Source organism: Pelodiscus sinensis, chromosome 4 (assembly GCF_049634645.1).
Source record: "Pelodiscus sinensis isolate JC-2024 chromosome 4, ASM4963464v1, whole genome shotgun sequence".
In the NCBI taxonomy this organism is placed as follows: Eukaryota; Metazoa; Chordata; order Testudines; family Trionychidae; genus Pelodiscus; species Pelodiscus sinensis.
Window position 1 is genome coordinate 29,376,705 of NC_134714.1, and position 144,179 is coordinate 29,520,883.

At 41.9% G+C, this 144,179-nt stretch overlaps 1 protein-coding gene and 2 long non-coding RNA genes across 8 annotated transcripts; 1 reads left to right on the forward strand and 2 right to left on the reverse strand.

Annotated features, from left to right (window-relative positions):
- Window positions 1-2,849: 2,849 nt before the first annotated feature.
- On the reverse strand, window positions 2,850-38,297 carry LOC142829086 (uncharacterized). The gene is made up of 3 exons (XR_012903319.1): window positions 26,430-38,297; window positions 12,837-12,926; window positions 2,850-6,268 (listed from the first exon to the last, which is right to left on the reverse strand). It is a non-coding gene; the product is annotated as an uncharacterized LOC142829086 (long non-coding RNA).
- Window positions 38,298-38,584: 287 nt separating this feature from the next.
- On the forward strand, window positions 38,585-113,939 carry PRIMA1 (proline rich membrane anchor 1). Of its 6 annotated transcripts, none has more exons than XM_075926670.1 (5): window positions 38,585-39,260; window positions 39,518-39,654; window positions 47,163-47,313; window positions 83,419-83,548; window positions 111,475-113,939. In XM_075926670.1, exons 2-5 carry the CDS (start codon window positions 39,562-39,564, stop codon window positions 111,572-111,574), a joined length of 474 nt encoding a protein of 157 aa, XP_075782785.1. In that variant the 5' UTR covers window positions 38,585-39,260; window positions 39,518-39,561; the 3' UTR covers window positions 111,575-113,939. The 6 variants fall into 6 exon arrangements, 5 of the variants coding, with proteins under 5 accessions (XP_075782785.1, XP_075782784.1, XP_075782786.1 ...); XR_012903318.1 differs by lacking the exon at window positions 38,585-39,260 and adding an exon at window positions 107,842-108,088 and having other exon boundaries at window positions 39,366-39,654; XM_075926669.1 differs by lacking the exon at window positions 38,585-39,260 and having other exon boundaries at window positions 39,366-39,654; window positions 107,842-113,939.
- On the reverse strand, window positions 66,677-83,422 carry LOC112547523 (uncharacterized). Its single transcript, XR_012903320.1, has 2 exons — window positions 73,580-83,422; window positions 66,677-66,861 (listed from the first exon to the last, which is right to left on the reverse strand). It is a non-coding gene; the product is annotated as an uncharacterized LOC112547523 (long non-coding RNA).
- Window positions 113,940-144,179: the final 30,240 nt, after the last annotated feature.

Here is a 144,179-nt window from a genome sequence, read left to right on the forward strand (position 1 = left end):
GCGGAATAGACATCCAGTATCCCACAATATCACTGCAATATAGACAGAGCCTCACATTCAGAAGAGAGGTGGGCCTGAACTGAAACCCCAGAACCAAACATCCCTGAACTTTGTGGGATTCCAGAATAGAATGTGGGTCCTCACCTAAACATCACATTTTTTCCACTCCTGTCTTGAATTGAATCAAACCACCAAATTGACCACCCGCTACACTCTGGTGGATTTTGGGATCTAGATTTACATGTTACCTGGCAATTGTTATCTCCAGCTCCCCTACTGATTTCCTGGGGCATTGGTCCTCAGATGACTCAGAGGGAAGAGACTTACTTAGTAAATGAATTACCTGCATTATTTTCTACAGCAGCCTGGGTCTTCTAGGCACGTCATTCATCCAAATACTAAGCAAGCCCAACCCTGCATCTCAGTTTAATCTGTGAGACGTACCAGGATCACATCAAAGCAGAGGATAACACTGGTGAAAATTGTGTATGTGTTCACTGTATAATTAAGAGAGTTTTGCATTATCTGAATCATTAACAAACTTGTGTGTTCTTAGAAGAATCCGTTGCCCCTACATGCTTGGCAGCTAGCTGGGAGGTGATATGGGGTCAGAGACAAGGCTGTTAAGATAAACTTGGGCTCAACACTCAGTTCCATACAAATTGAACACAGCATTGGCTCTTGGGGGAGGGGATGCAGAGAGATGTTTATTAACTTTGCGCTGTCCCTATTCTGGATCTGACCTCTAGCATAAATTACAGCAGTTCAGGTCTGATTTATCTTAAATCTTGATTGACTGTGGTTCAAAGGGACCAGTCTAGACCAAGGTTCCCTCTAAACTGCATAGCAGCCCAGCCCAGTAGCTGCTTAATCAGCCCTTCCCAGTCAGGCAGCTCCATGCGCGGAGCTCTGAGTCCCTGACTGGGTGGAGTTGATTAAGCAGCTGTGGGACTGTTAGAGAGAACTTTGATTTAGACACACACCTTTTACCCTAATCACACTCCCCATAGCAGATACCATGAAAGAGCTGATGGCATAGAGCTGTTATATCAGCTCTCTGCTACCATCTATGACAGAAGCATTCACCAGCAGAGAAGTTTGCCAGAATATAGCCCCCTTTTCATCTTTCATTCTATTTTAACTTTTTTTTTTTTTGCCTATGATATATAGTCAGAACTCACCTGATGAGATAGTACACTCAAGATTTATTAGAAAGCTGCTTTCATGTCACATGATAATAAATCCTCCCTAATCCTGAATATATACCAGATTTAGAGCAGGGCCTTCAACAAGTTTTATAGAGCATTACTGTCATGCTTAAAGAGAAATGGAAAGGAAAAATAAAATGCCATCAGCAAAGAAAAATCCAAAGTGTGTACAGAAAGGAAGTTTGCCATAGGATTACATGTGAAACAGACTTTGGGTGCAAAAGTCAAGAAAACGCTAAAAGTTGAAAAATATAATATTGATTAAAATATTCTTCTAAAATAGCTAGATCCAAACAAAAGCTCAGGTAAAAGTCATGAATGAAATGAAAGCAAGATAAGATGTTCTCAAATTAAAAAAACCAACAAACATAAAACAAACCAAAACCCGCTCAAGAGTCCATCTTTCCTTTTGGATGATTTGTAATGTGACTATAGAGCAGATATATGATATGCATAGTTGGAACCCACTGTGAGTAGACTCTCTTCTCATGTAACAGTGCAGGATTTATGGTCTTCTAATTCTTGCAGATTGAGCCTGAAAAAAGAGATCCCATTTTGTAGCCATATATAAACTCCAATTTTCTATAGTGTCTCTTGTGTCACTTTTGATAACTTTCTAAAGGATCTGATTAACCAAAATGCCCATATACTTCAGTTCCTGCATTTTTACCAATCAGAGGAGTACTAATAAGCTGCCAAGTGAGACTGCTGAACCCCCTGTTGAGCTACTGAATGAAAACTGAACAGGCTAAAAATATTTGGAGAGATTTATTTGATTTCTCCACATGACATCCTCTATAATTTATCACTTCAGTCTATGCTTATTCTGTTTTCCTTGTGGTTTTATTTAAGAAGGAGCTCTTTTTCTCCTTGCTTTTACTGTAAGCACATAATGGAGCTGGAACCAACCTGAACCCCATGTTTTTCAGATCATTTGTTTATCAGAGTCTTTTTGCCATCTGTTGGCCAGGAGAAATTTCCAACCATTCTGCTGAACACAAATGAGCTGAAATCACAAATATTTAGGTTCTCAGATAAAGCTACAGGCTCCTATGTATATGCATAGGTGCTGGAACTAGGGGTGCTGGCTCTGACATTTTATATGTTGGGGGAACACCCTGTGACCCCCATATTTCTCATCTATTTATAACTGTGATATTACATATAAGCATGCCATGTGAAGTATCAGGGGAAAGGTTATGGTATGCTGAAAATCACTGCTCTATCTAAACATGTCCATCTTCAGTGCATAAAAAGTTATAACCTTATGTTGTATGGTTGTCACTAAAACATGCTATAAATTGGGGAATTAGCCAGATATTAGCTCCCCAGAGACAACAGCAAGGAAAGCAACATATGGGCAGGGTATCAAACAACCATCAACGGTCATTGTCTCTCAAGGGAGCTACAACTCAGGATATGTCTACACTAGCCCCCTAGTTCGATCTAATGAGGGCGACTGAAATTGCAAATTAAGTGTGGGATTTAAATATCCCGGCCGGTCGCCATTTTAGAAATTGACTAGCCCGAAGTAACTGCCCGCATCTACACGTGGCAGTGAAACGGGATTCTGAATTAAAACCCTAAATCAAATTAGCCGTTATTCCTCCTGGAATGAGGTTTAACAGCTAATTCGATTTAGGGCTTTAATTCAGGCAGTTACTTCAGGCTAGTCAATTTCTAAAATGGCGACCGGCCAGGAACATGCTAATGAAGCATGGGATATATAAATCATATTGCTCATCCTTCTCCAGGGACTCGGAAATGCTCTCAAGACATGTCAGGACTTGTATTCTGCAAGCACATGGAACTAAAGGTATAAAACAGAACACAGGGGCCCAATTCTTAGTCTTTTTCCCGCTCCCACCTATACTGCAAGCAACCAAGACACTGAGAAAACTATAGACACCCACAAAGGAGACTGGCTCAGGTTTCAGAATGGAAATCTGCGTACTATGAACCACAATATCCAGTGGGGTGAGAAAATCTGCTTAACCTAGTTGTTTCCCAGTCTAATAGGGTTGAGAGTTTAGACTATAGGCAGTCCCCAGGTTACGTACAAGATAGGGACTGTAGGTTTGTTCTTAAGTTGAATTTGTATGTAAGTCGGAACTGGTACATATTGTAGGGGAAACTCTACCCAAACATTTCTCCAGAGCTCAGTTTTATTCTCCCACACCTCACTTCCCTCAGTCCTTTATTCTCAAGCTGAGGTGTCTGCTGAGAAAAGCCGCTCCGCGTCTCCCTGGTCTGCTGGGGGTGGGGCGCTAGCTTCGCGTCTCCCTGGTCTGCTGGGGGGAAGTAGCTAGTGCGGGGTTGCCTCACCCCGATGTAAGTAGGATCCATGTAACCCGGGGACTGCCTGTACATGCTTATATTTTATTTCTTTTGGTAAATAACTGACTTTTTGACTGTTATTCTTTTAAAATCTACCTTTTGTAGTCAATATATTTGTTTAACTGTTTATCTTTACAAGTGTGTTTCCCTGAAGTGTCTGGTAATTTAGCTCAGGTTTTACAAAGGCTGGGACACCTCCACTTTTCAATGATGAAGTGGTGAATCAATTAATAAATGTGTGCTACTCATATTGAGCAGTCTGTTCATGCAGTCTGGCTGGATGTGGGGTTGTGTGATTGTGCTGAGTCATAACAGCACCTGGAGAGGTGTGCTGCTTATCATTAGCAAAGCATTGTGAGAGATAGCCCAAGCTGGCGAGTTAGAAGGGCACAGTGGTCCCATAGTCTCAGACTGCATGCTGGAGATCACATCACACTGGAGATGTTGCTACACCCCCTGTCTTTAAGTGATGTCCATTACATTTGGGGTTTGCACTTTGGTTCAATGGCAGTCCGCACTCCTACTATACAAACTATTCCAGCCCCTCTCTGTTTTAGTATATGGACACACAACTGGCACACAGACAACTTCTGCAAGAGAAATCTCCTTGTACTTTGCTAGCTTGCAGTGAAACAAATATTTTGTGCAATGGCTAATTAATTTAATCCTGACAGGTCTTCAAAAATAGACAGATTTCTATGCAAGCATCTTAAAATGAAACATGCCATTCTGGGGTATTCATCAAATGCTGTTGAATGAAATGGATGTCTGAAAATAAAAACCAACATATCTTCAGTATTTCAGTATTCAAGATGAAAAGACATGACAAGTAAGGCAGTTATAAGCCATCATATCCCGCTTCCAAGTAGAAGTGATGGGTTAAATTGTATGAAAACTTGTTTATATGTAACAGTCTAATAGGCAGCAACACAAAAGCTGCAGATCCCTTTGTTCGCTTCAGCTTTTGTATAAAGATTTACACTTTGATTAGCTATAACAGCAGCCCCTGAAGTTAGTGAATGTCATACATGCACTATCAGCAACTATTTTGCAAACGCATGTCCCTAGCTGCCTAAACCAGAAAGAAATGCAAAAGCAAGACAGATTCATAAACATGCAGCTAAAGGACAAAGCCTGATGAGAATGCAGTTTCTACAACAGATTAGTCTGTGGCAACAGAAATAAGTTAGCACAAAGTGAATTTAAAAACAGATACTAGTGATGAGTGTAACAATAACAGTCAGCATATACAATACCAATAGGGACTGTCTACTGGTAAAGTAAAAAATTAACATTGTTCATGCAGCAAAGTCAGACTGCAATGTGTGTTTAAGAACAGACATGACATAGCAGACAACATAATAGAAGAATGGAAATCTCCATGTGTGCTTCATTTAAGGAAATTCTGCAAATGCACATGATCAGTGTATAACTTGTCTACTACACAGGACATAAAATATCCTAAAACATTTAATGAAGGTTTTAATGAAGTAAGATGCATTAATGATAATACATCACCCTGATATAAATCTCATTAACTTCAATGAAACTACTCAGAATGCATCTAATTAAGCATGTGTGTAAATCTTTTGAGGGTTGAGGCCTTAAATATCATGTATACACCAAGACATATATGCAGTTGTGGTGCTGTTTTACTATCCTTATCCACACAGAAAATGGGTGCCCAAGCTTCTCTCATACCGTAAAGTTAAAGTGAATCATTTATTAACTTAAATGTATCAGACACAAACATGTGGAGGATCAATTTTAGAGCAGTGTGACTAACATTCCAAATTTTTTACACTAGAGAACTAGCCGTTCTGTGTTTACCCTGTTGATCCTGCTGGGAAAGGGTTAAATTGCTTCTGTTGACTCACCAGCATAAGTGATTTGTTACCATATCTTCATAAAGGGGAGGTGAAGTGGCTTTCTGTGGAGAGAAGACTTTAGGAGTGGGGTTAGCAGTCCTAAAGGAGGGCCTGCAGGAGCAAACAAGCTTGGGGAGTAGGTTTAAACTGTTTCTTAAAAAATTATCATACTGTTGTTCTCCTTTGTCATAAAGGAGAGTGAAATATTCTGACAGTGGTTGCAGAGCATGTTGGGAAGGTACTTGTTTATATATGCCTACCCTTACACCTAAAACTTTTGTGATATTGAATGAAACCAACCACAAGGCCTTGCACAGATACAAGCGTCATTTATTTAAAATAGCCCAGGATTCTGAAATGAAAAGCAGTAGGTGAGGAGGAGACTTCATGACCAGATTTCTTGGGCTATTATATCTCCACATACTGTGCTCAATGAACTTTTCTTTTTAAATCCTAGCTTCAGAGGAATCAATGCTAGGCAAAGACTAAAAGTGAACTTAAGTGTTTAGCCAAACTTAATGAACCCCAGAGCAAGCAATAGGTCATTTGTTTTAAAAAGATTTATTTCTGCTGTGTCAGTAGAGCAATAAATATCCAGCAAATAAACTTCACATGCACTTAAAAAATAAAATCCACATTAATCTCTGCTACTGGAGACAACAATAAATTGAACAAAAGTGAATCAGCACTGAGAGACTTTGAAAACAACTACTCCATCACAAAGGATATGCACTTGGCCAACACATCAATATTGTTCATGTACAGAAATTACAAATCCCTGGAGAATATTCTCAGTTAGGTCACATTTAACCGGTACGACATAAAATGTCAGGATTCTGCTGAGCCAGTGCCTGCCTGGAAACAAAAGTGGAGAAGAACTATCAACATCTTCCACTCTGAGGGGATTTGTAATAAAACTCAACCCTTTTGTCATCATGGGGCACAAAAGTAAGTCACTGCAGGGTGGGATGTGGAACATGGAAAAAGGAGCAGTGGGTTTACTATAGGTCCGTACAATTCAATAAAATCCAGTATGTTCATCCACTGTCTGCTGTATGAGTCATAGATATGTTTATGGTATATATGAGTTATGCTAGCTCTGGCTTTATGCAGCCAGCCCTTTGGGAGAATTACATTATTTAAGTCTTCTATAAATAACTGGCACTACATCTCCTTTGTTGGGTAAAAGGTCAATACTATTCCATCGACGATAAATCTTCAGTTTAGTCCAGAGAAACTCCAGCATAACTAGATGGGGTAGGGATAAATTTGACTTTTTTAATATAAGTGCAACCCAAAAGTAGTAAATAGATTTGCACTAATATAAGCAAAAGTCCAATCTAGATCTTAGCTTTGGGGTGGAGAAGGAGAAGAAAGGAAAGAGAAGGAATGGAGAATACAGTGATATTCTAGAGCTCGTTAGCAATTATTTTATATTGGATTATAAAACCTGGTGACATCACTTTTCTGTTCTTAACTCAAAAGTATTTATTGAATGAACAATTGATTTGAGCAAAGTACATAAGCATGCTGTGACCCTAAAAGCATCTCTATGCCAGAAGACATGTTGCAATCTGTGTCTAAAAGGTGTCATTGTCATTGGAAAACACAAAACTCATTGACCATTAATATTATGGTGTAATGGATGTGTGCTCAAGTGACAAAGGAGTATGCAGATGTGTTGAAATTATAACTAAAATGTGTTTAAACCAGGCTCGTCTGAGAAGTAGATAAAAAGGGTTTCTCCAGACACAAGAAAGAGACCAACAATTGGAATCAGGTGTGACCAGTGGGCTTTTCCTTTTTATTGGCAGTTGTGGGAAGAGAGCCTTTGAATTGTAAAAATCACCAAAGCAGGGTGGGAGAGAGAATGAAGTCTATTGCAGACAGCACAGCATCCACAGCCAGCAGGATACATTTCAGCACAATCTCAAAGGGTTACTGGACTAGAGGTGATGGGGAGTGAACACCTAAGAGAGTGATTCTCATCCCATGTCCCAGTTAACATACAGTTGTGGCCCAGCTGTGTGCTAAAGGCCTCCTGACCCACATGATGTAGCCAGGCTGCCCGGGGGCTGTCTCCTGGTTGTTCAGGGTTGGGACTGCTGGCACAACAGGATCCAGGGTTGGGAATGGCACCTGGCCCTGCAGAATCAGGGCTGCCAATGGGGGCCAGGGCCAGGGGTGTAAATAAACCACTTCCCTGAGCTGCTTAAGTGCTGCTGGTGGAAGAGCTTATCCTATTACCCCTTGTTAGGGGTGTGGATTAATTATGTCAACGGGAGAGAACTCTCTCATTGGCATAGGATGGTTACATAAGAAATCTTATAGTGCTGCTGTTGCATTGATACAGGTGCACTGCTGTAAGCTCTCTAGTATAGACATGGCCTTCAATGAGATTTGGCAAACATGGAACGATAGGTGTAATTTTGCTCTTAGGTGAGTAGTCCTATAGAAATCAATAGGCATATTCAAGTGATATTCATATTAAGTGTTTGAAGATCAGGGCCTTAATAGTTTTCCAGTGAGATATGCATCATTACACTGACTTTGGAAATGGAAGCAATACATTCAGAAAAAAAAATAAAGGAGATAATAAAAGGGGTTAAAACACTCAAAAGACAAAGGAAAAAGACAAGGTTGATAAAAGAATTGTGCATTAAAGTGCATGTTACAGAGGAATAGACTGGTTTCAAACATAGACATTTCTTCTGTCTGAGAGATTGTATGAAATTGAAATTACCAATAAAAAAGTTCTGTGCTCTACAAATGATAGAGTACGGGCTTTAGGTCACAATGATAGAGCACTCCTCTCACAGTGGTGTAACCCTTGAATAACATAACTGAAATCAGGAAAGTCACATGAGTGTAAATGTGGGGTAAGTTAAATGAGTAGCTTGAGTCAGTTTTAGGTGGTTATAGAAATGAGTCCAAACTTTGATGAACTGCTTACATTAATCATTAAGAGAAAGCAAAAACATCTGGGCCTACAAATACCTGTACATATAATGTAAACTATTACATATGAATTGCCCAATTGAAGCAGTGAATCGTGCTAATTAAAATGTTTCTGAAGAGAGAAGAAGGTTTGGAATTTTCGTGACTAATTTTATCTGATCTGTACTCATGATCCAAAACCATAAAATGAAAGAACAAGATGTTTATATAAAGAAAATGATCTCTCTCTCCTCTAGTACGTACAGGCAGTCCCCGAGTTATGCGGATCTGACTTATGTCGGATCCGCAGTTACGAACGGGGCCCTCCCTCTCTCTGGTCTCCAGCAGACCAGGGAAAGGAAGCAAAGCGGCGGAACACGCGGGCAGTGGGCAGCTTTGCTCTGCTCTGCTCTGCTCTGCTCCCCGTCCCCCTGGTCTGCAGACCAGGTGGACGGGGAGCAGAGCAGAGCAAAGCCGCGGAGCACGCGGCCAGCTGACAGCCCAGACGCGTCTGGGCTGTCCGCTGCCCGCGTGTTCCGCCGCTTTGCTCCCCGTCCCCCTGGTCTGCAGACCAGGGGGACAGGGAGCAAAGCAGAGCAAAGCCACGGAGCCCGAGGGCAGCAGGATAGCCACGGCACGAGGGCAGCAGGATAGACCAACCCAGCAGCACCCCAGCTGCTCTGCCCCAGGTGTCCCCAAGTCAGCCGCTGCTGAAACTGACCAGTGGCTGACTACAGGAAGCCCCTGCCCCGGGCTTCCTGGAATCAGCTGCTGATCAGTTTCAGCAGCAGCTGACTTGGGGATGCCTGGGGTTCTTAAGTTGAATCTGTATGTAAGTCAGAACTGAACTCCAGATTCAGCCGCTGTTGAAACTGATCAGTTTCAGCAGCGGCTGAATCTGGACGCCAGTTCCGACTTACATACAGATTCAACTTAAGAACAAACCTACAGTCCCTATCTTGTACGTAACCCGGGGACTGCCTGTATAAGGAAGTATAGTGTTAACATGATATAATTGGGCATTAGTAACATATACTCTGAATATTACTTTCCTCTGAGTTTCTTAGAAGATTTAATGCAAAGTTCTGTCAACTCAACACAACACAAAAATAGCATATACAGTATTCAAGTGCAGGATAAAGGTATGGTAAGGAAATTGGTGTTTTGGTAAGAATGTCTTTGAGTCACTGTGGTTATTGTATTCAGTAATATGCTCTGGAAGTAATAAACTCATAGAGCAGGAGATTAGCCATTTTTTGTCTGACATAGGGTATGTCTACACTACCCCGCTAGTTCGAACTAGCGGGGTAATGTATGCATACCGCACTTGCTAATGAAGCCCGGGATTTGAATTTCCCGGGCTTCATTAGCATAAGCGGGGAGCCGCCATTTTTAAATCCCCGCTGCTTCGAACCCCGTGCAGCGCGGCTACACGGGGCTCGAACTAGGTAGTTCGGACTAGGTTCCTATTCCGAACTACCGTTACTCCTCGTGAAACGAGGTGTACCGGTAGTTCGGAATAGGCACCCTAGTCCGAACTACCTAGTTCGAGCCCCGTGTAGCCGCGCTGCACGGGGTTCGAAGCAGCGGGGATTTAAAAATGGCGGCTCCCCGCTTATGCTAATGAAGCCCGGGAAATTCAAATCCCGGGCTTCATTAGCAAGTGCGGTATGCATACTTTACCTTCCTAGTTCGAACTAAGAGGGTAGTGTAGACATACCCTAAGATCTCTTGCAATGAAAATAAAGCACAGAGAACACTGTGCATTAGAATGGCTGCTAATCTAAGATGCCCTCACAATGGGAAAGACACCCTGCAAACAGCCTCATGTGGGAGACTCAAGTGCTTCCAGGGAGTTGCACTGAAACCAATGAGATACTCCTTGGGCCGAGGGGTCTTCCTTGGAAGAATTCATTACAAAATCAGGTCCCAGCTGTGGTCATGTTCATAGCTCTAGTGGGAATACTTAAAAAAATCAACAAATAGTCCGGTAGCACTTTAAGGATTAACAAAACATGTAGATGATATCATGAGCTTTTGCGGGCACAACCCATTTCCTCAAATGCCATCTACAAGTTTTGTTAGTCTTTAAAGTTCTACCATACTATTTTTTTTAAGTTTATCCTGCAGAGACTAACTCGGCTACACCCTGAAGCTAGTGGAAATAGGCATTCAGGAAAACAATCAGGGATTCCAAACTGGGTTCCTGAGTCTCCACACTGTTCTGCCAGATTTACAACAATGGATTCACCCTGTCGAAAAAACTGGTGCAAGCCTAGAATTCAAACCTAGGATTTCTAATATACTTAATAAAGTTTCTATAGGCATTAAGAAATATACTTATGTCAGTCATTTCAAAACCTACATGCTGTGTTGCTGTCATTAGCATACTATTTTGCTGAATGAGAACTGAAAAATAATTGCTAAAGTGATGGCTAGACAAGCAGCATAATCTCCGAGCCAAATTAGCTAACTTTTCCAAGGAAAGCTATTCTGACATAAGATTACTTATAAACCTTATTAATACTAATTACTGCTGCTATGTTATATCCCCTTCCTCTCCTATTGTCTGTGGAGCCTGTGAGCTCTTGGGGCAGAGACTGCCTATTATTTTCTGTTTGTACAATGCTGGACAGAAGGAGGCTCCAATGTCAGTTGGTCAGTCAGCACTACGATAATACACTCAAATAATGATATTAGAAAGGCACATAAAGTTGCCATGTTAACTCTGGCTTCAGAGAAAGCAAATTGGAAGCATCTGTTTGCAAATGGAGACAAATTAGCTTTGGTAAATGTTTTCATGCCTACGTGCCAAAAATTACTAGGTACCATCCATGTATATAGATGCAGTTGTGTCGATCCCAAGAGTTACTCCTTGCCAAGTATTTGGCAAATTAGTCCTTGATCACTTCCATTATTTAATTTTAGATTTCAATGAAGCAGCAAAAGTCAAAAAAGATTAAAACCAGAAGGAGGGTGTGTTGACTACAGAGAAATATTATATGCAAATGTAAATTATTCATGACTGAGTCACAAAAACATGTATTCACATTCCAAACCTGATAAATCTGTCATGATTTAAAGTGCTGACAATATAATGCTTTACATTTATTTAACACCTTTTTTATCAGAGGCTCTCCAAGTGTTTAAGATACATCAGGATGAATTCAGAATAATGCCAGGCTCAAAAGAGTGCTCCAAGGTATTTCGCAGTGTCAAACCTCAATCTTCAGTTCAGGATTCGGTGACACCCTGGGAATTAAGAGAAGAAATACCCTAACGGGCATAGTAAAGTAAAGCTAGGTATGGTGATCAATAAAATAAGATTGACTTTTGAAAGATGGGAACAGATTAAACTCTCTGTGAGGAAAAGTAAGCAGAATAAAGACAAAAGGAAAAACTATGTAGCACTTTAAAGACTAACAAGATGGTTTAATAGGTGATAGAGATGCAGCCGTGTTAGTCTGGTCTAGCTGAAACAAAAGATAGGACTATGCAGCACTTTAAAGACTAACAAGATGGTTTATTAGGTGATGAGCTTTCATGGGCCAGACCCACTTCCTCAGATCAATTTGTGGAAGAAAATTGGCACGACCATATATACCAAAGTGATACAATGAAAAAAGTGAACACATTATTAAATTGACAAATCAGATTTAGTACAGAAGGTGGGAAGAGGGAAAAGGAGGGAGGGAATACCTATTTATGAGTCAATGAATGGCTAATCATGGGTGATAAGTGGGGAAGCTATCTTTGTAATGGTTAAGGTAATTAGCATCTTTGTTAAGGCCCATTCATAAAGTGTCAAATTTAAGCATGAAAGAAAGTTCTGAAGTTTCCCTCTGTAATCTGGTGTTAAAGTCTCTTTGAAGTAAGATGCACGTAGTAAGGTTGCTAAGATTATGTCCAGGTAGGTTGAAATGAAAAGCAACTGATTTTTCCTTGTGAAGATGTCTGATGTCTGATTTGGGCATTAATTCTTTGGTGAAATGTCTGAGAAGTCTGTCCAATATACCTAGAAGAAGGACTCTGTTGGCACAAATTATATTTCTGGATGAACGTAAATTATATTTCTGGCTGAACAGGAGTATGTGTTCTTGATCATATAACTGACATGGTTAGGTCCAATGATGGTGTCACCAGAGTAAATATGTGGACAAAGTTGGCAATGGGGTTTGTTGCAAGGGAAAGTTCCAGGGTTGGTATTTATGTGGTATGTCCTGTGGTTGTTGGTAAGAATCCTCCTGAGGTTAGGTGGTTGCCTATAGGTGGTTGTTAAAGTCTCTGTGGAATGCATCCAGTGTTTCTTGGCCATGGGTGCAGATCATAAAGATGTCATCGATGTACATGAGACTTTAACAACCTACACCCCACCATCAATCTCAGCCTGGACCATTCAACACGAGAGATCCATTTCCTGGACACCACAGTACAAATCACTAATGGAAAATTAAATACCACTCTCTATACTGACTACTACACTTACCTACGTGCCTCCAGCTTCCATCAGGACACACCATATGATTCATCGTCTATAGTCAAGCCCTTAGGTACAACCGCATCTTCTCTAATCCCACTGAAAGAGACCAGAAACTTCAAGATCTCTACCAAGCATTTGTAAATCTCAATTACCCACTGGGGGAAATAAAAAAACAAATTGAAAGAGCCAGATGAATATCCAGAAACCATCTACTTCAAGATAGGCCCAAGAAAACCAACAATAGAACATCACTTGTCATCACCTATAGCCCCCAATTTAAACCCCTCCAACGCATTATCAATAACCTACAGTCTATACTGAAACAGGATACTACACTCTGAGAGGCTCTAGGGGACAGACCCATAGTCTCCTATGCCCATGAGAGAGGAGGGAAAGAAACTGCATCCTTTCAAGAGCTGCAGTAATTTCCTTCCCCTCTTTTGTGTAACATATAAGGAAGAACCATGATTCTCCAAGGTGTCAGGTCCTGTAGTTACACACAGCCCCTTATATAGAGATGATCCAAAAGGTTCAGTCTAACCCTATATAAAGCCTTATATAAATTGTTACTCTCTTCTACCAAACATGCTAATTTGTTAAGATAACACAGGAAAAGGAACAGCTCAGGGTTCTGAACTTTTAAAAAATTAATAACACTATTTGGAGCAGATTGAACTAAATTTGCTTTAAAAGGCTGAAGTTTAGAGGCTTAGATTTTTCTAGCAGAAAATATTTTTAACAAGCAAAAGACTGCAGTGACTGGTGGAATCAAAGCCACAGTGAGTCCAAACTTTAGGGTGGTGAATTTTCAGTGATGGAGAGAGAGACTTGAAGAGGAAGATCCTACAACTTCCATGAAGACTTCCATGAGGTGCAACCCTAAAAGTGATTTTGAAATTACAGTGACAATGTGTGATACAAGTGTTGTTACAGTCAATTTAATTTATGCCCTGGTGCATTAAAACATCCATAGCAGAGATCCAGTGTAAAGTATTGCAGTGGTTCTCTTTTTCTCTCTTACTTCTAAATTTCCAAACACATCGTGCATCTACACAGCAGCGTTGTTTCAGAATAACATCCATTATTCTGAAATAACAATGTGAGCATCTACACAGTAATTCTGTTATTTTGAAATAAATTCGAAATAATGGATGGCTTATTCCGACTTCTGTAAACCTCATTCCATGAGGAATAACGCCTATTCCAAAATACCTATTGCGGAATAGCAGTAGTGTGGATGCTTCACTGCTGCTATTTCAAAACAGCTCCTCCACAGGGTCATTTAAAGAAATTACTCCCCTATGCCTCTTGGGGCTCTAAATCAAGGGAGTACATCCACATTAGGGGAGCCTGCCTCGGACTAATTTTGAGGCTTCCCTGTAGTGTAGACGTGCTATTTCAAAATAATCTATTTTGGAATATTTCTTCCGGAATAGCTTATTTTGAAATAAGTGTGCAGTGCAGTCGTACCCATTGTCATCAAGCCTAGTTTAGAATGTAACTTGTTAGGGTCACACTGTACAATGCATATATGCAGCAGGGGGTGCAATTTATCTGAAGGGGAAAAAGTGAGCCTAGAAACACTGTAAACTCCCTTAAAACTAAATGCAACATCTGACATTAACAACAGTAACAAAAGCAATGGAAGCCTTCTATAAGACTGTCTGTTTGGCTTAACTTTCAGCCTGTGGGTCCATCTTTTAGAGGTAGCATAAAACTCACATAAACTGCACTTCCTACTACTCACTCTGGGCCAAATCCAAAGCAAAGTGACTCCACTGAATTCAATGGACTTTGGATTAAGCCTACTATATGCTGATATAGAAGACTGGTCTGCGGACCCAGATTGTTTAGGCATTTGGCTGTGGGAGAAAGAACCATTCACTTCTCCACCTCTAATTAAATATTTACAATATTTTATAACATAACAATGCTTTAAACTTTTAAAGCAGCTTTCATACAGGGACCACAAAGTGCTTTACAAACAGTGAGGAAAGAAGTCACACCTGAAGTAAGTAATTATTTAGATCCATGTCACATTCAGGGAAAGGTGGAGAAAGAGGTTAGGTGACTCAGATGGGTGGGGGTGAACACTCATGCATGCACATCATTTTATAATATTCATAGTCGTCCATAAAAAAATGTGTTTTGAAATGCCACTGACATTACTTCTGCTGAGTGAAGCAATAGTGATGGGGTTCTTGCTAACAACAGAAATGTAACAGATTAAACAGCCACAAAAGACCTACTATGCATTTTGAAGAGTGAGTTTGTGGATTTATTTGTGCAAAATAGTCATACTTGGAGATTATCTACATATACCAAATTTTGCATAAATAATCCTGCCACTTAAATTAGCTGAATGCACTACTTTTAACATTGGAATATGCTGGATGAAAGGTTTAAATTATTTTTTATTTTTATCAGAAAAAGAGTCATGACTATTATGATTAGAGTTCATAAAAATATTTGCTAACAAAGTTAAAACCAAGTCACCTATTCCACTGTCAGTTTAGTGCAAAGAAAATTGTTACTGTTACAAATCACAAAATAATTCAAATTAGTTATGGAAAGAGTAATGGAAGCTTTATGAGTTTCTGATTCAACTTTACTATGTATGGTAATTATTCAATAAAATGAATAATGTTTGAAGTTGAAATTCTACAAATTTTAAACTGTTATTTTACTTCCCTTTTGCAAGCACATTAATAAAAATTTCTATTACATGTATTTAATTTCTTTAACTTTTCTATAAGTGTAATCTACGCAAAATGACGGGCCACATCTGCTAGTAGCTTATATACTGAGAAAAGGGGCAGGACAAATGGGAAACACTGATATATGGCCAAATATTGCCTTCTATATGCTGGAAAGTCTTTAGTATCTTTCTCCTTTCTCTTGATAGAAACACAGAGACTCTGAGAAAATACCCTTGAAATAGCGATAGTAGCCAATTGAATTGAAAAACATTCTGTTGTGTTGACATTGGCACCTTCAAACATATATCATACAGTAAGTTATAAAGAGGTAACACCTTGTGACAGCTTCCATTACTAACAGCTGGAAAACAGATGGGTCTCTCTTCCAGACTGAAGTCAGAACTGTAATATATTTTCTGAATGGAACACAGGGGCTTGATATTTCTGAAACAAAAGACAAAGGGAAAGCCAACTCTCAGGACCAAATGCAGCCTGGCTACAGCAAGTTGGAGTCAGTGGGAAGAGGGTCTGGTTACACTGGACTACATTTGGTTCTAAGAGTTTGCTGATGTCAGATTACAGAGAAATAGCATCCTCTTCCTTGAAAAAACTTGTAGGAGCAGAAAAAGGGACTCAGTAAACTCAATGCGGTTCCAGGTGTATTTATCTCTTTGAAGAAAGGACAGGTAGCCATGTGGACGGACGAAAGAAACAGCATGGTTGGTAGGTTCATAACTTTGGGTATAGAACAAAAATACAAAGGATAATCCCTGTCTTGCCCTTGGGAATTCAAAATGTTGTGCTGGTCTGTTTCTCCTTCACCCCCACTTCTACCCCCTGGCAACATGGCTTGTTAATGAGATATGCTGTCAGCAGTGGCCTAGTATTGTTTTGTAATATCTTCCTGTTAGATATGCAGCAATAACAGATCAATATCCTTTTGTAGGCTTGGAATGACATATGGGCCCAGCTGTTTGGCTATGTAGCTCTTAATGCTTACCCTGAATCAATATAAAGTGTTAATCATCATTCTGGCTCAGATACTGGATCAAAATTGCATTTATTTTTCTGCCATTAACCAATATCAAGCTACAACACCTTATATAATGTCATTGCTGACTATAACAAATACATTTTTGACTGGCCATGTTGTAAAGGAAGCAGCATAATGGGAGCTGACACCAATGTCAAAACAAAAATACACTGTGGATTCTAAGGCTACATGAAAAGAGACTAACTTAGAACTTGATTCTGCCACCATTATTCATACTGAAAAATATCTTATGTCATGAGTACTCCCGTTGGAACCAGTGTGAATAGTCACAAAGGTACATCTACACTGCAACACTATTTCAAAATAACTAGCACTATTCCAAAATAACTGTATCTACACAGAAGGCAGTTATTTCGAAATAGTGTCAAAATACTGTCAGCTGGAGGACTTCTTACATTCACTCCTGTAACCCTCAGGCTACGTCTACACTGGCCCCTTTTCCGGAAGGGGCATGTAAATTTCAGCAGTCGTCGTAGGGAAATCCGCGGGGGATTTAAATATCCCCCGCGGCATTTAAATAAAAATGTCCGCCGCTTTTTTCCGGCTTTTAAAGAAGCCGGAAAAGAGCGTCTACACTGGCCCCGATCCTCCGGAAAAAGTGCCCTTTTCCGGAGGCTCTTATTCCTACTTCGAAGTAGGAATAAGAGCCTCCGGAAAAGGGCACTTTTTCCGGAGGATCGGGGCCAGTGTAGACGCTCTTTTCCGGCTTCTTTAAAAGCCGGAAAAAAGCGGCGGACATTTTTATTTAAATGCCGCGGGGGATATTTAAATCCCCCGCGGATTTCCCTACGACGACTGCTGAAATTTACATGCCCCTTCCGGAAAAGGGGCCAGTGTAGACGTAGCCTCATTGTATAAGGAATAAGGGAAGTTGGAGGAAGAATGATCTATTTTGAAATAAGTGCTGTGTAGACGCTCCCAATTTCGAAATAAGCCCTGCAGTGTAGATGCGCCCTATATAGTAAAACACCACTCAGTATTGGTTGGAGTGCAAATAACAGAATCCAAGACATCTATAACAGAAAAAGGAAGTATCTACAATTGACAGGCACTTCTTTTGCTAGCTATATATATCTTGGATTCTGTTATTTCCCCTTCAACTCAGCTGATGAAGTGAGTCTCACACATAAAAGCTCATGATACTATATATTTTTCTTAGTTTCTAAGGACATGTCTACACTAGGAAATTATTTTGAAATAACTTATTTCAGAATAACAACTCCCCAACTATTTCAAAATAGTGTGTCCACACTACAGGGAAGCCTGGAAATTAGTCAGAGGCAGGCTCCCTTATGGTACGTTTACACAGCAGCATTATTTCAGAGTAACTGGTGTTATTCTGAAATAACATAGTGCATGTCTACATTACAAGCTATTATTTTGAAATAATGTCAAGATGAAGGACTTCTTACTCTGACTCCTGTAACCCTCATTTCATGAGGAGTAAGGGAAGTCGAAAGAAGCAAGTTCTTCCTTCAACTTCCTGCGGTGTAGATAGTAGTTGAAATTGACTCAAAATAAGCTATGCAATTTGAGTATCTTATTTCAAACTATGGGTGCAGTGTAGACACACCCAAGATGGGTAAGAATGGCAGAATTTGGCTTTTAATCTATACATCTGGGCTAAGTGACCAAAGAGGTAGTGATGCAGATGTGATTGTTGCCTAATAACATGTAGGCATGAAGGCTACAGTAGGCTGGTGTGAACCACTGGGAACTTTAGGATAAAATTCCCTATAGGGCTTCAGGTCAAAGCTCCCTGCATAACATCTTGCCCCAGTTATAGGAATAATCCAGTTATAGGAATAATTTTTTCATGAAATATTGCTCAACATGATGAAGGCTGGCAAAATTGAGTCTTCACAAGGAAGAGACATTGTTTTGGGTGGTAGCAAGGACAGCAGTAATGGGATAAGTGTCAGAAAAGTAAAAAAATAGAGAGTTAATGGCAGAAAAAAACCCATCTGGCTGTGAGCTCAAATAGCCAGAATGCTGGGGAAGCCCCTTCACATGAGACATTTAGAACTAAATGTGACACAGTCCACAATAATGTGTTCTAGGAAATAACATTGGCAGTGGACAGTCTAGGCAATCTTTTCCATCTCTGGCTTCTAGGATTTATTAAAACAAAGCTTTTGTGTTGTTCTTACCTCTCTTGTGACTAACTTGGCAATTTTCTGAGGGTATTGTACATCTATTATTCTGAAATAACTATGTAAGCATCTACACAGCTAGCCCATTATTTCAAAATAATTTCAGAATAATGGGTGGCTTATTTTGACATTTGTAAACCTCATGCCACGAGGAATAACGCCTCTGCCGAAACAGCTATTTAGGAATTGCAGTAGTATGGATGGTCCACTGCTGCCATATCGAAATAGCTCCTCCCCCAGGCCTTCAAAGTAATTACTCTTCAGTGCTTCCTTGGGCTCTAAATTGAGGTAGCGCATCTACATTAGGGGAGCCTGCTGTGCTATCTCGAAATAAGCTATTTCAGAGTATTTCCTCCAGAATAGCTTATTCTGAAATAATCATACAGTGTAGATGTAACCTTAGTGATTCCTAGTTCTTATGATATAGAAACAAGTAAATAACATTTCCTTATTTACTTTCATCAATCATGTCATGATTTTATAGATCTTTATCATATTCCCACTTAGTATCCTTTTTTCTAAACTGAAAAGTTCCAATCTGTTTAATCGCTCATCATATGGGACTCATTCCAAACCCCTAATCAATTTTGTTGCCCTTTTCCGAACCTTTTCCAATGCCAATATATCTTTTTTGAGATGAGGCTACCACATCTGTATGCAGTATTCGAGATATGGGCATACCATGCTTTTATGTAGAGGCAATAAGATATTCTCTGTCTTATTTTCTATCCTTCTTTTCAATGATTCCTAACATTCTGCTTGCTTTTTTGACTGGCGCTGCACACTGAGTGGATGTTTTCAGAGAACTACCCACAAAGACTCCAAGATCTCTCTCTTGAGTAGTTGTAGATAAATTAGTCCCCACCATATTGTATTTATAGCTGGGATTATTTTTTCCAGTGTGCATTACTTTACATTTATCAACATTAAATTTAATTTGCCATTTTGTTGCCCAATCACTTAGTTTGGTGAGATCTTTTTGAAGAGCTTCACAATCTGCTTTGTGCTTAACTATCTTGAGTAGTTTAGTATCATTTGCAAATTTTGCTACCTCACTGTTTACCCCTTTCTCCAGATCTTTTATAAATAAGTTAAATAGGATGGGTCCCAGCATGGACCCTTGGGGGATACCACTAGTTACCTCTCTCCATTCTGAAAATTTACCATTTATTCCTACCCTTTGTTTCCTGTCTTTTAACCAGTTACCAATCCATGAGAAGACTGTCCCCTCTTATCCCATGACAACTAACTTTACTAAAGAGACTTTGGTGAGGGATATTGTCAAAGGCTTTCAGAAAATCTAAGTACACTATATCCACTGGATCCCCCTTGTCCACATGTTTGTTGTCACCCTCAAAGAACTGTAGTAGATTAGTAAGGCATGATTTCCCTTTCCAGAAACCATGTTGACTTTCTCCCAACAAATTATGTTAATCTATGTGTCTGACAATTTTATTCTTTTCTATAGTTTCAACTAATTTGTCTGATACTGACGTTAGACTTACGGGTCTGAAATTGCCAGGATCAACTCTAGAGCCCTTTTTAAATATTAGCATCACATTAGCTATCTTCCAGTCATTAAGTACAGAATCTGATTTAAAGGATAGGTTACAAACTATAGTTAATAGCTCTGCAATTTCATATTTTAGTTCTTTCAGAACTCTTGGATGAATGCCATCTGGTTCTGGTGACTTGTTACTGTTAAGTAAATATATTTGTTCTAAACTTCCTCTGATGACACCTCAATCAGGGACAATTCCTCAGATTTGGGAATCTCCCTAACATCATCATCCGTGAAGACCGAAGCAAAGGATTCATTTAGTTTCTCTGCAATAGCTTTATCGTTTTTGAGTGCTCCTTTAGCATCTCAGGGGCCCCACTCGTAGTATAGCAGGCTTCCTGTTTCTAATGTACTTAAAAAAATTTGCTATTACTTTTTGAGTTTTTGCCCAGCTGTTCTTCAAACTCCTTTTTAGCTTTTCTTATTATATTTTTACACTTAATTTGACAGAGTTTATGCTCCTTTTTATTTTCCTCATTAGGATTTAACTTCCACTCTTTAAATGATGCATTTTATCTCTGACTGCTTCTTTTACGTGGTTGTTAAGCCACAGTGACACCTTTTTGGTTCTTTTTCTGTGTTATTTAATTTGGGGCATACATTTACATTGGACCTCTATTATGGTGTCTTTGAAAAGTTTCTACCACAGGGATATTAAATGTTATTACATTACAGTCACTATTTCCAAGTGTTCCAGTTATATTTATTCCTGGGACCAGATCCTGTGATCCATTTAGGACTAAATCAATAAGGGTATGTCTACACTACCCCGCTAGTTCGAACTAGCGGGGTAATGTAGGCATACCGCAATTGCAAATGAAGCCCGGGATTTGAATTTCCCGGGCTTCATTTGCATAAGCGGGGCGCCGCCATTTTTAAATCCCCGCTTGTTCGAACCCCGTGCCGCGCGGCTACTCGCGGCAGGAACTAGGTAGTTCGAACTAGGCTTCCTAGTTCGAACTACCGTTACTCCTCATTCCACGAGGAGTAACGGTAGTTTGAACTAGGAAGCCTAGTTCGAACTACCTAGTTCGTGCCGCGTGTAGCCGCGCGGCACGGGGTTTGAACGAGCGGGGATTTAAAAATGGCAGCGCCCCGCTTATAGAAATGAAGCCCGGGAAATTCAAATCCCGGGCTTCATTTGCAATTGCGGTATGCCTACATTACCCCGCTAGTTCGAACTAGCGGGGTAGTGTAGACATACCCTAATTGCCTCTCCCGTTGTGGGTTCCAGAACCAGGACATCCTGTCCTGAGATGATGTGTACCCAGTCAATAAGGGGATAGTTGAAAATCCTCACTATTATTGAGGTTTTTATTTTGATAGCCTCTCTAATCTCCCTTAGCATTTCATAGTCACTATCTTGGTCAGGTGGTCAATAATATATCCCTATTGATATATTCTTATTATCAGAGCATGGAATTACTATCCATAGAGATTCTATGGAACATTTTGGTTCATTTAAGATTTTTACTTCATTTGATTCTACATTTTATTTCAAGTATACTGCCACTTCCCCACCAGCACGACCTATTCTGTCTTTCTGATATATTTTGCACCCTGATATGACTGTGTCCCATTGATTGTCCTTATTCCACCAAGTTTCCGTGATGCCTAATATATCAATATTCTCCTTTAATATGAGGCATTCTAAGTCACCCATCGTATTATTTAGAATTCTAGTGTTTGGCTGTGTCTACATTGGTACCCTTTTCCGGAAAAGGGATGCTAATGAGACCAGTTGGAATTGCAAATGCCCCGGGGATTTAAATATCCCCCACGGCATTTGCATGAACATAGCTGCCGCTTTTTTCCAGGTTGGGGCTTTGCCGGAGAAAAGCGCCAGTCTAGACAGGATCTTTTGGAAAATAAAGCCTTTTCCGGAAGATCCCTTATTCCTACTTAAAATCAGGAATAAGGGATCTTCTGGAAAAGGCTTTATTTTCTGAAAGATACCTGTCTAGACTGGTGCTTTTCTCCGGCAAAGCCCCGAGCCGGAAAAAAGCGGCAGCCATGTTCATGCAAATGCCGCACGGGATATTTAAATCCCCGGGGCATTTGCAATTACGACTGGTCTCATTAGCATCCCTTTTCCAGAAAAGAGTGCCAATGTAGATACGGCCTTTGTGTATAAGCACTTTAAAAATTTGTCACTATTTATCTGTCTGCCATTTCTTGAGGTGTTAGACTCATTTTCATTTGATTCTTTCTCATTTGATCTTACCCATACTTTATCATCTTCTATCCTCTCCTCGTGACTAGAACATAGTCTATAAATAGACCCTCCCCTAAGAGATGTCTCTGTCTAATCCATGTGCTCCACCACACCTGTTGGCTTTCCCTCAGCCCTTAGTTGAAAAACTGCTCTACTACCTTTTCAGTGTTAAATGCCAGCAGTCTGGTTCCATTTTGGTCTAGGTGGAGCCTATCCTTCCTGTATAGGCTTCCCCTTTCCCAAAAGTTTCCCCAGTTCCTTATAAATCTAAACCCCTCCTCTCTATACCATCATCTCATCCAGGGGCGGCCCATGAGCCTAGGCGAAATAGGCAGTTGCCTAGAGCACTGCTGGCCCGGGCGCCCGATGATGATGTCACGGCCATTGACGGCCGTGCATGCGGGGGCGCCAATTGTGCCGCCTGCCTGGAGCGCCAGATGCCACAGCCAGCCTCAGGATGCTCCTGGTCTCATCCACCTATTGAGACTCTGAAGTTCTGCCTACCTATCTGGCCCTGCACATGGAACTGGAAGCATTTCAGAGAACTCTACCCTAGAGGTTCTGGATTTCAATTTCTTTCCTAGGAACCTAAATCTGATCTCCAGAACCTCTCTCCCACCCTTCCCTATGCCACTGGTACCTATCATGACCACTGGCTCCTCCCCAGCACTACACATAAGTCTATTTAGATGTCTCAAGAGATCCACAACTTTCACACCAGGAAGGCACCGGTGGCAAAAATAATAACTCCCCAGCAATGAATGGAGGCCTCTCACCTCTTCCATAAGGGTATGTCTACACTACAGCATTATTTCTAAATATCTTATTTTGAAATATTTATATTTCGAAATAACACATCTAGACACAAAATGCATTTGAAATAGCATTTTGCTATTTCAAAATAGCACATCCACACTGATAGGATGCTGAATCGCATTTAAGGCCGGCCAGAACCTGAGGCCTGTGCTTAAAGGCACCCCCTCCCCGCCCCCGGAAAGCTGATTCTAAGGTTTCCCTGCTTGCTTGAAATTAATGGGTAGCAGGTTTAAAACTAATAAAAGAAAGTTCTTCTTCACACAGCGTGTAGTCAACCTGTGGAACTCCTTGCCAGAGGAGACTGTGAAGGCTAGGACTATAATAGAGTTTAAAGAGAAGCTAGATAATTTCATGGAGGTTAGGTCCATAAAAGGCTATTAGCCAGAGGATAAAATGTTGTCCTTGGCCTCTGTTTGTCAGAGGCTGGAGAGGGATGGCAGGAGACAAATCACTTGATCATTGTCTTCGGTCCACCCTCTCTGGGGCACCTGGTGCTGGCCACTGTTGGTAGACAGGATACTGGGCTAGATGGACCTTTGGTCTGACCCAGTACGGCCGTTCTTATGTTCTTGCCTACCTCGCTGAGGGACAGCAAAGCATTTTTTTTCTCTGTATGCTGTGGTTGCCCTCACTCAGGTCACCACAGCACTCTGCAGCATGGAACCAGAGCCACCCCTGGGCACTCTGGTGCTTCTCCTGGATGTGTTGCTGTGAGCCTGGCAGCACGTTTTGCAGGCAGTAACAGTCTCCCTGGTGTGCCCCACTGGGGGGTTGTGCCTCATTTCTCCCTCACGTCCTTCCACTTACCCCTCCCTAATCCCCCGTCCTGCTGTACAATAAAAGACACATGTGTTCATTACAACAAAGCCTCTTTATTGAACAAAACTGGGGTGGGGGGGAATGAAACTGAGGTGAGACTGGGGAAAGAAGGTGGGAGAGGGGAGAAGAGAGGGTGGGAAAGGGGAGGGGGAAACCTAGGAGGAGGGAGCTGGCAGAGGGAGGCAAGGGGAGGAAGGGGAAGGAGAAGCTCAGAGTTGGAGGGTCTCGCCGGCCCAACTGTCTCCCAGCACCACGGGTACGGGAGCCTCACTGTCCCTGGGGGCGTGGGGAGGATGGGGAGGAAGAAGTGGGAGGGGGAGAAGGACTGTGAGGAGGAGAGGTAGCTGGGGAGGCAGCAGGGGCTGGAGCAGCAGGAGGCAGCAAGCTCTCCCCCAGGGTCAATGACCACCTGGGGGGCACGGACCATCCTGACCCCCAAGATGTGGTCCACGGCATCAAAATAGGGGCAGGGGTCTGGGTCTGCCTCTGGTTGGGAGCTGCCCCCTGTGGCCCTGGCATATGCCTGCCATAGCTCCTTAATTTTCATCCAAACCTGCTCCTGGCTTAGCATGTGGCCTTTGGTGGCCAGGCCTGTAGATGGTTGCATTCCTCCGTTTAGTGCGGAACTCATGGACATTGAAGGCATCCCCCCAAACCTGAATTAGGTCCATGATCTCCGCACTGGACCAGGCAGGTGCCCACCTCCTGTGAGCTGGCAGACTGGTCCTGGGGGGCTAGCTGGCATTGGCTGCCTGGCTCATGCTGGGGCCACTGGGTCAGGTGCAGCGACTGCTGTCTCTGGGCTGGTAGGCTTGAAGCTGGCACCAGCACTGTGGCCAGAGTCTACCTCTTTAAGGGCTCCGGGGAGAGTGGGAGGAGAGGAGATTTCTTGGTTGTGCCCAGAGTGGCCACCAGGGCACCCTGAGAAGGGCTCGAGGCCCCCTTTTTTGAAATAAGCATCTACACAGCACTTATTTCGAAATAGCAATTTCGAAATTGGTGTTATTTCTCATAGAACGAGGTTTACCAATTTCGAAATAAGCCCTCTGTTATTTCAAATTTATTTCAAAATAGCGGCTTGGCTGTGTAGACACTGGTAAAGTTATTTCGAAATAACAGCTGTTATTTCAAAATAACTTTGCTGTATAGACATACTCTAACACACAGAAAGAGGTCCTATATTGAAATGGAAGGATTGCTGTTCTCTGGTTTCAAGCATATGCCAAAACAAAACAATGGTGAGAAATAATTTGCAACGCTGGCTTTCAGTAGAGTGTTTCTGATGACTTTTATTAATTATTGAATAATTTCATACATTATTCAAGCTTTTCCTGTAGTTTACAGTATCATCAAAAACCCTTCTATAGTGGAATCAATGTGTTCCAGCCTCCTGTATAAATAGTGTAGTTGTATGTAGCCAGAGGAGGTATCTTTTTGTGCGGTGGTCCTCCCTTCCTGCATTATTTCCTGAGGTTCTCCTAGCAAGAGCATGGTATGTAATAAAAGGCACTATAAATCAGACATACGAAGATATAAACCAAACCCTCTCTTCGCTCTCTGTGTATCTTCACAGGATTTTATTCCATGATCCTCATCATTTTATCTCAGTGCCCCGAGCCAAACATCCCCCATATTTTGGAATCTGGCTATAAATCCAGATGTTTTGGGTGGTCCCAAATTATGGGCTGAACGATTCATCCCTTATCTTATCAGAGAAGAGGCCATTTAAAATTTGGGTCCTAACTTTATAGTTGGGCCCTTCTCTAATAAAGAAGGCATTGGCAGAAAGGCAAGAGGAAAATTACGGAATGCATTGTCTTTAAAACATTGTAATAGGCAATACTATTCTGTTTCCTGAAAGTATATGACTCTGCAAGGGACACATATGATTAACTAGTTCCCTTTTGTTTCCTCCATTGCCTTTAAAGGGCAGTTCACCATGGGAAGAGGACTTAGCCTAGCTACTCCCAATTTTTCAAAAGCCATGGCCATTATTTTTCCAACACATCTGAAAAGTGATAAAGCCAAGTACCCTATATGATCTCCCCTCTAACTAATGGCAGGACCATAGAGAACCAGGTAATTTGCTGTCTTTTGAGAGGACAGGATTTCACTTGTACTTTTTTCATCCAATGTATGTTGAGGTCCAGATGAGAGACTCAAGTCCTAAAAATTTAGGACCTGAGCTGCATTCCTTCAAAAAGCATTCTCTGTGCTGCTGCCATGTCACATTAAAAGCCATTAGGTTTGATTCTCCACTGGCTCCTAGAGGAATCACTCACAGCATTATGAAGGAACCATGTCAAGTAGCTCAGACGTATACATGCTGGTGACTGAAATTGCCGTGGCTTGTTTTGGTGAGGATTCTGACTCTTCAGGGTTCAGTGACGTGACAACCAGTAAAAGGGTTTTACTGAAAAATAAAACTAGAGATTTTCATGTTGTTTTAATGAGTTGTACACCAGAACACCCCAATGAAATGTACAGAGGTTCACATGTGCAAGTGAAATTGAACAAAAAGTATTACTGTAGCCATGTTTGTCCCAGGATACTAGAGAGACAAGGTAAGTGAGGCATATCAGAGGTACTCAAAGCATCACTGTTAAATAGAAGGTCAAACCTTTCCCAGACCTGCAGAAGAGCTCTGTGTAACTCAAAAGCTTCTCCAATAAAAGATATGACTTCATCATCCTTGTCTCTGAAAAAGGAGCTACATAAATAATTATTTATTCTTCTCGTACAGGTGATTCTCTGCTCATGCCCAATGTCTGGGTAGTTTTATTTGCACTCTCAGGGTACGTCTACCCTTGCACCCTCTTTCGAGAGAGGGATGCAAATGCAGCTGAGCGAAATTGCAAATGAAGAGCAGATTTGAATTTCCCATGCTTCATTTGCATAATTGTGGACCGCTGCTATTTCGAAATACCCTATTTTGAAATAACAAGCGCTGTGTAGACGTGGTTATTTTGAAAGAAACCCTTTCTTTCAAAATAACCGGTAAACCTCATTTTTTGAGGAGTAAGGGTTATTTCAGAAGAAGGGTTTTCTCCCGAAATAACTGCATCTACACAGCGTTTGTTATTTCGAAATAGCAGCAGTCCGTGATTATGCAAATGAAGCATGGGAAATTCAAATCCAAGCTTCATTTGCAATTTCGCTCAGCTGCATTTGCATCCCTCTCTCAAAAGAGGGTGCAAGTGTAGACATACCCTAAGGCTGCATCTAGATTGGCATAATTTTGCAGAAATACTTTTAACGGAAAAGTTTCCATTAAAAGTATTTCTGCAAAAGAGCGTCTAGATTGGCAAGTGCCTTTGTGCAAAAGATTTGCTTTTGCACAAAAGCATCCATGCCAGTGTAGACGTTCTCTTGCGCAAGAAAGCTCCGATGGCCATTTTAGCCATCGGGCTTTCTTGCGCAAGAAATTAACATTCCTGTCTACACTGGCCCTCTTGCGCAAGTATTCTTGTGCAAGAGGGCTTATGCCTGAATGGGAGCATCAAAGTATTTGCGCAAGAAGCACTGATTTTGTACATTACAAAGTCAATGTTCTTGCGCAAATTCTTGCGGCAATGTAGACAGGTGGCAATTTTTTGCGCAAAAGCAACTACTTTTGCGCAAAATCTTGCCAGTCTAGATGCACGCTAACAGAATTATGCTTACTTACTAGTCTTAGATCCTATCAGTTTCAATAATAATATGTCCAATGACAAGCCTACTTTTATTTTTCACTTGTAACAAATAGCCTTAAGTATAATAGAAAACTGAAGGATTTAACAGAGTGATACAGTATATACAAATAGGTATATTTACTTAGGGTTAGGAACATTTAACTAACTGCTGTTTAGAAAGTTTTCAGCTAATTATAGCATTTTCATAGCTTGGAGGAATAAGTACACGCCTTTACGTACTACAGGTTGAACCTCTATAGTCCAGCACTCTTTGGTCTTGCACCATTTGTGGTCCAGCATGATTTTAGTTACCCAGCTGTCCACTTGTCATAGGTGTGGCTAAGTTTCCCACAGGCCCATAAAGTTTGTTTATAGACTCTAATCCTGGCTTTCAGTGTTCTGTGCTCTTTATTTAGCCCCAATTTATCCCTAAATGTCTTCAAAGAGCCAAGTAAGCAATAGAAGTGTTGGTAATGCTGCTAGACAATATTGACCTTCCATGGTTTGGCATATTCTCTGGTTCAGCACTGGTCAGGTCCCAAAGGTGCTGGACTAGAGAGGTTCAACCTGCATCAATTTTTAAAGCAGAAGTCTGCAATATAATTTTTTGGAATTCTGCCTGAAAATGAATGCCATGGGCTAGCCCTATATTGCCTGAATCTGATGTCAGATTTAAGAGATGATACTGCAGATAGAGAGTGTGACATGTATAAGCATTGTGTGTGTACAGTCACTTACATGTACAAATGATGGGTATTACATCCTGGAAAATAAAAACAGGTGATAGCTGAATAGAGAAAAAAGAAAGTCAATATCACAGTTTATATTATCTTCTGTTCTGAAAGTGAGATACATGATCTTTGGATACTTTTAATAATTAATGGCACAATATTTTCCCATTAATCAGTAAAGATGAGTGATGCTCTAATCGGATCCATTGCTGAAGGCAACGAATTGTGACAAACTACTGAAGTTGGGCAAGCACAGTGAATGATTTTGTACTTCATGAAGCATCATTTTATAACTAGAAATCTGAAAAAAGGCAAGACCACACTGGCATGCAGTGTTGTCATAGCACAATATATTTTTTACTATGAACATACACCAGCAGTCTCTTATGATTTAGCAGACCCAGAAAAGTCACACCTATGAACACAAGCTATAGATTGTCATGTAGCCTCAGACATCAGTCCTATTTTTTTCTCTCACTCAAACCAATGTAACATCATTGATTTATTTTCTGTTAACAGCCTAATGTTCCAGGATTTATCTAAGGGAAAACCCAAGAGAGGTTCAACTGAATCCCCTCGTGTTAAAAATCAAACTCCAGTTCAAATATTTAACTACTCATTTAAATCACTAAAAAATACAACAACTAGCTGTTTTAAAATTTTAATCGAGAGACTTACAATTTTGGGGATTTTATCCTGGTATAATGGAGCCCAGAACTTTTGAAAAAAAAAAGGCCCATGTATTTAACTGCCTAAATATATGACTGAGAGGTCTAAGTTTAGGGACAGAATCTCTCTCTCTGTATATATATACAGGCGCACACACATAAAATTTGTAAAATACTTAGGATCTTCTCGAGATTCCAGGTCCGGACGGCAGAGGGATGGTTCAGTCCCTCTTAGGAGGGAGTCCCCGACCACAACCACCCGTCATTTTCTTTTGGGGGTGGTGGCCGTGGAACCCCCATCCCCAGGACTACGCATCCCATGCCTTCCAGTAGATGGTGTTCGCTTCTGGTTTCTTCCTTGTGAGGTCCCTTCCAAAGAATTCACCTCTGCAGAGCTTGTGGAGAGAGCTTGAAAGCGATTACTTACCTCTATAGCATTGGGGGATTCCCATGTTGGCCTTTTTCCCCTTCTAGAAGTTTCATGCTGCCAGTTCTCTTCTTGGTCACATACTGCCTCTCTGGTTCCTCTGCCTTCCGTGCTTGAAGGATTAAACGCTGCCTTCTATCGAGGAAGTCTTCATCCTCTCTGATCGAGCGTAGGGTCGACACTTGGGCCTCCAGTCCTCTAATTTTTTCTTCCAAGATGTCGACCAGCTTGCATTTCATGCAGATGAAATCTGTTCTTTCTTCCGGGAGGAAGACAAACATGGCACACGTTGTGCAGGTAACGGCAGCAGACCCATCACCATCCATCACTGCTGTCCTGGAGAAGGGATTTAAAAGAAAGGCAAGAGAACCTCCCGCCCTTCCCTCTCCCCTTCCAAACTCCCTCTCTAAACTCCCTGTTAGCACTCACCTGTTGGCAAGCTCCTTGGTCGCTTGCCCACTGCCTTATAAAGCCCTGGAGTGCCTGAAAGCCCCTCCCCGTACCAAGGCTCAGCCAATCAGCAGAGGCTTCTAGAATTCGAACTTTAATTAGAAGCCAACAATTTCCACCTGCCAATCACAGCCAATCACAGCCCCTACCAATCATAGCCAATCACAGCACAAATTCCAACAAGGGGAGGGGGAGGGCAAAGGGGAAGTGGTTTAAAAAAAAAAGCCTCACTCTCAAACACAGGGGGAAATAAACAAACAAACAAACAAAAAAACAAAAAAAGAACACACACCAACCCTCACTCACAAACACAAGCTCACCACACAGCAAAAAAGCCCCAAACACAACACACACTTCCCTAAAGAGTCCTGGATCTGCTTCTCCTCTACCTGGAGAACTCCCTCTCTAAACTCCCTGTTAGCACTCACCAGTTATTGTAATGTTCCCTGAATAGTTAGAAAAACTGAATGTTACCATGCCTATGTTGTTGATCACTATATGGTTAAAAAACCCAAGATAAACTAATCTAATCAATGTTAATACAACCAAAAACAAAAATAAATATCCCACAGAATAGACATTCAGGAGTCACATTTTTCTCTAAGGGTATGTCTACACTACCCCGCTAGTTCGAAATAGGAGGGTAATGTAGGCATACCGCAATTGCAAATGAAGCCCGGGATTTGAATTACCCGGGCTTCATTTGCATAAGCAGGGCGCTGCCATTTTTAAATCCCCGCTCGTTCGAACCCCGTGCCGCACGGCTACACGCGGCATGAACTAGGTAGTTCGAACTAGGCTTCCTAGTTTGAACTACCATTACTCCTCATGGAAATAGGAGAGTAGTGTAGACATACCCTTATTGATTTTGTTGCTCTGATGTAAATCTTGAGTAACTGTCAATTTACCTGAAGTTGTTGCCAACTTACTTGGGTGTAACACAAGAGCAAAATAAATTGTTCTGAATTTGTGTGCTGCTTTTGCTAGATTATTTGAATAATACAAGGACAACAGCATTTTCCGGAAAGAGATTAAACTTTTTTCAAATAAATCATTTTTAGAATTCAAACCACACTTCCATGGCATTGTTCGGCCTCACATTGCCAACAGCAAGCCAGACTCTGGGACTCTGTCAACTTATAGAGTCAGAATCATAGACTCATAGAATACTAGACCTGGAAGGGACTTCGAGAGATCATCAAGTCCAGTCCCCCACCCCTGCAGCAGGACCAAGCACTGTCTAGATCATCTCTGACAGGTGTCTATCCAACCTGCTCTTAAATATCTCCAGTGATGGAGATTCCACAACCTCCCTTAGGCAATTTATTCCAGTGTTTAACCACCCTGACAGTTAGGAAGTTTTTCCTAATTTCCAACCTCAACCGTCCTTGCTGCAATTTAAGCCCATTGCTTCTTGTCCTATCGTCAGAAGCCAAGGAGAACAATTTTTCTCCTTTCTCCTTTTAACATCTTTTTAGATACTTGAAACTACTATCATGGCCCCTCTCTGTCTTTTCTAAACTAAAGGAGCCCAATTCTTTCAGTCTTCCCTCATGGCTCATGTTTTCTAGAACTTTAATCATTCTCGTTGTTCTTCTCGGGACTGTCTCCAATTTTTCCACATCTTTCTTGAAATGTGGTGCCCAGAACTGGACAGAATAGTCCAACTGAGGCCTAATCAGTGCAGAGTAGAGCAGAAGAATGCCTTCTCCTGTCTTGCTCACAACACTCCTGTTAACACATCCCTTTTTCTGCAACAGTGTCGCACTATTGACTCATATTTAGCTTGTAGTCCATTATGACCCCTAGATTCCTTTTTGCAGTACTCCTTCCTGGAGTACTCCTTCCTGGATAATCACTTCTCATTCTGTATGTGTGAAACTGATTGTTCCTTTCTAAATGGAGTACTTTGCATTTGTCCTTATTAAACTCATTCTATTTACCTCAGACCATTTCTCTAGTTTGTCCAGATCATTTTGACTTATGACCCTATCCTCCATAGCACTTGCAACCGCTCCCAGCTTAGTATCATCTGCAAACTTAATAAGCGTACTCTCTATGCCGTCATCTAAATTGTTATTGAAGACATTGAATAGAACCAATCCTAAAACAGATCCCTGGGGAACACCACTTGTTATGCCCTTCCAGCATGATTGTGAACCATTAATAACTACTCTCTGAGAATGGTAATCCAGCCAGTTATGCATCCATCTTATAGTAGCCTCATCTAGCTTGTATTTCCCTATTTTGTTGATAAGAAAGTCATGCAAGACCTTATCAAATGCTTTACTAAAGTCTAAGTATACCACATCCATTGCTTCTCCCTTATCCACAAAGCTTGATATCCTATCAAAGAAAGCTATCAGATTGGTATGACATGATTTGTTCTTTACAAATTCATGCTGGCTATTATCTGTTACCTTATTATCTTCCAGATGTTTGCAGATGAAGGCCCACAGTTGCATGATACTAGGCACATCATGCAGGACAGGATTCATTAATACTGCTCCCAGGTGGCTGGGTTTTCACACCGCCATTTAACAGATGAGTAAACTAAGGCAGGGAGTTTAAGTTAGCTGAGCAAGGTCACAGAGAATGTCATTGTTAAAATTAGCTTAGTCGAATTAGCTAAGCTAATTCGAACTAACGGATCCAGACTAAAAAACTAGTTCGAATTAGCGTTTTGTTAATTCGAACTAGCATGTCCACACTGAGTGGACCCTGAACTGAGGTTAAGGATGGCTGGAAGCAGTGCCGGCAGGGAATCAGATTAGGACATAGAGTGTGGAGCTGCTGCCTCAGGCTAGCCGAGGGCTGTGCTTAAAGGGACCCGACCCCCACCCCGGACAGACAGTTCTCAGGGCTGCCCTGCTTGCAAAGCAGTCCTGTCTTGGAGTGCTCTGAGTGCCCACACTGGGCACATCACAGCACTCAGCCATCAGACCGGCTGCACTTGCCGCAGGCTGCCATCTGGGGAGAGGGGACAATTGGGGGGCTGCAGGAGAGCTTCCACCCCCAGAAGCCTGCAGAGCCAGCCCAGTCCTCCCCATCGGGGGCTCGTACCCCATTCCTCCCTCACCTCCTTCCACTTACCCTTCCCTAGCCCCCGTTCCTGATGTACAAAATAAAGACAACGTGTGGTCAAAAATAGAATATCTCTTTATTGAACAAAACTCGGGGAGACTGGGAAAAGGAGGTGGGAGAGGGGAAGAGAGAGGATGGGAGAGGGGAGGGCAACTACAATGATCAGGGGTTTGGAACAGGTCCCCTTTGAAGAGAGGCTAAAGAGACTGGGACTTTTCAGTTTCGAAAAGAGGAGACTGAGGAGGGATAGGATAGAGGTCTATAAAAGCATGAGTGGGGTGGAAAGGGTGCATCAAGAAAAGTTCTTCATTAGTTCCCATAACAGAAGGACTAGAGGACACCAAAGGAAAGGAATGGGTAGCAGGCTTCAAACTAGTAACAGAAAGTTGTTCTTCACAAAGCAAAGAGTCAACCTGTGGAACTCCTTGCTGCAGGAGGCTGTGAAGGCTAGAACTTAGAACAGAGTTTAAAGAGAAGTGAGATAAAGTGATGGAGGTTGGGTCCATGGAGTGGTATTAGCCAGGGGGTAGGAGTGGTGTCCCTGCCCAAAGTTTGTGGAAGGCTGGAGAGGGATGGCACGAGACAAATGGCTTGGTCACTGTCTTCGGTCCATCCCCTCCAGGGTCCCTAGGGTTGGCCGCTGTTGGCAGAGAGGCTACTGGGCTAGATGGACCTTTGGTCTGACCCAGTACGGCCATTGTACGCTCAGGGCTCAGTGTCGGGGGTCTCAGTGGACCACCTTGATTTTCATGTACACCTGCTCCTGGGTGGCCAGGCTGGTAGCTCTCCTGCCCTAGATGGCCACTTTCCTGTGCCTAGTGTGGAGGTCATGGACGAGGTCCACGATGTCCGCACTAGACCAGGTGAGTACCCGCCTTTTGCGGTCCCGGGCAAGCTCCCGGGAGCCGCCAGCCTGGTCCCGGGAGGAGGGGGAGGGCTGGGGGGCATCGGGTGGCTGGCTCGAGCCGTGCCAGGTGCAGGGTCTGCTGGCTGGGTGCTGGCAGGCTTGCACCTGGCACGGGCATCGTAGCCAGCCCGTGCCCCTTTAAGGTGTTTGGGGCTGGGGGGGAGGGGCAATAGAGTTTCCCTGGTGTTGGCCAAAGTGGCCACCAGGGAAAGCTGGGGAAGGCTAGCCTCCCACTAGTTCGAATTAAGGGGCTACACTCCCCTTAATTCGAACTAGTAATTTAGAACTAGGCTTAGTCCTCGTAGAATGAGGTTTACCTAGTTCGAACTAAGCGCTCCGCTAGTTCGAATTAAGTTCGAACTAGCGGAGCGCTAGTGTAGCGCCTATCAAAGTTAATTCGAACTAACGTCCATTAGTTCGAATTAACTTTGTAGTGTAGACATACCCATGGAGAATACAATTCAAAAATCTTTGGTTACTGGTCCTAGAGCAAACAACTAGACCACGCCTGTCTTTTAGTGTACATATATCATCCTACCACAGAAAATCATGAGCCTTCTTGATTTCGGCTCTGATTCAGGAAAACACTTAAACATATGCTTAACTTTGAGCAAAAGGGTTTAAGAACATGCTTAAAATTAATTTAACTTAACTTTAAGCATGTATTTTTGTCCTTCGCTGAAGTCACTATTCAGAAAAGCACTTAAGCATGTGCTTAACTTTACACAATTAAAGTTAAACATTTTCTTAAGTTCACTAAATCAGAGACTATAAATATTTATTGACCAAATCGTATCATTTATCTTTAGAACTTAACATAAGAACATAAGAATGGCCATACTGGGTCAGACCAAAGGTCCATCTAGCCCAGTACTCTGTCTGCTGACAGTGGCCAATGCCAGGTGTCCTGGAGGGAGTGAATTGAACAGGTAATGATCAAGTGATCTCTCTCCTGCCATCCATCTCCACCCTCTGACAAACAGAGGCTAGGGACACCATTCCTTACCCTTGCTGGCTACTAGCCATTAATGGACTTAACCTCCATGAATTTATCTAATTCTCTTTTAAACCCTGTTATAGTCCTAGCCTTCACAACCTCCTCAGGCAAGAAGTTCCACAGATGTGCTGTGTGAAGAAGAACTTTCTTTTATTTGTTTTAAACCTGCTGCCCATTAATTTCATTTGGTGGCCCCTAGTTCTTGTATTATGGGAACAAGTAAATAACTTTTCCTTATTCACTTTCTCCACACCACTCATGATTTTATAAACCTCTATCATATCCCCCCTTAGTCTCCTCTTTTCCAAGCCAAAAAGTCCCAGTCTCTTTAATCTCTCCTCATATGGGACCTGTTCCAAACCCCTAATCATTTTAATTGCCCTTCTCTGAACCTTTTCTAATGCCAATATAACTTTTTTGAGATGAGGAGACCACATCTGTATGCAGTATTCAAGATGTGGGCGTACTGTGGATTTATATCCACATAAGGGCAATAGGATATTCTCTGTCTTATTCTCTATCCCTTTTTAAATGATTCCTAACATCCTGTTTGCTTTTTTGACTGACGTGCATGGACGTCTTCAGAGAACTATCCACGATAACTCCAAGATCTCTTTCCTGATTTGTCATAGCCAAATTAGCCCCATCATATTACAGTATATGTATAGTTGGGGTTATTTTTTCCAATGTGCATTACTTTACATTTATCCACATTAAATTTCATTTGCCATTTTGTTGCCCAATCTCTTAGTTTTGTGAGATATTTTTAAAGTTCTTCACAGTCTGCTTTGGTCTTAACTACCTTTATCAAGGGGCAAAATTCTAGGGACCTATTCTTCAGTTTTATTCAGTTCATTTTAATGGGAGATTTACCTGCGTATAGACTGCAAGGTTTGGCCCACAGTTTGACATTTGATTTAAAATGCTTGTAATCTAGTGGTTCCATTAATGTAGATGTCAGTTACCATTCCAAAGCAGAAAAGGTGCCAATCAGACAGGCCAAAGTCAGCACTTAAGTTACACCCAGGCAGCATCACAAACTGCAGTTGCACCCAAGGAACTGGAAGTAGAGCTTGGTCCTCTGTGCTCTTAGTTCCTGGGTGTGTCTTGGACAATTGCTAATGGCAGGAATTTCCACAGTTCTTTTGACATTAAGTCACTGTAAACATAGAAAGAAAAGAAATCTGTATTGTATTTTTTGGCTTACAGTGCCTTAAGCCTTATCTCTCATTCTGTCAGGAACCAAGAACTATGTATACAGATGGTGCAATTTATTATGTTCTGTACTGTGATCAAGTGCTGAAATACCTTCAGGAAATCACCAGAAAGCCTGAAAAGCTTGCAGGCTCTTACGACTTCAGCTCGGCAAAACTATAATTGAACAAGGACAATATATTAAGCACTATATGTTACACAGTAGGCCTATGGAAAAGGAATGCATCTTTTTCAGCATCATTATAGAAGATGTATTTATTATACAATTACTGACTGTATCCAAGGTCATCAACTATGCCACCCATCCCCCCTTTCTCTCACACACAAATTTACACATAAATACGTAATTCTATTAGGACAAATCCATCCTGAAGTCCATTAAGTTAACATGCATTGTGTACATTTACAAGACATTGCTAAGTTTGATCTCCTTCACACCTACACTTGTGTAAATCAGGAGTAAGTTTGCTGAATTAATAGAGTTACATTAACGTAATAGTGGGGTAGAAGAAGAATTCTAGCTCATTATTTGCAGCAATGTTAACATTTTTATTCTTGCTTCACAAAGTATATTCATAAAATGGTAATTTTGTATAACTAGACCGAGTTTGTGCCAGAAACTTAGAGAAAAAATAATCTAACATTCCCACACTCCTTGTGACTTCACATCTGGAACCCAAGCACTGCGAAATTTAAGATGTTCAGATCTAGGATTTTGCTTTGGACCATCATAAAGAGAGCCCATTTGAAAAATTTTGATCTGGATACAAATTTGGATTTCAAACACCCCCACAATGTGTTCAGATGAGACATTTTGATTTAGGCCCATCTCTCATAATTAGAAACAGAGTGTAACATTAAAAATTGACTCAAGCTATCAACACAGCAACAATATTTATTAGTGTGTTGACATATGATAAATCTAACTCACAGAAACAGCCACCATTCACAGGCCCTCCTGCAGCTTTGCTCATTAACAGGCTCACTAAAAAACTAAACCCATTTTCCTTTCTTATCCTTCCACTCTATTTCTTCTTTGTAAAGAGGCAAGACTGTGCCACCCTTACAATAAAGGATTCTTTATTCACTTCCCTGCAAGCGCTCTTAAATGTTCCAATGTGCTTCATTATCACATAGAAACACAATAGAAACGAATGTCTCAAAGCGTCTTTCATTATTACATCTCACGAAACACCAAAAAAAAACCCCATACAGCAAATAATTCACTCACATGACAGGATAATCCCACACACCAGGTTGAGAGAAATTTTGCTTCTCAGCAGAAGGCATCTGAATGAGATTTGCTACCCATTGCGGCCCATCAAACCTACAGGGCTCCAAGTCGCATGACTGGTAGGGCAGGCATTGAGGCCCGCTGATGATGTTTAAGGTTTGAATGACTTTTTGTATCCCTCTTAGTTGTCTTTGTTGCAATGTGGATGTTATTAATGCTCTTTAAGGTCTGATAAGAAGGCCCAGCCCTGGGATCAGGAAACATGGGTTCTACAACCACGGGTGCCACACACTCACTGTGTGACCTTCAACATGTCACTTAGGGACTGATTTATCGATGTGCTGAGCATTCAGGAGCTCCCTCTGATTGCAATAGGCGCAGCAGGTGCTTAGCAGCTTTGAAAATCAGGCCATTAATCTTTCTAGTCCCATAGGGCATGATGGCACTTTCCCAACCCTGCTGGGGCTAAATATACTAATACTGTAAAGTGCTTTGGGATCCTCAGATAGTAGGTGCTGAAGAAACATTAATACTAACTGTGCTTTCTATAATTGTGTGTTCTGTAGTAGCCACTTGTAGAAATGAGTAAAACATGGAAACATAGAAATGAGTAAAACATGGAAACCTGAAAGTGTCCCTGTGATTCACCTAATTCCCTGAGGTGCCCATGGAGGGGGAGGAAGCTGTTTGTAAAGTCACACTGGCCTCCCAGCAGCAATGGGGGCTGCCGCGAGAGGGAAGCTTGTCAGTTTCCAACCTGTAATGATCTTTTATTGAGTGTGGGAGAAAACCCCCGGGCCGCCCAAGAAGAAATCCCCGGTGGAGTGTCATCAGCTGAGCCTAGGAGGGAAGAAAAAGCACGAAGGCAAGTGCCAAATACACAATAGGCTCGCTAGATGGGAATGAAAAATCACTGCAGCAGCAGCAGCAGGCAGGGGAGAGATTAAATTCACGGGCGAGCCAGGAGCCTCTGGCTTTGCTCACATATCCCCCCCCCCCCTTGCATGTGCAGCTCCTCTCCAACCCTGTTGTCCTCCTCCTCCCTGGGGCTCTGCACAGCCGACCTCGCTCTCTCTCGCCTGCTGTTCGTGGGGGCTCTGCTGAGCAGCTGGTACCCAAAGGAACTGGCGAGGGACTGCGCGGCCACCCTGCCACTCGCAGGAAGGGAGCTCGGCGCGGCGGGAGCAGCTGATCGCTTCGCTCGTGGAGAGGAGGGGGCCGGGGAGCGGATTTCCCAGCTGGTTCCGCTCAGGCTCCTGGGCACCTTGTTTGGCACTTTTCTTGGCGGCTTTGTGGCGACAGAGGAGAGCGGACGGGGAGAGGTTGCTCCGAGACTTGGGACACCCCCTTGGGCTTCGCGTCCGACCTCCAGCCACTGAGAGCAAGGGGCATCCTGCGGGCTGGACCTCACGTTCCTTGGCGGGGACGGGACGTTCATTCCCTGCCGCTTCTGAGCCACGCGGGACTGGCTGGGCCTTTTCTTTCCCTGGTGGGCAAGCGCCGCTCCCCTGCCTCCTGCCCACCCCCCATGAGAGGCTGCCGGGCGCCGGGCTCCGGCTCAGCGGGCAGCGGAGGCAAGGCCAGGGGGCACCCCGGTGCTGCACCAGCTGCTACGGCTCCTGCTGCAAACTTTTCCACTTGCACCCCGCGCAGCGGCCCGGCACGTAAAGGGAGAGCCAGCAACGCGCGCCCTCCGCGGAGCCCCAGCGCCCAGCCCCGCGGCCCCAGGGTAAGACGGGGGACAGCAGCGAGCCGGGTGCTTGCCCCGCAGGGCAGGGCACGCTGAGAGCAGCTCTAGGGGCGGGAGGGGGCGCCGGCACTCCCGGCGGGGAGCGGGGGGGCTCGGGGCACGTCCTGCTGCCGGGAAGCCAGGACCGAGGCTTCCCCGGTTAGACGTGAAGTTGGGAAGCTCTGGGGGCGGGAGGCGCCGCGCTCCGGGGATGGGGGTGCGATCAAACGCCTGCCCTGTGCGCTCTCCCGGTTCAGTTCCACAGGTCGGGAGCCCGGGAGCCCCCGCGCCCGGAGGCGTGATGCCGATCCGAGAGCTGCTGCTGCTGCTCCGCTGCTGCTGGCCTTCCCTGCTGCTGCACTGTGCCCTCCACCCGCTCTGGGGCTTTGTCCAGGTAACACCCCCCGCCCCAGCTCCCAAGTTGGGTGGGAGGGTGCAGGCAGCACAAGTGCCCACCTGGCGCTGTTCACTGATGCGCTGTGGCCCTGGCCAGGAGTGGGAGAAGGGAGAGGATTCCCCTGAGCTGGAAAAAAATCGCTGCTGGCCCCGGGCTCTCCTGGCGGGGTTCGCTAGCTCCGTCTCCTGCGTTTAGAGACAGAGGCATATCCCTGTACAGCTACAGGGATGAAAGTGGAGCTCACTGTCGCGCAGCGGTCCAGAAAGAGACTTGTCCTGTAAAATGCAGTGTCGTTTCGATCTCTGAATGCTGCACCCTTGATGCCTTTAAAGACTGTCAGTCGTCCCCGCTGAAGATGGCTTTCATTTACAGATTAAAATGGTGCGTTTAGAACAACTTCTAATCGCTTGGGTTCGACGCAAAAGTGTGTGGTTTAGAATGGCCTTTTCATATTTTTGGCATCTCAGAAGGACCCACTTTTAAATTGTCTCCTTATTTTCATATACATTTGAATATTTGACTGTGCTAGGGAGAACTTCAGTGGCTTTTCTCAAACTGTTCTGATCAACTTGCACAGCGAGTACATGTATGTCTATGGAGATGTATACAAATGCTAAATAACATTCCTAGAGAGACCAAGTGGGTGAGGTACCAGCTTCTGTTGGTGAGAGAAAGACAAGCTTTTGAGTTTACCCAGAACTCTTCTTCAGGTAACTTCACCAACAGAGCTTCATCCAATAAAAGGTATTACCTCACCCACCTTGTCTCTCTAGTATATTGGGAATAACATGTCTACAACACTGCAAACAATAATATTGTAATTCTTACTTACTGTGATTTGTAAACTTCTCCAGGGACAGACCTTATACCCATCTCTGTTTGCAAAGGAACTCTCTTAATAATACATATTAATAATACATATCAATATTCTATACATAGAGAGAACTGAAATGCATATGTGAATGTATTCTCATGGGTGAAATCCTGGCCCTAGTGAAGTCAATAAGAACAATTCACATTAATTTCCATGGGGTCAGGGTTTCTGTGTGTATAAAATAGATTATGTACACACAGAGAATTGTTCTGATTTTTAACTTTTGTAAATTGTTGTCTTGAAAACTGATAGCCCCACAAGTAGCAGTGAAAAATACCTCAATGTATGTGGCTTTTGCTTGCTTAGATAATTAGTTCTGAATACTGCTGATTACAGAGAAACATAGAGCCTTTTCTAGGGAGTTGAAGTGATCGCCACCCTAGTGAGTCTTGTGTCTGTGGAACTCAATTTATTTCTGAACAAAATGTAGCTGACCTTTTTAAACATGTTGACAATAAGATCGTCTTAGAGTGTAATTATTGTAGGTGGCAATATGGACAAAACAAGGAACACATTGGGGAAGTGCTGAAAGCCTCATTCTGGTAATGTTTTGACATAGTGTCTGAAGTGTCTCTGAACTGAGAATTCACTGGATAAAAGCTGAATCAGCTTTGTCCACTCTCAAGTCTCTGACTGTGGTGTGGTGTGACCTTGATTGTAATGTGGAATGACCAGTGACCTTTCTGCAGACCGACTGCAAGAAAATAGCAGACTAAAATGAGTAGTGATCTCCCAATTCAGGCAATCAGGAAACCAGCAAAGCTAAATAAAAATGCATCCTTTTGATATTTTACACTTGTATTATGTCTTCAGAGCAGTAATGGATGAGCTAGAAAGGGAGCAACTGTGGTTTCATTTTTGGAGAAGATGAAGCAGAGATGTCCTTTGCTCCCTGTTCTAAATTTAGTGAATTCCAAAAGATGAGACAGAGATTTTCTTTTAATTTGTTGTATCATGTGTCTCCTTATAAGATTTGTGAGCACTCCAATTTCAATAAATAATTTATTCGTTCTGCCAACTGTTCTGCTCTAGAATTCAGGTACCCACACTAGATTCTGGAGTTGAAAGAGTGTAGATTTAAGGAAAAAGCAATGATACAAAATAAGCCATATTTTGAAACATCTCCTTCAAAATATCAGGCAGGGACCAAAATTTATATAAACACCAAGTCACTCAGGTGACTTCATTTAAAAATCAATATTAATTTTAATAGGTGTGGAAATGGCTAACTAGAGTTGGGCAGACTTCCTCTGCAATGGTTTAAAAGTTCTACTACCTGATTCTTGATCTATAACTGCAACTTTTTTTAGTGTTTGGTATGAGTTCAGTCAATCAATCTGCTCTTCATACCCCCTTGCCCTCTCTACCCCACACCCAGTGATAAAAGTATAGGTATCATATATGTCTATAATGCACAGGTCATGCATGAAAATAGCCAATAGTGTCCTTAGTGAGGCATGAGATCTGCATATTCCTTGTAGTAAACCTTACACTTATCCTTCCATTATCCATATATGATTCTAGCTCTGTTACCAATATGAACTCCCTTACATCACAGGTTAGACTCAAAGGGAAAATTATCCCATGTGCAAGTTGTTAAAAGTAAATAGGCCAAGATTTTGGGACATATTCAATCTTAATATAATTTCATTTACTAACAAGAGATTAATTTGATCCATAATCTTTAGTTTAATTCAAAGCCAAGCCTCAAAACTTTGTCCAGACTAACTAGAATAATTCTGTAGCAACTTTTCAGTTTTTTAGGCAATTGATGAAACACTCTTAGGGGGAAAAAGTATGACATGCCCAGAGATCCTGGGTTCCATAAGCATGTTGTCAATACTGTTCCATTTAGGTTACCCACATCTGAGGGAAGTGGCAGGAATTGCCAGAAATAGTGAACTGCAGCAGAGTAGGCTTGGCATATCCAGACCATATCCAAATCCTGCTGCTTTTCCCGCTATGGTTTTTTTCCAAATGAAACCTTTTCATGCAATCCACATAACTAAGTCTTTTCCAGGCCCTCACCATGTCCTGCGTTGATTACGGTATCCTCTCCTTCTCTGGCCTTCCTGATTTTCATATTGCCCTCCTCAGAGCCATATACAACACAGCTGCTAAGATGAACCTCCTTGCTTCTGTGTCTAACCATATCACCCTTGAATTTGAATCTCTCCATCCTCTCCCCTTTTTCCATCACATCAGATTCAAACTCTTTGTCCTCATCCTGAAGGCCCGTCAAAGCTATACCTCTCTTACTTATCCCCGGTTGTCTCACTTTGTTGCTCCCTTAACCTCTCCATTCTTTCAGTAATGCCCATCTGACTTACTCTTGTATCTTCTTTTCCCATAACTTCCTTCACTTTTCTTTGCATGCTGCTTCTTACACATGAAACACTTTTCCTAAACTAATTTGTAAAGGTATTACCTTTTCTTAGTCCCTCCCCAAGACCTGTTTCAAGATCTCCACGAAATATCAGCCAGATAACAGTGGTTAGATAAGGAGTAGTTGATGTTAACTTAAAAAAAAAAAAAAAACTTTTCCCTACCCCCTCTCCATCCTCTCAATCCTATTAAATGATTTGGAATCACTGAGTTGTGAACTTCACTGGCTATAGTTATTACTGCTATACTTGTCCTCTCTTCTCTTCACTTCCCTATTGTTTGCTTTGCTCAATTATTGGGACTTGTCTTAGCTTAGAAGCATGGCAGGACAGGGATTGTGTCTTATGTATTTGTGTACAACCTAGCACAACGGGGCCCCAATTCTGCTTGAGGCCACCATCACACAGATAATTAAAATGAATAATAATAAATGGCATAATAAATGAATTGGGATAGAATCTTATCTTAGTTTCACTGATGTAAACCTAGCATGCTTCTGTTGTGACTTCAGTGAAGTTATTTAGGATTTTCACCAATGGAAATATCAGAATGTGGTATAACATTTGTTAGACAACAGTCACAATGGAGAGTTATTGTCATATCATGCAAGTGTAATACCAATAAACCCTGGCCATTGTCAAACGGGATTGAATCTGGGACCTCTGGAGCTTAGTATATGAGTTTCTACTGCATGAGCTAAAAGCCACATGCCCCTTAGCTAAAGCTGTAACACTCATTAATCGCTAAGGGTATGTCTACACCAAGGGGTAAGGTCGAAGTAAGATACACGACTTCAGCTATGTTAATTGCATAGCTGAAGTTGCAGTACCTTAACTCGACTTTTGAGGCTGTCCACACTGCAGGAAGTTGAGGGGAGAACACCCTCCATTCAACTTCCCTTTATTCCTCATGGATGGAGGGCTACTGGCATCGACCGGAGTGCTCCTCTCAGTTCGAATTAGCATGTCTTCACTAGACCCACTAATTCAAAGCCTGCAAGATCAACAGCGGCAGCTTCCATCTTCTCTGTAGCGTAGACATACCCTAAGTGGACTCGGAACCAGTAGAGGGAACAGAACACAATACTCAGGGCTGTATGGGTTAGATTGACAGTTAGAGTTCTTGATTCTCTATCAGTTAGTAGCACTTTTTTGGTCCGACATTTGGTCAGAACGCCTCAGAGAGACCATCAATGGGGGGGCTGCATTTTAATCCTCTATTCTAAAAACATAGAATCCAGTCCAAGTAGCATGCAGATGGTTGCTGTGACTTCCATGGTGCCCCGTTGATGTCAGTGGGGCTCTGCACAGGTACACTTTTGCACTAATGTGCTATTCAATGCAGGATTGGTGTCCTCATTTCTGCAAAAAATCCTTGATTTAAAAAAGAAACAAACTCACAGATATGAACTTTATAGAACTGACTACACAAGCAATTGCTTTCCAATTTGAATGTGTTTATACAACTTTTTGTTTGTTTTTTTCATGCGTGATTGTTTAAACTGATTTTTATTTGCGTGTGTATTAAGAAATATCTGCCCTTTATGCAAAATACAATCACATAAAGTGTTCCAACAATTATAAACAATGAATCCATTAATAAAAATAAGCTCTCCATAGGTAAGCATCCATAGGTAAGTTGAGAATGGAGAAAAGGCTGAATTCTTTGCTACTAGCTCTAACTCCAGGCAACCCAAGAAGCTGAGCTGAAAAATTACTGAATGTATTGAGAGAACCAGATTCAAACCAAATAATTTTTTTTTTTTTTGAATGGGCAAATGCAACCAGTTCACAGCCATTTTAAACAATAGGAAATGTCACTGAAAGCCCAAAGAACAAGGGAACAAATCCTGGACTAAAGATGCCTACAGATCCCTACTGTCCCCTTGCAAAGGCAGTCTTTGGGCAATAAACTGAGTGGAAGGCAGAGCGATATTTGTCGGATTAATCCTCGTTTATGAAGTGCTTTTGAAGTTTTTCTTTGGCTAAGTTAACGTTTGACAAAACGAACAAACAGTAAATTTGAGAGGGCAATAATTTGTAGAATCTTCCATAAAAGGTCTAGATTTTTTTCAACATCCCTTTCACTCCTGCCACCTTCTGTAAAGGCAGCTGACCTTGAATTATACACATTAGATACAGAAAAGATCTATTGGGTCATTTGTTTTATCAGTCTCTGCCAGTGCAGGATTGCTCCCTACAGTACATTTTCTAGAGATTTATTCCATTTAGGTTTAAAAGACTCAAGTAATGGCCTCCCATTCCTTTCATCAGAAGACTAATAGACATCAGTAGTAAAGATTTTCCTGAGAATGAGACAACATTTTTCATATTCCTTTTCTTAATTCTATCTCATTACTCCTAGTTAATCCCCTTATAACAATATTTAACTAATCCTCTCTCTCTACGGGACCTTCATTCCTGTCCCACGTTAGTCTTCTTTCAGCTAACCTTTAGTTTTTTGAAAATCTTTCCCTTTAACACAACCCCTTGAGTAAGGATGAAATCTACGATATTCATCTTGATCACTGAAAATGTCCAGATGCTCTGGTGTATGACAAAGCTGGCAAAGGAGTGGGGGAAAAACGGTGATTAAGTGCACCCCTTTAGATCTCAACCATTTTCTGAGAATAAACCCGTGTGAGGAAACACAGCCGATATGGACTAAGGCATAAAAAAAAAACCCAAACCAAAACAAAAATAGGCTGCGCTCTTGGAGTATAGCTGGTATAGGGTTAATCTTGTCTGCAAAATAACTGAGAAAAATGTTCACTGGATCCAGGGGACATGCTATTACCAGTCCACGGTAAGACAGCCTCTGGGGATTTAAAAGGCAGTCGATAGTTCTAAAAATAGACAGAGCCTTTTGGCCTTGGATAATATTAAGTTAGAATAATAAGTCAATCTAGCCTTCTCATACTATCACTAGCCTCATATGTTTATATACAAAGCTTCTTCCAGGCAGTAAAAGAAAAGTTTGCTCCAAATCCCTCCAGTGTTATTCCATCCTATGACTAGTTTACATCCATTTTCACTAGCTACCAAGTCATTTTAGTGACCTAAAGTAAGCGCTAAAATGAATACCAAGTCAGGGGATGATAGTTATGAGTTGGTAGCCTCCTTAGTTAACTGCCAGCGTGCATTGTAAAGATATCGGCCCATAATCTCCCTAATGATTATACAATGTATCACCAACAACCAAAGCCATGAAAGAACCTAGATCGCAGCCCAGAAAAGGTCACTAGTATTCCCCATTATAGCAAACACATGTTTTAACTATTGGGCTACCTCTGAAATAATCGTTAATGCAACAGTACTATATAGAAGCAGTATAAACATAATTAACATGATATCTAGAGTCTTCTGAGACTTATGAACTCTGGGAGCTCAATTTAAAGAGAAAAGAAGTTTGCTTAGCAGTTAGATTTATCACCAGCTCTGCAGAATTGTACGGTTGAGTCACTTTAATTCATTAGAGTGTTCAATGAATTTACGTAAGTTCCTGGAAACTTTTTGGGATGGTCTGTAACTGTCTCTTTCTTTATTATTACATGATGGTAAGGGAGGCAGTTGGAAAGTGTTTGTGATTAAATTTGGTTTTGCCTATATTTAGTAATAGATTTTGATAGACTATTTAAGGTGCTGAATCTCCTGAGGCATGCTGTTCAGAGCCGGTCTCCAATTTATCGCTATTTCTTTTCTCTTTGGCACTCTCTGCTGTTTGAGCTACAAAATACTATTTCCAAGTAATCAGAGACATAGAGTGTATTTAGATATACAATGTACGTGAACTGTGCTGTGTGCAGTGGTGGTGTACATGTGTTAAAACTGCAGGGTTTTTTTATTTGGCCAGAAATATGTGACTACAATGTATTTAACTTTAATATGGCCAGAAGATGGCATAAACCACACTTTCCCTTTGCAAGTAGCAATGCGTTTTGTTATAATCAAATAACTGTTAATCAAAAATTGCTAGATAGATCATTACTAATATTACTTTCTCAGTATCTCCTTAATGTCCTGGTTCAGTAAAGCACTCCTATTCAAGACTGCACTTATGTACATGTTTAAATGCCATTTTCTTCATGAGATTTAGGGAAAAGACATCTAATTCTTCCCAAAGAAGTTAATGGGATTGTATGTGTGTGCCTGAGGGCAGAATTTGGTCCTATTCATTTTATAACGTGTATTAGCTCTTTTTAGCTTACAATAAGTTTCTAGCGAATAACACATATTATTCTTTACAGATCATTCAAGGTGAACCCCAGAAGTCCTGTTCCAATTCTGTAGCAGAAAAGGTTACGGAGAGTTGCCAGCAAATCTGTCAGTGTAGACCACCTCCTCCGTTACCACCTCCTCCACCACCTCCACCACCCCCTAGGTTGCTTGTGCTCCCAAGTAAGTAAAGATTAGTACTACTGCTATATGTCAGAGGGACGGGTGGACAATGGTGGGCATTTAGACAGACGGAAAGTGAAAAAGTGCAAGAGAGGGCACAATTAAACATGGTTATAATTTTTCACTTACTGAATGGAAAAAATTTCTTGGTAAAGTATTTTTGCTCAATTAATATTGTTCATTTTTGTAAAGGAGCCAGAGAAAATCCTTCCCCTCATTAAGCTTTGTGTTCCCTTGAGCTAAATGACTCACTAATGACCTAGCCTCAGGGAATGTATTCCCCACTTTGTCTTCTATATTTTTCCCTGGTTTGCATTATCATTTTAAAATACTTTATGACTTGCTTGTTATTTGGTTTGCAGGTTAGAGATCTTTAAGTAGTTTCCTGTACATATACCACAAACAAACCAGTCTCCACAAAAAAGCTAAAAGCCAAATTCATATGACTAGATCGAAGTTTTTGCTCAGTTGATTTCAATAGCGCTATAGTTGTTTAAACCAGCTGTCAGTCTGGCCTTTGTTCGTAACTTGTTTCTTTAAAAGTACAGTAACGGAAAGAAACATGTCAAGAGTGAAAAGTCCAAGGAAGAAGACTGTGCTCTCAGCCATATATACAAACCACGAAGGCACAAAATGCATAACCCCAACCCCACCCAACTGGTGTACACAGACCCTAAGTAAATGGGGCCATCACTCTGGAGGGAAAAAAATCAGGCTAAACTGCAGATGTTTGAATTCAGCTAAATGTTATTTATATAATCTCAGTGAGTATGTTTGTACCTCTTTCTGTATGTGGGTTGGGCTGGGGGCTCGTGTGATACGTTTGTTCTGGTACCAGTGAAATGTTGCTCATGCGCACTCACTATACTGTTGCTACTGCTAGCTATAGGCAGGAGTAATGGTTGGAGGCCACTTCTCCTATCACATAGGTTTGTGGACTCCCTGGATCCATAACATAAAAGGACAGAGTAGCTATGCCTTCAGCCCACTTGCACCAAATCACTTTTGCTCTCTCAGGCTTCGTCTACACTAAGAGTTTTCTCGGCAAAATTATGTTAATGAGGGACTCATTTGCATGAGTTGTGATCTCATTGGCATATTTTCTGCCGATCCGTTTTTGTGCGAAAACAAGCAGTGTGGACGTTTTCTTTTTGCACCAAACCCCCCTTTCTCGCAAGATCCTTATGCCCCAAAAAAGGAGGTTTACCGATCTGGCAGGAAAAGGGGTTTTTGCGCAAAAAGAAAATGTCCACACTACTTTTTTTCCTTCAAAAAAGCCTTGAATACATTATGCAAATGAGGTACAGCGATATGCTAATATGTGTCTCATTTGCATACTCACTGCCGGCAAAACCGGCAGTGTAGACGTAGCCTCAGAGACTGTGTCTACATTATGTTCCTCTTCTGAGAGAGGAATGCAAATGCAGCCAAGCAAAATTCCAAATGAAGCTCAGATTTGAATTTCCTGAGCTTCATTTGCATAATTGCGGACCACCGCTTTTCCGAAATAATGTCTTTCGAGAAAACAAATGTGGTCCCCGGGGGGTTATTTCAAGAAAAAACCCTTCCTTCGAAATAACCCTTACTCCTCAAAAAATGAGGAGTTTCTGCAGCTTGCACCATAGAACAGTAGAAATGTGCTGTTTTCACTGTTGGAGTGGGAGTTTCTTATGTTGCTGTGAATAGGGTGGTCAGACAGAGAGAATGAAAACAATGTAGAAGTATGAAAATGTAAAGTGCTACCTCTAAGAAATTACCCCTTCCAAATCTCAGACTATCTGAGGTTGAGTGAGACAGTAGGGCAAGTGGTGGCATACACAGGCAGGGGGCACAATGGGCCCTAGTATTGTGCCAGCCCCAGTTTGTGACTGCTCCTGCTCCAGCCTTGTTCCAGTCCAGCTTTTGGTTCTTGATTCCTACTATGACTCCTGGTTCCAGTCCCCAGCCTGACCACAAGACCTGACAGCTGCTGCCCCAATCACTAGATTTGATCACTGTTGCCTCTTTCATTCAGCATTACCACCCACTTCTCAGTTTGACAGTTTTTGCAGACTGCCTCCTTTTCTGCCTGGCTCTAGCAGGTGACCCCTGGATTGTCCATCCCTGAGATGACAGAGCTGGTCCACAGCCTTTTGGGTCAGGTTGCTCAGCCACATGTGGAGAATGCCTCCCTCCTCTCACAGATCTAGGCAGCCACAGTGACCCCAGTACAGCTTGCTATGGCACCTGAAGGGTCCACTGCCTGAAAGCTTTGATTGGAACCACCAAAAATTCCATGATTTTCATAACCAATGCTCCTTTTGTTCCTGGTTTGTCCGGAGAGCCATCGTGGTGGGGCTTATTATCAATTTATCAACTACTGAAGCCCTGGACTGAGACTCGCCTCTTCAAATGGACCAGATAACTCAGTGACTTTGACAAGTTCATCCAGGTCTTCTCTGTTATAACTGATGGTCTAAACCACATCTCTGACACCAACCATACCCTGAAGTGTCTCCAACAAGACTCTTGGCCTGTGCTGCCCATTTTCAGAATCTGGTCCCTGACACAGAGTGGAAGAGGGCGGCACAGGTTTACCATTTCTGCAAGGGGTGATTATGTGAAAGATGAATTGGCATAGGTCAAATCTCCCCCTAGTTTGGCACTACTGTGCCCTCCAGACTGACAATCATGTATTCTAGTGATGTCAAGAAAAAGGAGGCAAACCATCAACTCCAGCCTCATCTTGCTTTGTTCCAGCTATCCCATCAAGCTGTCGCAGAGCTGGAGTCTATGCAGACTAATGTAACATAGATCAGGAGAAGACACAGCAGCAGCAGATCCTGCCTGTATTTTGGGCAGGGGGGGCAGGACTCCTTTGCCACTGAGTGCCTCCTTAAATCTAGACTTTTGGCAATCCTGGAGAAATAATCTTATCCAGCTCATCATAGGATTAGTGGCTGATGTAACCTCAGAAGCGAGTCCTCCAAGCTAAACGTATCTTGGCAGCCATGAATTGTCAACCTCCAAACCTTCAGGCCTTTCTCTGTCTCTGGACCTCAACTACACCTGCGGTGAATTGCACTCAAATTGCACTTGTGGAGTTTAGTGCCCCTACGAATTTCACGGATGCTGGATTCACTCAGGCTATGTAATTTCTGGTGCAAAGGAAGGACACACTGGGTCTTGTGAAAACAATCAATGATAGCATGCTGTCTTCTGGTTCAGTTACCGTGGTTGAACTCTGAGATCATCAAGAGACTTGACAGTTCAATTTAATTATGACACCTTGCTTTCTGATCATGCTTGGTATTCCTTAGCTCTCAGTGCATTATCTTTACATTTCATGGAAGTAGCTCAAGATATGATTTGAGTTGAGCTGCTGCTGACTATATGTCTAGGCAAGTCAGGGGCCAAGGAAATAAAAAGTGGTGGGGGAAGCCTAGTAGCCTTCTGTGTCCAGCAGTTTCAAGGAGCTATTATCTCATTAAACCTCATGAAATATCACAAGTGTGTTGACTTATTTGATTAAAAGGAAATGCTGATATTTTAGCACTGCACAGATCCTATGATTGCCCCATGCATCTCCAGGTCAGGGGTAAAATTCCATTAGGCTGGATTTACTTCTTATCCAAAGCAGAACTCCGGGCCCTACGAGAATACCTGGACAAGACTCTTGCAAAGAGCTGCATCCATACAACCACGTCTCCTGCTGGGGCCCCAATTTAGTTTGTGAAAAAGGATGGCTCCTTGTTCCTTCATGTGGACTATCATGACTTGAGCAACGATGCTTTATCTTTGACTAATGGGCTGTTGGAAAAGATCAGTTCCACCAAGTTATTTACAAAGCTCAATCTGGTTGGTGCTCACAGCCTAGTCTGTATTTGGAAGAACAACAGTGTTTTGCATCCATTATGGTCATTTTGAATATCTAGGCATGCATTTTGGTCTTTCCAAAGCACCAGTCACATTCCAGCACTTTGTCAATGACATTTTCAGGAATGTTTTAGATCAGTTCATGGGGATCTATGTAGATGACCTCCTCACTTTGAAAGTCAAACTCTTCATGACCAATACTTCCATCTGGTACTTGAATGCCTCCAAGTAAACTGTGTGTGTGTAAAACTCGAGAACTGTAAGTTTAATAACTCTTCTATTGACTTCTTAGATTATGTCAGTGCCTCTGGTGGGATAGGTATGGACCCCAAGAGAGTGTCTACAACAGAGAACCGGGCAGCCCCAACAAACCTCCGTGATGTTATATATTTTCTGGGATTTGCCAATTTTTACCAATATTTCATCAAGGACTTTTTGAAGGCAATGACATTAATTATCTAGCTTCTCCAGAAGAATATCCCATTTACTTGGATTCAGGAAGCCCAATTTGCCTTTAATAGATCAAAGTAAGCATTTACATCAGCACCCATGTTGGTACATCCAAACCTGACACAACCATTCATGGTTGAAGCACACCCTTCTGATTTTTATGATCAGAGTAGTGTTGTGACAATAGCATGAGCACCAGAATGTGCTCCTCTCTTATCTCTTACTTCCTCCTGCATTTAATTTCCAGGAATTGATGTCATTAAATAAAACTGTGGAATCTGTGACATGGAATTAGTGGCCATCATGGCTGCTTTTAAGGAAGGTTCACATTTCCTGGTCCAAATATATGTAAGCCACAAGAACCTGGAGTACCTGTGAATTTCAAGGGTTCTCAGCCAGCATCTGGTGGTCCCTTTTTTCCCCTTCAAGTTCAGGTTCACCCTGAGCCGTCCCCCACATACCCAGAATGGTAAACTAGATACACTATCCACAAGGTTGAGTATTTGGATAAGAAAAATAGGGGTTCTGAACCTGACAGAGTACTGAGATCTTGCCATTTCACTTGTTTTTTCTTGTGAAGCCCTTCTACCCCATAATCCATTTGCAGTAAGTCTCAGCCTTATGTCAACCTGTACAAACTTAGCTCCCGAATACAAATTTTCTATCAAAAATGGGTTTTCAATGTTTAAGGACTGGATCTATGTCACTGACGGTGAACCAGGTCCAGCAACTCTCCAGCTATGCTACAACTTGCCCCTTGCTGGCCATTTTAGCCACTGGAAAATGTTGAGACTGCTGCTGGGAGAGCCTTACTCAAGCTAAGGCTCTGGTCCAGTTTTACACAACTGAGCGATCTAACCCCAAAAAACTAATTTTTAACAATTTATTGTGTTTTAAATGTATCAGAAAAATGAATTGCACATCCCATTCCTTAGTACATTTTAGACTAACACCCCAGTGCCTTAAACGTAGAAGTAAGGTAGCATTTACTACCTTCTTTATTTACAAAAAATTACTAAATCAAAACTAAGTACCATGAATTAATGTAAGATTCCAGCAACCCCTCTATTGGGACAAAGCATGCTAGTATCCTTGCTATGGCTGTTTCTGTGCTATGGATATTTCCTCTAAACAACATTCGGGAGAGAGGACAGGATAGGGCTATTATTAAATAGTGGATACTAGAATTGTACACTGTGCAATCACTGTGAGATCATTAAAGTTGAAAGAATAGAGAGGCCTCAGCAAAAAGCATCAGCCTTGGGAGTTTTACAGGATCTTTATCATTATAAGATAACGAGTCTGAACCTTGAGGCACTCTGAGAAGATTTAGGTCCTGATTCCCAAAGCCCATGCAAAGGCCACAAATGGCTGGATACAATTCTTAAAAGCCCTTTCTAGTAGAACTATTAGGTTTAAGTAACTCCTAAGTCATTCCAAAATTGCTGTTGTGGTTTGAGACTAATTGTGAAAGTTCAGTAAGTACTAAGTTCTTTGTACATCCAGTTACTGTGGGCCTTGAGTGTCCTTATTATGCTTGATAGTAAGGATGGTGGAGGGGATGATGTGAACATTAGAAGGCATTTAGTGTCTTAGACATTTGGATATCAGATCAATGTGGCAAATGGTGAGCTCCACCAACCATTTTCTTATTGAATAATTACACTGAATATAAACTGATTGCACAAAACCTGTAGTTGAATATAGTGACCAGATGTCAGACATAATTACAGGTAAATGTATTTTCTCTGATAGAGTAATAATCAGCTAATTCCTTCTACAGAAAATCAGTAGGATCACACACAGTTTAGCAGTGAATTAAGAAGGAAGGGAACCCTTTGGCCTTCACCTTTCTTAGATGACACCTGAAAACTACTAAAATTATTAAGAAACTAGATTGTATTGTTTTTCAGTGTACTTTGAGGATGAGTATAGATTCAGAGAACAATGTTGATTCTTAGAAATTATACTGGAGAGATTGTTCTGTCTCAGAAAGTTCTACAGATGTGTGACAAAATAATGGAGCAATGAATTCTGTGGCTTCATCTTCTTGTTCTTCCAGTTTTCAAGGGAAAAAATGCTGACTCTTTTTGTTGTCACTGTTCAGTTTCTTCAACCATGATTTTGGCCTTTTTTCCCTTCTCTTGTTTTCATATCTTCTTCCAACTGCAACTGGCCTGCTCCTTAAGCCACACTTTTCACTTTTCTCCACATCACATCTATCTTAAATATTCTAGGGAGGCTTTTCCCATAGCAGTGCTTTAAGCTGAATGTGCAGCCACTATGTAAACCCCCTCCACAGTGAGGGTAGCTTGGTTCACATTGGCACTTTACAGTGCTGTAATTTTCTGTGCTCGGAGGGGGTGGGTTTTTATACCTCTGAGCCAGAAGGTTAAAACGCAATAAAGTGTCAGTGTGGACTTAGCCTTATTGCATGCACAGTAAAAGGACATCAGCTACAATGCATCATTTCTGGATCTTTTGAGTTTCATCCTGCGTGTTGTTAATTCTCTAGCTTCAGAAGGATGGGGTTGTCTCATTGGATCATGCGTGGACTAACAGCCCCTATTGCTAATCCACTGACAGCCCTTAAGACGAAGACAAGGACCTTGGTGTTAGAAGTAATGAGGATGTCAGTGAAGTTGCAGAGAATTGGGGTGATGTGTATTTAGTGATTTGTGGGCTGCTATGTTCTGCAAAAACTGGAGTCTCTGTTGTCTCAAACTTTTATCCCATATTCAGGAAATTATAATATTTTAATCCACTTAGATTTGTTGTGTTGGGCCCGATATATTTAAAATAAAATTGGACATGTGTTTTAGTTGCATTTCTGTTAGGCTCGTTATATTTGTTTCTACCAGTAGATATTCAAACTACTGATGTTAAAAAAAAATGTGTAAGTTAAATTTAAGTGTCTCAGATCAAGCACCCAAGAATTGCACCCTCCCAAAATAAGTAGACAGATCTGAATATTTAGGCTTAAATTTTTCTAAATATTAGTGTTGGGGAGAATTAAAGGATGATCTGCTGTATGGATGAAGATATCTGGGCATGAACTGGGCAGAATTATCTGTCCCCATCATGTCCTGGATCTTACTGGGTGGACTTGGCTACATGGAGCCTTATTACTCAACCACATGGTCACTGTTGAAGCAATAACCTCTGCTGCCTCATGCCTAAAGCTAGATGAAAGTATGGGCTGATTTAAGGTGCCTTGTTTCAGCTGCTCTAAGGCCTACAGATATCTTCCCAAGAGGTACTGATACTGCCTGAAGCACATTTTATGTTTGTTTTTGAAGACAAGGGCCCCAGGTGATTCTCCAGAATGATGGTTGATGCGGGGTTGTATAGCGAAGAATGGAGATCCTCCTGCAAGGTGTTGGGCACCTTCCTCCTCCAGAGAGGTGTTGGGCACCTGGTCATGGAGGATGTTCGTCCGTGTTCAGGATTGGATCCCATGTGCTCTAAAAGGCTTAGCTATTCCACAGTGAACAAAGATCGTATATACTGTGTTACACCCTCCCCGTCAAGTCATGTTTAGTGTAACCAAGAAGTTAGATGCCAGAATAAATCAGTAATGGCTAAGATTTTTGTGGCCTGTTTCATGCATATTAGTGATGTGACAGAGAGAGAGCGAGAGCACGCGCACACAAGCACCTTTCAGGTGTAACATACCACTCAAGGTATGCCACTACTAAGCTTACCACATGGCACATAATAAATGGCATATTAGAACTCAACAGCAGATGTGAGATGCCTCTCATGCTCTTGATGTGTACAACATGCCACAACATGCCACAACTTCCTCTTATTTTGCATGAACCAGTTCCTGTTTTCTTTTGTTTACCCCCATTCAGCTCCATTGTAAGTGTAGGAAAACCCACCCCCAGGTGACACACTAGGGATGAATTTTGCTCAATCATTTAAAAAAAAACCCACTTATGATGCTCATCTAACAATTCTGCAGTTGCAAAACATGCATTTTTCTTTTATTTCTGAGTTTACTTAGCTCCATGTTCAGCAAACTGCTGGACTGTGCACAGGAGAGAGAAGGATCTTGAGCTCCCCACTCCCACATACAGTTACCTTACTCTTTGCTAGCATGTAAATATGAGGTTCTCTGTGAGATTCTGGTGCCCAGGGCTGGAGATGGGAAGAATCTGGTCTTTAGCATTTTTCCCCTCCATTCTTCACTTCTGCCTGCTTCTTCATCTTTGGATTCTGGCCAAGACTGAAGGCAGATGAGATGAAAGTGGGCTGTTTGGGCAAGGTTTCCAGCACAGCTTTACTGCCCCAAAGAGTTAAAATAGTTGAGATAATGTTCACTGAGCAGAAGCTAAAATGTACGTTTCGGCAGCCCTTGAATATTGAGGGAGCATGGAAGATGCACTGCTGCAAGGATAATATTTCATTTGAGCTGCTGGTGGAAGAATTCAAAAATCAGGGCTCAAGGCTTTCAGTTCCAGCCTCTACAAAAAACTCAGTGAAGTCAATGGGAGTTTTTCTTGATAAAAACTTACTAAAAAACAAGGTTGTTATAGTTATTAGGGTGGTGCCAGGATACTGGAAAAAACAAGGTGGATGAGATATCTTTCAATTTCTCCTGGTGCGAGAGACAAACTTTTGAGCTTACACAGAGCTTGTGTTCGTGTCTGGAGAAGAGCTCTATCTAACTCAGAAGCTTGTCTCTCCCACCAACAGAAGTTGATCCAATAAAAGTATTACCTCACCCACCTCGTCTCTGTGAAGAGTAAGGATCACATTGTGACTGACTCCTGCAAGAGTCTGCAAGTATAACCCACATGCTCTGTGAGTGTTCTGTCCCACCTAGTGACATTGTGTCCAGTGACATTGTGGCTAAGTTGTTCCATCCATGTGTGGAGTAAGTTTTGTTATGTGCACCAAGGCATGTGTGGATGTTCACCATCAACAGAAAAATAGGCTGCTGGCTGTGGGCGCTCTGTTCATCAGCTGGATGGCACGTGAATCTCTTTGGGATGGCTTCCCATGCACGCAGTTTACAACACTGTGCATGGCCACTTAGAGATTGAGTCTATTACAGCTTGAATTAAAAGGGGAGTGTTTTTTACTCGATCCAGTAGAGCTTTATACTATATACTAAGCTTCAGAGGTCCCAAGTTCAGTCCGACCACAGGGTCTGCTTGTGTTACAAAAGGAAGAGAAAGGGGACAAAAAGTCTTTGTTCTGTTTGCACCCGTTATTCAACATCTGCTCTTCCTCCTCTAAGTACCCCCAGAAGACCTGGCATGGAATCACCACCACATTTGTTCCAGCAGTAGAGCTGGTAGGCACTCTTCAGTTAGCCAAACACACTAATAAACAATTAGTTGAAACGACTGCTAATGCGTGAACTGAAGTTGCGTATAACAGCAATTGATTTGTTGATATTTGCATGTGCAGAAATGGTTAGCTCTTTATAGCTCATGAACTCAGCAAAAGTCTGCCCCAAGCTCTCAGTTAAGACAACAATACCATCAATTCAGTGCAAAGCCAAACTGAATTACATCATTGAAGAGGACTCCACGTCTCTAGGCTATAATTGTACTATTTTGTTTTTCAACAGGAAATCTTTTCCTTTCTCGCTGGAACCCCTGAACTCCAGCATCTGCCACAGTAATGGGCCTGATTTTCTAATGAATTGAGCTAGGGAAAATGCTAAAAACAAACCTGTCTAGAAAAGGAGCAGCTTTTTCACCTCTTTGTCAGGGCAAACATATAGGTCAGTTAGTGAATGCTTGCAAGGTTTTCCAGTGGGCCTTTAGGAAAGCTAAATATATTTGGCCACTTTAATATAGATGGTCACAATATGCATTTTAGTCCAAGTAGATCTGAAAGGTAATTCTGAGTTGAACTCCTTCCAACTTGTGGCTCAGGTGGGGAACGGGGAGGGAGGACAAGTTCCAGTTCAGATCTACAGCTGAATTCTGTAAATTGGGCTGCTCAGTCATTTACAGCATAATCCTTCTCACTAGTCATTTCCTGTAGAAAAAAACTGCAAGATGAAATCTAAATTTCTGAGAGGCAAGAGACTGAGAAACAGTTTGGATTTATGTTTTTCCACCTGCTTAAGTCCTCGAAGCCTTTGATGAGAGAGAGTTTGGGTGAGGGATATTGTAGTTGTAGAAACTACTTAAAAAACAACAAATGGTCTGGTATCAAGTATCAGAGGGGTAGCCGTGTTAGTCTGAATCTGCAAAAGCGACGAGGAGTGGGTCTTTGCCCACGAAAGCTTATGCTCCTACACTTCAGTTAGTCTATAAGGTGCCACAGGACTCCTCGTCGCTTTTGCAAATGGTCTGGTAGCATTTTATAGACTAACAAAACATGTAGATGGTATCATGAGCTTTCGTGGGCACAGCCCACTTCTTTAGATGAAGTGGGCTGTGCCCACAAAAGCTCATGATACCATCTATATGTTTTGTTAGTTAAAGTGCTACCAGACCATTTGTAGTTTTTTAAGTTTATCCTGTACAGACTAACTCGGCCACCCCCTAAAGCTTTTGTAGAAACAAGTCAGATCTTCTTCCTGCTTGAGGACCCAATGGGGACTCCTGAATCTATCTGAAAACGCAGGAGGCACTGGGGAGGGAAGAGGCCTGCTCAGGGCAGCAAGCAGTGATCCAGCATATATCCTGAGCAGCATCCTACAGAGCCTTGACATCAACTGCTGCTTCCATCTCCCAAAAAACACCAAACGTCTAGGCTGTGTCTACATTGGCACCCTTTTCCAGAAAAGGGATGCTAATGAGACCAGTCGGAATGGCAAATGCCGTGGGGGATTTAAATATTCCCCGCGGCATTTGCATGAACATGGCTGCCGCTTTTTTCCGGCTCGGGGTTTTGCCGGAGAAAAGCACCAGTCTAGATGGGATCTTTCAGAAAATAAACCCTTTTCCGGAAGATCCCTTATAAGGGTGCCAATGTAGACACAGCCCTACTGTCCACCATCACTTAGGGAAACTCCTTCTGGAGTGCAGGGAATTACATCTTTCTCCACAGCTTGGGTGATTCTGATTCTGTAGCTACTCTGACCATATCTATATTGTTTTAAACAGAATCATTTAAATATTAAACCTTGACCAGCCAAGTTCTGATTTTAATGAACAATTTCATGTAGTTTTGAGCTACCGGCCAATTTGATATAAGAGCACACATGAGGGAAGCCACAGATTTACATTTTAGCACGGCCTAAAATAATGCAAGTAAATTCATAGTTACTGGCACTGTAAAAGAGGGAAGATGTTAGTCTTTCACATTGCATTGGGCACTGCAGGGATGAACACATCTGCTACTTGTAAGACTTCAGAATTGAAGCTTAGTGGTGCAGAATTGTCAGTGGGTGGGTCAGCAGACATTTGTGACAACAAAAAATCATGGTAGGGATAATTAGATTGAAGAAATACTTTTTCCAAAGGCTGGCTGGTCCAATGAGAAGACCTAAACATTGATTTTTAAATACAAGCAGAAAGCTAAACTGAACTGGCTTTTCTAATTAAGGTAGCATAGCTTTGAATTATAGACTTGTGATGATAAATTGTGTTTGTATTTTACAAAACAAAAGAAACATCCTGGTTTCTCCAGAGTAGATTTCTTTTACCCATTTCAGATCTTCAGTCCCACTAAATGGTAATGGGATCCAGCAGCTTTAACACATAGAGTTAAAATCCATCCCAGTAGATGATACTCTCGGAGTATGGTGCAGTTAGCTTGGTGGTCTTACATCAGGAGTCATAGATGAGATTTCTGCATGGCGGAGACCACAATTTCCATTGGCACTAAACTCTGCTCTTGCTGGCAAATCTAGCAGACAAGATAAAGGCTGACTAAGCAAAGTGGCTAGTCTTATTGTAATTCCATGTGGTTCTTGCCCTATTCTAAATGGAATCTACACATCTGACTGACTGCTTCCTGACATTTGGTATTACTAGCAACTCAGATTATAACCTGGCATACAAAAAAGTCTTCAAATCACAAGCTACAGGCATTCATAACAGATGCCTGAGGTACGTCCTTCGCATCAAATGACAAGACTTTGCCACAAATGAGGAGGTTTGGAACAGAGCAGGACAAGCACCACTTGACGTTCAAATCAAAGGAAGAAAGGGTATGTCTACACTACAAAGTTAGTTCGAACTAACGGACGTTAGTTCGAACTAACTTTAATAGGTGCTACACTAGCGCTCCGCTAGTTCGAATTTGAATCGAACTAGCGGAGCGCTTAGTTCGAACTAGGTAAACCTCATTTTACGAGGACTAACGCCTAGTTCGAACTAGCTAGTTCGAACTAAGGGCTGTGTAGCCCTTTAGTTCGAACTAGTGGGAGGCTAGCCCTCCCCAGGTTTCCCTGGTGGCCACTCTGGCCAACACCAGGGAAACTCTATGCCCCCCTCCCGGCCCCGGACCCCTTAAAGGGGCACGGGCTGGCTACGGTGCCCGTGCCAGGTGCAAGCCTGCCAGCACCCAGCCAGCAGACCCTGCACCTGGCACGGCACAGAGCCACCCACCCGATGCCCCCCAGCCCACCCCCTCTTGCCGGGACCAGGCTGGCGGCTCCCGGGAGCTTGCCCTGGACCGCAAGAGGCGGGCATCTTCCTGGGCTAGTGCGGACATCGTGGACCTTGTCCACGATCTCCGCACTAGGCACAGGAAAGTGGCCATCTAGGGCAGGAGAGCTGCCAGCCTGGCCACCCAGGAGCAGGTGTGCATGAAAATCAAGGGGGTCCACTGAGACCCCCGACTCTGAGCCGTGAGCTTACAATGGCCGTCCTGGGTCAGTCCAAAGGTCCATCTAGCCCAGTAGCCTGTCTGCCGACAGCGGCCAACACGAGGGACCCTGGAGGGGATGGACCGAAGACAGTGACCAAGCCATTTGTCTCGTGCCATCCCTCTCCAGCCTTCCACAAACTTTGGGCAGGGACACCACTCCTACCCTCTGGCTAATAGGACTCCATGGACCCAACCTCCATCACTTGATCTCACTTCCCTTTAAACTCTGTTCTTGTTGTAGCCTTCACAGCCTCCTGCAGCAAGGAGTTCCACAGGTTAACTATTTGCTTTCTGAAGAACAACAACTTTCTCTTACTAGTTTCAAGCCTGCTACCCATTCCTTTCCTTTGGTGTCCTCTAGTCCTTCTTTATGGGAACTCAGGAAGAACTTTTCTTGATGCACCCTCTCCACCCAACCCCTGCTTTTAGAGACCTCTATCCTGTCCCCCCTCCGTCTCCTCTTTTCTAAGCTGAACAGTCCCAGTCTCTGTAGCCTTTCTTCATCTGGGACCTGTTCCCAACCCCTGATCATGTTAGTTGCCCTCCCCTCTCCCAGCCTTTCTCTTCCCCTCTCCCATCTCCTTTTCCCAGTCTCCCCCAGTTTTTTTCAATAAAGACAGAGTCAATGTTGGAAGAAACGTTATCTTTATTTTGTACATCAATAAGAAGGGGGGCTAGGGAAGGGTAAGTGGAAGGAGGTGAGGGAGGAATGGGGTACGAGCCCCCGATGGGGAGGACTGGGCTGGCTCTGCGGGCTTCTGGGGGTGGAAGCTCTCCTGCAGCCCCCCAATTACTCCCTCTCCCCAGATGGCAGCCTGCGGCAAGTGCAGCCGGGCTGATGGCCGAGTGGTGTGATGTGCCCAGTGTGGGCACTCAGGGCACTCCAAGCCAGAACGTCTTTGCAAGCGGGGCACCCCTTAGAACTGTGTGTCCGGGGTGGGGGTCGGGACCCTTTAAGCGCAGCCCTCGGCTAGCCTGAGACAGCATCTCCATGCTCTAAGTCCTCCTCTGATGCCCTGCCGGCACTGCTTCCGGCCATCCTTAAGCCCTGTTCAGAGTCCACTCAATGTGGACTTGCTAGTTCGAATTAGCAAAACGCTAGTTCGAACTAGTTTTTAGTTCTAGATGCGTTAGTTCGAACTAGCTTAGTTCGAATTAACTAATTCGAACTAAGTTAGTTCGAACTAGCGCTGTAGTGTAGACGTACCCAGAGTGAGGATGGCTAGGCGCCACACTCAGAAAACCATCATCTAGCATAGTCCGTCAAACTCTTACATGGAACCCTCAAGGAAAATGCAAAAGAGGAAGACCTACTGAGGTTGAAGGACAATAACTGGGGAACTCCTAAAGTCAGCTAGAAGTTGTGTCTCGAGACAGAGTGAAGTGGAGGAAACTTGTAGATGTCCTATGCTCCACTCAGAGTATAAGGGTTTAAGAAGAAGGAGAAGATTATAACCAAACATAAGCATCACACTAAGACTTATCACTAAGTTTGTTTTTTCTGTGGTGTCCAGTACAAGACCTCTCTGGCCAAGACCATGCATTTCTCTTCCAACATAGAGCAAAAGAGAAAGAGACTCCAGGCCTGCTTATATCCTGGTTGGAGCTAGTCTAATTCAGCAGCTATTACACTGCACCATAAAGGGTTCAAGCACCGGAAGCCCAATGTACACTTACTCTGAGATCAACACACCAGAGAGTGATCTTCTGGGGTTCAATTTAGCAGATCTAATAAGGATCTGCTAAATTGATCGCTGATGGTGCCCCTGTCAACGCCGGTACCCCACAGGGTCACAAGGAGTAAGGGAAGTTGACGGGAGAGTGTTTTCTGTTGAGCTCCCACAGTGGGGACACTACAGAAATTTAACTTAAGGTACATTGACTCCAGCTACATTATTCTCTTAAGTTGACTTCCTCATGTAGTGTACACATTAGGATGCACAACAGGGGAGCCTTACTCCCTGTGTAAGGTCCTAAGGCCAGTTTGTAAAGGTATTTATGTCCTGAAATATGCATGCAGTGAGATTTTCAAAAGCACCTCTGCATGTTAGGTGCCTAATGCCTTAACATTTATGGGAATTAGGTGCCTAACCTGCAATATTGAGAACCCTATTGGGTACCTCACTGTATCTTTTGTTGCCTAATAAGCTTTGAAAATCTGCCTCCCTCCCCCCAGTCTTTAACTTCCTAAACGTGATCTTTCCAAGACACTTTGGCAAGGCACTTTGTGAGGAAATATGCATGCTATATCTGTTCTGAGTATGGAATACTTTGGTCTCCAGAGCTTTCAACCTGTCTGTTTTCACCAGCACTAAATTCACTTAACACTGAATATTTTCTTGTGCAAATTACATTTCTAGCTAGAGATGATCTGATGCCAAGGTAATTGGTATCTGGATCTAGATCTGGTTCAGGCTTAGGCTAGTGGTTGAAGTTAGATTGACAAATGTTATGATTTAGCTTTAGATTCAGTTGTGAGTTTGTCTATATGATCAACTAGTGTGCAACACACTGAGGTGTAAATCCACCTTGCACTAGCCTGTCATGCACTAAGGGTATGTCTACACATCAGGGCAAAAGTTGAATTAAGATCAACTTAATTCAAATTTCAAATGCGTAGCTGAAATTGAAATAGCTTAATTAGGCTTTTGGTTGTGTCTACACAGCAGGAAGTCGAAGTCTTCCTTTGACTTCCCTTTCTCCTCCCTTAAAATGAGGGTTACAGGAGTCTGAGTAAGAAGTCCTCCAGCTCAACATTATTTTGAAATAATGGCTTGCTGTATAGACGTACATTTTGTTATTTCAGAATAACATCAGTTATTCTGTTAGGGTGTATAAATGTACCCTAACTGGCTGTGTGGACCCTGCTGCAGTGCATTAAAAGTTTCCTAGTGTGCCTTTATCTGTTTCTTTTTCAAAGCAGAGTAGATCAAAGCACTCTAACGGAACTTTGTGTGTGTGGCAGCAGGACCCATACAGACATTGTGCAGCAGGCAAGCACAGGGTAGGTTTATACCCCAGCTTCAGACAAACAACCTGTTCGTATAGACAAGCCCTGGTACAAATTTTTGTCAGGTTTTTTACTTGAGTGAATACATTATTATTTGTTGCATTATTGATCTTAGGAACATGGTAGATGATGGAGAGAAAAAGCAGAGTATAACTCTGTAATTTAAAAAAATCCCAGGTAAAGAATGTTACAAATATGGAATGTCCAGCAAAGGACCGTAGGTGATATTTTTTCCATATAAAAAGCCCTCAAAAGGTTAAGATTCAAATTCTTCTTTCACAGAGATGTAAATGTGCAATATCTTGATCTGGAATATACTTGGAATTGCACCACTGAAGTTGGAGTAGAATTGATATAAATGGAGTGGACATTTTTGTCTTCAGACTTTATTTTGGGTGCTACCTGAAACTATAAATGCTAGGTTGAAGGCTGTTTTAGATCACTAATAGGCAGTGATAAAGATCAACCAATGGAGAGTCAGCTACAGAGTCCTGAGAATGTCAAACAAAAATGGAATCCACTATATAGTTTAGAGAGTTTGTGCACACTGTCTGTGTCCGTCTGTCTGTGAGTCCACTTGTTCAAGAACGCCTAAATGTTAAGAGCTAAGACTACCAAATTTGGTATGCAGCTTCCTCTTATCATAACTTAAAGTAAGGTAATAGTTTGGTTGTAGTGCCAGAACAATGGGATGTGGAATTCAATTGTTTCTTGAAAAGTCTAGTAGGAGGGTGTGGTAGTAGGGCAGCTAGAGGCCAGAGATGGGAACTGGGACAGCTACAACCCCAGCAAGGGGTAGGAGTGGAGAAAGAGACAGCTATCTACTATATATTTCAGAGAGTTTGTGTCTATCTGTCTGTCCTATATCCAGGGGACATTCCTCCCTCCCCAACAGCGCCTCATGCAGCTGCAGTGACTATGGACAGTTGCTTTTCACCTGGCCTCAAGCTGCTGCAGTGAGTGAGGCCTGGGGTCATCCTCTTTCCCTGGGGCAGCCTGCATACTGAACTCCTCATCCCCAGCTCTACCCCAGAGAAATTATTTAAATGAAGAAAAACAAAACTTATTTGAAATAAGGACTCAAGCAGCATCGGGTAAATCTTCCAGTATTAAGTAAAACCTGAGTACAGTACCACCATGTATTCAGGTCTCATGTGTTACAGAAAAAACTATTTTGCAAGTGTTTTAGAGTTTTAAAAATAGTATTAACACCAAACATTGGTATCCTTTATGCAGAAAGGTAGATGCCTTAGTTACTGGGAGTCCAACTTTTCAGGATACAGAAGGAGTTATAAAAACACCTAAAATTGACTATAGGTGGTTTTTTCGTACATAAAAATGCCTTGAATTCAAGAAAGTCCTTTATTTTAGAATCTTTCAGGGATAGAATCTAGAAGATGGGAAGTCTTTTTCTCAGTATCAGAAGGCTGCCTTTCTATTCTTGTAGGACCATAAGATATTAGACTTTAAAATCATGACATTTTACATATAGCACAGCTGTCTCAGGCCCACGACTGGATCCTGTTAATCTTCACCCTCTGCAGAAGGAAAGTCCATATTTGGTGTGGGGAAAGGAAAGATTTCTTAGGCAGGTGGATTAAAAATAAAAGGCAGCAGTTTAAACTGTTCAGGCATTTGGGATTTTCCACTGAAGGAGATGGATTAGTGGGCAGGCAGCAGATGAAACCGTGAAAGATGCATGATGGTACATTTATCATGGGGTGGATGTAATCCTATTTGTCTGTCTGTCTATCTGTCAGTCTGTTTAAAAGCCTTGCTAGGTCATGATGTCCAGTGCTTTCCCAATTTAGGAATGCTTTGTCCAGTTTATAATTAGTCAAGTGATAAGAAATCCCCTCCTTTCAAGCTGTTGGGATCTTACAGATATTTTTAAAAGCTTTTGTAGCAGCTAAATCCATATTATTAAACCTTCTTTTAACTTGCAAAAGCGTCAGATGCATCTGACGAAGTGGGTCTTTGCCCACGAAAGTTTATGCTCCTACACTTCAGTTAGTCTATAAGGTGCCACAGGACTCCTCGTCGCTTTTGCAGATTCAGACTAACACGGATATCCTTCTGATCTTTTAACTTGAAAATTCAGCTTTTTATATACATTTTACATTATTTTGGAGGTAGGAACATAAGGCCTGACTTTGCACCACTGAAGTCATTGGCAGTTCTGTTATCAATGTCAGAAGGTACAATCTTAGTAATTAGAGACTGTGTAAGCCTGAGGGCATACCAAGTATTAAAATGATTCTGTACTGGAATGCTGTTCTTCCAACTCTTAGGTATGCTTCAATGGCTTGGGTCAAGTGCCTCTCTTTTTATTAAAGAGACTTGGCTATGATGAAGCCATGTGTTCCCCCGTGTGCATGTTAATCCATTTGTTTATGCCTTTCAGTCTCCTTATTAAGAAGTTAAAACTCTTAAATCAAGTTAGTGATGAATAATCCCTAGGCTGCCTGACAGTGGCAGCAAGGGAGTGCTTTATTTCAGCAATTCGGGAGCTACCTCTTAATTGTCTCAAACTCCTCTGGAAAAAGAAAGGAAGCAACTTTTTTGTTTACAGGACCCACCCACCCACCCCTCTCCCCCCCAAGGAAAGCATTGTTCTGATAGAAAGTCATAATTGTTCATGCATTATTTTTACAATGATGATTACTGACTGTTATGGCCACAAGCCCTGCATACAGGTGATATTGGTCACCCATCCCTAACCCCACGGCTGCAGGGAAGCTGTACAACACCCCAGGCAACAGAAAAGCCTTTTGGAAATTGCACTGCTCTCCCTCTGTAAGGGCCAGGGCCAGAAAAGGTGCCTCAAACATTGCCTGCCCAAATGAGATCTAGCCAGCTTACCGTGACTGCTGGAGCATCCTTAGTGTGATCAAAAACTAAAGATAACTTTAAAAAGCACTAAAGACTGCTGCTTAGAACATCAGGACTATGATGGATAAAGATGATACCTCTCAATTTGAAAGAAGAACAGCTCCCCTTTCAAAAGAACTACTCTAGTATGACATTGACATTGCAGAGTTCCGTGAAACTAGATTGTCAGACAAAGGCATTATTACCAAACTGGCTGGGGTACCCCACCTTCTTTTGGAAGTGAAAAGAACCACATAAAGATAGAATCCATGGGGCAGGAATTGCCATCAAAATCAGATTCTTGCAATGTCTTGAAGATTCCCACTAGGCATTAATGAAAGACTCATGAAACTCCCATTACCACTAAATAAGTCATGATTTGCTACTATCATCACTGCAGATGTACCCAACTTAAGCCACAATGATGCTAAGGAGTGGTTCTACTCTGATCTTGACAGAAATAATCAATTGTTAGTTACAAGGACAAAGGTACCAAGATGCTCACGAATGATTGTCTGTCCAATCTACTCACGAGCATTTGCATCATACTATGGACTTCAGAGTCACTCCAGAACCTACAAAAAAAGAGAGCATGAAATACCTTTGTCAAATCAATGGTCTATGTGAAGAAATACAGTAGAAAGCAGGTATTTAAAATAACTATATAAAGGTAATTGTAAGCAGCTATTGTAAAGCAGGGAAGCTCTAATAACATATCTCCAATAACAATAATTTACAATTATTACGGTCACTATTAACTTAATATTTACACTAGTGAATTATTATACACTATAATTAAATATATATCCTGGCAAGTACTAATGAGCCCTTAAACCATGCAGTATTTTACATCTCTGAAGTGCAGCTTTAAAATGGACTAGTGTTTCATCAGTCCAAGGATTAAAAATGCTTTACACCAAACCTGTTCCCTGCCAAACATTCCTACTAAGCAGGGCATTTACCAAGGAGTTGGTAAAGCAAATTCTATTTTACTGCCACTGAGGTTACATTAGATGCCTTCCTTTCAGTCTGGAAGCAGTATTTACCATAGTTTATAGCCCATATTTAAGGAAATGACTCTTTCAGTGGAGAAAAGCAAAGGTTTATCTTTATCTCTCTCAGTTTATCCTGGCAGGCTTTGGACACTATACAATATCTCAGCCTTTTAGGCCTGATCCTTCAGTGTGCAGGTTCTCTGTAATTCCTGTAGATTTCAGTGGGAGATGAGTGTGACCAGAACCTCTGAGAGAGCTCTCAGATGCTCTGTTTTTTAGATAAGTAGGGTGGGAGTCGTGGGGGTATGCAGAGGTGAAGTAGTCACTGCTTGTATTCTTTGTTCTGAAAACCTGGGGTTTATGTAGGGCCCACTTTCTCAATCTCAGAAGGTTCATGAAGCTATCTACTCTTAAGTGGAGAATAAAGATATTATATCAGGGCTTTGGACATGGTACAATGACATGATATCTTAATACGAATCAATTGCTGTTTTAACTGTACAGTATTTTGTGGACTTTGCATACAAAATCATTAGCAGATAGGTGACATGGAAATAACATGTAATGTTATTAGGATTAATTATCCCTCTGGTTCATTGAACATTTCCAGTATCACCTCCATATCATTGTAGCGTCTTTGCCACTTAGTTGTGTTTCTCTTAGCTAAAGAATACAAAAATTACTTTAGTTGGTATCTGCATGGATTTTGGAAAAGTATCTTGAATGTACTATACATTGCATTGTTAGTTGCCCATTTTAGAGCTACCTTTAAGATAACAAATGTAAATCCTTACTTTTGGCAAATATTGAGCTATTGTACTTTGGACTTAGAGGATAACGATAAATACTACATTAAAGATAATTATTTTATGTAGGTGCAGTAAACTAACAGAGAGATGCTACACATTTAACAGGCAATATTGTGAATTAGACACACATCCCCAGATACATTTTATGTCAATTCTAGCTAAACAGTTTGAAGTAAATATTATTTCCAGGTTTTTCTTTCTAAAATTAACACTTTAAAATTGCCTGTGATTATCAATCTATTCTATCTGCTATGTTATACTAAGTGCATGACCATAGGCTCCAAATGCCTCATAATATAAACAATTCCTTTGCTAGAGGTACACCCTAACTGTAATCCTTGATCCAAATATCCCCAAATGTTAGAAAATTATGAACTTCATAACTACTGCTTAGTCAATCATTGGAGGAACCAAGTTCCAAATTTGAAAACCCAGAACTCCTGGCTTTTGGGAAAAACTATGGAGCTTGGCTCATCACTGGTAGTAGTTAGGGATTCTGTATGTGCCTGAAAGTTGTTTAGAGATAACATTTTAATCAGTTCAGTATCGTTGAGAGCTCTGAAATCCTCACATTAAGTAATTCCAGTCATTTTAATGGGACAATACCTATGAGTGTTACTCAACCTGAATAACATGTGCAGAATTGGGCCCTCAATGTACTTTATATTGAAAAGTTTCCCAACAGAATACATAGATGTCTAATTCAACCAGGGGTGGGAGTTTGTTAATCATTAATCAGCCAAAAGCTGTGAACATTTGAAAGGCTATCAATGGGCATTTCTAAACTACATCCCTCTTTCAAAAGAGGGATGTAAATTAGACAGATTGAAATTGCAAATGAAGTCAGGATTTGAATTTCCCGTGCTTCATTTGCATAATGGCGGACGCACATTCTCTCAAAAACGGGTATTTCGAAAGTGAATCTGCTGTCTAGATGCGGTTGTTTTGAAAAAACTCCCCTTTTTTTGAAAGATCCTTTACTCTGAGTAGTTGATAGGCTTTCTAAAAAATTCACTGCAATTTAATACCACTCCTATAAAGGAAAGGCAGCGTAGTATACTAGGAGTCAGGCCACCTGGGTCCTGTATTTGGTTCTGCCACTGCCTTGCTGTATGATTCTGGGCAAATCACTTAATCTGTCTGCAATTGCTTTCCAATCATAGAATAGGGATATTTATCCAATTTTCTAAGCTTTTGTTCTGAGGTGTATGGTTGACAACTATTAAGGGTTATTATTGTAGGGCTCAATTTGGCACTTTCACCAAAAACAAGGACTAGCTGGCACACAACGCATTAGCTAGTATAAAAATGCTAGTATAAAATACTAGTATAAAAATGCAGGTCACATAGATGTGTATCAAGAAAGAGGGCATGGCATTTGGACTTGGTGGGGGAGAACACCTTCAGCTTGTGGTAATGGTCAGTTCCTTCTATATACAATGCAGAGACAGCCAATCACCTGCTGTCTGATATTCTGAACAGGCACACATTGTACAGACAATTATCTTTACAAATAATACTGTGTGGTGCAGTCATATCTTCTCATAGCACCTGACAGGGAGAGGAGCATGCGTCAGACGGTATGGGGATTAGAAGACTGGAAGAGATGTCACTGTATTTATCTAAGGTACTTGTATGACCCCAATTACCAGAATATTTGTGTCTCTGTCAGTCTTCAATGTATTTGTCCTTACAACACACCTGTGTGTTAGGAAAGTGCTATTAACCCTATTTCACAGATGGGGACTTGAGGCACAGAGAGACTAAGGACAACTTTTGAAGATATTTAGACATGTAACAGTGCAGATTGGTTCCTAGTGTGATTTTGAAACCAATGGGAGTTGGGGCCCTAGCTGCTTTTAAAAATCACACTGAGTGCCCACCTGCATTTTTAGGCACTTAATACATTTAAACACTGGCCCCACATGGATTGTCCAAGGTCTCATAGGAAGTCTATGGCAATGCAGACACTTGAACCTGGATTTTCAAAGTCCCAAGCTAGTGTATAAATCACTGGGACACAGTGATAGGTTTTAGTGGTGGGTTTTCATTTTTCCTTACTGAGCAATGCCTATTACAACAATTCAGAGTGTGGAGTAAGTGTTCTAGACAGGAGTAGCCATTGTGCACACCTGACTGCATGATACAGGGAGCAAGTGGCTACTGTCTGCATCCAGGCCCTTGGCAACTTGTACAACACAGCTCAGTTGCTCCTGAAGAGTGAGAACAGAACTCCACTTCAGCTCGTCCCACTGTTTTGCTACATTAAATTGTACAAAAAGCCTCAGCTTTCTGGTTGTGCAATTCCTTGTGCTGCGTAATTGGGCACTGAATTGGCTCATAGTGGAAGGCTGGCTTCTGGGGGTATGTCTACACTACCACCCTAGTTCGAACTAGGGTGGTAATGTAGGCAACTGGAGTTGCAAATGAAGCCTGGGATTTGAATTTCCCGGGCTTCATTTGCATCTCGCCGGGCGCCGCCATTTTTAAATGTCTGCTAGTACGGACTCTGTGCCGCGCGGCTACACGCGGCACGGACTAGGTAGTTCGGACTAGGCTTCCTAGGAGTAACGGTAGTTTGGAATAGCCTAGTCCGAACTACCTAGTCCATGCCGCGTGTAGCCACGCGGCACGGAGTCCACACTAGCGGACACTTAAAAATGGCGGCGCCCGGCGAGATGCAAATGAAGCCCGGGAAATTCAAATCCCGGGCTTCATTTGCAACTCCGGTTGCCTACATTACCACCCTAGTTCGAACTAGGATCGTAGTGTAGACATACCCTAAGAGTGGTATACAGTATCAGAAAACTAAAGACATCATCGAATGATAGTAAGTGGTTCCAGTCTTTAAAAATTTCCAGCGTTCTAATCTCTTTTCTCTGTATAGATGCAAATGAATATGGGGGTAGGGTGGGTAACATGGATACATGATAAAGCAGGCTAGGAAAACACCTATTAACAGTGATCTTTAATTTGGAGATGAGCCTCTGTCTCTTCCATGATTGTTACTATTCTTTCATGTTTGTTAAGTGCTGCCAACTGGTGCTGTGCAGAGACTCTTCCTCACGGAGGTTACTTGCAATCTAAAAATATGTCTCCACACATTTGTTTTGTAGCAGTGAGCCTACTTCTAAAAAGCCACTTCCAGTGTTGAAATTGTTCCTATCTAGCATGAATTGCATGAGGGCTTAATCCAATTTGCAGAGGACAGGCAGCATGCCGTGGAAACCATCAAAACAGATGGCACTAATTTTTAGCCTCACCAGTCTCACCAGAGAGGCCCAAAACTGAAATAGCAGGGAAATTGAACTATCCTTGCAGAGAGGTGATCCCCAGGCAGAGTTGGGGCACTTAGGTAGGGCAATGCAGGGAAACTTGAACTATAACTATCCGTGCAGCAGTGCTAGTTCTGTGAACAAGGCTCAGCCTTCAAGGCTGTCAGTCTGACAACTTTCACATGCGTTAAATTTATCCTTCATGAATGCACCTCTGTGTAGCATTGTGTTTATTTTTAGGTCCTGCCCAGGAGGACTCATGCTGACAAAAATAGAACTGGGAAAATATATAAATACGACTGTTTTGCTGAATACTGGTTTGTGCTAACAGGTTTCATACATTTTTAGGAAGCAAAGAGCCAAAATTACACAAGCATGCTTAATTAGGAAATTTTGTGTTTTAATGGCTCTTTAGCAATGTGCTTTTCCTACTTCTGTAGCATGAACAATGCCTAGAGCTTCGTGGGATTACAGGATAATACCAAAGACAGAACTACGTAGCACTTTACAGACTAACAAGATGGTTTATTAGGTGATGAGCTTTTGTGGGCCAGACCCACTTCCTCAGATCAATATGTGGAAGTGGGTCTGGCCCAAGAAAGCTCATCACCTAATAAACCATCCTGTTAGTCTTTAAAGTGCTACATAGTCTGGTGTAGCTGAAACAAAAGACAGAACTAACACGGCCGCATCTCTATCAGGATAATACCAGGCATTGATTCTCAGTAGTGAGGAATGATATGTGTATTTCCTTCATGTGTGACTTGCTATTTAAATGTGAAAATGTGTGTGCATGCAATGAAGTGGTTGGTGCTGTATGTAGTATATCTCATGTACTATAACTCAGTTCCTTTACTGTTCTCGTGTACTGTGGATTACTGTCCCTGGGTCAGCCATGTGTTGTTACTTTTCTGCATTAATACTGTTACCCAAAGTTGTGCTTACCTAACAGTTAAGTGCCTGGAAAGTCAGAAAAATGAGGAAAAAAAGAGTTTATTGAAAGTAATAATGCTTAATCCAGGTAGGGGGCATAGATTAATAGAAAGGACACATCCAGGCTATGTCTACACTGGCAAGTTCTTTTGCAAGAACGGCCATTCTTCCGCAGTGTCCATACTGCCTGCCCGCTCTTGCACAAGAAGTTTTACAGTAAAACATGGTAAGAGAGGGATGCTTGCACAAGAGCTACGCTCTTTTCCAACAAGTGTAATCCCTCTTGCTCAAGAATTCTTGTGCAAGAGGGCAGTGTGGACACGCGGCAGGGGTTTCTTGCGCAAGAAAGCCCTATATCTAAAATGGCTATCAGAGCTTTCTTATGCAAGACAGCGTCCACACTGCCATGGATGCTCTTGCGCAAAAGCACATGGCAGTGTGGACATGTTCTTATACAAGAACCCTTGTGCAAAATATTCTTGCGCAAGAAGCGCTGGTGTAGACATAGCCCCAGTGTGGTGATCATTTATTCTAATTTTACAGACAGGTAGTATGGCAAAACTCTGGCCTTGCCCCATGGGTCCTGCACTTCCTGACAGTTAGTGTTTGCCTCCGAGGCTCACAGTGACCCTCCACACAGTCTCTGACCCTTTACTAGAAGCAAAGATCACAGCTTACTCAGCCATTCTTAGCAAAGGCTAGTCCATAGTTTGGGGTGAAACCCCTCCATAGTGCTAGTCTCCTCTCAAGGACAGACTCTGTAGTGACATGGGGAGGGTTGGGGGGAATCTGAGCCTACCCACTGCTCCAGGTTACAGACCAGGGACCCTAACATAGTGGCAACTGGCAGCATTTCCTCCACTCCCAGTCTTGCAACTTTTCCTGGGCCAGTTCCCAAAACAATTCCTCCTATCTCCCTAGTGCCTGAGCAATCCTTCCTGCTTCTCCACAGCACTCTGTCACACTCTCAACCCTTCACTCTCTCTCAATGTGCCTCCTCTTAGTCCTGGGCTTTTCCCCCTCCTCTTCCTGAGGAAAAGCCTTTTAAACTGACCTCAGCAGGCTTTAATTGGCTGCAGGTGTTCTGATGAGCCTACTGCTTCAGCAAGCTCTTAATAGGCCCCAGGTGCCTGCCTGCATTGATTATATGGCAGTAGTGCCTGGCCAGTTCACTCAGGGAACAGAAAACTATTCACCCAGTTTCCTATATATTTGCCCTCCACCAACCTACTGTAGCCAGCTGCCCTGGGTCTGTCACAGTAGGTATATAACAATACTTACCTTTTCTATTGTGCCTTTGATCAGTAGCTCTGAAGGCACTTTACAATAGAGATAAGTGTCATCTCCATTTTACACATTGGGAAACTGAAACACAGAGTGGGAATAGAACCAAGGTCACTCAAGTCTAGTATTCTATCCCCCAGACCTAAGTAGAGAGAGATAAAGTTTGCATTTTCAAACTTGGTGCCTAAAGTTAAGTTCTAATAGTCATATTCAGGCACCAAAATAAAAATGTCTTTACTTTTTCTTAATGTCCCAGACCCGTGGCCCATGCACTGATTCAACCTGTTCCCTCTATGCCTCTGTGCCACCAGATTCAACAATGAAGGAAAATGGGGTAGTACAGTGATGAATCAGGCCCATGGTGTTCATGAGACTTACTAAAGCTATTGTATTTCTGTGATGAGGAAACTAAATCCTAACGCTAATTTTACTGAAGTACATTCTAATTTGTTCAGGTCAGCAGTCAGTAAGGAATGATTTGATCAGGATAACAGTAAAGGTGGTTCAGTTGCTGAGAGAGAATCAGATGGGTAGGTACTGTACTGTTCTTAGTGAGAGCCTGCTGCTTAGGAAAGTGTCTGACAGGGAAGGATCTGGGGGAGACAGCTGATGGTGAACTTAACATGAACATCCATTGTGAAGTTGCCAGACAAAGATTAATGCCAAACACAAACACAAGCACAATATTATGTGATCCTCCCTAAAAATCACTTCTTTCATGAGGCCTATATTCCATAGTAATTCTCCAAACAAGGTGTTAGAAAATGGCCTTCACCCCACCCTCCCCACAAACCAGGCGAAATTCCCAATCAAATGCCAGAACTTGAAACTAACAAGACACACAGAGCCATATTCAGCTACTCCTAAGTGCACTGAGTAGCAACTTACACCTCAGCTAGTCTCTCTAACTTCAATCACTACCCAACACAAGTAAGGGAGACAGTCTGTCCTTTATATTACCTCCCATTAATATTGTATTACTCCTATCTTAAAAATAGATTGTATTAAACATATATTTACATGCTTAAATTTGAAATATTATTCTTCAAGTGTTCAGCCCCCATAAGAACTCTTTAGGCAAGAAAAGAAAAAGAGAAAGTATCTCTCAAATACAGTAGTTAGGACAAACTACTAGTTAATCCCTCTACAGTCATTCAGAATGAGCACAAAGCTACAAAACTATTGACAGTAATTTCACACATGCGCACACATCTGGGGTCTTACCCTCAAAGCATTTAACTCTTAGACTTATAGGCCTTTTAGTTGTCTGTTGAAGGGACAATGAAGTGTGCTCTGTTTTTGTGCATCTGAAGAGATTAGCCTTAAAACTTTTTTTTTTAAAGTATAGCATTGTTTTCCACGATCTGCTTTGGTTTGGAAGTGAATACTTATTTGAGCTTTGATTTAGCCCAGTATAATCCTTTAAAAGGAATGAGATATCTTATGAATTCCACTGTTTAGGCTCATGGGTTCCAAAGGAAACCATGGGTAATATTCCTGCTGTCACAAATTATTTTAAAAAGTAACACTTGAAAATCTGTATTTACAACAGAGTTCATTCCAGTGCACTTTGTGAAAGTTTCCCCCCCTCATACCTTTCCTCCCCTCCCCCATTGGCTGACTTTCTCTGTAAGAACAAATTTGGATACATACTGCATGTTCTTACTGTATGAACTTTCCAACCATTTGTAAAAGTTTCCATTAACGAAATTCAATAAACAACTCAAGGACTCTTGAACTAATGTTGAGCCACAGATATATTATAATAGTGCCATTATTACAAGAGGTTAAATAAACCCAAATAAAAAACCTGGATCTGAATAGCCAAGAACTTCAGGGAAGTTCAGGTTTAGAACTTTGCAGTTTGGAAACAGTTCTGCAAATGTTTATATACCACAGAAGGAAGTATGAAATATTCTGGGCTAGATCCTTATCTGATATAAGTCAGCGTGGCTGAATGGAGCTAAGCTATTTAACATTAGCTGAGAATCAGGCCCTTTATTCTTAGACACTCAAAACCTAACTCTCATTTATACAGGTTGAATCTCTCTAGTTCAGCAACATACGTGATCTGGCGTGATTTTAGTTTAGTCTGATGGCCACTGATCATGGGAGTGGCCAACTTTCCCACAGTCCCATAACGTTTCTCAACATTCTGGGCTGTTATTTAATTCTCATTTCCCCTAAATACCTTCTAAGAGTCCAGTAAGCAGTGGAAGTGTTGGTAATGCTGTTAGACAATATTGACTTCCTGTGATCTGGTAAATTCTCTGGTTTGGCACTGGTCAGGTCCCAAAGATGCTGGACTAGAGAGGTTCAACCTGTACCTAGGTGTAGTTAAGGCCACTTTATACTGTTAGAGTGGTATGCAGTGGGCTACGGCCTGGTTTACACTAGGAATTTACAACAGTATAGCTTTCAGGGAAGTATGAAACACACACCCATGAAAGGCATAGCTATAACCAACCTAATCCCCACTGTAGACAGCACTAGCTACCACTTCTTGAGGATGTGGATTATCTACACCAACAGAAGAACCCATCCCATTTGCCTAGGTAGTGTCTACACTGGAGTGCTATAGCTGGGCAGCTGCACCAGTGCAGCAGCCAGTGATGACTGGTACCTGCTGATAATAGTGGGGCACAATTTAAAGATTCCCCTTCTCCAACAACTTGATTCACACACACAACAGGCATATCCCCTTACCCTCGGTATCCCCATTCTACAGCCCCTACCTGTTTGCTGTTGCTTCCCCCTGCAGAACTAAAGCTGTGGCTCTCCCTGGCAGAAATCTGGGGAGGCACATGATCCGTGACATGTCATCTCTATTAGCAGTGCCCTGCACTGTGTTAAGTATAGACATACTGGAAGTATAAATGAGAATCAGACTCAGCTTTCTTAACAGCAGAATTTGAATGGTAGACATTTATATGGAGGAGTTCTTTTTTGCGCTTTCTTACATCAACAAATTATGTTCATAGGACCTAATCCCAAAGCCCACTGAAGTGAATGAGAGTCTTTCCATTGTACTCCATGGTTCAGGTTTTTAGAATTTAATTCTCATCTCATATCAGTTTTACTAGATATAATAACGTTTAGACAAGCTTGGTGTTCATTCCCACCAGCATACATCTGAGTAACCCATTTACATAAATGAAATTGCCGCAGATGTGCAGTGGAGCTGAAAAAAATGTAGTTCACTGACTTCAGTAGAATTATGTCTGATTGACACCAATGTAAGTGGGCGCAGAAATTTGGAAACTGTGTCAGGAAACCATAAAATAAACACTAGGCCTGACATTTTCCATTCTGGTTTCTGATTTCATGAGGCCAGTTTTGTGTGAGCAACTTTCATGCATGTGTCAACATGACACACAAGTGAACAATTTGTATGCAAATATGTGGGATTTGCATTCATGCAAAATAGCATGCACCCACTTGGTAGATGCAGTCTGCTGCACATTTACAAATGGGACCACCCAATTGATATCCAGCTGATGAGAATGCAACCCTATAAAATGATCCGCAATTAAACACAGTTGTAAATTGCAGTAGATGTCCTGTGTGTTCCTATAAACTAATTTTAAATGTCAACATGGCTTGAATGTTTAGAAAGTTAATAGGAAGTACAGTCCACAAACAAAAAATACTTTAACAGAAAAGTGTGGTATCCAGTGTGATGAGATTATAATCTGGACAGATTACAAACCCACTTGATTATAGTTTTATTGACTACATACGAGTGCATGATGAGAAGGCATCATTTATATATGCTGGCCTATAAATCCTTCCACCCTGTTCAAGACTAAACTTTATAGGAAGCCTGTATACAGAATAAGACTGATTCACTGAGTCTGCCTGACACATCTGTAAAGACACAAATTGCGACATTCTAGATAAACAGAGTCCTTGAGCTAATATAATCAGAAGACACACAAAGTAAAAAAAACAACACAGTAATTCAGCCTTGAGTAAGTGAAGATACTCACTAGAGATTCTAAATTGTTTTACTGAGCAGCAGTGTCAGCCTTGCAATATTCTGTAAATTAAGTAGAGAGTTGCCTTAGTAATGGAACCACAGTGCATATCCATTAATAAATCTGAGGACAAGGTAACAGAGTTGAAGGTTTTGACCATGTACAATTTGGACTAAACTCATCATTGTATTTCAAGGAGTGGCTGTTGCTTTTGGTATCTACATATATATGCACGTTATTTGCTCTCTGGTTCATTTTGTCAATCCAAGTTGTGTTATATAAATAACTCTCACAACTAGGGAGACGTCAAAATTAGAACTTTGAAACCTTCCTCTTAAACTTCCCCAAATGTCAAATCTGAATGTTGTGTCTCTGTCATATTGTTAGTCAAAATGCCCCAATGGAGTCAGTGAATGCAGCAGGGTGGTATAAGGAGTCAGAGGACTCAAACTATCTTCCCCTACCCAAATTAGGACACACTGGTAGTCCTGGGAGCATCTCATGAAGCTTTGTGTTGGAATGATGTTAGGATCCAACCCATCTTTTGTTTTACCGGAATAGGCATGTCCTCAGAACATGAGCACTAGAACATAAGCAGTGTTCTGATTCTACACCTTCCTCCATTTCCTCCATGAGTAGACTGATGATAGTTGTGCAGTGCTGGAATGGAACACAGCTTCAGAACTATGTATTCTTCTGCATCACATTCACATGCAGCATAGTATTCCTCTCCTCCTCAGAGTTCCACTTCATTACATTCACATTTAGTGCACATTCCCCCACACAAGAATAATTAGCTTACTGTGAGTGTTCTAACAGTGAATACAGTATTACCCTCATGCAAAACAAGTAACAGAAGCTTTAGAGTTACAAAGCCTAAGCATTATAAAGTATAGTAATGACCAACTGGAGTAATTTTTATAAATATTCCATTAGCCTCATAATTACCTACATTTCATTAGGGACAGTATTGGCAGGGGACAATTTACCTCATACACAATAACTTTAACTCTGACCCAGTCGATGAACAGTTCCAATGTTCCCTAGAGTTTAAAGAGGATTAAAGATTTAAGCAGGTCATAAATCAGCTCTGAGATTTATTAAGTGAAAATTGAAACGTCATCATCATTCTATGGAAATTTTCTTTCCAAAGACAACCTTCAACTTCTAATTGGTCAGTCTCAAGCACTTCGTTAACAATCGCCCTAACATTCTGTAGCTGGGTTGGTCTTCTGTGCTGTGTTAATTTTTGGTGGGAGCCAACTGAATACAAATACTCAGTATAAATTTAGAACTGGAGTGGAGGCTTGGAACGTTTTCTGGCAGCAATCTACAAAAAAGAGTTGCAAGGATAATTTGGTAAAGCAAAGAACTTGTGTGTGCTTTTTCTGACAGTGAACTATTTTATGCAGTTTCTTTGATCTGATTGTAGTTATTTTTATAAGCTTGTTTTCATAAGGCCAGATCCAGTTACATCAGTGTAAATTTGAAGTAATTCCATTGAGTCAGTGAATTTACTTTGGATTTATACTGCTGTAACTGAGATCAGAATTTGCCCCACTATGAATAACCCTAATAATACTTTGTACTTCATAGATTCATTACTTTTAAAGCCATAAGGAACTATTGTTATTATTTAGTGAGGCCACAAGACTTCACTGAATTAATTCCTGCTTCAAATCCAGTAGCTGTGGTTGAACTAACAAAAGCATATCTTTCAGAAAAACACGAAGCTTAGCTGAAATTTTTCCAGAGATAGAGAAGCCATGGCAAATTGTTTCAAGGGATAATTAGCCTGTTATACATTTCTGTCTTATTTCTAGTCTGAATTAGTCTTCAGCTTCATATTGTACCTTTGTCGGCTAGCTTGGCTTTAGTTTTAAAACCTCTTAAAATGTTTTGTTCCAATATAGTTTCTTATAGACTATGATCAAGTTACCCCTTAACCTTCTCTGTGCTAAGCTAAGCAGAGGGAATTCCTTGAATCTCTCGCTGTAAGGCATATTTTCTAATCCCTTAACAATTCTCAGGACTTTTTTCTGAACCTTTCTAAGTTTTCTATATCTTTCTTGAATTGTGGACATTGCAACTGGATGTAGTATTCCAGTAGACACCACATCCATGCCAGATACAGAGGTATATAACCTTCCTATTCCTACTCGATATTCCATCAAGGGGTCATGTTAGCCCTTTTAGCCAAAGCTTTGCACTGGGAATTCATGTTCAGATGAAGCCAGGGCCACTGCTTCCTAGGGTAGAGCACACCATCCTGTAAGTATGGCACACACTCTTTGTTCCTAGATGTGTGACTTTACATTTGGCTGTATTGAAACACATCCTGTTTGCCTGTGCCCTGGAGTGCTGGGTGAACCACAGGCATGAGATTAGTCTCTGGCACAGCCTGCCCCTTCTGCCTGAAGTCCTGAGCCTCCTGATTCCCTCCCCACACCAAAGCCCAAAGGCCTCCCCATGGCTCCCAGCCCTGTACCTGCCAAGCACTTCCAGCTCCAGACTGCCAGGTGGGCTGTGTGCTGACCCTCCTCAACCCCAGATCACTAGGCAAGTGGTGTACTTCCCCTCCCAATCCCATAGCATTGAGCAGGCAACTTGTGGCTCCCTCCAGCCGTGAAGCAACAGGTGAGCAGGCAGGCTGTGTATTACCCGCTCCAATCCCTGAGCAAGAGGTGGGCAGCACATGGTCCCCAAATCCTGGAGCAGAAAAATAGTGAAAACATTACAGTGTATACATGAATCAATCAGCATTCATGGGATTCTATGTTCAGGTCTGTTCACTCCATCTCAGAATGGATAGAGCAAAAACGGCAAAGGAGATTCAGAAATGGACAACAAAAATGATTAGAGGCGTGGGAAAAACTCTCTCAAGAAGTGACATTGTAAAAATTGGGAAGGAGGCAAATAAGAGGGCAATGTGATAAAGAGATACCAAATAATGAATAGTAGTGAGAAGATAAAGCAGGAATTTCTATTCAGCATTTCTCATAATAAGAGAAGAGGATGAAGCATTCAATGAAATTGAAAAGTGGAAATTTCAAAACTCATGAAATACTTTTTCACACAACACACAGTTAGCCAAAGGAAGGATGAGTAGGACATTAGTCTTTGATTTTGGAGACCTGGATTCAGTTCCCTCTATCTAAAGCAGCTTTGTGTGATCTCGCTCAAGTTACTTGGGAATAAGAATACTGCTCTGCCTTAAAAGGTTGTAGTGAAGATAAATATATTAGAGTGTACGGTGCTTAGATGCTACAGTAGCAGGAGTCATATAAATACTTAATCTAGATAGACAACATCATTGAGGCGAAGTGCTTAGCAGAAAATGATTGGACATTTCTAAGGAGACCCAGAATTGTAATAGTAAAGATGAAAAAATAAAATCTGAAGAGTTTTGGAAGGGAGATAAACTCTCTCATGGCTTAGGGCATAAATTGGCCTGTAACTAATAGAGACTAGAAAGATTTCTTTTGTGGATGTCCTGCTGGGTTTCTGGCACATTCCTCTGAGCCTCCAGGGCTGGCCCCTGTCAGAGAAAGGGATTCAAACTAGATTAATCAGTGATTCCTATGGTTTAAATATCAATAAATGAAGGTGATGATTCACTCAGTGCTGGCAGTATTATTCACTATCTTCTCTCATTTGCTGTAGCTTCTGTATATTTGAAAGAGTTTGTCCATCTGTCAGTTTATTCAAAAACCCCTCCTAAATGGTAACAGCTAAATTTAGTATGCAGCTTCTTATTATTATAACTTAAATCAAGGTAAGGGTTTGGCTGTGCCAGGAGAATGGGATGTGCCTTAAATGGGATTGCTTCTCATAAAACCATACAGAAACAAAACACAATCACCAAGCAGGTGGCACACACCTCCCAGTGCAGGACTGCCCCAACCCTGAGCCTCCCAACCCTAGGTACCCCTTAGGGAGGAAGGGGGGGCTGAAGCTTTCCTCCCCCAATTCACACAGGGACATTGCTGGCTGTTCCCCTTTGTCAGGAAGTGAGGGAAAAGTGCACAGTTTACTACATTCCTCAACCTGGCTGGGGAGCGCCTGAGGCAAACAAACCTGGACCTGTCCCAACCCTCCCCTGGCTGTTCCCGCTGCAGTGGCCATGGTGAGACGTTTCTCATCTGGGCTCAAGCTGCTGCAGTAAGAGAGGGCTCAGGTAGTCTTCTCTTTACGGGACAGCCAGCATAATGAACCCCACATCCCAAGTCCTACCACAAATCAATGATTGAAATAAAGAAAAACAAAAAAATATTTAAATTAAAGACTCCAGCAATACCAGGTCAATCTTATAGTATTTTCATATTTAAAAAAATAATACAGGTCAAACCTCTCTAGTCTGGGATTCACTGGTCCAGCAATATCTGTGGCCCAGCATTGTCAGAGACTCTGTGGGTGCTCCAGGACTGGAGTACTTACAGGGGAAAAACTGGTGCAGCTGGACCACAAATGTTGCCAGACCAGATTGCTGGGAAGCAGCTGGGAGTGGAGCCTGGGGCTGGCAGCTGTTGGAGCACAGCAGCCAGGGCTGGGAATTGGAGCCCAGTGGCCAGAAGTGGAGCCTGATAGCCAGAAGCAGAGCCTGGCAGTCGGTGATTGGGTGCTGGTGGCTGCTGTGGGGCCCAAACAGCTGGCACCACGGGTTGGGGACCAGCAGCTTGGAGCAGAGCCCAGAGTCCATAAGCCAGCAGCAGAGGGGCTGGTATTGACCTCCCCAAGTCCAGCCATTTCCCTAATTTGGGACCAGACAGATCCCAAGCAACATTGCTATCTTCTCAAACTACAAGGGAAACAAACATGCTGCAGAGATTTCTCTTAGGCCTAGTCTTCACTTATTAGGAGATCGACGCTATGGAGATCAATCTCCCGGGGGTTGATTTAGCAGGTCTAAAATGGAATGTACTAAATCAACCTCTGATCATGCTCCTGTTGACTCTGGTACTCCACTGGGTTGTGAGGAGTAAGGGGAATCAACAGAAGAGTTTCTCTGCCAACCCCTGACAGTGGGGATGTCGTGAAAAGTCAAACTAAGGTATGTCAACTACAGCTACACTATCCACATATCTTAATTTGGCTTTGCCCCCTACTGTAGACCTGACCTTAGTTAAATGCCTCCCATAATTACTCCTGATGCAATTTACTCCTTGCTGAGGGCAGTGTGTATAAACACAATCTAGCCCTTAGGAATAAATATACTTTTCTTCTTTTAATTTATATTTTCATAAGCAATGCATCAATTAATGGATGTAAATTAAATGCATTAAAAATAACAGTACAGTTGGGAAAAGTGTGAGTAAATTCCTCTAAAAGCTATTAACAAATGTAATACAATTCCTGTTTTCTTTTAAACTAATTCCCCATCCTCTGTCCAAGGTCAATATGATAACAGCTCCATCCCTGATTGTAAGCACTGCTATTTTTCCCAGATAAACTTTCCCTAATTTTGTTTAAAAGCCTGAACTTATCAGCACAATGTCTCTCTATAAAACTAAAACTGATCCAGTCATAGATGGGCAATCACCAAGAGAAAATAGATTGTTTTCAGCAGCGGAGCTGTGCCTTTTCCCTTGTATTTGAATGCAGTGTTGTGGTTGATGTAGCAACATGAAGAACTGTGGCCAGTACTGGATGGCTTGCTGCACCATGCAGTTTTCAAGCAACATCCAGTACACAGCATAGTAGAGTTTACTGCTCAGAAAACTGGTCCCAGGGGTGAAATAACCTCTTTGTACAACTCTCAGACCCTGGTGTAGTGCAATATTCAGGGTGAATGAAGCCTATCTGATTATAAACTACTTAGCCAGGAGAACTCATGTATGTTTTTCACATTATCTCTTACAGCTCCCAAGCCTACCTTTTGCCCTACTGAAGAGACCTGGTGGCCAGGCCTGGTTATAATCATTGCAGTATGCTGTGCCACACTAGTGTTCCTCTTTGTAGTTGTCATCATTTGCTACAAAGCCATAAAAAGGTAAGACTGTGGACACCCTGATGGTACCTAGGACAAATCAACTCCTCAAAGTGCTTTAAGATATTTGGTTGCTATCTTGCCTCCTGGTATTCTTTTCCTGGTGTTAAAACCAGTTTTTATCATCTGACTTTTTTTCCTGTGTAAAGGATGAACTTCAACGCACAAATATTCAGTCCTGAGGATGATTAAAATCAACGAAGTTCAGGTTTGAGAGGGAATCCTTCCAAGTTTGGGTGCTAAGAGATGTATCCAGGTTTGGACCTGGCCCAATATAGACATGTCATCTTCAAATCTGAATCGAAATCCTGTTCAGATTTTCCCCAGAATTCAAAGGTGTTCAGATTTCAGGTTGTCCACCATGAAACAACAACAACAACAAATCCCTTAGATAAATACCATGCCCCTCAACCCAAATCCTAACATACTTCATTTGTGGCTCTTAAATTATCCCTAATTATAGTTTCCAAATTGTCAACTTGAGACCCAAATGCAGAACTGAGTGTCCTAATTTAGTTTCATGTATGCACTGTATGTAAAAATCACTTCAGCTGCCATGAGTATAACCTGTCTCTACCATGCCAGCTGTCACTGGTACAGTTTAGATCTAGTTCGCAAACTAACAAAAACCCACCTACAAATTACTTTTGACTCACATCAAAAGTTGAAAATTTTTGGCTGGATTATGTTAACCCATGGTCAACCCAGTCGTCCCTCTTACTGAGCCATATCAGTGCAATCTGGCTCCAAGACCCAGTCCATAGAGAAGAATTGGAGCATAAGGCATTACAGCAGCATTTCTGAATGGGAATTTTTCATTTTTGGATGAAAACTGAAAAAAATCAATTTTCAAGTATTTGTATTTCTTTGACAAAGGTGGAAATTTTCTGCGGAAAGAAGGCACTTTTATTATATATTTCGTTTAGTCAGAAACCCAATGTTCCATCAAAAACATGGAAAATCATCCCAAGTTGACATCTCAAAGTTAGAACATTGTGTATGTTTTAAGAGCATCCATAAAACCTATCCAGTGGATCAGGAGAGGAAATGAAGAATAATGTAATCATTTGCAGACAGAGGGAGGTTTCAGAGGGCAGAAAGGAATGTTCTGTAATGAACCTACTTTATTAATGATTTTACCAAAATCAGCGTATTATTCTTTATCCAAAACCTGCATTTTTTTTCAATTTTGAGGACTTTTAAAAATTTCAGCTAAAATAGCTGAACTGTTTTAAAATGAAAATTTGTAGAGGAGTGGATGGTTAATGCAGCAGCATTTCAAAGGAGCAGCACTGAGGGAGCCCGGGATCAGCTGGAGTCCCTAGCTGACTCCGTCTCAGTGCAGCACTGCCCCTTAGAAAGGCCATCCCAGGAGCCCCAGGGTCCCTGGATTTTAATGCACTGCCCCTTTGAAGCTCAGGAGCGGCTCTTAAAAGTGGCAGTGCAGCATTAATGCCTGTGATTAACGTGTTAAAAAATTAACGCGTTAATCCTTCCCTGAGTTAATTGCAGGCATTAACGCACATCAATTGACAGCCTCATTGTAACCCAACCTGTCAGTCACTCATGACAGACTGAAAGCTATTTGTTGCTCATGACTATTCAGTGGCTTTGTGTGAAGGTCATTGGTGGTCTCAGTCCAATTCTAGTGGATAAATGTCCACAAACACCTATTGCATTTGGGCTAGATTGGGATAGTTATTCTGTTAATGATTTCTGGCAGAAACTCTGTGGTTGTAAAATACACTCATGACAGAAGCAACTTCTCAATTCTATATTCACCAAGCAAGGGATCTCTCTTCCAAGCAGTTATCTCCTGGTGGGAGGGAGTGTGTGGAAAAAGATGTTCTTGAAACTAAGGGCTTGTCTACACTTACGATGCTGTACTGGTGCTGTTGCATCTCTGTAGTACTTACTGAAGATGATACCAGCATCACATGGACAGTTTACCCATTGGTGTAGGTACTCCATCTTCCTGAGAGTCAGTAGCTATGTCAATGGGAGAAGACCACCCATAAACATAGCACTATGTATACTGGGAGTTAGGTCACTATAACTGCATCACACATTCCACATACTGGAGTGAGATTGTTATACAGGTTGTACCTCCCTTAACAGGGACTCTTTGGAATGACAACATCCATGGTCTGGAATGGACCACGGATATTCCTGGACCACAGAGCCCAGGAACAGGGAGGCCTGGCGGTGGGGCAGGTGCACCATAAGGGGCACCAATGACTCATCTGGGAACACGGTGGGGGAGGAAAAGGGGGAAGAAGGATGGATGGCATGGCATAGAGTTCTGGCCCCAGTGGAGCTGCCTGGCGCCAGTAGCTGTGGACCTCTGGTCCCAGGTAGGGAACTCCGATCCCAGTGGCAACCAGAGAGCTCTGTCTCCATCCTGGCCACAGAGCTCCAGCTGTGTTCTGGCTCCAGAGGCCGGGAAACTCCAGCCTCAGCCCCAGCTGCAGCCAGGGAGCTCTGGACCCAGCCATGGAGCCAGGTGGCTGCAGAGCTCTTCCACAGTTGTGCATCTCTGGCCATGGCACTCCGGCCCCAGCAATAGTGGGGCTGGGGAGAACCCTGAGGTGCTGAGGTAGCAGCGCGGGCAGGCTGGAACCCTAACCCGGTGGCAGCATGGCCACGAGGGAAGGACCTTCCCTGGTATGGCAAATCCCCTTGTTCGGGACCAGTCAGGTCCCAAGGGTTCTGGACCAGAGAGGTCCAACTTTTACTGACATAAGTTGGTAGCATAGACCAAGCCTGAGTTCAGAGCTGCTGCATGCCTTCAGAAGATCTGTGGAAAGCATATAGTGCATCATGTTGAAAGGAAGAACAATACAGCTACCAAATAAAGACAGCCTAAATTGGAAGGAATGAAAGGAGTTTTCACTTCTCTAAGTCAAAAGCTAGTTTAACTGCTTAGTCTTGTGCTGATGATCACAATATTGTCATACACCAAGTTAAGAGTTGCTCAAAGGAGGGTTTAATGTCTATAAAAGAGAATCTCATTAACTGATATAGGGGATTTTTCAGAGTGACTAGAGCATTTGTCCTCTGCAATGAATCATGTTGGTAAAAGTTATGCTAAAAGGCTGCTAAAGAGCTGTTGGCAGTATTCTCCAATAGTTGTTTCCTTGATCTGTTTTAAGGAATATCTATTGATAAACCCAAGGAAATTAGATAAAAAGATGACCTAAAGAAGATGTTTGTGAAACTCAGCTTGTCCTTTCCATCAACAGAAGCTGGTCCAATAAAAAATGTTACTTCACCTACCTTGTCTCTCTCATGTCCTGGGAACAGCACTGTGGGCTCCTCTAGACTACGCGGAACAGTCGAAAGAGAAATATTTGCATAACTTCTTATGCAAAGTAGTTTAGATGCGGCAAACCCTCCCTTTGTTGAAAAGCCGTGTTAACCTCATTTTTTGAGGAAGAGCGGATTTTTGACAAAGGGGAGAGAGTTCGCCGAAAAAGCTGCATCTAAACTACTTTCCCGCGGAATTTGCATATCCTCTTTCGACTGTTCCGCATAGTCTAGATGAGCCCTGTAAACAAAATATTTCCTTATTTTCAACATGGAAATTATCTGCTATTATTGAACAGCTTGTTCTTTTGGGAAGTTGAGAAATCCCCAACTATATTTCCTGTTCTTGTTACTTTCGTTTGACCAGAGAAAGCTAGTAGAGGCACAGTTTTTTAGTGAATGCAAAAGGAGGTTAAAGGAATGAACTTAGGTGGCCCTTGGAAGCAGGATCCATTCTGATGTGTTCTCTGTTTCTAGCAGTGTCTTTTCAGTCTTTAGTAATGCTTTGTAAATGTGCTTTGCCTTGTTTTGTGTTATGAAAAGCATGCTACTTGCCTTTCGAGACCTGCTAGTCCCTCCAAGCCTCATTCTATATCATTATTCATCTTCATTTAGTCTTGATTGGCACCTTCTTTAACACCACACTACATGCCTGGAACTGAAGCCCACTTCTTGCACACCGAGCAATCTCATTCCCACACACGCCTGTCTTCATAAAGCCTTCCAATACTGATGCAGCCTGCTTCTTTTCTCATTTGACCATCATCCAACATATCCTATATTTGTGTGGCTAAATTGGAGTCATTGCTACATGAACCCCCTCTCTTCAGATAGAGGCATCCCTTGAGTTCCACTCCTTGCTCTGACACTAACTTTCTCTGTAGGCTTGGGTGAGTGACAAGAGGCTAGTGGTGCCTTAGGCTTCGAGTTAAACTGGAATAGCTAAGGAGTGGATGCAGCACAGCCGGACACCCAAGGAGAAGCTAGCCTATGAGTTTTTAAACAGTGCATGTCAGTGTGACAGCTACATGACCTCTGTGCTCTCCACTCCAGGCCTAGCTGGTGCAGAGGAAACCATAGTTATAGTACTCCCTCCTTGTCCCAATTCTGGGAGCTAGAGCCTGCATAGGCACTAAGAGAGAGCATGGACCTTTTGTTCCGTGTCATAGAGTAGCTGGTCTCTGTTCAGACAAGTTGGGAAAAGCAAAGGCTCCTACCTATGTTTCCCCTTGTGCCCCTGGACTGGAACTAGGAACAATCTGGCACTTTACATCTCAGTTTCCTCATCTGTAGAACAGGAATAATAAAATTTGCCTACCTCCTGGGAGTCTCAGGGGGATGCATTACCTGATGCTTATTCAAGTATTTGAAGGGTACAAACATCAAGTAGTATTATAATTTCACGTTCTTTGAAATCTTGCACAGGCTTATGTCAGTCTAAAGTTCCTAGAATTATAACTCTTTGGGAGAGGGGATATGTCCTCATGTTTGTGTAGTACCTAGAAGAGTAGAATCTTGTCCTAATTGGGGTCTCTAGATAACAACAATATGAATATGTCAAGTATCAGAGGGGTAGCCGTGTTAGTCTGAATCTGCAAAAGCGACAAGGAGTCCTGTCTATATAAATATAGACTTCTACTGATATTAAACACTAATAAGTCTTACTATCAGCATACATTCCTTGTTCTGTGCAATTAGCCCAAAATTCAAAAACTTCTAGTCAGCTAATGAGTTATGGGGGGGGGGGGGGGGGAGAGAAAAGTGTAAACAAAAAACGACCCACAGCAGTGTGGATTTCTTAAAAGAAATGCCTATCTGGCATGGGACTAGGTGCCATGGTCTAGCCCAATATGAATTAAAAATGCACATTTATATCCCTCAAAGTGTGAATAAGGGGAAAGTCAGTGGCGAACCCACAAGTATTGCCCTTCAGATGAACATTGTTCCAAGTAATCTCAATGCTACAACCTCTTGGAATCTTGAGCTCACATTTGGTTGGGCCCACAAAAGGAGTCGTACAGCCTTTACCATTAATGATTACTATGTCATGTTTGTCTGTACCATGCAGCTTGACATGGTTAGTTCTGTTGGTGCTCAGAGAAAGCTAAACAGTGAAATAAAAATAATCAGCTGGGTGCAAGTAAGAGTTAAAAGTTATATGCAGGGAAGCTTAGACAAATATATTTGCAAAGTACTTCGATCTACTATATTAGTCCCTCACTTTCATAAGAATCAAATTTAAAGCAGAAAAAAGAAAATTCCTATTGTATTGAGGCTTAAATCTCATTTGGTGCTTTCAGAGGGCCAGATTCAATCAAACTCAGTCTGGCATCTGCATGTTTTTGTGAGGAGAAGCAGGGGAGCGACCATAGTAACACAACAGCATTTTTACTGAATCTGGATCAAATTTACATCTTTGGGGTTTTTTTTAAATGCTGTAAAATCATGAGATCATCATCTTTCAAACCTTTATTTTACAGTTTACAACGTTCAATATAGTGCATTAGTATTTTCCGTGTGAAAAATTATGGCCATACCCAAATCTGCATGTTTCTGTCTCTTAGGTTCCATTAAAATCAGTGGAGTCATAAGAATGTAAACCTAATGAAAGGGAGACTGTAATCAGTCTCTCTGCTCTCATTTCCATATGTGATCTAATAGCAAAGTGTATCAATCAGCTTTAATGTTTAGAACATCGGTGAGTTGTGCCAGACAAATTATATGTTTAAAAGGACATAGATTTCCAAAGGGGACTCTATACTGTCTCTCACTGACACAGCAGATTTGATTTCTTGCACATACAGTTTTTCACAGCTTTGTTGTGTATCTGAGAAATTTGTATTTGTTCATGCAAATAATATTTGTGCATACTAATTGTAATGTTTGATACCTAATGACTGCTTGCCAGTACAATATCTGTATGCGCACATATTGTTGGCTACACTGAGCACAGGAGACCTCACATACTGTGATCTGTCATGCTTGTAATGTGGTTATATATTTTGTGGCAGCAACCTCCTTTTTTGGACAAAAAGGACAACTTAGGAATGTTAAGTTGCTTTCAGTGGCTATAAATTTCTCTTTATTTTCTTGGTGACAGAGTGGTAGATATTTTTTAATGAGAGATATTTATCATCTGATATTAATCAATGACACATTCAAATTATTTAAGGACTGGCCCTTACATGCCAAGAGCTGCCATAATCTGTAACATCTTTTATCCAGGAATTTTTAAGAAATGCATAGAATGCTAATTCGAACTCAGAACAATGTGTGTAGTAGACGTCTTTGTGTTTTGCAGATGGGAAAACAGAGGCTCAGAGATTTTAAGAGATTAGCTCAGGGGTGGAGCCTGAGGGGTGGGCAATAACTTTTGCAGATGGGGTGGAGCCTGGGAAGGAAGGGGCTGGGGACTAGCCTACCCCTAGAGTAAAAATACAGAAAAGGGCTTGTGGCTCTCAACCCCACCACTAGCGCGTTGCCTAGCAGCCACCTAGGGTTGCTGCAGCTATTTAAATGGTTCGCGGCTCCAGCCCCTCCCAGGGTAATGCTGCGACTGGGAGTCGTGAGCCATTTAAATAGGATCCTGCTCCCTGAGGCACTGCCTGGAAATTCAGTGGCATGGGCAGCAGGATATAAATAGAAAGCAGTAAGATACAGTCCGCAGGCTGAATCAAAATGTTCAGCAGGCCGGATCCGCCCCTGGGCCACATCTTCCCCAGCCCTGGACTAGCTGGTTACACAGCCAGTTTATTATAACAGCTCTACAGCATATCTGAGGAAATGAACAGTTCAAATTCAAAAACATTTTTAGTTATTTTTTTCTAGTATGTCTCTGTAAAATCCTGTCACTCTTCCCTTTCCCTTGAATGGGTGCATCCTGTTTAATAAATGCAAATGATCCAAGAAAAAAAACAGTAAATAGCTTAGGATGCAGAGAGAGGGAGAGGTTGTTGATTGAATTCAAGATAATTCAATGTGAGCTTGATGTCTAAGCCATACTACATGGCCAACATCCTCAATAGGTGTAAATAAATTCAACTTCAAAAAACTCAGTGGAGCTATGTCCATTTAAATCAGATGAGGATCTAGTTGTCTCTTAAGCTCATTTCCACCTTCCCTTACAATGCAAGTACCTTCTAGATCATAGTACAGTAGTAAGATTTGGGGAAGGGAGCACGACTAGATAAGTAAGAACAATAAACTGTTGTTTGTTAAGTAAATAGATGCAATGAGAGAGGGTGATGGATTGCATAATCCTATTTCAGTAACTCACTAGCATGTCATCCTCTTACTACAAGAGGACTAAGATATTGATATAAAAATTTAAAAAATCTCCTTACTTCTTATGTAAAGTAAAGATACTGCAGCTGACTCCTGAGGCATGAAGGGAAGAGCAACCTGGAGCATCCCAAGTCTTTCTGTCATTGGTTGCTCCTGGTATTGGACTTTCTTGAAGATATTTCAGATTATTTTTATACATGTGAATACTTTAGTCTGAATTAAAATTTCACAGCACATTTTGCCAAGGGAAGTAATTTCTCAAATCTGCTGGGTTGGCGGTAGAATGAACTGTGTTCTCAATTCTATATCAAAGAGTTTGTGAACAAAAAATACTCATGCTAAGTCAGCAGGAAAAACCAGGCCCATATTGATTAACAATTTCACATAAAAGAGGTTTTACTCATTCTTGTAATTTTGCTAGGCTACAACAGCTACATATACACTCCATAGATTAGAGGAAAGATACCATAAATACCTACATGTGCATTTCCTTAAATAACTGACACATTCACTCTCAAAGTGTACTTGAATAGAGGAAAACACTATATTGAAATAAATGTGGTCAGATTTAAATTGACGAATGAGAAAATTCATAGGTTAGATATTCCAGAAGGCCTAACATCTGGTGTATGACATTGCATACCTTACATACTGCAGTACCTAGGCCAAACAGGCTGGCTTCAGGATGTGTTCAATAATCAAGGGGATCATGAAGTGCTTTTCTATATATATAGCTAAATGAACTAGTGGTACTCCCAGGAAAACTACTGCTTCTTATGGGCCAGACTGAGTAAATTACAAAAACTCAGGACAGCATGTATTCTCTTGGGGGAGGCAGAATGATGCATTCTAAAGTACAAGGGGAATGTGTGTCCTCCATTAGAATAACTTTTAAAAGGTGGATGGGAGGGTTAAAATTAAAATATGGTCAATGCAAGAATATCATTAGTCAAGTTGTGGAAAAAGCTCAAGCTAACTTATCTAGCGAGAAGACTGGGACATAGGACTGTGATGATGGAGATTATGTAAGCAGAAGACAAACTCTTTATGAAAGCAGTTCAATGTACTCTGCCACCCAGAACCCCACTTCCAAGACCCAAAACCCAGTCCCTCCAAAATGAGAGTCAGGCTATAGAAAATGCAGTACTGCAGACAGTAATGCTTTGATTCAGAGATGGATTTGAAAGAACAGGAGTGGCCCGTAAATCAAAAAACCAGTAAGTCCTAGAAAACACATTGTAGTCTGAGTGCCTCAGGTTTTTCCACACAAAGTTCATCTATAATTTTATAGTCATCATCAATGGATTGGCTGAGTGTTCTGCCATCTTTAATTATAACACAAAGGCTAATGCATATGTTGCTTGGCTCATATTTCTAAGTACATCACAATGAAATTAATCTCATCTTGTGCCTGGGAGTGAGGTTTATGGTTGACCCACTGACAACACACAAAATATTCTGTTCTTACTCTCTGCAGTGTCATTTTTACCTGTGAAGAAATGTGCTGTGAGAAAGACAAGGTCATGTTGGCTACGTCTACACTGCAGAGATATTTCAGGATACCAAAAGTATCCCGAAATAGCCATTCTGTGTCTTTTGAACACACCCATTATTTTGAAATACAAAAGGCTCGCTATTCGGATGACCCCGTAAACCTCATTCCATGAGTGTTAAGGGATGTTTTGAAATAGAGATTTATTTCAAAATTTGGCGCTGTAAATTTTGAAATACGCTTTTTCGAAATTACCTCAAAATAAGCTATGCAATTCGCATAGCATAACTTGCATAGCTTATTTCAAGGTAAGGTGCAGTGTAAACACACCCTTTGGTATTCTTTTATTGGCCCAACTTCTACTAGTGGAAGGGACATGATTTCAAGCAACTCAGAGCTCTTCCCCATGTCACTTGTGCTATTTCATTTTGACCAAAATTTACTAAACTGAATTTAACCAAATTGAATTAAAATTGTGTATTGTCTAAAAATAAAATTATCTGTACTTCTAGCAACCCAGGAAATTTGGCTATTAAAACATGTCGGATCCGCATCTTTGCTAACCTAACCTATGTGTATGTTATTTCATGTGTAGGCATATTAATTCCACTGTGAATAAGAGTGTCAGAATCCAGCCCTTAATTTACATAAAAGCTGTGTGCAAGGGGAGCTGGATATCTCAGGGCATTGCGTAATGGTATAAATACCTTTTAGCTTTAAATTGTCAGTTCAGGTCCAGCCTGTGGACTCTACTGAGCAATGACTTCCATGGAATTATTTGTGAGAGTAAGTGTTGCATAACTGAGCACTAAAGGCTGATCCAAATCCCACTGGAGCGAATGAGACCCATTCCATTGACTTCAATGACACAATAGGGTCTTAATCTTCAGTTACTGGAAGTTGGTGTCATTTGATAGTCATTGAATGGTCTATGTGATGTAAGTTTGGTAGCCCCAGTAGATAAGTGACTATCTCATCAAAAATTACTGCTACCACTTGTTAGCAGTTTCATTGGATAGATTAAGTACTGAATGGGCATAGCAAATGAAAAATCCTTTCACCCATACAGATGGTAGAGAATGAAGCAGATCAGCAGTAGGGATGTGAATGGTTAACTGGTTGCCCAGTTAACTGGTAAGCATCACCCTTACGGGTTACAGTTAACTGGCCTGGGCAGGGGGCTGCTCCAGTCCTGCAGAGCCCACAGGGGGTGGGATGCTCCCACCTGCAACACAGGCTGGGATGCGCCCGCCTGCTCCTGTTTAACCGGTTAACTAAACAGAACTTTACATCCCTGATCAGTAGTCCTGTGAGGGAAAGCTGGCCCTCTTGCTGCCTGTGCGGTATCTGTTTTGTGGATCAGCACTGGATTCTGTCCCCCAGGACTGTCAGTCTGGAATTTTTATAAACACTGCCTTTGTGCATAGCTATTAAGGGAGAGTGGAAAGAAGTAAGCTCCATCTCGATTCATCTCTGTAGTGGGTTGGACTCATCACCTCTCACTAGTCATGCTGGGAATTAGATCTCTTCATCAACAGGACACCTTTGGTGGGTGGTACTTCACCTTTTGTCTGTTTTTCTCTGTCTGCACCATTTTTAGCTGGACCCATGTCGCTCCCTGGACCCTGGCATCTGCTTCAGGACACTCAGTTGCCATCAAAAAGTTGCCATTATCCAGCAGCTGCCAATAAGCAGAAGGCAAGTTTGTGGGCTGCAGCCAGGAAAGGAAGTGCTGGGACATGGCTTCTCTGCCTGCACTCTCACAAACCTGCCTGCTGTCAAGGCGGAAGTGAGGAGTGGGGCCACAGCCCAGGTGCCAGGGCTTTCTGGAGGAAGGCTGTGGCCAGGAGAGCAGTAGTGGCATGGGGGCCTGCAGAGCTTCATGGTACAGCTGCCTACAGGTTGGGAGGAGAGACACTGGGCAGGGCAGCAGCAAAAAGAGGTACTGTGCAGCTCCCTCTGCACCTCTGCTAGCCCTGGAAAGTCCTGGCATTCTATTTCCAGCCCTGACTGCAGCCTTCCTTCCTGCCCTGCAGATTTAGGATGTCAGCTAGGGCTCCCCCATTAGGCAGTAAGATGGGCATCCTAGTCCCTTACCTCCTGTGTGGTCCCCAGGCACTGACAAATTTGCAGCACTCAAGTGATGATTTAAAGAGCCCAGGATTCTGGCCCTGCCATCACCTCAGTAGTGGTGGTGGAGGCTGAAAGCCTGAGGCCCTTTTGAATCACTGCACCCGGGGGCAGCTGCTCCCTACTCCCCACCCCTCTCGTCAGCAGGCCTGTTTTTATGAAGTAGAAGTTGTTAATATCAGGGTGGTTAGTAAGTGGCATCTGCTGTAATCCCAGTTCACACCAGGATCATAGTAATGTTCTGAAGATAATCGAGAATGTTGCCAACACTCATGATACATGAGAATCGTGGCCGTCATTTCTTTTTAAAGTAAGTTGGTAGTCTTCATCACTGTGGAGAAAACCTCGAAATCATGACCTGAATGAACCCTAAAGGCTCTAAAACTAGCAGACAAATAAGATCCCTACCTGCTGTTTTTGTAATCATCTCATTTTTATGCAAATCTCAGATGTTTTGAGTGGGGCTGATTATTATTTTTGAATGCTTGGGGTTGAGTGTATGGCACCACTAAGTATCTGAGATACACTCAGCACAGTTCATAGGAAGAGTCAAGATAGTGTTTTGTCTCCTCATTCCCTGATCCCGGATTCAGTCTGGTCCCTTGTATAATTACAGCAGACTCAGAGCTACTCTTCAGTACAGGCAGGATCCTGCTCCAGCAGTTCTAATGATCACTGAGGTCTGGAGTACCCAGACATATTTCCTGGCTTCTAGGAATACTCCTTGAGATGGGAAGAGGGTGACACAACAGTGACTTTGGTTCACCACCACCCATGGATTCCCCTTACACAAAAGAATCTTGAGTGAGCCAGTTAAGCAAATTTAATAGCTAGGGAGTGGGGGTTACCACTGTGAGCCCCTGTGCTTTTTACAAGGGCAGGAATACAGCCATATTTGCAAGGACACTAGGCTCCTCTTAAATTTCACATATCCCAGTTTAAGCCAAAATGTGCTCTTTAGGGATAGTCCCTAGGAATGGGTGTAAGGAGCTATACTGCCCCAAGGGGCACAGCTCTGCAGGCCTGCTGTGACATCCTTTTATCCTAGGATCAACTTACATTACAGCCCCTCCTCCTGCACTGCTGGCCTGTGTATTAAGCCATAGTGCTTCCTCATGCCCACTGCTTCTTTGGGCACCGTGCACCCCAAGAGAATAAGGAATCCTTCTGTTCCCTGCCGCACAAAAGTCACAATTCTTCAACTTTGTGGAATTACGCTGATTTGGAACTATAAACTCCCATCAAATTGTACAATAGCTCTCTTGTTTTTCAGAGGCGTGGCCATATTAGTCTGTCTCGGTAAATTGGGAAAATAAGGAGGAGTCCTGTGGCACCTTAAAGATTAACACATTTATTTGGGCATAAGCTTTTGTGGGTAAAAAACACTCTCAGATGCATGCATGATCTCTTTTTTTGGTTACCCTGTCTTTCCCCCTACAATACACAGGGCTCGCTGAGCCGCGGCGAGCCCCACTTGCCAGCCACATTGTCCGGCATTCTGCGCATGCGCAGATCGCCCGAACCCAGCTCTTCCGGGATGTAATCTATTCGCCACAGGCAAGATTACATAGATTGTCGAGCCCTGACAATACATACTGCTAATTATTTTATAATGTTACTGGATTGCTAACAAGTTCTGTCCTCAAGAGTGATCCTGGACAAGAACAGCAGAGGTGCTGTACTGGTACATTTGAAGGTGGAGGGAGCTCGAGTATGCTAACATTGGCCATGTTCCCTCATACTAGTGCAAAACTGATATGAGTGTATCATTCCATTGAGCTACATTCATTTATTCCCAGTTTACATTGGTATATTAGACTGTAGGATTGGCTGCATTTTGTCTGGCTCTAAAGAGCAGGATATTAAATAGCCATGTCAAAAAGCATTTGTGGAGCTCCACTGTCCTTATATCACCCAACAGCCACACTTCATGCTAAATCCGTCATGAGGTACTGTGCTAAAAAAAAGGAGTAAAAATTCTGGAACCAACGTGTTTGTTAGCTAGAAAAAAGTCAAGAATGGGGAAAAGGTCATTTCCCATTCTGGGTCTTTGCAATATATTAATCATGTGAAGTGGCACAGATAGGGAAGTAATGGAATTCCTGTCTTTGATATCTGCTTTTTGTGGCAGCATTAAGAAGAATGGTCATTTTCTTAGGAAACACTAACAAACAGCTAAACTGAGCTTACTATGAGAGGGGGAACCCATGCTCCTCCCCACTTGTATCTATTTTAACAGCATCATGACTGAGTGGAGACAAATTCTTCCAAACTTTCTGTAAACATTTTAAGTGGGTTTAGTGTTTCAGACCAGAAGTGAAAAATGTTGGTCTGAAATCCCTTAAAGATTGAAGCTTTCTCCAACTACAGAAACAGCACAGCAGATTATAAATTCATTGGGGAGGCTTGATTAATTGTTTTTGTTAGTACAGTGCTTAGCACGCTGGGGCTCAGAGGCACTACACAACACACATTTGTAATAAAAATGGGCCCTTGAAATGCAGGGTTCGTCACACTAGTTCTGGCCAAAGTGTTTTATTCCTGATCTGAAGGAACCCCTCTATATATGAGATGGAAGCAAAACCTCCCGGTTTGAGTCCTCAGGGTGTCAGGAAGTGTCTAAGTAGGAAGAAAAAAAAAAAGGTTTGAGGTAGGCAAATAAAATTTAATGTGGGTAAGTGTAAAGTAATGCACATCGGGAAAAATAACCCCAACTATACATACAGTATGATGGGGGCGAATTTGGCTACGACAAATCAGGAAAGAGATCTTGGAGTTATCGTGGACAGTTCTCTGAAAACTTCCACACAGTGTGACGCGGCGGTCAAAAAGGCAAATAGGATGCTAGGAATTATTAAGAAAGGGATAGAAAATAAGACCCAGAATATCTTACTGCCCCTGTATAAAACTATGGTACGCCCACATCTCGAATACTGTGTACAGATGTGGTCTCCTCACCTCAAAAAAGATATTTTGGCCTTGGAAACGGTTCAGAAAAGGGCAACTAAAATGATTAGGGGTTTGGAACAGGTCCCATATGAGGAGAGGTTAAAGCGACTGGGGCTTTTCAGTTTAAAAAAGAGGAGACTGGGGGGGGATATGATAGAGGTATATAAAATCATGAGTGGTGTGGAGAGGGTGGATAAAGAAAAGTTATTTATTAGTTCCCTAAATAGAAGAACTAGAGGACACCAAATGAAATTAATGGGGAGCAGGTTTAAAACTAATAAAAGAAGGGTCTTCTTCACACAGCGTGTAGTCAACCTGTGGAACTCCTTGCCAGAGGAGGCTGTGAAGGCTAGGACTATAATAGAGTTTAAAGAGAAGCTAGATAATTTCATGGAGGTTAGGTCCATAAAAGGCTATTAGCCAGGGGATAAAATGGTGTCCCTGGCCTCTGTTTGTCAGAGGCTGGAGAGGGATGGCAGGAGACAAATTGCTTGATCATTGTCTTCGGTCCACCCTCTCTGGGGCACCTGGTGCTGGCCAGTGTCGGTAGACAGGATACTGGGCTAGATGGACCTTTGGTCTGACCCAGTATGGCTGTTCTTATGTTCTTATGCTTCAGAACTGGTTGGACACCTCGGAACCAACAAATCATGCATCTTGACAGGGAGTTAGACTAGATGACCCTTGCAGTCCCTACTAACCCTATGCTCCTATGGCTCCATGGAAGTCAATGGAATTCCACTGTTGTGAAACTGGTATAAGTTTGAGGTTGTTCTCATAGCCTGTACAACCTACATTTTCATATGCCCCACCCATAAATCCAAGAAATGAGCAAAGCACTAATTAATACTGATAAGTCGTAATGGTCTGTGTAATGCTAGTTTTTCAAATTTAATAAGTAACTAAAGCACTTTGCAGATGAAAAGCACTATAATGTTAATAAATCACAGTAGCTGTTCAATTTATACTGCAGTGAGGAAAGGGGCTGGAAAATGTTACAGGAACAGAATGAGAGAGGTTTCATTTTTGGCTTCTAGCCACATTTGCATTTGCATTCTGATGCATAATGTAATGGAGTTTCCCTATTACTGAAGCTACATCTATATTGCATGGCTTTTTTTGGCAGAAGATATGCAAATAGAGTGCTCATTTGCATATCTTGTGCTCTCATTTGCATATCCTCTTCCGATATGCATATGAAATGAGATATGCAAGTGTAGACATAGCCTGAGACGTAGAGCAAAATTTACAGTACCTTCAACTTATCTTGTGTGTGTGCATGCACTGTTGTTTATACTACTGATCACACCCACAAAACATTTGCCTGCAGAGATCAGGGAATTAAGAACCCAAATAACTAAACTCGCAGGGGCTGTGGGGGTATATGTAACAAGCTTGTCTGCCCCTTCAAGACCAGGGGGCTTGGGCCCAACTAGCCCTGATAAGTTACCAGCCCCATCTTGGAGGGATTAGGTGATTCCTGTAAGGAAGCTGCAGGAGAGAGGTGTATTCCGCAGTATACCCTGCATTAGGGCAGGTGTAGCCCTCCTTGCAGCACTGCAATAAGTAAGGGGAAAAGCCTCTGGGAGCTGTAGCGCAGGATAGGCAGAGAAACTGCTTTTGTTTTTTGTTTTGTTTTTGTTGCCTACGTTTTTTTGTTTGTAGCATCAAACTATGTCTAGCAACAGGCTTGGGCATGGCAGTGAGTCCTCACGGGGCAGGAGGGACTGGCCACTTATCCTGCATAGTACAAAACAGGAAGTGCACACAGTCAGAATCTGGAGTGAGTCTTGTTTTCTAGGAAAGCCTTCTCTGCCATGATTACATGCACACCCTGGCTCTGACTTTAGTGAGCCCAGCTGTCTATGCGGCCTCCAGCATTGCAGCTGAAACACCTATTTTGTGCTTGTCTGCACCATGGGCTCTCACAAACACTCTTTTCTGTTACCTCTCCTGCTCAATGTGTATGCAAGACTATTAGTGGAGATAGTGCCTTGTCAGCCAGCTCAACATCACTGTTTCATAAGATCCACGTGATGCAGTTGAGAGATTTCACCTAATTTCTGGTTGAGCTGAGAGGTTGGGGCTATGTCTAGACTACAGGGGTCCAGAGAACGCATCTGCTCTTCTGCGCTTTTTTTTTTTCTTTCTTTTTCCCCAGAAGAGCAGACACACTCTTTTGGAAGCCCTGTCTTCCTCCTCCCACGAGAAAGAAGGGTTCTTCCAAAAGAGGGTTTTTTCCCTAAATTTGGCCCAGTGTAGTCGGGCCAAATTTCGGAAAAGCCTCTTCTGAAAAAACTCCCAGTAAAAGGTATACAGATTGCAAAGCTCAATTTGCATAGCTTTTTCCAATAAAGCCCTGTAGTGTAGACATAGGCTGGGTGAAGCTGAGGCAGCTGAGACTGAAGTTAAGATGGTACAAGGAGTCTTCTTCACCGTGTTCCTGCTCCAGCCAGACTTGCCACAAGCTCTGTTGTGCCAGCATGAATGAAAACCATCCTTACTAATTAACAGCTGAAGAACTTGACTGCTTTGGGGATTTGGGAAGGGAGGACAACTTTGTAGTTAAGGCACTGCGCTTAGACTCAGGAAATTCGGGTTGTATTCTTTGCTTTACCACAGGCTTCCTATCTACCCTGGAGCAAGTACCTTAATCACTCTGTCCCTTCTTTGCAATATTTGGGACAATAATTTCCCCCATTCTCAGTTCATCTGGTCTATTTGAATTGTCAGCTTTTTTAGGGAAGGACCTTTCTTTTTATTATGTTATGACAAGTGCCTCACACAATGGGGTCCTGACTTCAGTTCGATTGTCCAGGTGCTACCTTACAGCGATAATAATGAGTTGCCCAAGGTCACATCAGAAGTCTATAGAAGAGCTGGCAATAGAATCCAAGTCTTCTGTGTCTGTCAGGAAAACGTCTCCTTCCCAGTGATGGGTGGTTGTTTTGCTCAGTCATTTCCAAAAGGATAAATAAAATTGCAAAGTGGGATCTCTGTAGGTTTCAGTGTTGTGTTTGTGAGGGTTATGTTTCATTTTTGTTCCAAAGAGGCTGCCCTTCCTTAGGCACATAATGTAGCATAATTCACTGCTTAAGCTTATTTTACCCATATTCCCTTAGCAGATAATTTGGATTTCTTTTATTTAGTTGCTTTTTATCATGCAAAATGGTCAACAAACGGAGTTCATTTTTTACCTTAGGCCCATTTGGTTATCTCTACTGTTATAAAAATCTATCAAAGATATGTTCTGCATTGGAAACAACTGAGGTATAATGCCATACATTAAATCTCTCTAGTCAAAAATTTCTTTTCTAAGTTCTCTTTAGAGGGTTTTTTCAATTAGGAGTTGGAGTGGTTGGGGTAGGATTAAGCTAGGTTGCTATGAGTATTTTTAAATGAAATTGGCTTTATTAAGTAGGCTAGTGTTATAATACCTTCTTTCTTTCTAAAGGCTGGTATCCTGTGGACAACAAGCAAGGGACAGAAGTTAACTCACTAGTTTTAAAGGGAGAATACTTAGTGGTAGTAGGAAATAAGAATGATTTCTGTCCAGCTGGTCTAGATTATGCTATTACACCATACTGAATTTTGATCAGCACCATTGAGAAGTTATTCTGAATTGACATTGAGAATAAGTGTAACAAGGTCTTTCTCAGAAATGTTATTTGTAATCTGAACAGACCAGATCTTCCCTTCAGGCAGTTCCAATGATGGGCTGGACTAGGCAGATCAGAGAAAGAAGAACTTAGACAATCACATTTTATACTCTCTGACCCCTTTAAACACAAGGTCAGGGAGCTTGTAAATGCTGGTGAACAGCTGAAGTGCAGCTCAGCAAAGAGTATTTTGTTCCCAAAAAGAGTGAAAGCAGCATATTTAGTCTTTGCACAAGAAGGGGAGATTTGGCCGCTCTTAAAGACCGTGATGCATCCAAAAGTGGAAATAACCCACAAACCTTCAAAGTCTGCTAAAACGTACCCTAGAAATTGGTCAGCCAAGTCAGCTTGGATCTGGATTTTTAATACTCCAGTCATCTCAATAAATGGATTATGCCCACAAAGCTCATAATACCATCTCCATGTTTTGTTAGTCTTTAAGGTGCTGCAAAGCAGTCACAAGCCTCCAGAGAGACCCAGGTCAGTGTGAACTTCTGGTGATTTGAAAATATGTGAACAAGGCTGTAACATTCAAACTGGATGGAAGCCTAACCTACAAAATAAGGCAGTGGGTGCCTCACTCAAAGCCTGTTAATGCCAATATGATTTGCTGCAATGGTATGAAAATGTGTTTCCTCACAGCTTCTTCAATGTTCCTAGTAGAGTTAGGGAGATACAGATCGGGAAAAATAGGACTTTCAGAATTGTAAGAGAGAAAATGTGTTGACCCATAAAATGTATGCTGCCTTTCTTCTGTAAATCTGATCTGTCACACAAAGGCTTTGCCAAGGTCAGGGCTGTGACTGGCCAGTGGAAATGAGATATCTCTTTAACAGTCTGGAAGATTTGATCAAGAATATCCATTTCCCTTCAGCCACACCAGATTGCTCTGAATGGAGAGTCTAGGGGCCAAGCAAACGTGTAACTGTAGGTCAAGCACAATAATCTAGCCTGAAACATCGACCTAAATAAGGAAGATTCTGCCTAACTAGCTTCTAGATTTTTTCCACATTACAAATACATTTGCTGTTAGTTTAATAAATGAACCCTGAAGAGAATATTGTCTTCCTGAAGGCCTGTTCTGCTCTGTCATGCTGCAGTAAATTAGCAATGAAGTTATAAATCACATTTTACAAACAATCGATTACATGAAACATTTTGGGGGAAACAAAATGCCACAAAAAGTGATGGTGAAGAACAAGTCAACATCTTTTTACATTCTGATATCTTTGCTGCTTAGAAATTAATTTGCCATGGTTTGAACAAGAAAGTGATGCAGCCTACCTATCAATATGAGAGAGTCAAATTTATCAACTTCTTCATTCATTTAGGGTGTTACTGACAGATTTGAGATCAGAATCAGTATAAATTTTACCTGCAAAGTGCCTGCTGCCATATACGGTGTATACCATTTTTGGTAATAAGTCTTTGCTAGTTAGAGTGAGAATGTGGTCATCTTTCTTAAGAATCCAAATGAGGGAACTGATTCTCCTTTTACTTACACCAGTGTAACTCTACTGACTTTACTAAAAAGTCATTCCTGATTTCCACTGATGTGACAGAAGAGAATCAGCCAAATGTATCTTTGTTAATGATTCAATAGTGCTGAGGTCTGAAATCATATTTAAACATGATCAGTTGTATAACATTATAGACATGTTCTCTTTTACACAAAGACCCTTTTACACTATTCTGACACTATTTAAAATGAGTGTATATTACTTTTATAAAAACTTAAAAAACAACAAATAGTCTAGCAGCATCTTAAAGATTAACAAAACATGTAGATGGTATCATGAGCTTTCATGGGCATAACTCATTTCTTCTGGAGTATTAAAAATCCAGATCCAAGAATAAAAAGGGAAGGGAAGGGGAGGGGAGGAAGAAAAAATGGAGAAAAAAGACAGTGACTAGATTGTTCAAGTAGTTACAAGAGGCTGATAAGAACAATTAGCACCTCCATTGTTTGGTTGGTTGGTTAAGTCATTACTTTTATACTCATTTTAAAGTCCCTTTTGCCTTGTCAAAAGGTGTAAAGGGGCTTTAATGTAAGTAACTCTGAAGTCTAGCCATCTGGTCCAAAACAAAATGCAGTTAAAATGTACACCCATTGAAATTGTATAGGTAATGTCAGAGGATAGTAAAAGTTATAGTTCTGGAAAGGATTTCAGTAGGTCATCTAGTATAATCCCCTTCACCCAAGGCAGAACTATGTAATAAGCAAACCGTACATGGCTGATGTGTGTCTAACCTCGTCTTTTAAGCCTCCAGTGATGGAGATGCCACAACCTCCCTAAGCAATTTTTTCTAATGCTAAACTGCCTAGAGAGCTAGAAAGTTTTTCTTAATGTCCAACCTAAACCTTCCTTGCTACAATTTAAGCTCATTGCTTCTTGTCCTATCCTCAGATGTTAATGAACAATTTTTCTCACTACTCCTTGTAACAATCTTTTATGTATATGAAAACTTTTATGATGTCCCCTGCAATCTTCTCTTCTCCCTACTAAGCAAACCCAAGGCTATGTCTACACTCGCGGTGTCTTGCGCGAGAAATATGCAAATGAGGCTAAGCATGGAATATCGCCAATCCTCATTTGCATACCTAATGAGCTGCCATTTTTGCAGAAGTACTCTTGCAGCAGAAGTAGCTGTCTACATGGCCCCTTCTTGCACAAGAAAAACCCTCTTGCACAATGCCGTTATTCCTGAAAATAATCAGCGTAGCAGCATTGCGCAAGAGGGTTTTTCTTGTGCAAGAAGGGGGCCATGTAGACAGCTCCTTCTGGTGCAAGAGCCTCTTCTGCAAAAATGGCAGCTCATTAGGCATGCAAATGAGGCTTGGCGATATAACACACTTAGCCTCATTTGGATATTTCTCGCGGAAGAAGCCACAAGTGTAGACATAGCCCAAATGTTTTAATCTTTCCTCACAAATCATCCCTTTTTTTTCTATTTTCACTCTAATGAAGTAAACTAACATGGTGATATATTTGAAATGATAAAAACATTGGGGCAATATTATTTTTAGGTACAGAAATCTAAGTCTCTGGAACATCGTGGCTAGTGTAATTGGAAAATTGAACTGCTTGGAATATGTACAAAAGCTCTGGGGAATTCAGAAGATTGAGCATTGACAAAAATTGAACAGTACTGAGCGTGCTTCTGAAACTTGCATGGAGACAGGTGCCTTTTATGGCAATTGTAGAGCATTTTCTTTGAAAGTGTGGGGGAGGTGAATAAGCCAGTGCCCATTTCCTATGACTATTTAGTAGTATGAATGTTACATCTCACGACCTCACTTGGGCCATGTCTATACTAGGAAACTACTAAATTCTACTTAACTCCAGATTTAACAAATTTGAACTAGCATGTCCTCACTACAGGGAAGCATCAAAATGAGGCTGAGGCAGGCTCTGTTAATGTGCATGCGCTACCTCAAACTTAGAGCCCCAGGAAGCACTGGAGAGTAATTCGTTCAAATTACTCCGCGGAGTAGTTATTTTGAAATAATGGCACAGGAACAACCACACTACTGTTATTTCGAAATAACTTTCTGAATTAGTGTTACTCCTGATGAAAAGCAGGAGTACAGAGTTCAAATTCCACAGCTCATTATTTCGAAATAACTGGCTTGGTAGTGTGGACACTCCGCTTACAAAGTATTTCACACCATCCCATTATTCAAGGCCAAAATTCACACATTGCAATAGGAGTGTGCTCAGTTAGTGAGCCAATCTAGTCTGTGCAAATCTCCTGCACTTGTCCCCGGGGATAGGTGGGAGATAGAGAACAGATACCCGGCAGCTCTCTGTCATCAGAACTATAGAGAGGAAGTGCAGGATGGACTTTCAGGATGAGTCTTTTTGGGATCTGCTCCTTCGCTCCTGGTAGAGCTTTCTGACTCCCATCAAAAAAAGAAGCTACCCTTCAGTATTCCATAATCAAATGCTGCCAGAAAAGGGTCCTTTTTTAAAAAAATTGACCTTATAAGTAAGGGTCTGGTGAAAATTCCTTTAGCTGTAGTGGTGGTGATCTGAAACTTTTGCAGCTGAAAGTTCTAGAAAATAATTGTCCTTGGTGCAAAAAAGTTATTTCAGCAGCTGGAGCTGCAATTCACACATCATTTTTATAAAGAAAATGTACTTCTCACCATCAGTCATTATCATCAGCAGTTCATGCACATTTAAGGATTGATTTAACATCCATCACGCAAATTATTTGTCTTTGCTAAAATGTAGATTGTTTCCCCTTTGTTTTCTTTAGATTTATTAAATATACAGGTCACTGATAAGTCACAAGAGAGATTGTCCAATAAAAGTAACATCATTAAATAATGGTATAATGCTTATTCCTCCAGTCCTGTCCTGCTTCTGCTAAATCAGAATGTTTTAAAGCTAGTCCATAATAAACTTGGCAACTTGTCTAGACTTGAAGCATAGTAATCAAATAAATGAATGGCTTTATTCTATATAGTTCCAATGAAACTCATTTATTTTTTCTCTCTAAATCCAGACTGGAAGTTTTAAAGGGCAGGGGACTGGACTTGATGACCTCTTGAGGTCCCTTCCAGTCCTAGTATTCTATGATTCTATGACTGAATTCTTTGACATGTTTATATATAAATGATCCTTTTGTTTTCTGATACTGTCTCTTTCCTTACTTTGCCATTTGATGCATGACAGGTAACACAGAGATTCTGATGGGAAGGTGGAGAGACATTCTTAGAGAAAGAAACAAGCATGTAACTGAGAAAACAAGAGAAATAGACAACCCACAATTACAATTGCCAATATTTGTTTATGTGGGCTACCTGTAGAACCCTTTTCTTCATCTTTCTATTTATCAACTCCATATTCTTCCGCTTTGGCATATAATTTTACTTAAAGAGATATGGCAAAAATGACAAATTATAGACTTGATTCTTTCCTTTATATCAAAGTCTATCTAATAACGTCATTGACATTAACTGCACCAGTATAAAATTGCTGTGAGGAGAATTAAGTCCTATGTGATTAAGTTCTTAATCACTGTGTTATTAAGAATACCCTTGTTAATATTGAAATAAAATGAAATTATGTACTTTTCACTGCCGGGGCTGTTTACTCTTTCCATTCCACTCACTTTGGCCATTGACAGCAGACTGGTTTTTGGTTCTGCAGACTTCATTGTTGAATTGCTGTGTGCTAGCACAATGCTCACCTATACTTGGTTTTCTAACACCGCAGAGGAATATTCAATCCCTTGGCCTTCTCTCCTCAGGCAACTGTTTTCATCTAGGAACTTATCCACCACTGTGCTCCCTTTTGTACTACTCCAGTGCCAGGGGCTGACAGCTTGGGATTCTACTGGCAAGGGGAACTCTTGCCAGTTTTACTCCACCAGACCCTGGCCCAGAACCCCTATGGGTGTTCAAAGATGGAACTTATTGAGTTTTCTTGTTGTTTTGTTTTGTTTTTGTTGCTTGAATTTGTAGGTATTTCCTGAAATGACCCCCAGAATTGAGTGGGGGTGAGGGGTGGAAAAAAGGTAGCAGGAAGCTACTGATGATGGCTCTTATTTTTATCCATAGCCCTCTAAAAATAGATAGAGAAAAAAATTCTATTCATATTAAATAGTTTTTAAAGCAATCATATTTTGGAATTATGGCTCATTAAAATACTACTGCATTGTTTTACTCCTGTATGTTGATTTCAATAGAAATAAAACCTGCTTTCATTTCACAGATGCACTGAAAACTCCATTTTTCAAGTGTTAGGGAAATATTACATTTTAGAGCCTGATCTTTTTAGTTACTATTCTTTTTCAGCACTGGGCTCAGAAAGCCTCCAACTCCCATTCAGGCAGTTGAGCATTGTACAGGGTTAGGCCCTACCTTTGCAAATTAATTAAAGATTGCCATGCTGAACTAAGCTTTTAGTCCCATTTCTAGGTGGTCCTATCCTCCTGAAGTTTTAATAAACCCATTTGTGGCAAACATTGCAAGGCATGATAATATCTTGTTTAAATTAATAATCCACTGAGCTTTTCTTCTTTTTGTCCAGCAGGTCTTCCACATCCATGCAATATCCTGTGACAGTGAGATAAATAGAGACAGCCCCTCTATTGTATAAAATCAAGATAGATCCACTGACAACAGTGAGTGGAGCTATGCCAAATGCACACCAGCTGAGGATCTGGCCTGAAGGGTTTTGTAAAGCAGGCAAACTATTTTCACTGGTTAGCTAAGATCAAGTGCCCAAAATACTTTTCCTTTAAGAACTTTGCTGAAGAAAGAACATAAAAATGATGCTTCCATTGCATTGTTGTGATTGCATTTCAGTGTTACAGAGCCCTAGCACAGAAAAGGATGTATATTTTTCTGACAACCGTGATTTATGATTTTCATGACAAATGTTAGGCTTTTATTTACTATTAGGTTCTATACACATGTAAAGTGTATCCATTAAATGGCTGTTCCGCTGCTGTCTTGATTTTAGGATACATCTGCATTAAAGCATACATGGTGGAGAGGTTATTATGGACTCTGACTTTGAAGCACCATTGCACACATATATTGGGAGCCATAGTCACCTGCTTTAAGCAATGCAGAGCTGCATGTACATTTACAACTTTTCTTTATGAAGAAATCGATTTGCTACACATCAACATTCTATGTATAGTAAATTAAACTTTAAAGAGGTGCAAACCGCTTGTTAGAGAATCACCTGTTTCTCCTGACACTGAGTGAGTATTTTGGATGTAACAAGTTCCCCACTTACAGTCTTACTAATCCTGGAGCACTCACCTTACCATGAAAAGCTGTACAGAGGCAGCAATGTATAAATAACAGGACTAGAGCACAGTAATAATCAGACCTCAGTGGTTCAGAACCCAAAAGAGCCAGAGTTGTGTGAATTCATTGTTTCAGGTACCATTTTTATATATTATTTTCACAACAAAATGACTGACCGAGTATTGTTTTACCAACTACAATTGATTAATGACATAAGAAAAGCATCCCACTGGGTTCATAACTTGGATTGTGAGATTCAATTATTAACCAGAGTTTTAATATCATGTGCTACGAAGAGCCTCAGGAGACACATGAAAAGAGCCACTTGTGCCTTGCAAGCCTCGGTCTGAGTATCACTGATCTAATACTTCACCTTATAGTTTATACAAAGGGAGGTGAAGGGACAGACAATCCTAGCAGATACTAAATGGGAAAAGAGTATTCCTCAGATAGCATGCTATTACAAAAAAGATTCTCATTGAATACATGGATTTCAAAGAAGTTATTAATGCCTAGAAAAAGAAGAGCCTATGAGCTTACACCTCATATATAATCACAGTTTAAGTATTGTAGAAAAGGATGATAGCATTTAACACATACACTGAGTTAACTAAGAGGAGTTAACTAAGAGGAGAATTTGACCCATAAAATTAATACACCTGCAGTACATTTGAGAATAAAAATATAGTTGTTTTGCTTTATTAATGTGAAGCCTAAAGCAGTGATGGATGCCATGACTGGAGAAAGCCATCATGATTTTGATATTATCTTATTCCATTATTTTCAAGCTCTTAGAAACACAATGTTTAAGTGTGTATTAGGGCCCGACAGTTTCTCTAAAGACCTCTGCTCAACTGACGATGGAGAGATCTCACCCACTGTTCCCAGTGAACATTCTAAGATAGATAGGGCACCTCTATATAGTCTTCACACTGTAAAAAACATAGGGAAGAGTGGAGATAATGCACATGAGGCTACGTCTAGACTGCTGGCTTCTTTCAGAAGAAGCTTTTCCGGAAGAGATCTTTTGGAAAAACGTCTTCTGAAAGAGAGCATCCACACTGCCAAAGTGCATCAAAAAAGCGAGCTGCTTTTTTGAAAGATAGCGTACACTCTGATTGGACACTATCTCGCATTTCAGCTGTGATTACTATGGATGGAGTGGCCACCAGGGCACCTGTGCTTTTTCCACTTTCCTCTTCTTTTGAAAGAGCTCCCTCTTCCCTGTCCAGAAACACCTTTTTCCAATGGCTTCTTCCTCATAGAAAGAGGTTTACCAATGTCGAAAAAAACCCTCTGTTCTTTCAGGTTTTTTTTTTTTCTTTTTTCTTTTTTTTTTTTGAAAGAACATGATTGCAGTGTGAATGTAAGTAAAGTCTTTTTGGAAAAACAGCCATTTTTTCAAAAAAAAACCTCTATAATATAGACATAGCCTAAGAGGGTAGTGAAGGAGACTAGAAAGTGAAAAGGGGGGGAAAAAGAAACAGGGACATGGGGATGAAAAAGAGGAAAGAGAATGAAAAGGCAAAAGAAGAGTCTTAAACAGAGAGCTTCCAAAAAGGAAGTGATACAAGGAAAAAGAGAAACTAGAAGAAAAAGACCCCAGAATGAAGGAAGAAAGATGGCAGAAAAAGAGAATGGAATCAGAGAAAAATAGAAAAATGTTGAACATAAAAAGATGAATAAAATCAAAAGATTGGGATTAGATAAGATAGAAAGTAGACATGATCAAAATTCTCCTGTCTTTCAACAAATATAAAACTAAAATTCAGATTTTGAAATGTTAAAAATTGAATTTTGAAACAATTGGGATTTTTAAAAAATTCATAAAATGTTCCTGTTTCCAGTAGGAAGGAGAGAGGAAGAGAGAAAAAGCCTGCCAACACTTGGTTCTTCATTCCTTTTCTTAGAGATGGCAGTAGTTGGTGCTTTCAATATAAACTAAATATAGGTACAGAACCTGCACAAATGTGTTTCAATTACAGACAAATGTGCATATAACCACCAAAAAAAATATTAACAAAGCTTTGTAGTATTCCCTTCCAATACTGTTGACTCTCTAACAGCTGGAACCACAAGTAGTAATAACAAGCCTTAACTCATCAGTTAGGAAATGCAAAAAAGGTGTTATGTACATTATGATTGGAACAAATTTGTTGTCCTGTAATCATAAACCTTTCAACTAACTTTTTTTCCTGCTGAAATGGTACTATATTGAATTGTCTTGTTATTAACAGTTTATTTCTCATACTTTACCTTGAGATTTTATGTATCGTTATGTTTGCTCCTCTAGTCCTCTTGGCTATACAAAACAAGAAGAAGTGCCTTAAACTAAAAAAGCCAGCATCTTTATGAAAACCACTAGTGCTTTTGCCCTTGCAGTATGATGTACCTTTAACATTCATGTTTACATGAAGTGTATACCACTTTGGAAGAGAGGATTCATGAAGGATGTAGGATGCCTGACTGATGGTTATCCTACATTATGGAAAATGTTCAGATATGAAACTTACACTCAAGTCTCTCTCTTTAGAGACCCTTTGAAATACAGAGCAGTGATGCATTTATTCAGTGATTGTTTTAGTTACTTACTGGTATAGATTTCTGCCCCTACAGCCCATTACTGGAAGTTCACTACTTCCAGGTTGCAGACTGTTACCAACTAGTGACAATGGTAAATAGAGGGGCAGGTTCAGTTGTTAGCCTGACTGGACTGAATGGCACACAGGTTCAAATCTAACCCATTTTGTTACCAACTGAAAACTTTTACTTTATCACTGCTCAGTGGATTATGTGAAATGAGTTGAAATTTAGTTCCTCGTGGGCCTGTTTTTTCATTATCACAGTTTGGTCATCATTACTTGGTCTTTTCAAGAGAGAGGCCAAGGAAGGATTGAACAAGCATGGAGACTGGAGCTGCTTTCGCTCCAAAACAAATTTGAAGCACTATGGTGGTGGGTGATGTGAGAAAACTTGCTTGCTAGCTAAATCATGAATTCTTTTTCCAAGGCCTGTCATTCCTGCAAGCAAATTCACTTACATATATACCAATTAAATACTGTTCGGTCTAAAAAGCCAAAGACCCTATGATATAACATAAGTAGCTGAATCTACATGTTCAAGAGAGAGCAGAAGGTTGGGGAAAAACAAATTCTGATTTAACCTATATACAGAAAGGGATAAAATGAAACATTGTTGTCTAGAAAACATTCTAATTATTCACCTAGGACACTTTTGAAATCTTTGTTTTCAGTCTATATCAATAATAAAGATTATATTTCTCTGTCCTTTCTTCTCTCCTTCCTCATTTGTCCTTGAACCTGTGTGATCACCTAAGGAAACCACTGAGAAAAGAAGAGAATGGAACAAGTCGAGCTGAATATGCAATGACGTCCTCCCAAAGCAACAAAACAGCTGATAACAATGCAGTTGTATAATCCCCAGGACCCCGACAGTATATGGGAGATGTTAAACTTTAAAAGCACATACACAAAGTATGCAAGGTGGGTGAAATAAGGAAGTGAAAGGAGCTCTGTGGCCATGGACTACATTTCAGGAATAGTGCACGCATCAGTTATTCAGAGAAGAAAAGCAGACCGCTCTTCAGTCTTGCTGATTGTCAAAGGAAGATAAACTTGCCAATCAGGGCTACCCAGAAAAAAAGACCTCACAAAGGCATAATCACTGCATGCCACATCTGTTGAAAGCAACATCATGATGCCTCCAGCTTCTTCATTTCCCCCTCTTTTCTATTTTTGATTGTTCATAAAGAGCTGCTTAAATATGGTCCTTTGAGGTGAAGATGATTTGCCAGAGTGGCAGCATTTTATTATAAATGGGTGGAAGTCATCATCTGCAAGCTTCTCCAGCTTGTGCAGAGTTTCTTTTACAAGCTAGAAGCTTTGTAGTCTCAATTAATTATTACTTTGTTATTACAAGGGAAAGGGTTTCCATTAATTCACCAAGCAACCAAAAAGTGCATGAACTTGTGAGTTAACCCAGGAAATACAGCTGCAGTCTGGTGACTATGCAATTTCCATGGCTGAAGACATGGTTTTAAAACAAAAGGAGTCAAACTATGATCATTGGCAATTAGCATAGCTTATTCAAAATAGTTTAATATTAAAGGGTGCTTTGACTGTTACTTCATAATCAGCCTCTATTTTCTCCCTGCATATCCTTTATTGCCTAGCTTTAAATGGGTTCTAGATTTCTCGTCCTCTGTGAAGTTCTGCACATTTACTGTATTTGCACCACCAGATCCATCAGAAAATCCCTCTAGAAAGGATTGTGTTTACATTTTGGAGTGAATATTTGGGATTGACCATGTTGAAAGAACTGGCAACACTGGAAACTGAAGTCCTCCTTATCCACTGATCAACTGCTGGGGCAGAAAACAAGTATCGTATCTTGAAGGTTTAGCATTTCCTGAGCTGGCCCGCCAAGGATTTTGTAGGCCTGACTTAGAGGACTATTTACTAGCGACTAGTAAATCGGTGTGCCAGTATTAGCTCAGTCCTCTGCGATTCCTGAGCAGAGACTGCCAATTGTGCCAAATTCTATGTTATAGTTTTGTGTTGTACCTTTTTCGTGACATGGGTTGCAGAGTATTAAAAATGAAGATAACTCCATCAGACTCATTTCACTAAGGATCTCAGGTTAGATTTAATCAGTAGTCCTCTAGGGTAAAGGCCAGTGTTTAGTCCACATCATTCCCCACCCCAAACTTCTGACCTAGTATATTTGATTTTTTTATTTTTGTCATTCAATATATATGTCCCCATTTATCACTGTACAGAAAGTAGTAATACAGTGAAAAGAAAAAGTTATACCACATGCTGGCTTCTCATCTTGCTGTCAAGCTTCAATAATTGTCTCTGTGTCAAACAAGGCATTGCAGTCTCATTGCATAAAATAACTGCACTTTGGCATTATGTCAATAATGAAAAATGTTGATACTTTTGGTTTTACGTAAGAATGGACCGGAGCTGCAGAACTTGGATCTGGATTTCCTATACCACAGTGTTTGAGGCTTTTCTATGTCTAGGGAAGGGGTTTACTGTTTGGCCAGTTATGTGGATATGGGAAAGCTGTGAAATTTGGATTCTAAAGCATTTCTCTGCTGGAGTTCTGGGATACTAAGATAAATTGTTTTGGTTCAGGGCCAAAACTAGTTTTGTTTTGTTTTTATTCCTAATGAATGGGTAGGGTATATGTAAAGATATATATCCTTTCATTGACAAAACAAAATGCTGCTATATATTGTTTTTGAGGATTCTATGGAGTTATTTGAGTAGCTGTTCAGAGTGTCATTCCTATGTAGCAATTTAGGTACATGAATATTATTTTTTAAATGTCATGTCTTTCTTGGGGTGGAGTGAATGCAAATGTGAAAAGCAGCAAGTAACCCTTCACCCCAAAATCTTGATCGTATATTTCCCTCCTATATTTATATTGTATGCTTGCACAAAATACATTGATATGTTTTAGGTGGAATTAACAACATCATAATTTACAATTTGAATCTATTGTCTCAAGTATTTATTGCCTAAGGCAATTATCCCTAAATACCACATAAAACATTTTAATATCTTTCCAGGGTTTCTTAATCCATAAGATTATTTTGGTATAGTTACTTATGTTTTGTCTTTTTAATTTTGTTAAAAATTGTCTTTCACATAACTGTGCCATAGTTTGAGATTGGTTGCATGCGTAGCTGAGTATGTAGTATGAACATGGCCCAGACTCCATATTAGCACTTTATTTTGATCCTCTCTGAATTTCTTTATTTCCTAGTAAAGCTTTAAAGACATGCTCTGTGAGGCCAAGATTACCAAGGGGTTTGCAGATCACCATGTCTAGAAAATGTATATTTTTGCAACAAAAATCTAAGCACAGGCCATTAAGGTTTAATCCTAATCTCATTGATTTCAATGGAAAGAGAATCTTACCCATGACGAAGATGTAATCCAAACTTAATCCATACACTCTAAACTATGTACAATGGAGTATGTGACCCAAACAGTGAACACAAATGAGGAGGAAGCATGTTCAATGGAAAGAGCTCTGGATGGGGACCTAGGTTTTATTGTCAGTTCTGCCATGGACCTGCAGGGTGAGTTTTAGAAAGTTACTCTACTTTTTGTGCCCCAGTTTATAATAAGAACATAAGAACGGCCGTACTGGTCAGACCAAAGGTCCATCCAGCCCAGTAGCCTGTCTGCTGACACTGGCCAGCACCAGGTGCCCCAGAGAGGGTGGACCGAAGACAATGATCAAGCGATTTGTCTCCTGCCATCCCTCTCCAGCCTCTGAGAAACAGAGGCCAGGGACACTATTTCTATCCCCTGGCTAATAGCCTTTTATGGACCTAACCTCCGTGAAATTATCTAGCTTCTCTTTAAATTCTGTTATAGTCCTAGCCTTCACAGCTTCCTCTGGCAAGGAGTTCCACAGGTTGACTACACGCTGTATGAAGAAGAACTTTCTTTTATTAGTTTTAAACATGCTACCCATTAATTTAATTTGGTGTCCTCTAGTTCTTCTATTATGGGAACTAATAAATAACTTTTCTTTATCCGCTCTCTCCATACCACTCATGATTTTATATACCTCTATCATATCCCCCCTCAGTCTCCTCTTTTCTAAACTGAAAAGTCCCAGTCGTTTTAACCTCTCTTCATATGGGACCCATTCCAAACCCCTAATCATTTTAGTTGCCCTTTTCTGAACCGTTTCCAAGGCCAAAATATCTTTTTTGAGGTGAGGAGACCACATCTGTACACAGTATTCAAGATGTGGACGTACCATAGTTTTATACAGGGGCAGTAAGATATTCTGGGTCTTATTTTCTATCCCTTTCTTAATAATTCCTAGCATCCTATTTGCCTTTTTGACCGCCGCTGCACACTGTGTGGAAGTTTTCAGAGAACTATCCACGATAACTCCAAGATCTCTTTCCTGATTTGTCATAGCCAAATTCGCCCCCATCATACTGTACGTATAATTGGGGTTATTTTTCCCCGATGTGCATTACTTTACACTTACCCACATTAAATTTCATTCGCCATTTTGTTGCCCATGTAATGATACATGCTTTCCTTATGTCAGTGACTTGAGATATATAATGGCAAACTCTAAATAGGCACTAAGTAATAACCAGATTTGTGGACAATTTCAATAAGCATACTAAGGCATGTTAATTATAAATTGTTGTTCACCATACTATTGATCTGTTATTGCTGACTGTGCAGCTCAATACATTTAAAAGGTAAACAAATCTAAAATTATTTCATTGTTTGCTGGCCAAATTAGGACAGCAACAATTAAAATAAAAATAAGCAATTTCTCCTCTCTGCTTTGTCAAAGAAACTTTACTTTGAACATTCACAGATTGTGCTTTTGGAATAGGTAGAAAATTCTGCAGGGATAATTTTGCTTTTATAATCCTGACTTCCTCTCTTGCACTGAAATACACGGCAGCAAAACTGGCATCTTGAGCATGGCACTGGGGAAAATATACTGTATGCAAGTTCCAATCTTTAGAAAAAAAGAACAGTACGTAAACTTCTGTAGCTTTCTGATGAATTCAGGGTTTTGCTTAAGACTGCAAAGCTTAAATAAGGGGGCTTGTCTGCTCCTTTAGCCCACATTTAATTAAATATAAAAGGAACATAGCAATCATGGCAGATACATGTTGCATTTCAATAGTAACCCTGTACAGCAGGAATTGGTGATTCAAAATAGAAATTTACAGGATTTAAAGTGTAATTTGGGCCTCTGGATTTAAAGTGTAATTTTGGCCTCTAAAATGATAAAATGTGGAAAATCCCTATATACCCAGCAGATACACCAGACGAGGGTGTGACCTACGATGTGAAGTCAAGGTGATTTACACTTACTAAAGATCTGATTTAAAGTTATGATTTTCTAGATTTGCAGTCCTCTGCTACCAAGATAAGACTTAATTTAGTGACTATATCCCCAACCATTAATCATGGTCAGACTTGCACATATACTAGCTGCATATTTTATTTCTGAGACAATGGATCTAACTTTAAATAAATAAATATTTGCAATTAGAAGACTTATAACTGAGGCAAACTCTTAAGGATCTGATTCTGCAAAGTGCTGTGCATCCAACTCACACTGACATCAAGAGAGCTCAAGGTGCTTAGCCCCTTGCTAATTCAGATACAACACACACGACCAACATGGAGCCCAGACCTTGCTTGAAAACTGCAAAAACAAACTACAAAGGACAGACTAGGTTTAAAAGGTATAGATTATACACATGCAGACCTGATTCTCCACAGCCTTGCATTTTGTGTTGTCATTTACACTATGCAATGTGGGTAGAAACCTATTATTCTGATTCTCTGGCATCTGATTTGGCTCACTTTGCATTGGTCCAAATGAATATACATAGTGTAACACAGTGGAAAATCAGGCCTATTATAAATATATATATTTAAAATACTCCCTGCATCTGTACAAATAAAAATATGATTTTATACTGCAAAGATAATATGTTAAAATTAATGCATGAATGTAAATATTCTGAGATCTGCCTTCTTAACTGTGTACCACATGTACAGATGAAAACAAATATTGTTTATAGGAAATCTGTATCGGTGGTAAATGACTAAAGAGAAAAGAATCAGAATTAATGTTGTCATGTTTCTCAAACAAGCCATTAATGTATATTTAGAACTTAAGGAAATTGCTCAATAAGTATGTTCTGTACCAAAAACTGTGTTGCATATACAGATTGTGCAGTACCCTATTTAAAAAGGCACCATAATCAATTTTTATTTTAAATAAAAATGTACTTATAAGAAGTTTCTTGTGTCTTGTCATTTGAATAGCTGAGAATCTATATGCATCAAGGGAAAACAGAAAAACACAATGAAGTAAGTGTTTTAAGGGCTCTTCTAATGTCCCCTGTATTAACTATAATTATTTAAAAATATAGTGTGTTGTGATTTCAAAACAAATTGGGGCTATTGTCTACATCCTGTACTTCTCTGGGTTCCAATTATATTCTCTTCACCAGTGCTTCCATTAGTATATGGCAGGTCTGGGCAAAATGTGGCCCAGGGGCCGGATCCAGCCTACCAAGCAACCAAATCCAGCCCACAGATTCAGCAGGGAGCCTTAGGCAAACTTGCTGCTTGTCCATACAGCTCAGAAAAGGTTACCACAGCCATTTCTGTCTCTCAGCTATGAGCCCAGAGGAAGAGTGCTTCATGTGCTGCTCCTTCCCCCAGCACAATCCCACTGGCTGATTTCTGGCCAATGGGAACTGTCTGTTTGAAAAACAAGCAGTGGGCAAAGCACCACTCGCCCCTCCCTTCAGGCTCTTATTCACCATTGCACATGGCCCCGGCAACCTGTGAGGGGGGCAAAGCAGGCAGGCAGGCAGGCAGGCTGGCTGGCTGCCTAAGAAACCTGCTGGGCTGTTGGCTGGGAGTCACCCAGGTAAGTCTCCTAGCCAGAGCCTGCCTCTGGCACCCCAGGTCCTTCCTTCCCTCAACCCTCTGCCTCCCCACTCCTGCCCTTTTACCCCATAAAAGCCAAACCCTCTTTCCTTCTCCTGAACCCATACCCCCTGCAAGGCACTGCATCCCAATCTGTTGCCCAAGGTAACAACCCAAATCACTGCACTCCTCCTGCACCCCAGTCCTCTGCCCTAGCTCACAATCCAAACCCCTGCACCCTAATCCCTTGCCCTAGGTCACAACTGCATACTTCACTCGAACTGGCTCCCAGACCTCACACCCTTTTCTGCACCCCAATCCCTTACCCCCAGGCTCCCTTCTGTACCCAACCTGCATCCCAGACCCCCATACCTCCTCCATTAATGTCAGGGAAGTGTGGCCCTCGACCACTTTCCAAAATCTTGGAGTGGCCCCTCATCAAAAATTCTTGCCCACCCTTGGTATATGCACTGTATCAGCCAAAATCTTGAGGTCCCTATTTGTACTTCCCATACCATATGGGATACAAATGCAAAATTCTTGATTGCACTTTAGTAAGTTATAGCACTGAAGCCTCTCTCCCTTGCCTTAAGGATGAACCCACAGTGTGACTTCTGTGCTGAACCTCACCTTTCAACATTACACACTCTAAATCCCAAAAGATCTTTGACTCGGAGGCTGCAGACGCATAAAAATGGGAACCGGGAAGTTGATACATTTTAGTTGCAGGGAAAAGTGGTGAAAAAATAACTTTGGTAGAGCCAAGGAATTAAACTAGTATAATGTTACAGCTACCCATAAAGATTAGACACAACTGGCATTTTCGATCTATTAGGCTCAATGGTATCATATCTGGGGGAAGTAAGAATAGATTCAGCTGAGTTTCTCCATTTTGCCTAATAAAAATACTGCTTATCTTGAAGGTACATTCTTTACCTTTCACATCATTATCCATTTATTTGTGTATTAACATCCAGAAAATCACATAACTTTATAGTTTAGCACTCATAAGAGTCAGAGGAAAAGTTCTGCCAAGTTTGGGCCAATTCAATTGAACAACACCAATTTATCCCATTTCAGAACCTGGACCTTTGTATGGAAGCACAGGGAATTATCTTCCAATATATAGGAATCTTGGTGGATTTTAATGCCCAAGAGCAGTACAATAGCTGGCTTAATTGATACAGTTTAATAGCTTTTGATAGTTCTTTGAAAATGATTTCATACTCCAGTTTATTTAAAGAGCTTCCTGAACTGAAAAACAAATCCAAAACCAATGCAAAATTCTTGATTGCAATTTAGTAAGTTATAGCAATAAATCATAATATCATAATACATAGTTATAACAAAAAGCACCACAATTAACACCCTACACCAATGGTGGTCAACCTGCAGCCTGCAAATCAGCTATTTGTGGTTCTTCCAGCTCTGGGAGTGAGGGAGAGGAACGTGGATGGAGTGTGAATCAGGTGATTCGTGACACTCCAAAAGTGCTGGGAAGGAGAGGGAGGGGAGGAAGTGCGGGGCTCTGATGCCCCAGTGCATGAGAGGCATGTGAGGGAAGGGAGCAGACAGGGGATTCACGGGGCATAGGTGGAACCCTAGTGAACTGCTGCAGCCCACTGAAGTGCCTCGTCTCTAAGGCCACATCTCCAATTGTTCCCCTGGAGATCAATCCTCTGGCATTTGATTAAGCAGATCTAGTAACGACCCAGTGAATCGAATGCTGAGGGCACCCCCCAGTTGGCCCCAGTACTCCTTTATTCATGAAGAATAAGGGAAGTCAATGGGAGAGTTTGCTCCCATTGACCTCCTGCTGTAAAGTTCTAAGCTCAGCTTACGGTATGTTGACTCCATCTACATTATTTACGTAGCTGATGTTGCGTACCTTAAGCTGAACATCCGAGTCTAGTATAGACCTGCCCTAAGGGCCCATCCCCAGGAACAAGGCTTTCTGTGGGATACCAATGAAGTAACTAGGCTACTGGGTTTTGGTGTTGTTCAGAGAGAGAGGCTGCATCTAGACTGGCATGATTTTGAGCAAATACTTTTAACAGAAAATTTTTTCCGTTAAAAGTATTTGCGCAAGAGAGCGTCTATACTGGCATGTGCCTTTGTGCAAAAGATTTGCTTTTGCGCAAAAGCATCCGTGCCCAGTGTAGACACTCTCTTGAGCAAGAAAGCTCCGATGGCCATTTTAGCCATCAAGCTTTCTTGCGCAAGAAATTAACTTGTCTGTCTACACTGGCCCTCTTGCTCAAGAATACTTGCGCAAGAGGGCTTATCCCTGAGTGGGAGCAGCGGAGTATTTGCACAAGAACCACTGATTTTGTACAGTACAAAGTCAGTGTTCTTGCGCAAATACTTGCAGCCAGTCTAGATGCAGCCAGAGAGTTCTTTCTGCATAATCACGATCAAACACATTTCAGTGATTTCATTTGGAGAGAAGTTCTGCTGAGGACCCCAGCATTTTAATGGAAGATGCCTAATACAATTACTTTATAAACAACAGTTTTCTTTGTGTCTGACAGATACTTTACAGCGGTCACACTTGAAAAGGACAGAAGTCATTGTCTTAGAATGAAAGAAAGATATGGTATTAATAAATTGCTAACATTCATAGTTTAAATTAAATATTCTTCTGACCACCAAATGTATTTCCCCTTCCTCCATGTCTGGTCTTTTAACAAGCATAATACCTGGCTTCTTAATATCCTTTCTATGGCTATTATGCATTTAACAATTTTAGGGACCAAAATTATTTAAATACAAACTAATAGAACAGCTGCCCTCAGAGGTGACACAGATCTAATTCAATTTGTCTGTATTCAAGACAAATACTAAGTATTAAAAATCCTAGCGTGTTACAAACTATTGTGTATCATATTTAAATACTATCACTCATTGTCAGATTTAAAATAGCTCCCATCTCCTTAGAAAGCATCATGTCAAGGTCCTATTCTGGACCTCAGCACAGGTTGAAATAAAGATTAATGATTCTCTTTAGTGCTACAAGTCAGACTCATGCTCTCATTCTTGCTAATGTAATAGCTGTCTGATTTTGTTAGACTGCCCTGCCATCATATAAAAATGAACAAGTCTTTACATGGAGGCTGAAAACTGTGCTGGTACCACACTCAGGCTACATGTACACTACTAACTTAAGTTACATTGATCATCCACCACTGTAATTAAACTGCTTTTGCAAGTCCACACAACACTCCTTGTTATGGCAGTGTATGTCCCACAGTATCCCACTGTGCCACCATCTGCCACTGTGCATTCTGGGAATGGATAGCAAATGCTTCCTGGGGGCAGGTTCAGCAGCCCATGGGCCTCTGACTATATTTCACATTGCTTTTCAACATGCCCTTAAACTGCACACTCACCATCTTCATCTGAAATCTTGTGATGAGGATTATGAATGCAATACAACTGATCCTTCAGTATTTCATGAGGTGCAAATCTGATGACTCCATGGTGTCTGCCCTGCTGTGTACCATGGGAAGAACCCATTTAAGATTGCTGTTGGTGTTTACGAAGCAGCTGCACATGGTGGACCATCACTACTGGGCTCGAGGAAACAAGCACTGAGTGGTGATTCACTCACTGATGGTGGGGTGAGGAGTAAAAGTTGCAGAATTTTGAGATGTCCAAAGCCACTTTATTGGAATCATGTGTGGAGCTTGTCCCTGCCCTGCTGTGCAAGGACGCCAGAATGAGAGCTGCCCTCATGGCAGAGAAGCAAGTGGAAGTGGGTAATTCCAGACTGCCACCAGTCTGTTTGGAGTTGGGAAGCCACCACGGGAGCTGCAGTGATATAAGAGTACAGGGCCATTAATCACCTCCTCCTATGAAAGCCCAGGACTCTGGGCAATATGCACCTCTACTGTTTTGTTAAAAAATGCTCCCTTTTGTAAACAAAAATGTATCGTGTGGACATGGCCTCAGTCTCAGGCAAGCAGGTGCCATAGTATTTACTCCTCAGCCTTTTACTGAGGACTGATTCATACATCATTTAACTGAAACAGGAACTTCTTTCTTGAAGGGCTAAATTATGGCTTTTGGGAGCCAAAGAGTGTGGGGGGCGGGGGCGGGGTGGGGACTTGCAGCATACAAAGGTGTGGGAGAGAGGCAATGTGTCTGTGGAAGGTGCAGCACTGGATAGATACGCATCTTTGGTATAGTCTACACTGGAAAAGGTTTGTTGGTATAGCTATGCCTGTATACCTCCTAAGTAATGTAAATGCAGCTTCCCACAGCAAAGATGTGCTTTGGCTATCAAGCTTATACCAGTTTTTTGTCTGAAATAGGATCTCTCAGCCAAAGCATTTTTTGGTATAACTGTTGATACTAGAGTTCTTCCCTCCCCCCCCCCAAAAAGAAACATACACACACGCACACACACTTAAATCATTGTTTAGGAGTGGGGATGCAGATGAGGGGTTCAATATGCAGGCTCCTCCAGGGAGAGAGGACAATTCCAGGCCTCTCTCACCACAGCAGCTTGGGTCCAGGTAAGAAGCGCCTGTCCATGGCCACAGTTGGGGGAGAGGTGCATGTGCCCCAGCTGGGGGACAGACAGACACACAAACTCCCTCAGATATATGGTAAGTAGCTGTCCTTTTCCCCATCTCTGTCCCTGCTGCCCTAGTGGGGTTATAGCCATCCCAGTTGCTGTCATTGGCCCCTAGCTGCACCCCTGTGGTCATTCCACAGTAAAACTGTCCCTGCTACAATAGCTTCCCCTTTCCATTGTATGAGGGGGGAAAAATCACATTCCAGGCACATCCTATTGTCCTGGCACAACCAAACCCTGACCGTGTTTTAAGTTATGAGAAGAGGAGCTGCATACCAAATTTGGTGGTCTTAGCTCTTACGGAGTAGGAGGAGTTCTTGATCAAATAAATACACAAAGACAGACTCTCTCAAATATATGTTACCCCAACTGTCATTTTTATAATTGCAAAAGTTTTAGTGAGAACTCTTCAGTGTAGCCCTGGTAAGTCACCAGTGTGCAGGGAGGACAAGATCATGCTCCTATATATGATTAATTTCCCCTTTCATTAGCAATTTAAAATGGAAACTCTGACAGACTCTTAACTTCTACTGGTGCATATGAACAGTAGCACTAGAATATACAAGTCCTATTATGACTGATAAATGCCACACCTTCTTTCTGGGATGTTAGTTTCTTTAATCTACAAGTCTTTAGTAAGACTGGATGTCTGTATATATAATATATTGTCTCTGACCTGTCTAGACAAAGGAAGGCTATTGGTAAATAGGAGCTGGCAGGTTTGCTTTTACATTACACTGACAGATAATAAGGTTTTGAGTGGAAAGGTGAGTGCATTTCCCTTCAAGTGGTAGAGTTGAGCGTCACCTCCCACCCCTCCCCACTCAGAAATGCTTTCAGTATTTAGGGTTTCATATAACACAAACATAGTCAGAAGCAAACAGAGACTGAAGAGAAAAGCAGCAGCATGAAACCCACATCCAAGTGAATGAGCCTGTGAGCTAAAGACAGCCTTTCCCATTTGGATTTGGATTTGGAGTATAATTCAATTAGACATTTCAAGCAATTTAAACATTCATGCATTGTCCAGTATCAAAGCATGAACTGTTTCAGCAGCAAACAAGACCTGACAGCCTTAGCAGGTCAAGTAAAAATCCCAATGTTTAAAATCCCAGAAAAACCCTTACTTAATCAATGCCTCCTGGGGGAAAAAATGGAAATGGCAGTGAGAAGTGTATATTCCAATTAGTGGGTTCACACCTCATTTGCAGTCATCTGCTTAATAGACTTCTTTAAGCACTAGTATCTTCTCTTCAGAGGGAGATTAAAATACAAATGCCCCTGACAGCCCATCTGTTATACCTCTAATGATAGTGGAGAGGCCAGCATTTAGACAACAGAACTCAATGGATTTTAAGCAGCTCATTAAAGGCCTGATTGGAAATCCAGGTTCCATTGTGTTCATACACATAGCAGGAGAAAGTCCCTGCCTTGAAACACAATTCAAACACAGATAAAGTATTGGCAGGAAATTGAGGCATAGAGATTAAGTGACTTGCTCAAGGTCACTCGGAAGGTGTCTAATAAAGCAAGGATTAAACCTCAGACTACCAAATCCAGTGCTTTAGTGAAATCTACTATGTGGTTTTAAAGAGTTTGTCTGTCTGTCTGTGTGTTTGTCTGAGCCCCTCCTCACCCCCAACCCTGACTCCTGCATCCCCCACTCTCCTAGCACCCTGTGCTGAGCCCCCCAAAATCTCCAAACCCCTGTTCTGACCTCTGCACCCCCCACATCCATACCCAGAGCTCCCCCACATCCTGACACTCCCTAGTCCCCTCCTTTAAGCCCCCCACACTCCACCCCACCCTTACAATTCTTGCAGGTACTGTTGCATCACAATTCCCCCCAACTTCCTGCCCTGAGCCCTCCCTGCAGGGGCGGGTTGTGATATGAAAAATAGATGAACATACAATAGGATTGCTTCTCAGTAAACTTTACAGGAAAGAAATAAAATGGAGAAATTTGGAGTACTGCTCTTTTTCGGGCACAGCTAAATCAATGAGTAAGGTCTGAAAACTCCTCCTAAACAGTAAGAGCTAGGTCTAACAAATTCATTATATAGCTTCATTACTTAAAGCAACATCAAGGTTTCACTGTGCCAGGCAAATGGGGTGTGCCTGCAATGGGATTGCTTCTCATAAAACCATACCAAAAATAGAATCACCAGACAGGTGAAAGAGGCTGGCTGGAGCAATGTCCCCCTCTCTCCCAGGACTGCCCCAGCTCCCAGCCTCCCACCTCCCAGGCACCCTTTAGGAAGGGCGGGGGAACATTGCTATAGGTTCCCCTTCATCAGAGAGTGAAGGGAAACTGCAATTTGCTGCACTCCTCGCTCTGGCTGGGAAGCACAGGGGACAGACAAAGCTGGACCTGCCCAGCTGGCGGACAAGCATCCCTTTCCCTGCTGTGCTCGCTCGAGCTGTAGTGGCTATGTCTCACCTGGCCCCAAGCTGTTGCAATGAGAGAGGTCTGGAGTAGTCATCTCTCCTTGGGGAAGCCTGCATACTGAACCCCTCAACCACAGCCCCACCCGGGGCAATGATTCAAATGAAGCATGCACATTTTCATTTTATTTAAAAAAAAACAAAAAATTCCTTGAGTTAAGGACCCGAGCAATGCTGGGTAAATCTTCGTGTCATGTATATACATGTACCTCCACAGCATTGCCTGGCTAATGATCTCAAAGTGTTTTGCCAACACAAATGATGTTATAGCTACAAAAATAACCTCATTTTTAGATGGATAAGATTATGGCACTGAGGTTCCCGGATTATCCAAATTCAAATGCAAGTGGGCATGCAAACAGAATCCAGGAACTCCAAACACAACACCATTTATCTCAGTAACATTTGTGTCTTTCATTGAACAACCGAAGCAATGAGTGTAATAAACTGTTGCCTACTTACTCTCTTTTAATGTGTTACCATAGCAATAGTCACTGATGCTAAAAGATTTATTACTGCTGTCTTCTCCCTGCTGGTAAAGTTTTGGGTACATAGGCTATGATTGAAGACAGTGAATATTTCTTTTAAAACTATTTTTCTTCCCTATCCCTGAATCTTAACACAAGGTCTGTAGTCCAACATGCACAATAGTTCACATCTCTCATTACTTATCCCTGTTTGGGGTTTTATGGACAACTGCCGTGAGTGGCAGACACCTTAAATCAATACATCAATAGGCTTGAAATAAAGGAATTTTTTAAATTAAGCAGCATACAGTTTAACAAATGCTATTAATCTTACACGTACATCACATCTTTTCATTTTGAAGACTCCCCCAAATCAATGATCAGTTTATACTATGTGCTCGAGATGTATGCAAAAGTCAACGGGATTAAAAACTCACTTGCCTCCTTCTCCTTACCTCTCTGTTCAGCAACTATATATAATTGCAATCCCTGTCTGATATTTAAGCATAAAATTTAGAGCCCTGCATGGATACAAAATTAGTAACCACATCAATAGCCACAAAAATGAGCTTGCTGATGCATGAGAAGGTAAAGAATTTGTATAGCTCTCATAGGTTTGTTGGCTCTCCAGGACTAAAAGCAGTAAAAACAGTATAGGTTTATTTTATTGACTTTACTGACTATGAATCTATCTAAACTATCTATTGAGCACAATGGACCCATTTTACAGTCTCAGAGAGGTTGACATATTAGTCTGTAACTTTAAAAACAATGAATAGTCCTGTGGCACCTTATGTACTCATCTGATGAAGTGGATTTTGCCTATGAAAGCTCATGATGCTATATATTTTTGTTCGTTTCTAAGGTGCCACAGTACTACTTGTCCATTTTACAGAGCCACCTTTCAAAGTAAAGCCATAGTTGTAAGACTTTTACATTTTTCACCAAAATCCTTCAATTATTTACATCCGAAATAGTGAACAAATCCATCATATATTTGGGGTGATAATCCAAGAACTGCCTTGAAAAAGAGTTTTAATTTATTATAATGATTTCTAGTGACTTAATCCCATTTGTTTGTATTACTGTACATCTGGATGTGCTAACCAAGTTCACGGCCCCACTCTGGTAGGCATTCTATATATACACACAAAGTAAGAGCCGGTTCCTGCACACAGAATTTAAAGCCTAAGTAGATAAGGAGTGAGAGACTGGAAGCACAGATAGGTGAGGTACAGGACAAAGAACAATTATTCAGAACCCATTTTTTCACTAACAAAAGCAGAATAACTGTGCAGAAAGAATGCCTGCACACCACTTTGTTTATGCCAGCTCGATATGCTTCCCTTGTGATCAATGACATCCAGCCAGCTTTGCTTTCTTAAAAATTGCATTTTCGGCAGATTGAACAATGGAACACTGTGCTATGAGCTATGCATTCTGGGATTTTTCCTAAGGCACATTGTTGGATGCCTATCGCAACCTATTGGAATGCTGGGACTTCAGATGAAACTAAAACTCTTGTGATTCCTATTCTGGCATCCTATAATTCATCCAGTTTCAGCAAGCCCAATGTCATTTTCAAACTGCTATCAGTCAGCCTGGAGGAAATAGTGCTGAGTGCCACAATCCTGATAGCCATTAATACAAACAGGATGCTCCACAATATTGATGCTCATGCAATGGGATGGCTTTGTACAGGTTAGAAAAGTGGTTCTCAGACTCGTTTCAGTCCACGGATCATCAGACCAATCAAAAAAATTTTGTGGACCACCTCCTTTTTGAGACACGATAAAAAAAGAGCAGACAACGAACATTTTGGTTTGAAATTTATTTCTTACTAACAGATTTTTGGATTCTCTTTTCACTGACAAGCTTTTCAATGTTTGGAGTGGTACTTGATAATGCACAACGAATATCGCTTTCCACTGCAAGCTGATTCCTCTGTTTGGACTTAACATGCAACAAACACAAAAATCTAGTCTCACACATATAAGTTGATACAAATGGCAAAAGAAATCTGACTGTGTGTGCTGACAGATTTGGGTAACTCCCGGTCACGCTGGCCCAAAATGTCTCTATGGTAGACTGCTGGTACACGTCTTGAGCTGCAAAATCATTTTTCAGATCCAAGAATTCCTCCTGCAGAACCTCTGGAACACTATTAACAAATGTTGTAAATGGATTCCTGATGAAAGACAATCCATCCCTTGTCCTGTCCACCTCCGGAAAGTATCATTGGAATTCGTCTGGTAGCTTCCATAAATGATCGAGAATTTGAGTCCAAATGGCTTCCTTTTCCCCAAGCATGGCATCCACATATGGAAATTGAACCAAATTATTGCCTTCGACTCTTACGATCCAGAGTTCAAATTTGTCAAGAAAAGCCTTGATGATGCTTTGGTGAGAGAACAGATTTGCATCTTTCACTTGTTGAATTGAGGCGCTGTTGTTTCAGACCAGATAACTGCTGCTCAAAGTAATCTTCATCCTTTTGCAACAAGTTGGGGTGACAATGTTTGAGATGGAGTTTTAGCTTAGTCATTCATTGAGTCATTCCCCAAGACTTTGAAACAAATAACACATTGTGGCAAATCCATGCTTTCTTTTTCTTGACAAGTGAAGCCGAATTTGATGTAGTCCTCCAAATACTTGCGCTTGACATTTCTTCCTGTCGTTGCCATTATAAACAAACTATACCACACCTGTAAAACAGCACATATAGCACAGGACAAACGACACAGCAACCATTCAGCATGACTGCGGCAGCTACACTGATGCTCAGAGCCTCAAACAGCAGATACTGGCAACACAATGTGGTTGTGTCCTAGGTGACGCTATGGATGACGTGCCACATACTTGTGAACACGGCATAAAACAGCCTAACGGTGGTGCCTGCTCACGCAGTGTGACTTTGGACAATGTTCCTGTGGACCACTGAAAAAGTCACCATGGACCACCAGTTGAGAACTACAGGGTTAGAAGATAGGCACAGCAAAGCCACAGTGATACCGGGAGAAGAGAAGGAGGAAGGAATCAAGCAGTAACTTCTATAAGATATTTTCTTAGATTCACTTCAGTGAGTGAAATGCTGCTTCTGGGCTTAGCCAACTAGCACTGACTAGTGGGACAGGATAGTGAAGCAGATCTGAGATGATTAGCAGTGGCAACAGAACTTCAGGAGACATAAGGTACCTTTCCTAAAGATCTGTGCAAAGTTCATCCTGGAACTGCAGTGGTGAAACACCAACTTGAGAGTACCTCTAAGCATGAAAATGTATGTGGTCCTTCCCCTGTGGATGTTCACTACCCTCAATAGCATTTTTATGGTGGTAGATCATCTGACAAGGCTGCTATCATGAACATCTGACTTGGTGACGGGGTGTTGCTGGGCCAAACTGTAAAGATTAGCAATGCACAGAAGATAATTTATATATTTGAAAAGTTGGGATTCCCAGATTGTATGGGGCCATTCATGAGATTCATGCAATTATTCTTTGGTCCCCATACTAGGCCTTAGAGCTCATCAACAAAAAGGAGTATTTCTCCATGATGCCACAAAGCCTCATTGATCATCTTGGAAGAAGTGCTCACTGCAAGCTGTATGCTTAGGTGGCCACACAGGAGAGACTCAGGTACTGCCCAGCTGATTAGCAGAATGCTGACTAGCAGATTAGCAAAAGAAATTTAATGCAGGACAGAATGCCAGATAATTCAAAAATAGAACTTGTGTGAGTAGACACACAACAGTTCATCTTGTGGGGGTGGGGTGGGGAGATGAAAACACTAAACTGGGGATGTGGAAGCCTTTGTCACGGAGGTATTTATGATTTGTTCAAGATCACAGAAGTAGTCTACAGCGTAGCTGGGAGTTGAAGCCATAATCTTAGTGTAGTTCTTTACCCACAAGACTATCCTTGTATGCTAAAATGAGTACTTATATGAACAAAGAAATATAAATATGAAAAAATATTTTTTTAAATCAGTACAGTGAAAATCCCTTTTATTTTTGAATGACAAGTTTTTTACAATTGTAGGTCTCTTCTTTTCAATTTTTTAATTTTTATTGTATTTACTTATTGAGAGCAGCTTGTCACATCATGCGGAATACTTTGAACCTATCCTCTATTCAAGCTAACTGGCCACATGCCATAGACAAAAATGACCTGAGATGCCTAAAAAGCAAACTCATCCATTCTCATGGCTGCAATCTGTCAATCTGTGAATTCGGTATGTGCTGGAGATATACACCTTTATCTTTGGAAACTTTATCTTTGGAAACTGAGCAAATGTAAAGGATACTTCATAGCTCTGAATGTATAGTGGTATTCAACCATATCTTCCGGTGGGCTGGCTAAGGTAATGTCCAGGTTGGCAAAATGGCACTTTCTAGGGCCACAGGGCTCTTTGGGTATTTGCTTTCTAATGAAAACATGTCAATTACCGATCATTTTGTATTGCACAAGCATCTGATTAAATATTTGTCACTGTGGGTTGAAATGTATCAGTCTAGCTCCAGTATGTTTAAATGTAAATGAAAAGTTTCTAAATAAAAATACAGGTGAAGTCCATTAATCTAAATTAACTGCAGGATCAGATAACGAGGCATTTAGAGAAAGGAAAGTGATATTTTTAGCTGCAATTTCACAGTGACATTTCTTTTAGTCCCTTACCATGCTGACAGACCACACTGGGGTGTTGAAGTTCTGTACCCAACTTAAGTGGAAATGTATAATATTTTAATTCTGTGCTCTTCCTTACTGCTGCATTATTTCCAGGCTGAAAGTCAAACCTCCACACCACATTTTTATTTGATCTTTTTCAAACTTTTATTTTGTTTTGCTGAATTTTGTTCCTGAAGAAAGAGTTCTCCGCCATTTAGTATATTAAATACAAGCTTAATTCTTCTATATGATTCTCAAGAGCAGTGGCAGTTAATACAGAAAAAGTCCATGTCTGTAATAGTATTTACTCTTTGGTTCTAATGAGTAAAGTGGCTCTGGGCCTTTGCTCTGGGCTAGCGTGTTAATCTGGCTTCAGTGAAGTGACTGGCAGCTTTTCAGAGGCTTGTCTGTCAGCATGTTTTGAGCATCCTTCTCTGCATAACTTTCATAACTGCCAATCAGGATTTACATTGATCTGAACATTTGGACCACCAGGAGGGAGAGTTTCCCTGAAGTTTTGATACTTTTCTATATCCAGATAACATTGTGATTTCTGTGTTCTTGAATTCACTTTTCAACACTTCTGAGGTCTGCAAGACACCTAGTTCCAGCTACAGCATAACCACCTCTTATAGGGAGGTCCTCACAGGCATGGGATGCAAAGGTGAAGTCACCCTCAGGTTGTATAGAGAAAGAATCAGCTATGAAGCCAGTTACCTCCTTATAAGCAAACAAAAACACCTCCAAATTAGGTGCTGAAGTTGTCCCTTAAGTGTTAAAGGAAATTTGCTGTGATGTAAATGATCAAATCAACTGCCTCCTGTGCTGATCAGTGGTTGTGGAGCTGAACAAAGTGTAAAGGCTTCCCAAAGATCAAAATCAAGAAGAAATTGAAGCTTTTCAGAAGAAGCTGGATGTAGCTTTGACAAGGTCACTGATTTTCTTCTTCTAGTCTTCCAGCTGTACTTTGAAGGTATTGAGATGTCTAAATACATCACAACAAAATGCTACCTTGACCGTTAATTCAGTATCTGCTACAAGGACCAGATATCTAGCTGCTTTCTTATGAGTGTTTGCTGAAGGAGCTCAAGAACTTGAATCTGGGGCTTGCAGATGTACACCAGTGAAATGCCTTTACTGATGTAGCAGACATCACTGAGGAGAGGACTTGTGGTTTACAGAGGACTCAATACTCTGCTCACAAAATAGTCTGTGATGCACTCTTGAGACTCATTAAACTGATTATTTTTATCACCATCTCCATCACATCTTTCAGCTTCCCAGTCTGCTTGGCACAAGAACACTTTAGAGTATAACACAGTGCAGCATTTTTTACTAGTGGTGCTACTTCTGCTGGTTATGCTACACAGCCTTCCCAATTTATTCAGCATTTAAGGTGCTTCATCCATCACCAGAAAGTAAGTCTTGCCTAACAAGAAATCTTTTCCCCTCAAACACTGCATTGACTTTCTTAAAACATGATTGTCAATGAGGTGGCAAAAACAGAAACTATAGAAATGGCAGAAGTGCTAAATGACTTTATTGCTTTTTCACCAAAAAGGTTAGTAGCAATTGAACATCTTACATAATGAATGTAAAAATGAGGTAGTAGAGGCTAAAACAGGGAAAGCACAAGATAAAAATTACATAGACATGTTAGATGTCTTCAATTCACCAGGCCTTGATGAAGCACATCCTAGAATAGTCAAGGAGCTGACTGAGGAGATATCTAAGTCATTAGTGATTATCTTTGAAAAGTCGTGGAAGACTGGAGAGACTCCAGAAGATTAGAAAAGGGCAAATATAGTGCCAACCTATAAAAAGAGAAATAAGGACAACCTATGGAATTATAGATCAGTCAGCTTAACTTCAATACCTGGAAAGATAATGGAGCTAGTAATTAAGGAATCCATTAAAAAAAATGAAAATAATGTGATAAATAACAGTCAACGTGGATTTGTGAAGAACAAATTGTGCCAAACGTAATAGTTTTCTTTGGCAGGGTAAGAAGTCTCATGGATAGGCGGGAAAGCAATAGATGTGATATATCTTGATTTTAGTGAGGCTTTTGGCAGTGTCTCACATGACCTTCTCATAAACAAACTAGAGAAACACAACCTAGTTGGTGCTACTATGATAGGTGGGTACTATAAACTGGTTGGAAACTTGTTCCTAGAGAGCAATTCTCAGTGATTTACAGTCAAGCTAGAAGGGCATATGGAGTAAGGTCCTGCAGAGATCAGTTTTAGGTCCAGTTCTGTTCAGTATTTTCATACTCAATTTAGATAATAGCATAGGGTATGTCTACACTACCCCGCTAGTTCGAACTAGCGGGGGTAATGTAGTCATCCGCAATTGCAAATGAAGCCCGGGATTTGAATTTCCCGGGCTTCATTTGCATAAAGCCGGCCGGCGCCATTTTTAAATGCCGGCTAGTTCGAACCCCGTGCCGCGCGGCTACACGTGGCACGGAGTAGCTAGTTCGGATTAGGCTTCCTAATCCAAACTAGCTGTACTCCTCATTCCACGAGGAGTACAGCTAGTTCGGATTAGAAGCCTAATCCGAACTAGATACTCCGTGCCACATGTAGCCGCGCGGCACGGGGTTCGAACTAGCCGGCATTTAAAAATGGCGCCGGCCGGCTTTATGCAAATGAAGCCCGGGAAATTCAAATCCCGGGCTTCATTTGCAATTGCGGATGACTACATTACCCCCGCTAGTTCGAACTAGCGGGGTAGTGTAGACATACCCCTAGAGAGTAGGGATGTGATTGACTAGTCGACTATCCGATAAGCAAATGCTTATCAGATAGTCAACAGGCTAGTTGTCTAGTCAGTTCCTCCTCTTGCTGCCTTTATCAGAAAGAGGCAACAAGGGCGGGGGGGGGGGAGAGAGGAAGGGGTGCTTCAAGGCAGCAGTGCCGCATGGAGCCTGCGGCCAGCCCCTGGGCCCCATGCGGCGCCGCCACTTTGAAATGCTGTGTGCAGCCTGTGGCCAGCTGGGAGTCCCCAACAGGCCCAGGCTGCATGCAGTGTTGTTAAAGCAGCAGTGCTGCATGGAGCCTGGGGTCAGCGGGGGACTCCCCCAGTCTGCACACAGTATTTAAAAGCGGCAGCGCTGCGTAAAGCCCGGGGTCAGCTGCGGACTCCCCCACTGACCCTGAGGTGCTGCCGCTTTGAAATGCTGCGTGGAGCCTGACACCGGGCTCCCCACGGCATTTCAACGTGGCAGCACTGCATGGAACCGAAGGTCAGCTGGGCACTGCCGCTTTGAAACACCACGGAACCTGCTTGAGTCCTCTGCTGGCCCCATGCTCCCCACAGCGCTTTCGCCTTTGTGGTGTAACAACAACCCTGGGATTGCAATAGCCCTGGGATTGCAAATTGCATAGACTCTTTGATTAACCAAATTTTACATCCCTAATAGAGAGCACACATATAAAGTGTATGTATGATACCAAGCTGAGAGGGGATGCAAGTGCTTTGGAGGAGAGGGTTAAAATTCAAAATGATCTGGACAAACTGGAGAAGTGGTCTGAGTTAAATAGGATTAACTTTAATAAGGACAAAGTACTCTACTTAGGAAAGAACATGTTCTAGACATACAAAATTGGAAATTACTTCCTAGGAAGGCGTATTCCCTGGGTGTCACAGTTGATCACAAACTAAATGTGTCAACAGCAAAAAAAAAGTAACCAACATTCTGTGATGCAGGAGTGTTATAAACATGAACAGAAAAGTAATTCTTCCACTCTACTCCTCACTGATGAGGACTCAACTCTGAGTATTGTATCCAGTTTTGGGTGCCACATTTCACAAAAGATGTGGACAAATTGGAAAAAGTCCAGAGAAGTGAACCAAAATTGTTAAAAGGTCTAGAAAACATGACTTATGTTGGAAGATTCAAAAAAAGTGGGTTTGCTTAGTCAGGAGAAGAGAGGACTGAGAGGTGACATGATAACAACCTTCTATGTATTCAAAAACTATTACAAGGAGAAGGGAGACATTTTGTTTTCTTTAACCTGTGAGGATATGGCAAGAAGCAATAGGCTTAAATTGCAGTAAGGGAGATTTAGGTTGGACTTTAGGAAAAACTTCCTAATGGAGGGTAGTTATGCACTAGAATAAATTACCTAGGGAAGTTTTGGAATCTCCATCACTGGAGATCTAAGAGTAGACTAGACAAATACCTGGCAAGGATGGCTGAGAATACTTCTTGAGGTCCCTTCCAGTCCTATAATTCTTTTCTAAAAACCTGTTCACGCCCATCCATCATTAGCAGTATCTGTACCTGACAGGGCCGGCCTTAGATCGATTCGACTGATTTGGCCAAATCGGGCCCCACGCCTAAGGGGGCCCCACATCCCTGAACCTGGAAGTGCTGGCAAGTTACTCTTCAGAGCCGGGGGCTCTGCTCCAGCAATATGTGGAGCTGGGTCTCTCCCCCGGCTCCGCCTGGAGCGGGCCCCGAACTCCCCTGCTGGCCCCCCTGTGCGTCCTCTCACCCCGTCCCCAGAGCGTTCCCTTCAGCCCCAGAGCGTCCCTGCCGTGTGCGGCTCTCAGCGCGGCTCCCCCTCACCGGCTGCTGCTGCCATGCACGGCATTGCAGGTGGGCAGGGAGGACGCCCGGGTGTGACGTGACACCACAGCCCGGGATTTTAAAGCTCCTCGGAGGCACGTTGCAGGGCGGGGCCTGTCTCCGGGTTCAGACTATAGTGGAAGGCAGAAGGTAGAGACGGGGCTTGTGCGGAGGTGCAGGGGAAGGTGCTTGGGCGGCGGGGAAAGGGCTTGGGCAGAAGGGGAGCGGACAGGGGCTGGTGCAGAGTGGAAGGGGGAAGAAAGGGGAAGGCACCAAGGGTATGTCTACACTACCCCGCTAGTTCGAACTAGCGGGGGTAATGTAGTCATCCGCAATTGCAAATGAAGCCCGGGATTTGAATTTCCCGGGCTTCATTTGCATGAAGCCGGCTGGCGCCATTTTTAAATGCCGGCTAGTTCAAACCCCGTGCAAATCCCGGGCTTCATTTGCAATTGCGGATGACTACATTACCCCCGCTAGTTCAAACTAGCGGGGTCGTGTAGACATACCCCAAGAGACAGGGTGGAGGAGAGACAAATGGCAGGGGGCCAAGTGCAGACAATGAGGGAAAGGGCAGGAGGGGAGGTGTCAGTGGGAGGTGTGACAGGGTGATGCTGGGAGAGGAGAGGATAGGGGAAGGGCATTGGGGGCTAGAGGAGGAGGGGAGGTTCTGGGAGAAGGCTTGAAAGAAGGGGTGGGCATGAGAGAAGTGGGGATGGAGCTAGTCATGTGTGAGGGGACAGAGGGGCAGGAGGGGATGGGGCAGAGAGTGGTAAGGGGGTGGATATCAGGGAAAAAGAGGGCAAAGGGGGTAGGGGCAGTAAGGGAAGGGGGAGGCACCAGGAGGGTGCAGGGCTAAGGGAAGGTGCAGGTGCCAGGGGATTCTGGGGTGAAGCAGAAGGGAAGACACCTGCAGGGGAGGGACCTGCACCAGAGGAGAGAGACAGGGCAGGGGTGTAGAGGGAGGTGTTAGAAGAGGGGTAGCTCACATGATCAGAGTGGGGCTACTAGAGGAGTGGGCACAGGGGGGAGAGAAGGGCTGGTGGAGGTGGACAGGTCGCAGGAGGGCTGAGGGCAGTGAGAAGGGCAGGTGTCAGGACAGCAGAGAAAGGTGAGGAGTTGGGGGGCAGCAGGCACCAGGGGAGATGATGGAGCAAGGAGAGGAGACATGGCAGCAGAGAGAAAAGGTAAAGGTTTATAAAATATTTATTAATAACTTGGTATGCTGCCCACGGCCAGTTTGTTTGTGCCTCACGGTGCAGTTAGAGTTTATGTGGGGATCGACACATGGCCGGCGAGTGGGAGCCAAAACAAAAAAGTAGTCAGTGTAATGATCTTCTGTTGATATGTGTTTTAGTAGTTAAATTCTTGGACTGTCATTGCTCATGAAAAGTGCTGTCACGTGGATAGAAATTGGGTAAATATTGCATTTTATTAATATCAACAGAACTGACTTAAATGGGGCCTGTGTGTTGTGTAGTCTTGCCTTAATCTTTGTACTCATGTCTGTCAGTGTGAGAGAAGCTATTTGTATATATTTGCTTGCATATGCAACCACACTTAAGTTGAGGCCCTCAGCATGTTCTGTAAGTATCAGGGTGGCTCCTGGGGCTTCCAAAGTTGAGTTACCCTAGCTTATCCCTGACAGGTGTCTGTCTAACCTGGTCTTAAATATCTCCAGTGATGGAGATTCCACAATCTCACTAGGCAATTTATTCCAGTGTTTAAGCACCCTGACAGGCAGAAAGTTTTTCCTAATGTCCAACCTAAACCTCCCTTGCTGCAATTTAAGCCCATTGCTTTCATCCTAACCTCAGAGGCCAAGCAGAACAATTTTTCTTCCTCTTCCTTATGATACTCTTTTAGATACTTCAAAGCTGCTCTCATGTCCCTTTTCAGTCTTCTCTTTTCCAAGGTAAACAAGGTCAATTTTTTCAGCCTTGCCTCATATCTCATGTTCTCTAGACCTTTCATCATTTGTGTTGATCTTCTCTGGACTTTCTCCAGTTTCTCCACGTTTCCTGAAATGTGGTGCCCAAAACTGGACATGTTACTCCAGCTGGGGCCTAATGTAGATGGCTCATTCCCTGCCTATGGGACGTGAGACTGGGTGGGTTAATTTCCAATCCTCCTGTTTTTTCTTTTCCTAAGCCAGGAGGGCATAGTAGTTCTGATGGGGGCTCTGCAGGAAGGCAGCCCGCACTGTCCCCTGCCTGAAACCTTGTGCAGGTGTTAAACAGCTGTCCAGCCCACCCTAGAGGTGACTGCATTTCAGCGTGCCTGAAGCAACACTGCACCAGCAATGGACAGGAGAATGGCTCCCGGGCATGGCTTGCTCATGACTGCTTCAGTCCCAGTGATGAGCCTCAGCCTTTTTCCTTCCACTCCCCCGCTTTGCAATGGGGCTGTAGACTCTGGGGGAGAGGGGTGGAGGTAGGCAGAGGTGTCTCCCTGCAGCAGATGTAGACACGTCTCTGTATTAATCATCCTCTCATTGAAGTTTTTAGCTTTGTAGTGAGTCCTTTTACATGGAAACTTTGTATTACGTCTTGGTAGAATAGTCCCTAGGACAAGTGAGGCAGAGACTGTCTCTGTGGGGTGAATGAGGTGAGAATGTATAAGGCGGAAGGTGAGCACCTCTGGGCAGTTGCAAAGGTTGGAGAGGGGATGGAAGCCAGATCCAAGATCAATGAGCCCTGGGAAGTGGGCCCATTGAAAGGACATTGGACCTGTGGATGCCTTGGGGGTCAGCAGCAAGGGCCTGCTTTAGGAAGCCCCCTCTTTGGAGGTGAATGTGGCAGCATTGAGACACCACCCAGAAGCAGACACCACAGACACTAACTGCAGATTCATGGGACGGCTCTCACAGATCTTGCACTTGCATAAGAGGATAGATCTGCAGGAGGGGGGGCAGTGGTGTAGTGAGGGGGCCGGAGGGGTCAGTAGCCTCTGGGAGAAAAATAATATAAAATTTAGTTTAAAATAGATGTCACACGTTTTTAAAAGGAATGCCATATCTCCTGCCTTTTGTCTATTTTTGTCTCTTTAGGCCCCCAGTTAAAATTTTCAAAAGCACTTGAGTGACTAAAGTCATTTTTGAAAATTGGACTTGGAAATCTAAGCTCAGATTTTCAAAGGTAATTAAGCTCCTAAAGAGATAGTTGCCAACTCGGATCTTCAAAGATATCTATCTGATCTTTACACACCTTTGAAAATCTGGTCATAAGTGTCCTAGTCAGTTCTGAATGTGAGACGTAGGAGCCCAGTCCTAATTCCTACAGGCTTTTTTTTTAATTTATTTGAACATTTATCTACACTAATTCCCTTCCTTTCTCTTTCACTGTCCAATAAATACATGGATCAAAATTATAGGTGCTTTGTGAATAAGCTGACTTGAGAGTGGAAAGATTTCATATTGTCATGTATGATTCCTGGTAACCCATCTCAAATATGATACCTGTTTGTATCAGGAGCTGTTGAAGTCAGTTCACCATTTGCAGTATCGCATTAGGATGTTTAGTGGAGAAGATAGTGTGGGGGGCTTATTTATACTGTGGGCCAAGCATGAGCTCATAAGAATTTCTCCATTGTTTTACCATGAGTCTCAAAACATTTGGGGTTTTTCTAAAGGCCTGGAGTCAATTGATTATGTAGGAATCTCAGCTTTCATTTAAAAAAAAGCTGGGCCTTACGGCTAAGAAGGAAAGCTTTAAAACATGAATCCTAAATAACCAAGAAACAAAAAGCCAATAAAAATCCAACATTTTATTTTTTAAAAATCTTATGATTTGTAGACCATTCTCATAACTTTGTGTAGGAGTTCCTTATGATTTTTGGGTTGGCAATATTTCTCTTTGATTGGTGAATTTAGAGAGGTCTCTCCCTTCAGTTTCCCTTTCCACCCTCCTTTTTTGTCACAGGTCATCAGAGAATCATAGAAACAATGGAGAGTAGGGTGAGGCCGTGACTATAGTTAATGACTGGTCAGAGTGACTAACTTCTATCAGCCAGTGGTCTGAATGAGCTATCTACTGCCATCTATTAATCAACTGTAGGAAAAGGCTTCACGGTATGACCTTATTTATATAGACATACCTACTTTGCCACAGAGATCAGTAGACACACTTGCTGTGTCAAGGTGATCAATTTTGGCTCTTTTGGGTTGAAATTCACTTAAGATTTGAAGCTGGGAGAATGAAATGTTGTTATCCATATTGTATGATTAAAAGGTCAAAGTCCTGACCTTAATATGACCTGGCTTAGGGTCTACCATAACTTGAACACTAAGCAGAGGATAGTGAGTCACATCTAACTGAAAGTCACAGAAGATGGAAACAGGTTTTATTTCTGGTGGTGTAGAGTCTATTTGGGAGTCCTCAATTATATCTGACACTTTACATCCAGGCTGTGTCTAGACTGGCAAGTTTTTTTTGCAGAAAAGTGCTTTTGCAGAAAAGCGTCCGTGCCAGCTGCTTTTGCAGAAAAACTTCCCAGCTGTCTACACTGGACACTTGAATTTCCGCAAGAACACTGACTTCCTACTGTCTGAAATCAATGCTTCTTGAGGAAATACTATGCTGCTCCCGTTCGGGCAAAAGTCCTTTTGCGCAAAGCTTTTGCGCAAAAGGGCCAGTGTAGACAGCTCAGATTTCTTTTGCGCAAAAAAGCCCCGATCGCAAAAATGGCGATTGGGGCTTTTTTGCACAAAAGTGCGTCTAGATTGGCACAGACGCTTTTCTGCAAAAAGTGCTTTTGCGGAAAAGTGTCCGTGCCAATCTAGACGCTCTTTTCCGCAAATGCTTTAACGGAAGACTTTTCCGTCAAAAGCATTTGCGGAAAATCATGCCAGTCTAGACGTAGCCCCAGTGTTTAAAGGCAGAGCTGACTAGAATCAATTGAGAGTCCTTGTCTTGTCCCAGTGATCGCTTGAGCAAAAATCATTGATAAAATCTTGTGTAGACTGACCTTGGACTCAACATGCAGGCAATGTGTTGAAGGACAGTACAAAGGAGGCATTGGTGGTGAGGTACCATATTACCTAGTGAAATCATTGGTGCTGAAATCACGAAGGACTGGAATTTGACCACAGAACTGACACTTTCTTAAAGACTCCATTTTTGCTATTTAAAAACTAAATGAATGTAACGGAAAACTGCAACGCTCTCTGGTAACTTTTTAAAAATCAAACTTTAAACTTTATTGAAAAGATTGGATAGTTTGCAATTGAAAATATTTGACCTACGCTTAAGGCAGCTGATTTAATTTTGTGTAATTTTGCATAATAAAGGATGGCATTTTGTTTTGAAAATGTTCAACTATATTGATAGAAAATTTTAATCAGATCTACTTCTGATGTGATATTTGTGTGTGGTTGTGGTTTGTTGTGTGGGTGTCTTTGTTTGTTTGCTCAACAAAAAATCCTGGGTGGTGGAGCCCCACCAAAACTGTTTGAATGGGGCCCCGCACTTCCTAAATCCAGCCCTGGTACCTGATGTCTCTCTATACCAGCTTCAGTGAATGTACTGCCTTATATTTAGGGTAACCTCATGCAGTTAATTTATGGCAATAAATTCAGGACTCACTCAACACTTTTGCCCTGTCAGAAGGATTGTTTTAATCAAGTGGAATGACTGTTTTGAGATATTGTTCTTGTGTAAGTGCCTCAATACCCATACAATATCTCCCATTTGGTAGATGTAGCTCTGAGGTTAGAGCCTTCTGATTTGTTAAACATAGTGAACACCATTGGTACCAAGACATTACAGTGATGGGCAGATTATAAATATAAAAGACAGAGGAGCCATTCATTTGATCCCATTTTCAAATCACACATTTCCTTGGACAGAAAACATAATGAAGAATTTGGCATCCTATTCAGAACCTGTTTCATTCAAACCTCAGTCTAACTAGTAACTAATTGATTCTCCAGTGTCCTATTTCTCCACATCTCTGCCTTTCCATCACACCCTCCTAGCTGCTACAATTCATGTACCCGACATGGAGTACTCAGCAGGTGGCCTATAGACAGCCAGTGAAGTTAGTACACAAAGAGTGACCAATGCTTCCCCAAGTTTCTCAGATGACTCATCACATGCTAGGATCTGTCATTGTCATGAGGCTTCACACTTTTAATAAAGATGAAGCAATTCTAACAAACTGCTCCCTTTTCTTCAAGTCCTGTGAGATCCTCAGTGTAAATTAATAGTGAATGTAGTTAATTTACACTAGCTGAGGCCTTGGTTTTTCAAGCTGCCTGTCTGGCTCTGAACTTGTCCAGTTTGGGGGGTCATTACTCTTAGCAATGGAAGTGTAGAAATGTAGTCTGCAAAGCACTATGCCTTCTGTGTGAAGCTTTAGAATGTTCTCCCAGCTCCCAAAGCATTTTATTACCTTATCTTCATTATTTAAACAAATGCAGAGCACTTCTCCAGACAGGTTCCAGGGCGCCAGTTTATCAACATTGATGTAATAACAACCCTTTATCCACCGGGTCTAACTTCTCCTTAAAAATCAATCACTGGCTAATTAAAGTTCTACATATAATGGAAGTTACATGCTATAGTGCTTGATGTACTGTCTTTTTCATTTGATCCCATTCAATTATGTCTCACTGCTTTGTTTTATTTTTCTTGTGAAATCTTGCCATTTGCCATTTTTGTTTGTTTTTAAACATTCTGTTTGAGGGGCAAAGAGGGATTGTCTTAGTGAATCCAGGCTGTTTAACACATTCAGATGAGTAACTCAGAAGCACTAACTCGAATGGAAAACAACAAGTAGTCCTGTAGCACCTTAGAGCAGTGGTCCCCAACCTTTACGGGCTCCCGGGCGCGGGGCCGTGTGTCCTGGGGCACGCCCGGGCTGGGGCCGCCAGAGCCCCTTGTGCCGTGGGCCCGGGGCCTGCGCCGCCGCCCGAGCTGTGTGCCTGGGGCCGGAACTGGCGCTGCGTGCCCGCATGTGCCCCGGGGCTGGGGCCGCCGGTGAGTGTCGCGCGCCTGGGGCCGGCGCCTCCAGTGCGCCGGGGGCGGGGCCAGCCCGGGTTGTTGGCGGGTGCCTACAAATGCTCCGGCGGGTGCCATGGCGCCCGCGGGCACCACGTTGGGGACCACTGCCTTAGAGTCTAACAAATATATAGGATCATAAGCTCTCATGGGTAAAACCTACTTTGCCAGAGGAATTGGAGTGGAAATAAGAGAATCCAAGGTACATCTAACAGCAAAAGCATTTATCTGCCAATTGTAGGACCTTTGTTAATTAAGCTAACTAGATAGGCTGGACGTGTCCCATTCATAGCTTTTGATGTGAAAATGTGAATGTCAAACGGAGAGGAAATTGGTTTCATAGAGTGTTAACCAATTAATGTCTTTGTCAATCTGAGCTTGAATAAAGTCAAATTTGTAAATGAATTCCAGTTCAGCAGTCTCTCTCTGTAATTAGGTGGTAAAATTCCTTTGTAGATGAATGGCTGCTTTAAAATCCATTTAGTGTCCAGGTAAGTTAAAATGTTCTCCTATATGTTTATGTGTGTTACCATTTCTGATGTCTGATTTGTTTCCCTTTATACTTTGTCACAGAGACTGTCTCGTTTGGCCAATATACATGACAAATGGGTATTACTGGCATTCGATAGCATATATCACATTAGATTAGCAGATGTGCAGTTATACAAGCCCCAATGTTGTGGCTTATATGGTTGGGTCCTGTGATGGTGTCACTTGCATAATGGCAACAGGGTTTGTTGTTGAGGTAGGTTCCTGGGTGAGTGTATCGGAGGTGTAAGCAGCTGCTGGTAAGTATTTGCTTCAGTTTGGGGGTTGTCTGTAAGTGAGAATTGGCCTCTCTCTCACGGTCTGTGAGTGATGGATCATTTTCCAGGACAGGCTGTAGACTTTCAATGATTGGCTGAAGGGATTTGAGCTGGGGGCGATAGGTGATAACCAGTGGTGTTCTGTTATTTTCCTTGTTTGAGCCTATTCTGAAGTAGGTGGCTTCTAGTTGCAGCAATCCAGCCTCTGTGAATAAGGACATGAATAATTTGGCACCATTGTTTTGCTTTGTAGATGCCTCAGGGCACCATAGAGACTAACAGCATCCCCAAGCTGCCAGGGGAAGGCACCACACTGCCCTGTCTGTTCCTTCCCTTTGCTCTCAGTGGGCAGATGGGCAGCCCTGGGCTCTGCAGGCAGGTTGGGGCGGTGAGCAGCGCAGGTGGAAACACACAGGGGAGAGGGCAGAACAGTGGACCCCGCACTGCTGCTTTCCCCACCTCAGCAGGCTGCAGTGCCCTGGAGCGCCACAAGCACATGGAGCTACCTGTGCCTCCCTTCCAGGCCTGGCCTGGTGTACGCCGCAGCCAGCAGGGTGGGTTATGGGTTGGGGGGGAAGAGAGAAAGGGCCCAGGCTGGGGGGGTAGGACAGAGGAAGAAGGGACCCTGGCTTGCGGGGGAGGGAGAGAGGGAGGGAGAAGGGGTTTGGGCTGGTGTGGCAGAGAAGGGAGAAGGAGCCTGGGATGGCACGGCCTCAGCCTGGCACTCCCCAGTGGCTGGGAGGGGAGAGGCGGGGTTGTCTGTCCTCCATGAGAGGGGATTGGTGAGCACAGAGAGCAGGGGGCACAGCCCGTGTCTGTGCGCGTGCATTTTCACACAGACAAAAATCAGGCCTTTGACTCTTAAAAAGACTGGATCCTCCAGAATGCAGATATGGGAGTCTTGGGGAAAACTTACAAGCGAGGTGTCTGAAGATTGTTGCAGTTTGCATGATAAAGGAAAGCAAACAACATCCTCCTTTCCAGAATAGATTTTTAACTTTGCATGTTCAAATATCCAGTAACCTCTTCCATTTATCACATTTGTAAGATTGATTCTCTAAAAGTGATATTAAGAATGCACAGTCTGGCTTTGGGACTATCATTTGATTATAAATCCAGACATGAGGACATTATCTGTGCTGTGGGGCTCATAGAAACATGACAGACCTTCCCTCCAGTGAATTGATTGAGCTCTGACTTTCTTGGAGGCTGGCAGCATATTCACAGCAAGCAGCATGTGCAGACAGAGATGGAATGCTAACTGTGAGAACGGGAAGCCTGTTATTCAGGTTTGCTGAGTCAAAATTTCAAATAAAAAAGGATTCTGCTGAGAAAAATCGCATTTAATTAGTAGAGAATAAAATGAATGTGCTGAATAAAATCAAATCAGAACTCCTGCAGAAAGAAAATTAGATTAATCTGTCTGGGAACTGTATGAATGATTGTTATTAATAAGTATACTGAGCACTTACATAGCACTTTTTGGGCAAAGGTCAGCCCCACTGTAAGCTTACATTTTCATTGAAACTATGTTGCACTGAAGCCAATCTATTAAAATTGATTCAAAGTGGTTATTCATAATGAATACATCGCTTGCAATGCAGATTTAAATTATTGCTCTTATTTTAGTTAAAGTTGTAAGGCTCATAATTGCCAGAAGGGACTATTATAATCATTCAGTTTTAACTCTTGTATAGCACAGGCAATAGAATTTCTCTCCTCTTCCCCACCTGCAATATTCCTAGAGCACATCAGTTATAAAAATATCCAATCTTGATTTAAAAATTGTCGATGATGGAAAATCCACAATGACCCTTGGTCAATTGTTACATGATTAATTACTCACTGTTAAAAATGTACAAATCTGAATTTGTTTAGCTTCAGCTTCCAGCCACTAGATCCCATTATACCTCTCTCAGCCAAACAGAAGAGCCCATTATTAAATATTTGTTCCCGCATAGGTACTTATGGACTTTCATTAAGTCACCCCATAACCTACTCTTTGTTAAATTAGGAAGTTGAGGT

Bases quoted from the DNA above. Each gene is read 5' to 3' on its own strand.
- PRIMA1 (XM_006133671.3), top strand. From the start codon at position 39,472: ATGGGGGTGCGATCAAACGCCTGCCCTGTGCGCTCTCCCGGTTCAGTT. The intron at 47,314-83,418 runs GTAAGTAAAGAT...TATCTCTTACAG, and splicing joins TAGGTTGCTTGTGCTCCCAA to CTCCCAAGCCTACCTTTTGC. The intron at 83,549-111,474 runs GTAAGACTGTGG...TGATCACCTAAG, and splicing joins TGCTACAAAGCCATAAAAAG to GAAACCACTGAGAAAAGAAG.